The sequence below is a fragment of the Daucus carota genome, chromosome 3 (genome assembly GCF_001625215.2).
Source record: "Daucus carota subsp. sativus chromosome 3, DH1 v3.0, whole genome shotgun sequence".
Classification (NCBI taxonomy): domain Eukaryota; kingdom Viridiplantae; phylum Streptophyta; class Magnoliopsida; order Apiales; family Apiaceae; genus Daucus; species Daucus carota.
In genome coordinates this window covers 49296948-49406070 of record NC_030383.2, presented here as the reverse complement: position 1 = coordinate 49406070, position 109123 = coordinate 49296948, and the positions used below count along the sequence as shown (strand labels likewise).

At 33.5% G+C, this 109123-nt stretch overlaps 8 protein-coding genes and 2 long non-coding RNA genes across 11 annotated transcripts; 6 read left to right on the top strand and 4 right to left on the bottom strand.

Annotated features, from left to right (window-relative positions):
* Window positions 1-3562: 3562 nt before the first annotated feature.
* Window positions 3563-7733, bottom strand: LOC108212620 (uncharacterized). The gene is made up of 2 exons (XM_017384343.2): window positions 7206-7733; window positions 3563-7105 (listed from the first exon to the last, which is right to left on the bottom strand). Exons 1-2 carry the CDS (start codon window positions 7731-7733, stop codon window positions 3563-3565), a joined length of 4071 nt encoding a protein of 1356 aa, XP_017239832.2.
* A 6424-nt stretch (window positions 7734-14157) lies between these two features.
* Window positions 14158-17229, bottom strand: LOC108213907 (uncharacterized). Its single transcript, XR_001805405.2, has 2 exons — window positions 14630-17229; window positions 14158-14521 (listed from the first exon to the last, which is right to left on the bottom strand). It is a non-coding gene; the product is annotated as an uncharacterized LOC108213907 (long non-coding RNA).
* Window positions 17230-25971: 8742 nt separating this feature from the next.
* Window positions 25972-28179, top strand: LOC108212619 (B3 domain-containing protein LFL1). The gene is made up of 6 exons (XM_064090095.1): window positions 25972-26085; window positions 26406-26501; window positions 26781-26884; window positions 27471-27517; window positions 27733-27809; window positions 27901-28179. Exons 1-6 carry the CDS (start codon window positions 25972-25974, stop codon window positions 28177-28179), a joined length of 717 nt encoding a protein of 238 aa, XP_063946165.1.
* A 4985-nt stretch (window positions 28180-33164) lies between these two features.
* LOC108211481 (peptidyl-tRNA hydrolase, chloroplastic) lies at window positions 33165-35911 on the top strand. Its single transcript, XM_017383089.2, has 8 exons — window positions 33165-33453; window positions 33983-34067; window positions 34351-34418; window positions 34507-34557; window positions 34633-34706; window positions 34983-35041; window positions 35111-35187; window positions 35268-35911. The coding sequence occupies exons 1-8, from the start codon at window positions 33208-33210 to the stop codon at window positions 35379-35381; spliced, it is 774 nt and encodes a 257-aa protein (XP_017238578.1). The 5' UTR covers window positions 33165-33207; the 3' UTR covers window positions 35382-35911.
* Window positions 35912-37755: 1844 nt separating this feature from the next.
* LOC108214831 (protein ASPARTIC PROTEASE IN GUARD CELL 1) lies at window positions 37756-39679 on the bottom strand. The gene has a single exon (XM_017387043.2). It carries the CDS (start codon window positions 39494-39496, stop codon window positions 38024-38026), a length of 1473 nt encoding a protein of 490 aa, XP_017242532.1. The 5' UTR covers window positions 39497-39679; the 3' UTR covers window positions 37756-38023.
* Window positions 39680-45971: 6292 nt separating this feature from the next.
* On the top strand, window positions 45972-55654 carry LOC108210484 (actin-related protein 4). The gene is made up of 20 exons (XM_017381795.2): window positions 45972-46123; window positions 46231-46322; window positions 46862-47008; window positions 47113-47186; window positions 47969-48049; window positions 48465-48525; window positions 48651-48700; window positions 48912-48966; window positions 49540-49617; window positions 49715-49768; window positions 50411-50464; window positions 50557-50617; window positions 51116-51167; window positions 51490-51556; window positions 51662-51724; window positions 51810-51872; window positions 54169-54231; window positions 54542-54606; window positions 55086-55154; window positions 55289-55654. Exons 1-20 carry the CDS (start codon window positions 46111-46113, stop codon window positions 55332-55334), a joined length of 1308 nt encoding a protein of 435 aa, XP_017237284.1. The 5' UTR covers window positions 45972-46110; the 3' UTR covers window positions 55335-55654.
* Window positions 55655-56981: 1327 nt separating this feature from the next.
* Window positions 56982-61615, top strand: LOC108211924 (uncharacterized). 2 transcript variants are annotated; one of them, XM_017383643.2, is made up of 9 exons: window positions 56982-57150; window positions 57667-57840; window positions 58595-59006; window positions 59087-59364; window positions 59655-59723; window positions 59805-59861; window positions 60113-60165; window positions 60285-60360; window positions 60514-61615. In XM_017383643.2, exons 1-9 carry the CDS (start codon window positions 57110-57112, stop codon window positions 61442-61444), a joined length of 2091 nt encoding a protein of 696 aa, XP_017239132.1. In that variant the 5' UTR covers window positions 56982-57109; the 3' UTR covers window positions 61445-61615. The 2 variants fall into 2 exon arrangements, with proteins under 2 accessions (XP_017239132.1, XP_063945317.1); XM_064089247.1 differs by lacking the exon at window positions 56982-57150 and having other exon boundaries at window positions 57691-57840; window positions 58572-59006.
* A 12313-nt stretch (window positions 61616-73928) lies between these two features.
* On the top strand, window positions 73929-75638 carry LOC108212617 (transcription factor CYCLOIDEA). The gene is made up of 2 exons (XM_017384341.2): window positions 73929-74961; window positions 75464-75638. Exons 1-2 carry the CDS (start codon window positions 73945-73947, stop codon window positions 75506-75508), a joined length of 1062 nt encoding a protein of 353 aa, XP_017239830.2. The 5' UTR covers window positions 73929-73944; the 3' UTR covers window positions 75509-75638.
* Window positions 75639-79006: 3368 nt separating this feature from the next.
* LOC108211845 (uncharacterized) lies at window positions 79007-90915 on the bottom strand. The gene is made up of 3 exons (XR_001805124.2): window positions 90750-90915; window positions 87686-87803; window positions 79007-80469 (listed from the first exon to the last, which is right to left on the bottom strand). It is a non-coding gene; the product is annotated as an uncharacterized LOC108211845 (long non-coding RNA).
* Window positions 90916-93801: 2886 nt separating this feature from the next.
* Window positions 93802-101247, top strand: LOC108213559 (transcription initiation factor IIE subunit alpha). The gene is made up of 10 exons (XM_017385363.2): window positions 93802-93968; window positions 94098-94220; window positions 95024-95144; window positions 96865-96993; window positions 97968-98077; window positions 98154-98337; window positions 98903-99097; window positions 99420-99650; window positions 99745-99943; window positions 100819-101247. The coding sequence occupies exons 1-10, from the start codon at window positions 93910-93912 to the stop codon at window positions 100902-100904; spliced, it is 1437 nt and encodes a 478-aa protein (XP_017240852.1). The 5' UTR covers window positions 93802-93909; the 3' UTR covers window positions 100905-101247.
* Window positions 101248-109123: the final 7876 nt, after the last annotated feature.

Below are 109123 nucleotides of genomic sequence, written 5' to 3'. Positions count from 1 at the left end.
AGTTTGTAACGCTCCCGCCCGATGCGGGAGGGAAATGATGGCGAGTAAAGGAGGCGGGATTCTCTCACGCGACCGTTGCAATAGTGACGTTGGAGTTCAAATGATGGACTGGGCCTCTTTTGGGCCTTGGTGAGTTGGGCTGAGAGGCTTATAACCCAACATGTCCCCAGGCTTCGGTCGGGTTGCAAACGCGGCCGAAGTCTGAGTTTGTCTTACCGACCGATCGGGTGAGGCGTTAGGCCGGGAGATCGACAGGTGCTTCGGTATGATTTCAAAGCGTCCGGTCCGAAAGGCGTAGGGCGTCGTTTGAGTGCTGGATGACGTTACCTCGAGATTTGCGTCGAATCTGGGCCGTGCATTCCAAAGGGTGCCATTAATAGGGCGCGCCTTTTCACGAGAGGCTATAAATATGAATCATTACCACCAGTTTCTTTTTATATTCCCAAACTCTCTTCTCAAACTTCTCCTTATTTTCTTCCTACTTTCTCCGGCGCAACTCGGCAACCGGCGGTGCTCATTGTTCCTTTCCCTGCAACCGTTTTCTTCCTCTTTCCAACGAGTAAGTCTTCCTTTCTTTAGCGATTTATCTTGCTGTCTTTATGCTTTAAAAATGCTTGCCGGATTTTATCGATTCTTGTACTCTGTTCCCGACGGGAGTTTCTCGCCGGTTTGTTGTTTTTTGCTGGTTCCTGGTAGTTTTCGACTTTTGTTGTTTTGTCTATATTGTAATGCCATCTTGCTGAGTTGTCGTAGATTAGAATTGCGGTTGGGGTTGTCCGGCGGTTCTCGAGTTTTCAACTCGAGCCTTGCCGTCGTTTTTTCCTCCCCGTTTGCTGCTTTCTTCATGTGTTGTCTTGTCGCTTGGTTTAGTTTTCTAGGGTTAGGTTTTGTTTAAGCCCCGTCGGCCCGACCCGATTAGGCCCTCTGTACTCGGGCTCACCTCTTTTTCTTTTCTTCTTTCTTTCTGAGTACATGGCTTATGTTTGCCTTCTCTCGTTTGCAGGCAAATGGATCGGTCGGGTGACGTTGTGGGGACCTCTTACTCGGCTGCGGATCACTTCAGCGATGCGCTGAAGTTCCCTATGGCCAACTTTCCTTCTCTACTGACCGAAGCGGATCTGAAGACGTTTCGGATAAAATACCAGATTCATCGGTCGTGGGATATTTACCCGGCCATCGCGAATGACTGCATCTATCAGACTCCTGAGTCGGAGGACGGCCACAGGTGCGTGGGCATCTCCGAGAACGCCTTCAAGTGCGGCTTTCGGCTCCCGATGCTCCCCCTGCTGAAGAAACTCCTGAAGCAGACGGGGATCGCCCTGGGACAGTTGGACCCGAATGGATTTACGTATATAAACGTATTCCAGCATCGGTGTCTGATGGCTGGCGTGTCTCCCCGGCCGGCTCTTTTTTGGAATCACCATGATTTCAAAAAGAATGCCAAGAGCAATGGTTTTTACACTATTGGCCGCAAAACCGGCCGACCGAACTGGTGTGAGACCAACTCCAGCAATAAAGGGACCCATGAGCGGTGGTTCTATTTGGGGGGTCATTCGATCCACAAGTTTTCCACATGGAGGGAGGTCAACCCCTCGATCATCACCACTCCCCATCTGGTCGGCAAGGACCTAGAGGACTTTGAGAAATTAAGCAAAGTCCAGGAGCCGAACCGAATCTTGCTATCGACGAGCCGGGAGAAGGAGTGGCTCTTTACTCTTTGGGGTAGTGACGGTAGTTTCCCTGTTTCTCCTAGGCATTTCCTTCGTTTTTCGACTGTTTCGTTTACATCTGTGAACTGCTTTGACACTTGCTCTTTTGTGCAGTGTCTTCTCGGACCGAAGCCCTGAAGCGGAAGACGGCGAAGGCCATGGCGGCCAAGAAGGAGGCCGAAGCAAAGGCCCGCGGCGAAACAACAGTTGGTGCCATAGTCCGGGCGGATGTGGCTAAGGAGAAGACCCCGGAGGTCGGTCGCTCGGAAGGAGGGATCGAGAAGACCTCTGTGGTCGAAGAGGTTCCAGCCCCCGAGGTGGCTAGGAAGAGGACAAGGCCGGATGGTTCTTCTGAGGTCTGGCCTTACGTTCCCGAATGGTCGGTCTTGTCGACCGATTCAATAGCGATCCTGGCTCCCGACCGGATCAAGGACGTTTCTGGAGATCTTTGCAGGTCCCAGATTCTCCCGGCCGACAGGGGAACCTATGAGTCGGCCACGGCGCTGCAAGCTTGTGAGCAGCTCATGTGTTTCCTTTCCTTGGTAAGTATCATTGTTCTCTGCCCCTTCATTTTATAGCCTTCGGATGTGATTTTAACTTGTCTAGTTTTTGTGCAGGCTTCTCCCTGGGCGGCGGCGGTGACTGACAAAGTCCAGGACATGCAGAAGCAGATGGCTGGGGTCAATGCCCTCACTATCAGGGCCAATCTTGCTGAAGACACCCTGGCGGCTCTGAAGACCGAGCTGAATGCGGCCCACCAGGACATAAAGGACCTTCGGGAGTCGGAAGGTCGACTGAAGGGTCAGGTTGATACTCTGACAAGAAGGGTCCAGCGTCGGAACCTGGCCCTGAAAGCCGCTCGCCGAAGGGAGAAGAAGGCGAAGAAAATCCTGGAGAAGACCGAGGATAGGTTCCTCGAGATCGGGTACGACGAGGCGGTTCGTCGGGCTCATAAGGAAGGCTTGGATCACAAGCTACTTCTGGACGAAGGCGCTTCTGATCCGGTCGGCCGTGATGATCCGGACGAGCCTCTGGTTGTCTCCTCCGATCCCGAAACTGATTACTCGGAGTAATCTTTTCTTTTGTAATTTGTTAGCCTGCAGGCTGTTATTGTAAGAACGATCTGCCTTCGGGCTTTGTACAAATATTTCGCCTTCGGGCTTTTAATTAATTTCGCCTTCGGGCTTGCTTTCGATACTTGGTTTATCTTCATACATGTGTTTCTTTCTGATGTATGTCTTCGATAATGTTAATGCATGTCTTCGACTGAATTGTCTTAACGCGTGTTTTTATTTCCGATGCGTAATAATGTATGTCTTCGACTAAATTGTCTCGATACATGTTCTAAGTGTCGTATTTCTTAGGCCGAGCGATCGGTCCTTACACGAGTTTTTTATGTATGTCTTAGACCGTTCGGCCTCGATACAATTTTAGCATTTTCGTATGTCTGACTGATAAGTCTCGATACGGTGAACTCTGATGTATGTCTTCGACCGAAAAATCTCGATACATGTTATCATAACTTACAAGTGTACATCTTTAGCCTCAAAACTGGCTTTAGCACAATGCCTCTTGATTCCCCCAATATTTGGAGATTGTTATTATCTGTAAGTTAGGAATTCGATCGGCCCCGTTATAGATAAGAACAATCGTGCAAATATTTAGGTTAATCATGGCCAACTCCTTTGGTCCCGTAGCTTGATCAGGTTGCCCCGAGTTACGGGATCGATCGGAATGTTAAACAAGTTACAACTATCCAGAATTCGAAATAGGAACTTTTATTTATCGTAAGGCAAATAATTACATGACTGTAGAACTGTAAAATGGAAAGTGAAATGTTCAGGCGGGAAGCCTTACTGATAGTATTTCCGGAGTTGGGAAGCGTGCCAAGTATTCTTAATGGGGCTCCCATCCGAAGCTGCTAGTTTGTAGGTGCCCGGCCGAACGATCTCGACAACTGTGTAAGGTCCTTCCCAGTTCGGCACAAGCTTTCCTTGCTTCGTCGGCATAGGAGTAGCCAAGTCTCGGAGAACCATGTCCCCAACTCTGAAAGAACGTTTTCGGATACCCGAATCATAATATTGAGATGCTTGTTGTTGGTATCGGACATTCCTTTGATGGGCGGCTTCACTTTCTTCTTCTAGGAGATCCAGGTTGCCTCGGAGGCCAAATTCATTGGTATCGGGATTGAAGACCGGGGTTCGGGAAGATTCCAGGCCAACCTCGACTGGAACAAGTGAGTCGGTCCCATAAGCTAACCGAAATGGCGTTTCTCCTGTCGAAGAGCGAGGAGTGGTTCGGTATGCCCACAGGACCCAGGGGAGCTCTTCGGCCCACAGTCCCTTTGCTTCTCCAAGGCGCTTCTTAATTCCGTGAAAGAAGATCTTGTTAGCTGCCTCGATCGCCCCGTTTCCTTGGGGATGACCGACCGAGCTGAACCTTTGTTGAATGCCGAAGCTGGCCAAGAACTCTTTGAACTTCCTCCCAAAAAACTGAGTGCCATTATCGGATACACACACCATCGGTATGCCGAACCTCACAATTATCTGCTCCAGGAAGAATTTCTTGGCGGCCTGTTCGGTGATAGCTGAAAGTGGTCGGGCTTCGACCCACTTCGTCATGTAGTCAATGGCGACTATGCAGTATTTGGCTTGCCGAGTGCTGGTCGGTAGGATTCCCACTATGTCGATGGCCCACATGGAGAATGGTATTGGGCTGAGGACCGAAGTCATTTCTTCTGGGGGTTGCTTCGGAACATTGCTGTGGATTTGACATTGTCGGCATTTCTTTGAATAGTTGGCTGCATCTTCTCTAAGGGTCGGCCAGAAGAAACCCTGTCGGAGTATTTTTAGGGCTAGGGATCGGCCGGCCAGGTGTTCGCCACAGATCCCTTCGTGAACTGTCTCCAGGGCTAGAAGTTGTTCCTCTGAATCCAAGCATCGGAGCAGGGGCTGAGAGACTGATCGCCTAAAGAGTCGGCCCCCGATCAGTGTGTAGCTAGCTGCTCGGTACTTTATCTTTTGAGCTTCCTTCTTTTCTAAGGGCAAGAACCCCTTCTCTAAGTAGGCTCTGATGGGGGTCATCCAATTTATGCCTTGATGGATCTCCAGGCAAGCTTTCTTGTCGACCGAAGGCGTTTTTACTTCCGTCAAGTAGATGGACCCCGTCAAGTTTTGTGTTTCGGCCGAGGCTAAACGAGAGAGAGCATCGGCACGGCCATTGTCCTCCCGACCGATTGCGCTTAATTCAAATGTTTCGAAAAACTGAGTTTGTTCCCGTACCTTGGCGGCGTAAGCCTTCGTTCGGGGCTCTTTCTGTTCATATTCCCCGGAAAAGTGCTTGACGACCAGCATGGAGTCACTAAAAGCCCTCAAATGCCTTACTTCCAGATTTTTTGCTAGACTCATTCCTGCCAGGAGGGCTTCGTATTCGGCCTCATTGTTGGTCAAAGGGAAAGTGAATCGGATGGCTTGACAAATCTCAAATCCATCGGGACTAGAAAGGATCAATCCAGCCCCACACTTTGACCCGGCCACCGACCCATCTACAAACAGCTTCCACTTTCCTGGAGTGCGGATGAGCTGTTCTTTCGGCTCCAAATCATTCGGCCCTGAAAAAGTGCACTCCACCACGAAGTCAACCAAGGCTTGGGCTTTGATGGCTGTTCGGGGAACATACTCTAAGTCATATTCCCCCAATTCTACAGACCAGGCGACGACTCTGCCCGAAGCCTCTGGTCGGCTGAGGATCTTCTTCAAGGGTTGGTCGGTGACCACTTGTATCGTTCGCCCCTGGAAATAGTGTCGCAATTTTTGGGAGGCCATGACCAGCCCATATGCGAACTTCTCGGCATTCGGGTATCGGGTTTCTGCATCCCTCAACATATGAGACACATAGAAGACCGGATGTTGGTTCTTCTCGTGTTCCTTCACTAAGACCGCACCAAGGGTTCGGTCACTTACTGCCAAGTACAGTTGGAGGGTCTCCCTCGGATCGGGCCTCAGCAGTAGGGGGGCTTTAACTAGATATTCCTTTATTTCCTCGAAGGCCTTGATGCAGTTCGGCCCCCACTCAAAATTCTTTGCTCCCTTCAAAACTTCGAAGAAAGGGAGCGCCTTTTCCGCCGACCGAGAGATGAACCTTCGGAAGGCTGCCAGTCGCCCAGTTAACTTCTGAATGTCCCGAATGGTCTTCGGGGCTTCCATTTCTAATACTGCCTTTATCTTTTCAGGATTCGCTTTGATCCCCCTTGCACTGACCATGTACCCTAGGAACTTGCCACTACAAACCCCGAAGGTGCACTTGGCGGGGTTAAGCTTCATGTTGTTCCGTCTTAGGGTCTCAAAGCATTCTTTGAGGTCATCGGCATGATCCCGAAACAAGGATTTTACTATCATGTCGTCGACGTAGCACTCCATGTTTCGGCCTATCTGATCGGCGAAGACTTTGTTCACCATCCTTTGAAAAGTGGCCCCTGCGTTTTTCAGACCGAAGGGCATCTTGATGTAAGCATAGGTTCCCTTCGGGGTGATGAATGTTGTCTTGGGAATATCCTCGGCATCCATGGCGATCTGATGATAGCCTGAAAACGCGTCCAAGAAGCTGAGTATTTGATAGCCGGATGTGGCATCTATCAGCTGATCGATGTTCGGCAGAGGGTAGTGATCCTTCGGGCAGTTCTTGTTGAGGTCGGTATAATCGACACACATTCTCCATTTGTTGTTTGACTTTTTGACCACCACCACATTTGCCAACCACTCCGGATACTCAATTTCTTCAATAAACTTGGCCTCCAGTAACTTCTCCACTTCGGCCTCAATCACCTTCTGTCTTTCCACAGCGAAGTTCCTCTTTTTCTGCTTAACTGGCACAGCCTGTGGATGAACATTTAGCCTGTGCCGAGCGATCGACTCATCCAACCCCGGCATGTCTTCGGGCCCCCAGGCAAAAACATCATGGTACCGACGGACCACATCAATCACCTTCTCCTTCAGTTCTGATTCCATGTCTTTACCGATCCGAACCATTTTTCCCGAGCACCCTGCGTATAACTCCACCTCTTCGGTCTCAGTGCCTGGTTCGGCTATCGGGTTTGAAAGATCATTCCCAAACTTTTCCAACTCAATATGTAGGGCATGGCCGCTGCCCCCAGGACCATCTTCGGTTCGGCGCCGTTTATTTCCTTCGGCGCCGCCTAGATCCTTGTCTTTCTCCAAGTCCTCCAGCATAATGATCCGAGCGGCCTTTTGATCACCTCTCATCTCCCCTACTCCCTTCTCGGTCGGAAACTTCAACTTGAGGTGGGGGATAGAGGCAATAGCTTCAAAAGTAGTGAGAACAGGTCTCCCCAAGATGGCATTGAAGGGACTCTCGACTCGGACCACGTAGAACTTGACCTGCTTTTGCCACAGTATAAGGGGATTTACCGAGTAACAAGGGCAAGTGGATCGTACCTTCAATCGGGACGGGCTGATTGCCGAACCCATAGAGAGGTGCCTCATAGCAGGTATCGATCTGCTTGCCTTCCAGGTTCATCTTCTGGTAGGTGTTGTAGTAGAGGACGTTAACAGAACTTCCTCCATCAACCAGGACCTTCCAGATCTTGTTCTGACCGATCACGGGATTAATGACCAGCGGATCCTCGTGCGGCAGCATAACGTCCTCATAGTCTTCTTGTGAGAACATTATAGGATACGACTGTTTGGTGGAGTTAATGCTATAGAGGTTGTAGACCTGTCGGGCGTACTTCTTCTTGGCTGTCTTGCTACTTCGGTCCAGAATTGTTCCTCCAAATATCGTTCGGACCTCGCCTCTGTATCTCTCACCCTCTTCGGGCGCCTTCCCTTTATCTTCTTTGGGACCCAAACGATCCCTCAGATCTTTAACATACTGGTTCAAATCACCAGCCTTGACCATCCTTTCTATTAACTTCTTCAAGTGGTAGCATTCATCGGTATTATGACCGTTGTCCCGATGATAGTCACAATACTTATCAGAGTTTTTCTTGTAATCTGGGATCTTCATCTTCGGTGGTCGAACGAATCCTGGTTTCCCCTTAATCTCGTTCAGAATCTTGGAGACAGATGTGTTCAGAGGAGTGAACGCAGTGCTGTCTCTATCTCTCCTCCGTTCGGCCCCTCTGTCCAGCTTCTCATCCCTTTCATCTCTTCTGCCTCGGTAACCATCATTTCTTTTTCACTTGCCGTCCGAACGGGAACTGTATCGATCATCTTTCCGGTCGTTCTTATGTCCCCCAATGGACTCCATCTTCCTTCTGATGCTCTCCCCCCGTAAGTAAATGTCATTCAACGACTTGGGGGGTATATCGTACAAAGATGATCGGAGCTTCTTACCCTTCACCGGATCCAGACCAGCCGTCAGGAATCCTGCAGCCTTCACCTTATCCAGGTTGGTGACCATCCCAGCTTCTTCCTTGAACCTGGCCAAGTAATCGCCCAGCTCCTCATTGGGTCTCTGTTGACAATGAATAAGGGCCTCTGTATCCTTCTCTCTTCGGCACAAGTGGGAGTAGTGCCTCAAGAACTTGCGTTTCAACTGATCATAAGAACTGACCGATCTTGGACGCAGGGATCGGTACCACATCGTAGCGGACCCCTTTAGGTAGGTTTTGAACATCTTGCATAGCATGATGTCGCAATGCCCCATTCTGGTCATAAGGGACTCGTACTTGTCGCAGTGATCGATCGGGTCGCCCTTCCCGTTAAATTCATTCATTTTCGGGAACTGTCTCCCTGGGGGCGGCCGATATTGCTCGATCTCTTCGACTATCACTGGCTCATGGGTCAACGTCTTGTCCCCAAACATGGCCTTCTCCATTCGGCGGAGTCGGTCCCTAACGTGGGGGCCTTCCTCCCCTTCGGAATCCGAAGGTGTGACATGCCTGTGACGAGGCCCTCCGGAGTGCGACTCGGAGTCCGAAGACCCGTCTTGGTCTTCCCGATTCCTCTTCTTATTTCCTTCGCCTTCTGGTGCTCGATCTCCTTCGGCCTCCAAGGCCTCTCGGAGGGCTCTCTCCTGGAGCTCAATTTCTTCCCTTTGTAGCTGGAGGGCCTTCAGCCGCAGTTCATCGGCTTCCCTCTTCTTGGCTAGTCGGGCAGCTTCTTGTTCTTTGGTCTTGGAAGATTGGGCTTTAGCAGCCTGTTCTTCCCGCCATTTCAATAGCATCTGCTGTTGTTCTTCGGGGGTGGGCAGCAGCCCTTCGGGACTGTTGCCATAGTCCAGACCGGGGTTTGGGTTGGAGGTGTTTCCAGTGGTTTGTTCGGTTGTGTTTGTCATGGTGTTGATTTATGAGAAATTCTACTTGCAGTTCCCACAGACGGCGCCAATGTTGGAGCCAAAGTTCTGCCGGATGCCAAAGCCTGAATATGACCTGAAACAGAGAAGAATGCGAGGGATTGTCCCCCCGATTCACCTCCGGCGTGAGAATAAGTTAGTGGCTCAAGAGGGGTTTAGAGAACTGCAAACGTGTATGTATGTAAAAGTGTATATGTATGTGAATGTGTCCTTTACCCTTAATTTACCCACTTTATATAGGAGGGAGATGAGCCTGAGTTTGTAACGCTCCCGCCCGATGCGGGAGGGAAATGATGGCGAGTAAAGGAGGCGGGATTCTCTCACGCGACCGTTGCAATAGTGACGTTGGAGTTCAAATGATGGACTGGGCCTATTTTGGGCCTTGGTGAGTTGGGCTGAGAGGCTTATAACCCAACAGATCTTGATCACGGAAGTACACACTTCTGGCGAAGATACTTATGTCTATTATAATTTGTCTCGAAAGTTCATAAAAATGTAAAATTCAGATCAAATTTGTTTTAAGATCAGATTCAACTATTCCCCAGATATACGTGAAGCACATGATGTTAATATAAGTTGATATAAATTACTCTGAAAATGAGATTTCTTGAGAGTTAATCTACCTGCAACGTACTTGTTTGAATCGCCAACTGCAACAAACTCGTTTCAATTGTAGAGAATTTTTTCGCATACTTATTTTATAAAAATTATTTTCAGGGAAACAAATCAATTTTAAAAAATTAAGTTCTTTTTAAAAAGTACAACTTTAAGTACTTTTTCAATAAATAAATGACTTAGTTTTTAAAAAATTTAATGAAACTTTAATTATACTATTAAATATATTTAGTGTCGAAATAAATATATAAATTATCTCAGCTGCATGTATGTTGTTGGATTTGACGAAAAGTCAAGTCCTCAAACACAAGTTTAATATGCCGTGCATATACAAACAAGATAGCAAAAGCAGTTTTCGACCCATCGGAATTGATACAAGAGTCACAATCTCGTGTCTTCAAAAAATTTGAATTGAATAAATAGCCCAAAAAATAATTTGATTGAGTGATCGAAATTAGATGGTAATTTACCACCAGAGTAGTAGAGTAGTTGGTAGGGCCATGCAACGTGTGCTAGCAAGGATTACACGTTTTCTTTGGCTGATATTCTAACTTCAGAATCTACGAGCTTCAATTATTTATACAAATATCTACAGGGTGTTGGATCTTTATTTCAAGAGCTAAGATTAAAACTTCATTATTTTTAAATATTCATCATAATTTTTCGCGGATAAGAGCGGAAAATTATAATGGATACTTAAAAACACAAGTTTCAATCCATACTTTTGAAATATAAATCTGATAATAATGGATCTTGACAATCAGTTGTCAGAGATCACCATAACAATAATAATGCTTCAAGTTTATCTAGATATAATTGTAGTTTTACAAAATAAAATTACCAGATGTCAGCCCAGCAATCCGTCCAAAGTATATAGTATATACTGTATGTTGGTATTATTACGTATGACAAAATATTTTGTCGTTATAAAATTTGATATCATGCATCGACAATTCACATGATTAAATCTTTCGATAATTTATATTCGATAGAGCCGGCCGAGCTGACCATGCGTCAGTAATTTTGGTTTAGGACTTCATGGTCACCAACTAATCTTCTCCAAATAATGGGTTATACTGTTGTTTCATGTAATTCTCTTCTGTACGTAATTTACCATAGAGTTGCCTAGATGACAATGTTCTTCTAGAAGTGAGACTCTAAATGGCATTCTAATGGATAACATATCAAATTGAAGGACAGTTCTGTGTATAATGGATGGAAGAAATTTCGAATATATTAATATCGATTCATATTTGATCTGTATAGCTCAACAGATAAATATATAAAATCTCGATCACCTCTTGCTCGGTTTATATTTTGAAGATCAGATGGAAATACTATACACGTTTCAAAAAAAGTAAGCCAGAGAAAGGCGAATTGCAAATATATTGTACTAAAACTAGTATTTCCCCTGTACACTTTTTGGGACAAGTATATTAAGGATTTAAGGTGTATACTAACAATAATTATATTTGACGTAAAATTTTAATTCCTATATTATATTAAAATCTAGATTTTCTAATTTTATTTGATACTTCTCTGTCCCCCAAATTTCTTTATGTTACTTTTTGGCATGCTTTTCAACACTCATTTAAAATATGATTCTATATATAATATATTTTTTAAATTTTTTGCTCTGAATAAAAATTTGACATATAAACTTTTATTCAAAAAAAAAAAAATTTTGAAAATATATTATGGAACTATGCTTTACGGAAGCCTCAAAATGCGTGCAAACAGTGAACGTAGAGATGGCAACAGGTCGGGTCGACTCGGGTTTCATGAGATCCAGACCAGATCCATTATATTTTGGTTCGGTTCGGGTCCGGGTCCTGAAAATGAAAATCCGTATTCGATCCGTTGGATTTTTTCGGGTTTCGATTCGGGTTCGGGTTCAATTCGGATATTTTAAAAATATAACTAAAATTTATATATCTATAAAAAATGTGATTATTGATTATTTTTTAAATTTGGGAATATAAAGAAGGGAGTAACAAGTTTTGTTTAGTACAATAAACACGTGAAACATGTTAACTTAATTGGAGACAATCATTCAACTTATCATTTATATTTTATTATTATTATTATATTTAGATTTTTTAATGTACAATAATTGAGAAAAATAAAATATTGATGAAATGAATATAAATTCTGTATTGCGCATATAAAATTAAGTAAAATGTTAATATTCATACCTAATAGTTCATAATATTTCAATATATACACTTTACATTTAACATATCATAGAGCATATATATATATATATAATATATATATATAGAGTAAGGTTCGAGGGAGAACCTCACTATCAAGAGAACCGAGAGAACTCTCCTTAGAACCGTTGATTTTTGGATAACATTTATATATTGCCTTTTTATTATTTCAATCAGAATATCTTAAAAAATCTACTGACCAAGGGCATTTTGGAACACAAGAAAAGTGTTATTATTTCCAAATCTTTTAAATATGGCATCTTGCATCTTTTTATCAGCTAATCAAATAATACCATTTATAGATTATTACAGAATCTGGAATCCAAATCTTATATTTTTAACATATATTCTATTTTTGGCATTTCTCAGAACTCAATCTATCAATAAAAACATAAGTTGATACACATATTATTTTCGTGTATATAAGAATAGTTGTATTCTAGAGTAGATCTTTAATATTTTTAAATTACTTTAAATTAAATTTCACATTATTTAAAAATATATATAAGACAATCATATATTATATATAATCAACTAACGAAACACTTAATAAAAATTTTAGTAGAATCTTAAAGTTTATTAAAAACTTAATCATATAATTAAAAAAACTATAATAAATTTTATATTGTTAATAGATACCTTATTAGAATATTAACAAAATTATTAAAAAATCTCTAATACATTATATTAAAAATCATTCATTATATAGAAATTTTAATGCATCAATTTGTGGAATCTTCATTAACATATCACTAAATGATTTAAGAATTGTGGAATCTTCATTAACATTAACATTTCTAGAAATATATTTAAAAATTAAAATCTAAAAAATATATCTAATATTAAAATAGTAGAATTATCAGTGAAACACTTAATAGAATTTTAATACTATCAATATGACACTTAGTAGAGTTTCAATAAAATTTTACTAGAATCTTAACTAAATCCTTAACTAAAAACTTTAAAGAATTTTAATAATATATGCATTAATAAGATTCTATTAAATATTCACTTATAATTTCAAGCGTCGTTAACTTTATTTCTTAGAATTTGATTATATTGTGTTGAGATTCTATTGAATATTCAATTACGTATATTTAAAAAGCACATTGTAAGTGAATATTTTAAAAAATCTAGATTTTGAGTGTGCGCTATAATAGATTTCGCAAGTAATATTTCTACATATTGATCCAAATATCTCTGAATATTTTTTGCAAAGTCTTTTAATATTTTATATCTTTTACGGAATCTGGAAATAGTAAGTAGTGAAAATATTTTAATAAGATTCCGTATGGAGCATACTTTAATAAGATTCCGTATGGAGCATTATTTATAACTTTAATATTTTAACCGATAAAAAATACAGAAGATATAGAAGTATTAAATCAAAGATATGGAAGATATGAAAGCATTAAATGAGAATCTCAATAAATACTGATAAAATACTTAAAAGAATCTTTTTATCAGCCAATAAAATAATACCATTTATAGATTATTACAGAATCTAGAATCCAAATCTTATATTTTTAACATATATTCTATTTTTGGAATTTCTCAGAACTCAATCTATCAATAAAAACGTAAGTTGATACACATATTATTTTCGTGTATATAAAAATAGTTGTATTCTAGAGTAGATCTTTAATATTTTTAAATTATTTTAAATTAAACTTCACATTATCTAAAAATATATATAAGACAATCATATATTATATATGATCGACTAACGAAACACTTAATAAAAATTTAGTAGAATCTTAAAGTTTATTAAAAACTTAATCATATAATTAAAAAAAGCTATAATAAATTATATATTGTTAATAGAACCCTTATTAGAATATTAATAAAATTATTAAAAAATCTATAATACATTATATAAAAAATCATTCATTATATAGAAATTTTAATGCACCAATTTGTGGAATCTTCATTAATATATCACTAAATGATTTAAGAATTGTAGAATCTTCATTAACATTAACATTTCTAGAAATATATTTAAAAATTAAAATCTAAAAAATATATTTAATATTAAGATAGTAGAATTATCAGTGAAACACTTAATAGAATTTTAATACTATCAATATGACAATTAGTAGAGTTTCAATAAAATTTTACTAGAATCTTAACTAAATCCTTAACTAAAAACTTTAAAGAATTTTAATAATATATACATTAATAAGATTTTATTAAATATTCACTTATAATTTCAAACGTCATTAACTTTATTTTTTAGAATTTGATTATATTGTGTTGAGATTCTATTAAATGAAGATTCCACTAAATACTATGATACAAGCTGATCCTGGTACCCAAAGCTCCCAACTATAAACATTAAAACACCTGATCTCCCGATCTCCTTGCATACAAGTAAATGATCACAGTAAACCATCACGCATGTGATGAAATTTGATAGTAAACATACTATCACAAATTGATTTTAACACCACATATATCATAACATCTCCAAGTTTAATCAATGAACTATCTAGATGAATTCTGCAAAAACGTAAGCTTTCAACATGAGAGATTGAAGGTTCTGAATCCATGAGAGATTTAAGGTTGCCAACGGCTTCATCTTCACCTATAACGTCCATCTCCTGTCTTTTAAATTAAACTTTCAGTTCTGGGTATAGAGAGAGTACACAGCTTCACCATTGTTTTCCAGAACTATATCAAACACAACCGAAAAAAATAAGATATGATAGTAATTCTCAATACTGATGTTCTTGTTGTGAAAGATACACAGAAAACATAAAAAAAAAATATACAACTTACCTTCGACGGAATCATCACGAGCATTGTCCATATCTTCACTCTGCATTGTATATTATGTTTGATGTGAAAAAGAAGCTAAAAGAATTGTGATTTTGCGTTGATCCTATACAGAAATGAACAATATTTTAAGATAAATAAAGACAGCAATAAATCTCATTAAAAAAGGTAATCAATTGTAATTGATTTCTTGTATTTTTGATAGTACAAAAATACCCCCAACCTCACTAGATTTGATTGATATTGTAAAGATATTGTAAAGATATTGAGATTTTTAATCAACGGCAGATAGGGTGGTTCTCTAGTTCTCTTGATAATTTGGGTTCTCTTAGGATCTTACTCCTATATATATATATATATAATATTTTGTATCGAGTTTTATCGAGTTTCGTGTTCGGATTGTGTTTAAATCGGGTTTCGGGTTTTGGGTCGGATCTCGGTTCGGAATACCTGAGATCCAGATCCAAATTTCTTCGAGTCTAAAAATAAGATCCAGATCCAAAAAAATCGAGTTCAGGTAGACCCAATCGGGTCGGAACGGGTCAGATATCCATCGGGTCGGATAAAACTGTCATTCCTGTGAACGTAAACAAAGGGACGGAGGGAGTATAAGTTTAATAGAAAATAAGTATATTTAAATATGATTTTTATGACATCTTAAAGGAATCATGGTACACAGGTAGTATATAATTATTACTACCGATGGTGCTTGTTATAATTATTACGTCATTATCTTAAAGTTGTTACAGATCAAATGTATTATTTTATTTGAAAGATTGGGGATGTAAATTTTCTTTTGGATTACGACAAACATTATTAAAGTAAGTGAAATGCGTGGTGAAAGTGAAGAATTACTCGTTATAATAAATATAAATAATTGTATAATAAATAGTATATAGATATGTTTAAACTCATATCTAAATTGATTTATCAAACAGATCATATTTATCGACATAGTTTTGGTTACACTGGGACACAAAGTTTGACAATTAACGTTTTCCGTCAGTTATCATCATGACGTTATCGAATGAAATGTTATATACTACCTCCGTCCCAGTCAATTGTATACGTTTCTTTTTCACTGCTCGACACGCTTTTTAAGGCTCTTATAAAACATAGTTCTACAACTTATTTTTAAAATTTTCTTTTTTTGTATAAAAGTATAAATGTTATATTTTTATAAAAAAAAGAAAATCTTAAAAATAATTTACTGAACTATACTATATTGAAGCATTAAAGTCCGTGCCGCGCCCCCGTCCCCCAATGTATACTATTGACTGGGACGGAGGGAGTATTAGTAGGAATTATCACGGTCTGGTTTAAACCGCACAATCCGCATAAAAAATTCTGATATAAATTCGATCCAAACTGAAATCGAAAGGAGGTTTATGGTTTCGGTTTGACTAATTTATAATCTATTTCTATATTTTTAGTAAGAAATTACTTTTTTAAAATTTGCCCAAGAGGCCCCTTCATTCTCAACTTATTATAATTAACTCTTGATTTTTTATACAAACGGTACGAATAAATGTTTTTAGCTTATAAACTCAAAAGCCAAGCTGCCAAGCTTTTAAGCTAGACCAAACACCCCCCTAGTATGTCAAATATTGATCGGATTGATCTTAATTTTTTATTGACCGATTCATATCTAAATATGTTAGAATCAAGGATATTTATTCTGTTTAAATTGTTTTATTTTGAAACAAGGTTTAACTTGTTACTCCCCCCGTTTCATTTTATTTGAGTTTGTTTGACTAGCGCGGCTTTTAACCTTTTATACGTAATGTGAGATATAAAAATCACATACTTTTACGTGTTATTTTTCAAAAAAAAATTCTGAATAAAATTTTAACATCTATATCTTTATTTAGAAAAAGAAAACTTGAAAAATATTAATATATGAAAATATGTTTTTTTACCTCTCAACTTACGTGCAAAAAGTTAAAACAACACTTATTTTGGGAGAGATGGATTATTAAATGAGTGTAATTTATGATTGCGTGATTGTAATAGCAGTCTTAAAAAAATGTTACAAATAAAAAGTTCATTATTTTTGGATATCCAAAAAATAAAGTGCTTCAAATAATATGGAACAAATGAAGTATAAAATTATAGAACAAAATTTCATGTATTCCACATATTTACTGTAGTACCGTAGACCACGTATGTTCTGCAACTATAGAATAATATAAAAACATCGCAATGTCTTGAAATATGAGAACCTAATTAAATCCAAACCCTAAATCATATCTAATTATTATTATCAGATTTATATTAAATATTTCGAATTAAATTTATACAAATTAAAATGGTCACGAGCCGAGTCGTATTCGGATTTCTGCTGCCGTTAGGTCGGGCTCCATTATGTGTCATGTACTCATGTGGACTCAAAGCAGCAACTGCCGGCTCACGACACATGCTAAGGGCAGCACGTGACTCTGGTAAGAAGAACAGGATTTCTGGTCACGTGAATGGTGGGACAGTGCGGCCTACGCGAAAAACTTGAAGGGTACACAACCTCTGGATTCAGATCCACATATCCACGAATTAAACGTTTGTTTATTCAATTAGTCAAAAATCACTTAAAGTTATAAATAAGTTAAGATTATTTTGAGATATTTTTTTCCAATGACTTAATTTTTTGAATTTTTTTAATAAAAATTATCATTAAATCATAAGTTATCCATAAATCAATTTTATTTTTATTATAATATTTTTAATAACCTTTAAATTATTAATAAATCAAAATTGCTCAAACATACATTTAAACTCCTAGCATATCACGTAAATTACGTTAAGTCATAAGTTACTGCTTTCAAATTTGTTAACAACTAAAGCTTTTTAATTTTTAGTTTTTCAACAAATACGAAATGTATATAAGATAAATATAAATTATATTTAAAACATATAAAAGATCAAATTATAAATAATTAAAGGTTATAAATAATTAAAGGTTAGCATATCTTGGTACCATCACAATCGGATTTCTACTATTTTCTTTTTACAAAGGATGTAAGAAAAGTTATCTTCGCAATATTAGTATATTCTAAATATAATAATATTTTAAAGAAAAGAATGGAAAGTGTATATTATGCCTATATAAATATTCTTGAAATTCATATTTTTAATATTTTGGTTAAGTCTAATTTTATAGATGAAATAATTATATTAAAATCAAAAACATTGCATACGAGTTCATGTCGCGGTCATTCTAAAAACGGGGTGTTCATTTTTTGAACGAAAGTTAGATCGTGTAGATTTAGGGGCCGTTTGGCTGAATTTCAAAAAGTGACTTAGTGCTTAAAATAAAGAAGTGGATTAAAAGTGAGAAGTTGGTTTGGACTTATAAGCTATTATAAGTGTTTGGATACCATGACTTATAAGATTTTAAGTGTTTGGATAACTTAACTTATAAGTTGGTATAGTTTCATAATTTTATAATATAATAATAATTTGTTTTTTTTTAAAATAAATTATAATAATATAAGACCTTTTATTATTAATACATGACACATTTTACCAATACAAAATTTTAAATTCTGCATTAAAATAAAAAATTAATAACTAAATAATATTATAATAAATATAAGATTTATTATGCATCGAATTAATTAGCTTGTACATGAGATTTTCTGTGATATATGGTCACAGTGCACGTTCATTTACTAAATCCAGCTTCAACCGAGCATACTTCTGCCGCGGGAACAGGAAGCATGGAAAGAAGCAAGAAGCTGAGGCTCAGAAGAAGCTACCTTTTGTAGCTTTTTCTGTGAGCTCTTTTCACCATAATTAAGTACTTCAATCAATTGGCCAAACATGCATCAAAAAGCAGAAGTGCGCTTATGCTACTTTTAAGCCTAGAAGTAGTGCACCCAAACACCCGCTTAGTTTGGTTGAGTTAACTTAACATTACAATCGTCTATTCCAACCTGTAGGGGTGAGCAAAAAAAACCGAAAAACCGAAACCGAGCCGAAAAACCGAAAAACCACACCGAAAAAAACCGAAACCGACAAAAACCGACAAAAACCGTAGCTTAACCGAACCGACGGTTAACCGAACCGACGGTTACGGTTTTACCCCTATAACCGAACCGAAAAACCGAACCGCTAATATTATTTTAAAATATTTAATATATATATATATATATATATATATATATATATATATTTATTCTATACAGATTTATGTGCTACTGACTATATACATTTATATTTTATTTGATAGATGATCAGTGCATTAGTGATTACTGGTTATGAAGTTTTACAAGAAAAATTTTGTTCAATCTTGCCATCCTTTTAATGCTCTAATATCAATATGTCCACTGCCTTTAATTAATTTTTGCATTGTTAATATGATTTTAATAATTTTTATCGCAATGTTAATATGATTTTTATAATTTTTTATTAGCAAGATATTAAAGAGAATAAATTATTAAATTCGAAAACCGAAAAAAACCGAAACCGACAAACGGTTAACCGAACCGAGAAAAACCGTTCCGAACGGTTCGGTTACGGTTACTACCTAAAAACCGAACCGAACCGACATACACGGTTTGGTAACGGTTTTTGGTAAAAACCGAACCGAACCGACCCGTGCACACCCCTACCAACCTGTCGGTTAGATATCTCCGGCAAAAACAGCGATAAAGAAAATCTAAACAAGAAAAAGTCAAAAACTAACCAAATAAGTAGAATAAATAAAATAATAGTAAAAGAAAAGGTCAAAAAAGTATTAAAAATACACAATGCGCCACGAATTCCACAGAAAGTACGAGAAGAAAAAACCTTAAATAGACCGACATTGGAGGAAGCCACCACATCTTTCCTCCAAACATGGTGGGCCCATGTAACGGATTTGAAACCCCAAATTAAATCCAGCTTATAATTAGCTTTATTTATTCACCCAATAAATAAATACTCCCTCCGTCCCATTTTAACTGTTTTTGACTTTTTTACACGTATTTTAAGGTGTTAAAAAAATCACATCTAAACATAATTATTGTTTATAAAATTTATATCAAATAAAAGTTAATAATCTAAACTTTTATTTGATATAAGAATTAAATCTTTTTATTTAACGTAGATATTATTTTTTTACATCTCAATATACGTGTCAAAAAGTCAAACATCAGTTAAAATGGGACAGAGGGAGTAATAAATAAAATAAAGAAAGATAATAGCGAGATGCCCGTGAAGAGAGAAAAGCAAACGAGAGGGCAGGAGCGACTTTCTTTAAATTTGAATCCGAAAATGACGCGCCTGTCCCCATCCTCTCCTATATTTTCTTCTTTTCTTTTTCTTTCCTCCTTACACAAACTTAGCAAATATCTTCTCCAATCTCACCTATACATACACCATATATAGATACAATGTATACTTACATTCTATATATATGCACCATGGCTTTACCATATATAAACACATCATAATTTCTTCCATTCATCCAACCAACTCGCATCTTTTTATCTTCCCCTCTCTTTAGTACCAAGTCTTGGAAACCTCAACATCTCACCTTTTTTTATTATTTTTATTTTTATATAAATAATAAATAATATAAATAATATGATTTGCACAATAAATAAGTCATTTCAACTGCCATTAAGCAACAGCCCATCAACTTTGTTGTAGTCTCCTAATTGAGAAATTTACAAGTTTCCTTTGCTACCCCTGCTCTATATATAATTTCCTCTCTCCATGTCTTTTTTGTGCACACAATCATCTCTCACTCTTTCTCTCTCTAGACCCATTTTGTCATTTTAATTTATCTCTCTCTTCTCTTTAGCCCAAATCACCGATAATCATTAACCAAACGCTGCCTTATTTTCTTCAGGTTATAATAATAATATATACTAGCGCCTGTTCAAAGTGCCTATCATTACAAGATGGAGGATTGTGCTGTTCATAATGAAACCAAGAAACGATCCGGAGATGAGTTGGTTTCCGAGTCGTGTTCTCCCGAGTTGAAACGTTCACGGGTCGACTCGGGGGATTTGAACAAAGATGAAACTGTGGCGGAAGATTCCGAGTCGGGCCGAGTCGACTCGTCAACAGACCTTTCCGAGTCAGGCCCAGTCCACTCATCGATCGACCCTTCCGAGTCAGGCCGAGTCGACCCACTTTCTTACCCTCCTGACCGAGTTGACTCAGCAGATGATTTATATAACCGAGTTGAATCAGTTGTCCCAGAACCTGAATCCCCCGACACGATACAGCTAACAGACGAAATCCTAGACATCCTCGAAGACGCGGATATTGACTCGTCCATCCAAGGCCTTGACTCAGTTATCAAAAGCTTTGAAGAAGAGATCACAATCCCAACAGAGACCCCATTTCCGGCAACAGATTCCGGCGAATTCGACTATCTACTCGGTGCATCCGACGATGAACTCGGCCTCCCACCCGCAAAATCACCTTCAGACCATACCCCAGAAAATAAACCAACCGAGTCAGCCACGAGTCCGGACCATAACTTTGAATTGAAACAGGACTTTTCATTTGTGGACGAGTTGCCCGCGTATGACTCGGCCGAGTTTGGACTCGGTGAAGATAACTATGACAGAAATGAGTTTATAACATTAGGTAATGGGTTGTTTGATTACTCAGAGGCGCCTGATTATTTGTGGCACCCGGAATCTTTGACTGCTCTGTGAACAAGAAATTAAAATGTTTCGCCGGAGAATGTGTCCGGCGGGTTGTTCAGGCTGTAAAAATTTTAATCTGGAAGAGAATTTAAAAAAATATTAAATTGTTTTCTCGATTTGTTATCTTCGAAATTTTAAATTAATTATTTGATCAGATTTTTGGGAGTAGTATTGTAAAGGACCGCATATTCATATGCTTATGAATTTCATGAACTTAACTCATATATACTCTCTTTTTTGTTATTTAAAATCTTTAAAATTTATTTGTTATTTGATGTATAACACATATTCTCTCTGTCTCTTTTTAGTTGTCACATTTGGTCAAATTTAGTAATCACATTTGATCAAATTGACTAAAATTTGACTGTAATTTATTAATAATTTATCAATTGATAAAATATAAAAAATATATCATCGGAAATAACTTTTAATTTACTTTAATATGTAATTTTTAGTTTTTTAATATAATGAGTGAGTGACTTATAATATTTGGTCAAAACTTAGTCAATTTGACCAACAAAAATAGAAATGTGACAACTAAGAAGGGACGGAGAGATTATATCAGTTTCAGAAATAACTATTACATTAAAATTCATTTAAATGCATGATCATCAAGCTCAGAAAATAAAAAATTTATAATTAAAAGTATATATAATTAGTTGATATTGTAATAGTTGATCTTCTAATATTTTAAATTAACAATCAAAAATTTAATGACCCTATTTGGAAGTCAGAGGTTTGGGGTGTTTTAAAGGTTTGACCATTGGAATCCACTAAAATTAGTGTTTGGCAGTTAGCGGATTGAAATAGAGGTTTGAATCCAAACCGAAAATCGAAACGAATCAAAAAAATCAAAAACCGAATTGGACTTTTTTGTGAAACCAAATCGGACCGAATAATTATTCTGAACCGAACATTCGGTTCGGTTTCGATTTTTTTTGAAAAACCCGAAAATTTTAATCAGATTCATCGATTTCATCCAAAAAAACTCTTAAAACCCTGCAATAACACCAAACCCTCTGCTGCCGGCAAAGATCATATTATAAACCCTGCAATAACACCAAACACAACACAAGTACTTTTTTAAAAGCAGGCCACACTCGATCTCTCTCCAATCTCCTCACCCATCCTCTATAAAAATCGTCACTTCCTTATTTATTCTCGTCTCTTTCTTTCACGACCTTCTTGATTTATGCCCATATTTCAGAAGGTAGGTCATTTCTAGTTCCCAGAGGTGCGGTGTTTCTGTTTCTGATGTGGTCTCTTGTGACACATAGCTGGGTCTCGAACGGATTTGATTATGTGGAAGTGTGATTTTTTTGAGGTTTTTAAGAGTGCGGGGGATGAAGATGGGTTGGAGCGAGAGTGTAGATGGTGTTTGATGGGGTTCTGGAAATGAATGGACGGAAAGTGTGGGAGAGAAAGAGAGTGGGAGAAAAACCTAGAAATAATATCAATAATATCTATTTATTTTATATGTAATAAAAAGTTCGGTTATTGCGGTTTATACCGAAACATTATATCAAAACCTGGACCGAACATATATTATTTTTAGTTTAAACGGAAAAACCGAATTAACCGAAATTCTTATAAAAATCAAAACGAACCGAAATTTTAATGTTCGGTTTGATTTTATGGTTTCGGTTCAGTTTTGATCACCCCTAATATTCGATCTTAAACATCTAATTAATGTTATTAAAATATGCGTAATTTATATAATAATCTGTATCAATGTTTACAAAAGAATGTAAAGACGCAGGTTACACATCCTCATCTAATCACAAATAAAGATATTTTAATTCATATATTCTGAACAAAGTTTCACCAAAATCGTGATTTATTAGATGAAATAATTTAATAATATTAAATAAGAAATTATTAAACATTTCAATGAGGTACAAGATATTTAAAATTCAATAATTTCAATACTCATTCCAGATGAAATTTTGACTCATGGAGATTATATGATAATTATCTCTATATCTTAACAAATTCGAATATTAACAATATCCGTTCAAATGTGTTTTTTGATCCATAAAATATTTTAAGAGTACAATACATGATGTTGGTGTTGTTGGTGTTGTTGTTGTTGTTGTTAATGCTATTAGGTTGCAAAACTTATATTTTCACACTTACATGTTTTGTTAAAAAAAAAAAACATTTATGCTTTAAACAACATGATACACACAAATATTATTTAGGTTATTTATCAAAACCACCAATTTTTAATTATTCTTTGAGTAAAGTGCATTATGTGCGCTTGCACTTTAAGCGAGACACCACTTGCATACTGCACTTCTAAAACAATCACATGCTATATTACATTTCATAACCCGATACAGTTTATGCAGTCCATTCTAAAATCTAACATACAAAGTGGTATTTGTCTAATTTCACCTCTATACAGCTCTTTTATGCTTCGTTTTGCTATCTAAGAAGCTGAAAGCCCCCCCCCCCCCCCCCCCCCCCACCCACACACACACACACACACAATCATTCTACAACCTCACGCAACCCTAATTTTTCAGATAGCATATGAGAGAACCATTGAAAAATTAGGGTTGCGTGAGGCTGTAGAATCATTTTTTTTGGGGTGGTGTTGGGGGGGGAGGGGTTACAGCTTCGTTAAATAACAAAAAGAAGTATAAAAGAACCGTTATATAGGTGAAATCACACAAATACTTAAATTTCTCATTGTTTGCAATAGTGCCATCATTTTATATTTACCAATTTCTTTGGAAAAAATTAGTTAGTATTTAATTATTTTTTTGAATTATTATCTATTAGTAAAATAATAATAATTATCCATACCAATAACTTCAAATAAATAACGTACAACAAAAGTGGGGAGATGGTAGGTTCAATTTTCGGTAGTAGATGGGGAATCAACTTTGTTAACATAGGTGTGAAAAAAAAAAAAAGGAAACAAGATTTACTATAGGTCGAGCATTCAATTAAATTCATATATTCAATTAAATTCATATAATATATTGTCAAAACTCATGTATTGTAATTGAATATAAGTTTTTGAAGAAAGAATTCCTACAAAAATTGTTGTACACAAGGAGGTATTTTGAACTCTATACTTTATAGCTTTATTTAATACACACACATATATATTCAGTTTTTTGTATATGTATGTTGACATTTAATATAGTTTATATATAGTCACTGTTAAAGCCTGGTTGTCTAGGCTTAACATTTGGGCTTTAAGCCATTTTCAATTTTAATTTGAAAATTGTGTGTTTGTGTAATAAGTCAGAATTTGGATTCAAGTTAGAAATAAGCTAGCCAGAAGTTAGTTTGGGATACTTATTTCAGTTATTTAATTTTTTATTTAAAAAATTGATAGAACTCATAAGACAAAGTTATGTTACCCATAAATTACTTTTATTAACTTATAAGTCATTAATAAATCAAAACTACCCAAACGAACATTTTAAACTCCCACCTTATCACATAAGTCAAGTTAAATCATAATTCACATTAAGTTATAAGTCCTTTTCTTTGTCATAAAACGGTTTTATTAAACCAATATTGGAAGTTACAATATCCGGATGGACCGAGTTTCCTTCATTCAAGAACGTATATCATCTAACCGAAAGTAAGCAAGTACTTCGGATGTTTAGATAACATCGCCTTTCAAGTCAGAACAGATAACTCACCAAAAAGGATCTCGTTAAAACCCCTCAAAAGTAAAACCCTGTGTGAAAAAACTCAAGGGGAAAAAAGAGTGCCCTACGAAATTACATCGTTTACAAATCAGACTAAAAAACTGATGTCTTCTTTATTCCTTTCCATCGATATTTGTAGCTCAATTGTCTTGTACACTAAGATTTTCGTCTTCTCGAAAGCAGTCTTGATAAATAAATTCATAAAATCTCTTTCAAACATCCTGAAGATAAGACAAAACCGAATAAAAGAATATGAATGAATTTGAAAAAAACCAAAATGAAGACATAAATGAGCCAACATTATGGCACTTAAATGCCTTTATAGGCCAAAAAATGCCCCAATCATGGTCGCCATAAATGGTACAAAACCCTTAATTAAGAATAATTAATATCCTTAATTAAAGAACAATTATCGCCTAGTTATCACCCTTCTTTTCCGCCCTTTCTGAATCTCTCTACCACCACCATGAATGTTACGACCTTATTATGCAAGAAGCTCCTTACATTTGTGCTTAATTCAGCCAAACCGGCTCTTAGTATAACTTGTCCTCACCCTAACAACCCAGCTAGGTTGGTAATTTTAGTCAGATCTATAACAATTTTAGGTGAAAGTTAAATCTACATAACATTCATGCATTCTATAGCTATAACTTATGGTCATTAGAAAGTAGTTGGATGACTCATTTATAACATAAAGAAAATATCCCTTCTTCATGAGTTGTTTAATTTTGTTTATTATTGTAAGTTTGTGTAAGCATTGGAATTATCAACTTTGTCTTTTATATTTTGTCTTTTATATCCTACACTCATAATGTATTTTCGATTATCTTGTTATATACTCCTGTAACGTTTGTAACGTTTGTAACGTTTGTATTTTATGCGCATCTCTTTAATAACATATGTATTAGTTATCTTACTATATACTCCTTTCACTTTCACATTGTATACTCATCTTTTTGACAACATATATAATATATCTATGGTTGTTTATGAACAAAAATCCCCTTGAATGCAGTCAAAACCCACTAATATGGCTGAAAATCAAGAAAAAACACTAGCAATGCCATCAAACCCTTCTCGTGCAGACACAAATTCAAGCAGGTACAAGAAGAAGGAAGAAGCCCCAATCCGTGAAGCATCCCAAGTTGGTGTAAGAGCATATTTTTTCTTGTCTCAAGATGTGACACCCCCAATTTTATAACTTGTTACCTATTAGATCTATTAGATCTCTTTTTTCCAAATAAATCGATAAATCTAATAGATTGAACGGTCTTAATAAATTTTTTCAATATATTTTAGATGATTCCTAAATATATTATAAAATCTAATTTAATTGTTTTGTACTCTTAAGAATATTTAGGGAAGAATCTAACATGATACTAGATATCAAGTTAATTGTTTATTTTGTGGCTATTGAGCTTGTTATATGCTATATATCTGCATTTTATTTTATTTTTTTTGTAGGAGCAGGAAGTTAAAGACTCCATAAGCCAATTTTTGTTCGAGAAGAAATTAACTCATAGTGATGTAAAGGGTCAGAATCGAATAATAATCCCGAAGGTAAGTTGGATTGTCTGATAATAATTCAAAATTCTGATTTCGTAGATAAATTAAATTCCATTAGAATGCTTCGTTTAAATTTATTTAAAGTACTAACAAGAAAACTGTTGTTCAATCAAAAGTGTGCATCATTGCTCAATAGTAGTATATCACCATACAAAAAGTTTCTTGTTATGCCTTGAACATTAATTATCTTTGAATTAATTTCACATTGCTGATTTCTTCATTTTAGTAACAACTTGGGCAACAAATTAATGTTTAGCAACTTCTTTTTTATAGGCATATGCTGAGCAGTTCTTCGGAGAATTCGCAAAGCTAAAGACTTCTGCTCGAATATTCATGGATGATATGAGAACTGGGAAAGTTTGGAACTTTTGTTTCAGGTTTGATAGTATATTATATAGGATATTACAAGTCCTTACATGTATAAATTCTTAGTGTTTAATATTCTGAGTAATTTACACTTTGCGACCCGTATGTTTAGGCATTTTTTCGATTTGGTCTCAAACGATATTTCTCGATAATATGCACCCTAAAGTTTAAAAAGCACTTCAATATGCACCCCTTTGACCAAATTCCGTCAAGCTTATCGTTAAAGTCAACATCAACAAGGGTAACACGGTAACTTGATTAGAGCAAAAGGCGTACAATACTACTGTTTTACCCCTGCTGTTGTTAACTTTAACAGTCAACTTGACGGAATTTGGTCAAAGGACTGCATATCGAAGTGATTTTTAAACTTTAGGGTGCATATTGTCAAAAAAATTTGTTTGATATCAAATCGAAAAAGCGCCTAAACATACGGGGTGCAAAGTGTAAATTACTCTAATATTCTAAATCTGTGACATACACGAATTGTGGTACATTAGTAACTAGTGAAGAATCTAGGACAAATTTTAGCTAAAACAATTGATTTGTATCACAAAATTTATAAAGTGAACCTAATTTTTTGGTTTACTTGGTGCACAGGAGTTGGCAAAATGGTGCAAGCCGGATGTATGTACTGGAAGGAACTGGTATGTCAGCTAATGCTATTCAACATGATTTTCTTGTCTACGATAAAAAGTTGAAATAATTAACATTTTAATGCATTATAATCAAAGTTGAAATAATTAAAATTTTAATGCTATATTAGCTAGCTAGCTTGAAACTGATGGGTTCATAGATGATCCTCTTTCGTGTTAAGCTTTCTTTTATCCAAAGTTGAGGAGGTTGTTTCACTTTCTTTCAGGAAAGTATACACTAGAGAAAAACGTCCAAGTTGGAGATTTTATCATGCTCTACAAAGATAGTCAGACACAAAAATATGTAAGTAATTTAAGGACTATATGTTTATGCTACTGTTTCAGGTATACTAATATCTTCCTATGACATTTTGGCAAAACTATCCAAAAATTAGCGAATCAGCACGCGTAAAAAAGCAGAGGAAGGGGGTATTTACCAACCGGAACAGGATGGCCTGCCACAAACCAATTTCCCAGTGAATTATGAAGGTAAAAATCATGTGCAAACTATCAAATTTGAAGTTGTCGATGAATATCAACCAGAGTTTCTTGCTCCTGAGGACCAAACAAGTCAGTTGGGCCATGCACCTGCAAAAATTGATGAAGAATATGTGATGAAGAATTTCAACATGTCATGGGATGCATTTATCAATTTCAACCCATTTGAGCTTTAATCATTTTGAAAAATGAATAATTTATGTTTTATCTTGAACATGAAAAATATTACATTTTCATCATCTTTTATTTGAATGTGATCCATTTTAAACTCTCAATAAAGGTGTTCTTGAACTACTTTATAGGCTCACATAGTCACATTTCCATCATGTTTTATTCGTATGTGATGTATTTTAAGCTATCCACCGTCTTTCATTTGCATGTGATGCATTTTAAGCAATGAAATAAAATGTTCATGAACTATTTTATAACTAAATATCCCAAAAAATAAAGTGCAATCCTCACACACACACACACACACACACACACACACACACACATATATATATATATGGTTGCACTCCACACAGAACACTTTAAAAAAAAGAACAACACAGAACACTATCATACCACTTCATTTTCACGAAAAATGATTTGTTAAGACTATAATTACATAGTTAGGCACCATTTAAACTTAATATATAAAAACTAACATCCAAATTCATCCACATTATTAATATGAAATATTATAGAATCCTGAACAGAATCCAGAATAGAATCCAGGATAGAATCACATATATATTTTTTCAACAATCAATTTTACACAAAATCATGTTATTTTTAACCCCAAATTTATTTTTAAACATGAAGGATAGTATTATTATTCATAATAAAGCATTAATCAACTTAAATTTGAAAGTAATTCAAGTTTTAGATGAGATTCTATATATGATTCAGAAGTGTTCAGTGTTGTTCTTCTGTTAAGACTTAAGAGTGTTCTTTTTTTAGCAATGGCCTATATATATATATATATAGGCCTATATATATATATATATATATATATATATATATATATATATATATATATATAGTAATGTTCTATGGAGACCACTTTATTTGGAGACCGTGGAGACCACTTATGTTCTGCAAGTAAAATATTGCATAAAAACATTACAAAACTCATGATACGTACTAGGGGCATATTTTAGTACAAGATAACCAATCTTAAAAGTTAAGTAAATTTACATGTTAGAAGTGGATGTAGTACTGTTATTTACCGGGCTTACACGGATTACTTTAAGGTTGGAGATAGAATATAATGACAGAGAATGTAATGAAATTTCTATTCTAAATTGGGGTGATTAGAGAAAATGTCTATTATTTTTATTTCTTTGATCATTCAATTCAATTATTTGAACTAAAAATCTAATCCATGTGAGCGTCATTGGATACCTCAAAGTGTGAGATTATGCTCTTTTGGCCGGACACCTGGGTTTGATTCAGTGTCACTAGTAAGGTAAGAATTCATGACGGTTGTTATTGCTTCTTCACCTATAACAATAGTTCAAATTATATTTTGTCACCGGTTGAAATAATTTAATCCACTTAGCCACTCAGTTGAGAAAATGTTCTAGCATGGAATGAGAATTAGTTTGTCATGTTGATGTGTTGGAGTTTCTTATGAAATCAACATACACATGAACATATTATAGTGCTTAATTATAAAATCTATGAAAGAACTAATATAAATATTGGGGTTGGAATTATTTGTCATTGAAAAAAATCTGTTGCTTGTTAATCATGAGAATAAATTATTTTATGTAACAAGAATTTTTAGTTTGAGCGAGTTTAAAATAAGTGCTTCTTGGTTAAAATGATTAAGTGGAGTAGAAGTTAGAAGCAAGATAAGACATATAAGTGATTAAAGTGTTTGGAAAATAAGGAGAAACCCTGAAACAAATGCTAGCATTCCTAGTTTTTATAAGTGCTTCTTGACTTATTACACAAACGGTATGAATAAGTGCTTATAATCCCAGAAGCTAGACTTATAAGTATTAAACAAACACCCACTATAGGGGTTTTAAAATGCGTGTAAACAGTGAATGCAAACACTACGTGTGACGGAGGGAGTATGACTTAGAATGCAGATCCACCTTAACAAAAGTCTGATTGAAAAAAGGATGATGTGCCTGGTTGGGAATCCTCGCAAAAGACTTATTCCTAAGTTCTTTTGGGCTTGTGTTGCACCTAGTGCAATGTTTATGGATTCAGAACTTCGCTCGCTAATATATTAATGAAATTTTGCTGAGACTATTATTTACTTAAATTCTAAAGGATAGCTACTACTGTATAAAATTTTAGCATACTTTTGGGAAGAATATCAGCAAGCTAGAAAGAAGTTTATACCATTTGCGGGTATTCTTCACTTCTATACCTTCAATTTACCTTGTATATACTTCACTTAAAATTCAAAGATCCAATGTAATATCTGAACCAGAAGATCTTGGTGAGATGACACATGGACATGACTATACCAATATTGAGAAATGGGAGAACTTGAAGATTATAACGCTAAAGTTAAAAAGCTTCTGAGCAATATAAGAAGCTTAAATCCCCGTATGTTAATCAAAAGACCGAGACAAGTTTTTTTATCCACATATTTTATTATACAAGTTTTCTCTTTTTTTGAAAATGAAATGGACAAATAGTATCAAACTCATCACTTATTTCCACGGGGTCTCAAGTGGCTCACTAACTAAAGTCGCTTAATGGTATCAAACTCATCACTGCACTTTAAAAAACCTAACAGAATTTAGACGGAATGACACATATTGACTGTAGGGTTTGACATGTGGCATGCCACATAAGTTTACATGGAAATAAAGTATGCAATCTTTTTATTAAATTACTTTTAAGATATAATTATCTAAATAAATGCATGGAACTAAATTTTAATATATAATTAACTAAACAATTAAGATTAACTTTTATGTTTTTTATTAGATTATAATTATTTTAAAATAATATTGAAATGTTTTCTCTTTTAATAATTATAATAATTATTGTTGGCAAAAAATATTTTTAAATTTTCTTTTGGAGTTTCTTGTACCAAATAAAAATATGAAAATAAAAATATATGTAAATTTAACATATAAAGCAGCATACATTGTTCAAATTTCCAAAAACAACACATACTCCCTCCGTCCCATTTAATTCTATACGTTTCTTTTTCACTGCTCGACACGCACTTCAATGCTCTTATAAAATATAGATCTATAATTTATTTTTAAAATTTTCTTTTTTTGAATAAGAATATAACATTCAAATTTTTATTCAGAAAAGAAAAATCTTAAAAATAAGTTATAGAACTATACTTTACAGGAGCATTAAAGTCCGTGCCGCGTCCCCGTCACCCAATGTATATAACTCAGGAGGACGGAGGGAGTAATGTTTAAAGGTTAAATGAAAGATGGATCCAAAAACAACACATATGTTTTACTCTTGTTTACTTTCTTTCTTTCTATTTTCTACTTTTTCTTTTTTATTTTCTTTCATTTGTTTTTCTTCCGTCTTTTTTATTAACGTGCCACGTCAACCGCCAATGTGTCATTCCGTCTAAAGTTCTGTTAGGTTTTTTAACGGCAGTGATGAGTTTGATACCATTAAGCGACTTTAGTGAGTCACTTGAGACCTCGTGGAGATCAGTGATGAGTTTGATACCATTTGTCGACTTCAGTGATGAGTTTGATAATTAACCTTTTTTGAAAAACACTACTAATTTTTTTTTAATTTCGACTAGATATTTTTTATAAAAATTAAATTCGACGAAGAGTTGTCGAAATTAATGGTTATCGAAAATAACCTGTCGAAATTAATATATTTGACAACAAACTGTCGAAAAAAAGGAAAATTGTCCAAATTATTATGTTGAAATTAAAATTAATTTCGGCATCCAATATTTTTTTTCAAAAATATTTCCGAACACTTTTGCAAGGAAAATTTCACACACATACATAATATATCAATATCTAATAATGAATAAAAAAAATTTAGAGTGCAATGGAAATCTATAATATAAATAAGAATTAAGAAAAGACTCCTGTCTACTAACCGTTTCGACTATAAATTGAGTTTTACAAGTTAGAATTGAGTGATCTTAAAACTCACGTGAACAAAATTTTATAAGGAGCTGTATATTTGAACGAGCACACAAAAAGCCTAAACAAAATTTTATAAGGAACAAGCTCGTGAACACAATTCATGAGCGGTTGGTGATTCACGAGACAAGTTCGTGAGCGTAAGTTAATGAGCGGTCGTGAGCAAAAGCTCGTGAGACATGTTCGTGAGCCGTTCGTGAACAGAGTTATTCCTTAATGAGTCGATCCTCAAACAATATTTTTGACTCGATCCAAGCTCGAGCTTGAGTTCGAGTTCGCTAATTTTTTGACAAACGATACACGAGCACTCTAGAGTTCGGCTCGACTCAGTAACAAACGATACACGAGCACTCTAGAGTTCGGCTCGACTCGGCTCATTTACACCCCTAGCAGAGTTGATAAAACACAATTCATGAGCGGTTGGTGATTTATGAGACAAGTTCGTGAGCGTAAGTTAATGAGCGGTCGTGAGCAAAAGCTCGTGAGACATGTTCGTGAGCGGTTCGTGAGCCGTTCGTGAACAGAGTTATTCCTTAATGAGTCGATCCTCAAACAATATTTTTGACTCGATCCAAGCTCGAGCTCGAGTTCGAGTTCGCTAATTTTTTAACAAACGATACACGAGCACTCTAGAGTTCGGCTCGACTCGGTAACAAACGATACACGAGCACTCTAGAGTTCGGCTCGACTCGGCTCATTTACACCCCTAGCAGAGTTGATAGGATTTAAACGCAATGCTTCAAAATCCCATTGATTTTGGTGGGATCTCAAAAAACTTAAAATACACCGAAGAATCCCACAAAATCCATCATTTTATGAAATCCAAAAAAATCCATTAGCATTTGGATACCATCATATTTTAATGGATTTTAAACAATCCTAATTAAATACCATCGGATTTTAAAGCATAATTTAAAATTTCAATTGAATACCACCAGATTTTTTAGCATAATTTAAAATCCTAATTGAATATCTCAAGATTTTAATAGATTTCAAACAATATCAATCAAATACCCACGGATTTCATAAAATGCTTTAAAATCTCAATTCAATGCACTCCAATAATTTCCTCTGTTCACACGAAAGCTTTACAATTGAGTGTCAAAGGAAATGGTTTTAGTCATAATTCCAAGCATTAGAATTCAAATCTCTACGCGTTTCTCATATTCTTCGTCTTTTAAATCCCTTAAAATCGGTTTGAATTTGAAGAATTTAAAGTCGAATAAATTGAGATTTATGTCGGAGGAAGCTCAGCCCTCCACCTCTTCCACGGCGGAATCTACACCTCCACCGTCACCGTGGCTGATTGTTGGCCTTGGAAATCGCGGCTTTGTTTTTAAAGGCACTCGTCATAACGTCAGTACTCGTTTTCCGTGTTTTCACGCTAAAACTGTTCTCACGCGCCACTTTAATTGTATTATATATGTATATGTATGATATGAGAGAAGTTCGAGTTATGCGATTATTATAATATTGAATTTTGACATTGCTTGTGTTTTATATGAACTAAGAAACTCTAGTACAATTTGGTATGATCTATAATACTTTGGTATGATTTATATGGTACATTGAGATTGCATGTTGTAGACCTCTAGCTGAGAATTTAGTGTTTTCATTCTCGGATTGCGGATGCTTTAACATTAAGGTTTTTGAATATTATTTGCTCGTTGCAGGAGATTTTTATTGGGGGTTTTCTTTGTTCGTTGATGGTCTGTTAACTAGAGAGCTTGTATGAGATAACATTTAGGTGCTATGAAAGTTATGATGTTTATCGGATATTATGAGGATTTTGTTGAAATTACCGGAGAGTTTTGTTTGTGTATGTTGGCTGTGCATTACCTTGTTTGATATATTATGAAATTGAATGTATTATACTACTGTACAGGTAGGTTTTGAGATGGTAGATAGAATAGCAAATGCTGAAGGGATTTCCTTGACCAGTGGTTCCTTTAAGTCTTTACTTGGAGAAGGTGATTTTGGTTTGAGCTGCATTTAACTTTTTTTAAATTTGATGTCACAGAGGGCACGCTCTTGGCTATCGATCCCATAAACATCTAGCACAAATCAAATTGTTTGGCAAATGAAAAACACACCATACTCTTGCACAGAAATGCACTTAATCTATCCCTAAAATAAGTTTTTAATTACCGCGTACTTGCTCAGGAAGTGTCTTGTGTAGTTGTGTGTCATGTAGTGGTGTACTTGGTAGTGTCGTGTTCTTAATGTACTGCCTATTTTCCTTATTTCCTCCAGGGCATATTGGAAACGTTCCTGTCATACTATGTAAACCACAGACTTTCATGAATGCTAGCGGTCAGTCTGTAAGTGAGCTCCTTGTTCTAAAAATTTAACGCGGACACATATACAGTGTGACATAACTAACTGTTGAACTTGCATGCTAATTTCCAGGTTGGAGCAATTGTGTCATATTACAAGATCCCCTTAAAGCAAGTTCTTTTGGTATAGCATTTTATCACTCCCCCCTAGTAGAATCATCTTACACAGGCCTCTAAATTCATGATCCGTTATTTTCAGATATATGACGACTTAGATCTTCCTTTCGCAAAGCTGCGATTATTGTCCAAAGGTGGACATGGAGGGCATAATGGGTACCTTTATTTCCTTTGTACTAGTTGCTCTAATTCTAAAATTTGTTTAAAAATAAACAAAAATTCATAGACAAGGGGCACCTAAGTATATATACAGGGTTTTTAAATTTAACTGTTTTTTGAAATTACTTAAATGCAATCCTGCTTTGAGTATATTTGTCCCAAGTATAGCAAAACTTGTAGAGCCTAAATCGTTGCCTCGATGAAATTAAGTAGGTGGTCAGGAAGACATTGCTTCTGCACTCTAAAATGTTCTTTTTCCTTTTTCCGTTCCAGGATGAAGAGTGTGATACATCACCTTGGAGGCAGGCGTGAATTTAATCGTCTAAGAATAGGTAATTCTAGATTGTATCTGAATTCAATGTCTCTGTGTTTATTTAAACTTTATAAGTGTCTGTTTGTAGGCATTGGGCGGCCTTCTGGGAGTATTGAAGCATTTAACTTCGTTCTTCGTGCATTTAGCAATCTAGAATCTGAAGAGGTTAGTAATACAATTGCAAGTCTGTAGAAAATTATATGTCTATATGAATTTTAAAGTTCAAATTCTTGTGTTATTACTAGTTGGAATTTACATTTCAAAAGGGGGTAGAAGCAGTACACATTCTTTTGTCTGATGGTTTTGATAAGAGTGCGACGTTCGCGAATTCTGCAAAACCACTGGACCGGATTGGTTAAAGTGAAATGCCTATGTCGTATCTGGTTGGGATGAAAAAAAGTTGGGTATGATGAAATTAAATTTGAACTGTAGTGAGCTAAATATTCGAAATTTTCATCCTTCCTCAATTTGAAGGAATGCTCCATTCTCCACCAATCATTTTCTTTAAGTTCTAATCCTCGACAAATGGTACTGAGCTCCTTTTCTTTTCAAATTATTCACCCCTACCCCCCTTATTTCCCAACAATTTATTTCATTCCGTTGCATTCTCTACAACCGAAACACAAAATTTAACTTTTGTTAGCACATATCTTGGATAGCTAGGAGATACCTAAATGTGTTGAGAGCTCTACATAGTATATATTTAGCATCAACATTAGTGCACAGGATCATCTTTTAAGTACAATGTTCTGAAGGTTGTATATACTACATTATTTATCTCCTTTGCAATTGATACAAGAGAATGATGTACTGTACGATTTGTGGAATATTTGATGTAATAGGAGTTTTTTTTTTTTTTAATCATGAGATCTAGAATTTGTTATCTTAATCCTTGAACAGTTTTCACTTTACTTGTGCGGTGCACTTATGCTTTATGCAATAACAAGTTGCATCGAATAGTCATACCAAATTTGTATGGTGTTGGTGTTCAAGTATACAAATCCAAATCACTGATCTGAATTTCAGAGAACTTGTATTCAGTAATTGCAAATCGAGGGCCAAAGTTAATCGGTCTTTGCTGGATGGTTCTGTTGGCCCGGTCCATTGAGTAAACATTGCTAGAAAAGAAAACTTTACCTAGTGTTTGGCCGGGTTAAGCCCGACTTCTGGGTTTATAAATTAAAATCACTTGTTCGTACCGTTTGTATAAAAAGTCAAGAAGTAGTTATAACAAGTTGTGAATACTGTGTCTGTTTGCTTACAAGAAGCATGTGTTTAAAAGTAGCTTCCGCTCTTCTTGACCCATTTGTGTAAAAAGCTAAAGCACCTATAAAAAGTTGAGAATGTTAGATATTCTTTCACGACTTCTACCTCTTTTACAAAAAAATTTAATAACTTATAAGTCTTAACTTGCTTCTAACTTTTATTCCGCTTCTTTAGTTTAAGCAACAAGTCATTTCTTTTTAATTAATCCAAACGGCCCTACCCTACTATATTTTGTTTCATGTCTTCTACTTATTTCCTAAACAATTTGATCACTCACTTGTAAGCATTAACTTGCTTTTAACTTCTAATTCATTTCACTCGTAACTCTTTTGTACTGATCAGATGTCGAAAAAAGTTCTGATCGGGTTGAAAATTTTCAACTCAGTTTTGAGTTCAAATTGGATTCGGACATATCCAAAAACTGGGCTTGAGTGAGACGACCCAACCCATCATCTAAAATTGTTCGTAGAATCTCAAAAATTGGCCATAAAAGCTAAACTATCTCAATTTATTTCACAACACACAGAGTCCTCAGGCAAAGACTTTTCTCGCGGGGCTTATGACTAGTCGTAAGAAAAATTATAAGTCAAACTTCTGAATTATAAGTTAGAATTAAATAGTTTGGCAATTTTTTAATTTTTTAATATAGTACTCCCTCCGTCCCATCCATTTCTTTACACTTTCTTTTTTGGGGTGTCCCACCCAATTCTTTACCTTTCAAAACTTACCAAAAATAGTCAATGGGTCCCACCACTTCTCCACTTTTTTTCCCTTTTCACACTACTTTTACTCCACTATCTTTTTTTTATACATTAAAAATCAATGGGTCCCACCACTTTACCCACTTTTCTTCCTCTTTTCCACTACTTTATACATATTCCTTAACCTCCGTGCCCAACCCATTTGATAAGAAATGGGTGGGACGGAGGGAGTATATTTTATTGAAAAAATGGACTTAACAATAATATGGGGCCGTTTGAGTGAAGTTAAAATAAGTGTTTATTGCTTAAAGTAAAAAAGTGAAGTAGAAATTAGAAGTAAGTTAAGACTTATAAGTGATAAAAGTGTTTGGTAAATAAGTAGAAGTCGTGAGACAAAAGTTAGTAATCGTAGCTTTTTTTAAGTACTTCTTGACTTCTCACACAAACGGTACCAATAAGTGCTTCTAACTTATAATTCAGAAGCCGGGCTTATAAGCCCGTGCCAAACACCCACTGTATAGTATCTTGTCTAAAAAAAGAATTTAATAATTTACAAAAAAATGTATATTTCGAAATAAGTTGTTCATCGTCATATAATAAAAGTAATATTTATATATAGACTTTATGAAATCCAAAATTAAAAATGTACAAAAGTTGATTACTATCAATACAGAGAAATTTAGCTGCATCTAGGTGATTGTTTGTCTTTCAAATCACAGACATCTTGAGAAAATATATCAAATCATGAACCCTCCGAAACAGTGCCTTTTGCAACAAATAATTTAGACTTTCATAAAATTGAATTTGACATCGAACTCCATACATTTCATTTAATTTTGACAGGGGCTCTGCACCAGATAAGTGTCACATTTATGATCCCACAACTGCCCATAAACTTATTACTGGTTCCTACTTCCCCACCCACCTGTAAATAAGAACTCTCATTAATAATTTATACATTTATCAGGGGTAGAAACGTAATTGACAACCACAACAACTCTTTCCACTTTTACACTTGCATCACTTTCACTGCTTCAACATTTACCAGCCGAGAACCCCACTTTTGAATTGGCGATATCGTAACTGACACGTGTCCCTTGCTGCTGAACGTTACCGATGATAGTGAGTGATCCTGCTGTTGGCGCGAATGCTAAACAGTATTTGCCACCGGCTTCTACCGGTATCAGGTAATTCTTTGCTGGCAGTTGCAGTGTCTTGCCGCCGGCGAAATGAAACGCCACGGTCGGCACCGAGATTCTCGTCATCGACGACAAGTCGTAGCATGTATCGAACAACGCGAAGCCAGTCGACAACGGTAAGTGTTGAGTCCCTTGCTTGAACGAGTCACGGAGCGAGGTGTACGCTTGACTCGGCAAACGAGTCACAGCTGTTCCTGAGTCCGCTATCACACCGCCGCGTCCTGACTCGTTAATCTCGAAAATCGACGGCGGAAGAGAGAGTAACTCGCCGCCGACGCTCAGTCCGGTCATTCCGACATAGAAGAACGTGTCAACCTTGGGATTACGAAGCAACGGTGACGTCACTGAATCCGCCGGCATCGCCGAGTTAAAATCAATAGTCGATGAACTCGCTGAGTCACGATCAGGTAAACAATACGAAAACGACGTCGCTTTCACTTGAGAAGGCAACGAAAGCTCACCAGCTCCAAGACCTAACAATCCAGCAGCTCCGACAAACAATCCTTCGTTGTCATGACCGCATCCGATCGCAACATGAGGAACCGAGCCGGATCTCCCAAACGACACCGTTTCAGTCGCGAAATTGCCGACAGTATAAGATCCATCTCCGTACGACACTTGATACAAGCACGAATCTCCAGCACGCGAACAAGTAGAAACTTGTAAAGCACTGCACTGAGTAGACGTACACGACAGTTTAGAATATGAATTAGAGTCGGTCGGGTTGAAAATCGGGTCGGACTGCTGGTAACAATCTTCGCAAGGCTGGCATTGGATCCAATTAATATCGCTGCCTGTGTCGAGCACCATGTAGTACTGTTTCGCTGGCGTTCCCACGCCGAGACGCGCGAAATACTCGCCGCTGCCTTGGCTAATACCCGATGTAACCGGTGATTGGAGATCTTCGGGTCGGATATCGGTCTGAACCGGTTTGAGATCGGATCGGGTCAAGTTACTGAGTTGGAAGTCGAGTTTGGAGTTGATGAAGCTGACTCGTGCTGAGTCACGAGCGAGTCGGGAGAGTGTGAGCGAGTCATAAGTTTTATGCGTGTGTTTACGCAGAGAAGTCCTTGAATGCAAAGACACAGAATATACCTCCCCAGAAGCAACAGCAGCAGTGGTCTGCGTTTGTTGTTCAAGAGACTGAGGGTTTTGTGTAAGGGCGTGTTTGGCAAGGCGTGAGGAAGCGGAGACATCAAAAACAGTGGTTTTTCCGAGAGAGCGAGAGGAGGAGATGGGAGAGAATAGCAGAGAGAGAGTGAAGAGAGAGAGCCAAACAGTACTAGCATTCTCCATCTTTTTCATCATCTTCAACAATCTCTATTGTATTTTAGAGGCTTTAGAGTGAGATTTTAAGGAGTGGGAAATGAGAGGAGCATTAAAAGCGAGAAAGGAGGAGAGTAATGGAGATGGCATGTTACAGGTGCAGCTAGAAGATGTGGACTGGGATTAGTGTTAACATGTTGATTAGCAGGGAGATAGATTTTGAAATGATTGATGTTTAAAACATGATTAGTGATTTGAGTCAGAGTCTGGTAAATGTAGCGGGTCCCAGGAGGTTTACGAATTTCCGGGTGTCGGGCTGTAAAAGGCGGACGCAGATTACGAGATTTGGGGTTTTGGAAATGTTAGGCTCGAAATTCGTTGGCGATCACTTATTTGCTTAAAATTTGATTTTCTTGTTTGAGTGATCGACTCTTGAATGAACACAAAAAAGGAAACAGAAGTTAGGAATCGTAAAGGGTTGTTTGGTTCGAGGAGTGGTATCGGGTTGGAATGAGAAATCGGATTAAGCTGGTATGGGGGTGTGAGGTATCATATCTGATATCATGTGTTTGGTTGGGTGCTGGAATCAATATATACAATTTTTATAAAAAATAAGTTATTAATATTTAATAATTAAAAATATTAATAAAATTATTATTGTCATATATTTTTGCATCTTTGATTTAATTTTGTATCAAACATTAATATTTCATTACTTAAAGAGAGGGAAAAAAATAAAAAATAATATAGCTCATACCTCCATCTCATACCCACCTCCCCTCTTGGTATCAAAAACCCATACCTTAGGTTAAGGTATGGGTTTCAGATTTTGTTTTTCCCAACCAAACACCAAGTATAGTTTGAAATGGATAAACTCCATACCTCATTTCAAAAACCCACGAACCAAACAACCCCTGACATCGTTCCATCGTACAGTGGTAATGCGACTATTGCAGCAAAATTGAACGTTCAATTCAATTCTCAAAGAATGAAATATGTTTTCAATTGTTTTGTACGGATTACGCAAAAAGAATTTCAAGATAATTTCTAATTTTCTGCTTTTTTTTATGATATCAATCTCATTTTAATGCTTTTCTAAAGTATAGTTATATAATTATTTTTAAAATTTTTCCCATGAATAACAATTTAAATATTAAATTTTATTCAGAAAATTAAAATCTTTAAAATAAAATATTTTACTATATTTTAAAAGAACATTAAAATTTTCGTCAACTAATGAATGTACAAAATTAAATGGGACGGAAGAATTATATACTTGAGTGGAACTAGATTGAAGGTGGTAAGAAAGATAATAATGTTAAATTTACTATAAATATATTATAATTACATTTTAAAGTACTAAACTTGAATTATTTTGCATAAACTTACATCAAAATTGAAGTAATTTTTTTAATATACTCTTGCCCTCTCGATACAGCACCAGAGTCGTGCGCGGTGGTCAAAAACATGCAAAGGAGCCTTTTGGTGTTAATTTAGCCTCATCTGACATTATGTAACGATTGTAACCCAACACTGTGATTTGTACTATAGTTGTGGTGTTTGATGATAGTGGGGCCGTTTGGCTGAGCTTAAAAGAAGTGACTTATTGCTTAAAATAAAGAACTGGATTAGAAGTGAGAAGTTGGTTTGGACTTATAAGCTATTAGAAGTGTTTGGATACCGTGACTTATAATTTTTTAAGTGTTTGGATAGCTTAACTTATAAGTTGGTATAGTTTCGTAGTTTTGTAATATATTATTTGATATTTACGAAATATATTGAGTAAAGTTAGATGAAAATATTAGATTAGATTAATATTTATATCATATAAAAAAATTGATTTTTGGTTTGCTTTGTCTCACATTTTGTTATAAGTCTCTTTTATTTATTTCTTAAGATTATATTAAAAATATAATATAGGAATGAATGAAAAGATTTAACCAAATTTAAATAAGTGAAATTATGATTTGAAATTATATATTGTAACAGACTAAAATGTCTCAAATTTAAATATTTAAGTGATCTATAAGTGTGTTTAACAATTTATATAAATATTAATATATAATATTAATATATTTGAGTATTTATTAAAATGAGGACAAAAGCTTAATCCTTTATATTCAATGGATGGAGTCACGGAGATAACATGATGTGATAACAGCAATAAAAAATATAAAGCAGGAGGAATCGAAAGAAGAAGAAGCTGATGGCAAAAAAAAGCGAGGTTTCAGAGCTTTTTTTCTTTGACTTCTTATACCATTTATAAGCGCTTCAAACCAACACCCAAACGCACAGAAAAAACAAGAAGTGGGCTTCTAGGCTTTTAAGCCCAGAAGCCCTCTTCCCAAACACCCACAGTATAATATTGTGTTAGTATTCGGTTAGGAGAATAAAATGAAATATCTAGAAATTAAAAAAATAGAAAAAAAATTAGTGGTGAGAGGCAAGTTTTGAATAAAAATTGAGCAAATGTAATTTTTATACTATTGAATTTGATATAAAAAATAAATATACATGGAGGAATATACCATTCACTCCCAAATTGGGGCTGTGATCCCAGGTAGGAGTGAAACTTATTCATAACATATGTCCAGTCAGAGAATTGAAGGGTTAGGAATTAAATTAAATGTTTTGACTAGCTGATTGAAACAGATTTTTTGATTTGCGAATTAAATCTGCAATTTCTTATATAATTGTTTTGTAAAGAACGGTTTAAAACATACCAAAATTCCTAATCTAAAAAACTACTCAAAATAGCTTTTTGAGTTCAAAATTCTATTTCAATTCGCTAATATAATTCTCCAACTTAAATTTCTTTATCCAACTTATAGTTTTAAATTTTCAGAATAACATATATAATGATTTGTTGTAAAAACATTTTTCACTCTAAGAGGAGGATCAACTAACGATCACCTCATATGGTATCAGCCGGGTGTGCAGTGTGCTGAATCTAAATGCTTATATCATACTATAGTCTATCAGAGCAAGTGTTCAGTGTGCTATGTATAAAATTTTATTCAAAATAAACTTTTTTTATACATTATTTAAATAACTATATTTTATAAAAATAGTAAAATACATGCCATGTTCTGTCACCACTCACCAAGCATAATATTTGACGCGAACTCAGGTTTACTTGATCCGAATGGTAGATCAAAAATTCAGGAAATCAAAATATGGGAATAAATAGCATGTCTTGAGAGTTGAGACGTGAGTTATGTTTATTAGTTCAGATTGTTTATTCTGGATTTAATTACCAAAAAAATCATATAACTATCGTGTTTTTTTCAATTTAACCATAATAGTATATTTGTTGCAGGATAATGCAAGTAACTTTAAAAAAATTTATTTAAAAAACCCAATCTCACTAGTTCATAACCATAGTTAAGTTAAAATTAAGATGGTGCCACGTATATTATCAAGTTATTAATTACATGGGTTTTATTAATACTTTTACCATCTCATTAAGGGTCAAAATCCTAATTCACAATCTACACAAACACAGAGCGTACTAAAACTTAAGTTCGAAGGCGATGATGTTAGTGTGATTTTTTGAAATCACCGTCTATCAGGTACTATATATCGATTTCTTTTCATGCGATTTATATTAATTTATATCGAATTGATAATTTTATTTAAGAAAAAATATTTTTTTTCGCCACCAAACTTATTGTGTATTTAGAAACTCAGCACTAAATTATGATTTTTTTTTTGTCACTGATGTTAGGTTCGGATTTTTTTGTCACTGATGTTAGATTCAGATTTGATTATTAACACTATATTATTCTTTTTAGCATTATTAAAATATTGTGGTAGTTTGCAATATTTTGGTGATCTGATAACGAGAGTTTGACACACATTTTAATACTTCTAAAAAATTTAGTTTCATAAATTATTTTATTATCTTTTCTAAATAAAAATTTATCATTTGAATTTTTATACACAAAAAGAAAATGTAAATATAATGTATGTATAATAAATTATGTAAAATTTAAAAATTAAATTAAAAAATTGATGTCTTGTGGTGCATGTGACATTCATGTCAGTTATGAATTAACCATGGTTAGAGATTTATTAAAATCGGGTTATGTCAAATTAATTTTGTATTACTTAGTTGCATTATTTTGCAATAAAAGTAGTTTTATGGTTAAAATGAAAAAATCACATAGGTTTAATAGTTTTTTTGGTAATTAAATCTTTATTCTGTGTCCTGAGGGCACAGATTAACCTACATTAAATACTTTTCTTTTTCTGCTACTAGCATTCTCTCTCTATTTCTTTTCACGTGACAATTAATATTTTCTTTATTACTGTGTTTTATTCTTTAATCACCTATTTTACTCTTTTTACATATTATATTCAAAATAATATTATTTATAAATTATGTACAAGTTAAAATTTTATTAAATACTAACTATATATTTACTTTTGATTTATCTTTCAAAATTTTATATTTATAATAAAATGTTATTTTATTTTGAAAAATGTTAACATAAAACAAATTTTTTTTATCAAATTTTACATGACAACTTTTAATTAATTTCATCCCACAAATAATAACGAGGCCCTCTGCATATATATTAATTTTCTAATTAAAATCATCCAATTTGGTATTTAATAAAAAAAGTTAGTTCAAAGGTGATTTTAATTAGAAAATTATTGTATATGCAGGGGGAGGGGGCTCGTTATTATTTGTGGGACGAAATTAATTAAAAGTTGTCATATAAAATTTGATAAAAAATTTGTTTTATGTTGACATTTTTTAAAATAAACTACCATTTTATTATAAATATAAACTTTTGAAAGATAAATAAAAATAAATATATAGTTAGTATTTATTAATATTTTAACTTGTATATGATTTATAAATAATATTATTTTAAATATAATATGTAAAAAAAGTAAAATAGGTAGTTAAAGAATAAAATACAGTAATCAAAAAGACATTAATTATTCATGTAAAAAGATGGCCAGAGAGAATATTAGTTGCAGAAAAAAAGAGTATTTAATGTAGGTTAACGTCTGCCGGGGCAAATCCAACAGTGGCCTAAACGTCCAAATTTGGACCGGTTTCGGCCTAAATTTACCAACACGTCCAAATTTGGACCGGTTTCGGCCTAAATCTTATCAACAGTCCAAATTTAGGCCGGTCAACAGGCCTAAATTTAGGCCGGCGCTATTCACCAGCCTAAATTCCTTTAATTATATAATAATAACTTTTTATTCTTTTCTATATTTAGTTAATTAAATGATTATATGTTAATATAATTATTAAATAATTGTAAATTATATTTAATATATTTTACTTAAATAATTATATAATTCAAATTAACAATACATTAAACATAAGATAAAGATTACATTCGGTAAGATAAAGATTACATTCGACAAAGTTGAAAATGCTGGATTTCAAAAATTTCTTGGTTGACATCGAAAAAAAAAAAATAATGAAGTTCATATTGCACACCGAGATGTATTAATTGAGCATTTGTGGGGATAATATATTAATTCAAAGTGGTATTGAATCTTTGTAATTTTTGTTTTAGTTAATTAAGTAAAATGTTAAGTTTTATTTTTATTTTCTTTGATATTTCTATAATTTTGTTTTCTTTGTTTGAATGTAGTGTTTTTTTAATTTAATGAATTTATTAAGTTTACTATTAATATGAAATCTTATATTATTGTTAAAAGATTAAAATAATAATATAAAGATAGTTAGAAGAATAAAATTTTGATATATGAATTTGGAACAAAATTTAAGCGAATGGAAAGATAGTTCGGTCTAAATTTGGACCAAGATTTAGGCCAAAAACTGGTTCCATGATGGCCTGAGGGCACAAGATAAACAACCCGTTATTAGTTTTAGGAAAACAAAGTTGTAAAAAGTACACAAAATATAACACAAACTTAAAACTAAAGAATTGTGATAAATAAATATAAAACATTATTAATTTAGATATTTCCATCCAACAGATTTTAAATATAATTTTTAACTTTAATACTTAATACGATAATTTTTATTTTCTTTATTCTGATAAAGGACTTTTGTATCATAAATTATGTTAAAATACAATATCTCAAGATGAATCTTATTTCTTTGCAAAAATTTATAATCATCTAATTTAGGGATAAAGAGATATCGAGAGATATCCCTAACTTAAATATAAAATCTTAACGACTCAGAATATCATAAAAGAGATAAACATGATAATTAAATATACTTGATGCCATCTATTTTAATCCACTATAAAAATATTAGTTTAGCTTTAATTATATAAATAAATATAAATTAGATGTGTAAACCGCGATAGAGATTACATACATGTATATAAATTAGATGCACAGCGAAATGCAAAATAAAAGTGTAAATTATTTTCTACTTTCGAAAAATAATTTTTTATGACAGAACACTTTCGAAAATAAGTATAATATTTTCTAATAATAAGCATGGACTGTGGCACCAATATTTCTCGAAACATATGAAATTCCGTCAAGTTTATGAAAAATCAGGAAAAACAATAAAAGTTGTCCAAGAACGCCCTTTAAAAGAACCCGACCCGGTTCATTTACCGTCTGTTAACAAAACCCCCGACTAAAGCCCCAAAACTAGTCGAAGCAGAAGGAAACAAGCTGCTCTGAATCTGTGAAATCAAATCATGTACGGAGGCGGTAAGTTTCAATTCTCCACGTTCAATTCTTACACGTACAATTACATTGTATCTATCATTTCAAATTTTGTATCTCTCGTTTAAATTAGGGCGTTGTGTTTTGTACAGATGAAGTGTCAGCTATAGTGATAGATTTGGGGTCACATACTTGTAAAGCTGGTTATGCTGGTGAAGATGCTCCTAAAGCCGTGTTTCCCTCCGTAAGCTCTCGCATAAACTCGTATTTGTTTTCGTATATTTTCTAATTTGCTATGTTTCTTTCTTCGAGTTTTATCATTTTGGAATGTGTGAATTGTATTGATTTTAGTTTGCGGAAATGTTGCACTTCTATAGTTTGGGAATGTAATCTGTGAATTGGTGAATAGTTTTGTCTCGAGTGCAGAGAGAGGGAGTGTGGCTTATGAAAAGGAGTTCTGTTTTTTTTTTTCATAATTGGGAAGTTGCTATTTGGGTGGGAGGAACTTAATTAGGGAGAATTATAGAATAAACTATTGATACTTTCCGTTTTATTCTTACAAATTTGAAGTGTTGCAAAATCCTGCCTGTCTAAGCATGAATGACAGAGTGTATTGGACGAGTTTGGTTTTTTGCTTTGAATTGTAGTAACTTTTTTCTATGATTGACTTCTCTCTTATAAAAAGTGAATATATTCAAACCTTAGGAACTTTTATTCACATATATTTATATTTTTATATTATTTAACGGGAACTTTTATTCACATTGTTGCAAATGTATACAGGTTGTCGGATCAATCGACCAAATGGAAGTTGATGACCCAGGGACGCCTGATAAGAACTCTGGATCTGTTCAAGAAACTAAGTCTAAGGAAAAACGCAAACTATATGTAGGATCTCAAGCTTTGGGATACCGTCGAGATAATATGGAGGTCAGATTTGCATAGGATTACAATAATTAAGTACGATAGTAATTTTGATGTTATCTTATATGTTATTCCTTTGTTAATGTGAAAATCACCCTGTAATATATCAGGTGCTTCCAACTATAAAAGATGGAGTTGTCACTGACTGGGATATGGTTGAAAGCATATGGGACCATGCCTTAAGGTAATAATTAATTTCCAAGTGTCAACGATGCAATTTTTAAAACTATTCCACTGCTGAGAAAGGAAAGCCACACCAACATTTTCCTAAATGTTATTGTCTAATAGAATAGGTTTAGCGTCCTCAATCTGATTTTATCCCCAAGCTTACTGCATGATAATGTTTTTTAGTTTCCCTACAATCAAATGGTTTCGTACGTTTTCTGGGTGATCACGGGGTTATTTTGTTAGATCTATTTTGACTTTTGCAATGACTCTCTTAGATACAAAAAAAACAAGTTACTCAACTAGTTCATTAATTAAATATTCACATGCATAGCTTGTAACATGTAATCTCGCTTATGCCCATTTAGTTAATTATTAAATGATATATCTGGTTTATTACAGCTTTTTTAGTATTTTTTTTATGATAAATAGATTATTAATATGTAGTGAACTCGTACTCTCTCTCCCTTGCGATGTATCTACATGTCATTTGTATTTCTGCTGTCTAGTGTTTCATAATTGCCTTTTCTGTCTCTATATAATTTTGCAATTATTGTTTATATAATTAATTAGTACATTCTAGACTTTTGGGTGTAAAAGTAATATTCCTTTGCAATGCCTCGTAGTAGGTGAAGGACGTCTTTAATATGAATTAGGCTTGAACGATTGTGACCAGTAGGTGCTTGGAGTATATATCTTTGTTATGTTTTTTACAGCTCTAAATTTAATTCCAAGGCATTACTTGTATCTTGATTGCTATTATAACTCATGATACTTTTGAATTTTGAACTTAACTTTTAGGGACTGCTTATTGGTTGATCCTAAAGAACATCCGATGCTCCTTGCAGAACCATCATTCAACTCCCAGCAACAGAGAGAAAAGTGAGTTGGTAGATGGTGCCCTTATGACTTTGCTAATATTCTGACCTAGTACCTCTAATTTTCTCTTGCAACATTACTGTGCTCGAATTGTAGTTCTCCTTCAAAATTTTTGGTAAAGTAGCTCCTTTGTTTAACAAGAGAAATGTACTCCAACACAGAAAAAATTAGCATATAAGAAGTTGCATTTATTCCAAACACATGTATAATTAGCATATAATGTTGGATTGGTATACATTTCCTTTTCAAACAAATCAGCTACTTGCTTCTGAGTTATAATGCTTAAAGTAACTTCACTTCTTCACAGCGTGTGTGTGAAAATTTCCCATTTATGTCATTTTGTGAAACTGATCTAATATTTTGTACCACATTGCTATCTCTTTTTGTGATGGAAGTTTACTCTACTTTTAATTTGCAGAGCGGCGGAACTTATGTTTGAGAAGTACAATGTTCCTGCATTATTTTTGGCCAAAAATGCTGTATGATCAATCTCCACTGTTAACTTTAGCTTTTAGCAGAGTAAATTAAAAATAAAGTTGAATATCAGTACTCATTTATTTTCTAATGTTAAATGTTTATTTAAAATTTTTACTTGAACTGACAGGTTCTCACATCATTTGCATCTGGAAGGGCTACCTCTTTAGTTGTTGACAGGTAGAACTTTAATGTTCTACCAATAAGTTACAAATTATACGGGAGTTCTTGCTTTAATGGCCTTGTGGTTATGTCTGTGTGTGAATGTCTTTAATTTTTAGTGTGTTGAGGATCGGCCTCTATTTCAGTGACAAATTTGTGTTTATCACTTTGTCGAATGTCAAAGATACCTTAATTTGATATGTGATTGCACTTTTTATCCCATTTGCAGTGGTGGAGGTTCAACTACTATTGCTCCTGTCCATGATGGTTATGTGCTTCAAAAGGTATCTTCTATAGCAAGTAGTAAATTACCCACCACTTATTTTGAGCACTCAAATTGTAGTTTCTGTATGAGCTATAATAGTCCCTCAGAGCTTGTTCTTATAATAAGTTTATTATGTTCTTATGCACGTATACATCGTTTATATATGTTGCATAGTTTCTTATATATTGTAAGGCGGATTTTAGCTGCAGTAACCATATAGATATACAAGGCATACACAAGGCAGATCTTACATTGTCATCAGTGCTTTGTGAATCTCCTAATGTTTTTTTACTTGTGTACACAAGGAGTGTTAATGATTTGGTTGACCTTATGTAAATCTATCGTCTGTATAACCTTACATATACATAAAATGATTGGAAAGGAAGACTGCTGTTGCCAGATGATGCTCTTGTTATTGCCTACTAGTAATTTGTATTGGTCAAATATGATAGTCCAGACAAAAGATGTGAATGGTGGTTCTGGGTCAAGCTTGCTTCAAACTCAAATTGTGAAAATTATGTTCTTGGCTGGTTTACATAGTTAATATATCTTTAATTTTTGCATCCTTTTATTATTTGGATGTTGTTAACAGGCTGTGGCATCGTCTCCCATTGGGGGAGAATTTCTTACTGATTGTTTGATTAAAAGCTTGGAAAGCAAAGGTCTTAATGTGAGTTAGCTCCACAAATTATTAAGTTTTTTTGTTCTGGGTTGTGAAGACTTAAATTGGGTACCTAGTTATTAAGTCACGATATCATGTGATGCAGATAAAACCTCGATACGCCTTCAAAAGAAAGGAAATCCGTCCCGGAGAGTTTCAGGTTCTTGTAGTCTTACGTATCATGTATATGTGCATGCAAGTCTACTGTGCTATTTTGCATAATTCTGTTCACTTATGGCAGTTAATTTTACAATTGTGTATTTCATATAGTTCATCTGCGTAATCAATCTCATGTCTTTATACTTTGCATAATATAATTGTTGTTTTTCACCTGTTGCCTTCTTCGGCACACAATAGTGTTGGGTTTAGAGGTCATCCATTTTGTTGTTCAAATATAGAATGCTTTTTTCCACTCTCGTGCTTCACTCATACAAAAGTACAGTTTAATGGTTGACACTTTACATATTTTTGTGTAATGGTCAAATTTAGAAAATTTGAATACTCACTCGCTACCTCCACCGAGGTTCAAAGTTTGAAACCTCGACCTCTTCTCTCCAAGGGAAGATGGGTGTCCATTACACTACAATGCTAATGATCTCTCATCCGCAATTTGCTGTTTTCCTGATTTGTTACACATGCAGCATTGCATCTCAAATTTGATTTAATGTACTGTGTATAAGACTGGTGCATAATTGATGACATGGCTGCTGCTTTTACTTTGGTTCCATCACCAAGAAATTAATATTACTTTTTAATGTAATTTTTCTCATGTAGTTATTTATTTTTACTTCTGATTTTGCAGACGGTGGATATTGATTTCCCACAAACCACAGAAAGCTACAGACTCTACTCACAGGTTAATCTTAAATCTAACGTTCAATGTGCATTTGTACTTGTAGCTCGCTTCTAAATGTTTCCTTCTCTGTACTTCCTACACCCCAACTATAGAGGATCATTGCTAGCGACATCAAGGAATGTGTCTGCCGTGCACCGGATACTCCATATGACGGTTTGTATTCTCTTTCCCTGCGTAGTATAAAATTTATGCCTTTGGGTATAGCTGGGGTATACAGTGAATGCACTTGGAAGGACTATGTTGTTTAATTATTAAGTAGTAGCGGTCTTCTGTAGGTTATAGTGTCCTGCACTTTAAATTAGAAGGATAATCATATCACTCTTGCATGGTTTAAATACTTATAGGAATATGAGGCGCACATTGCTAGTTTAAGAATCCATGAAAAAGTTTTAAAAAAGGTGTGAAGATATAGGTCCTCTAATAGAAATACTATTGGTTATTATTAATCATTTCATGACACCCAAAAAATTGGCAATAGTTCCCGACTTCATTAAACACTAAGATTTAGAAAACCAAAAAATAGGAAATTTTTTCTTTGGTTCTGTCAATGTTTGTTTTATTTTGGTTTTTGTATCTGTCATCCCTTCATTACATATGCTGGAAATATTTTAAGTAACATTACCAATTTCTTTTCATTTTTTCTTTGTTCAGAGACTTCATACTCAAACATCCCTATGACGCCTTATGAACTTCCTGATGGACAGTAAGTCATGCACAGTCTTTATATTATATGGCCTGTGATAGTGATTGTAATTTAAAAAAATTTCTCTAGTTGATTTACTAGTTGCTGCATGAAATCACCCGTTTTAGTAACATATCTTTTGCCTAATCTGAAAGCATTGTTGAACTCTTTGCGTGCTATTATCTGGACATACAAGTCTTAGGATTGCTCTTACAGGCAGACATTCTTAAGCCTTCAATCGAAACCATATAACCTGTCTACATTTCTCTATCCTACCTTTTTTGTTTTGGATCACCGTAAAATCTATCAAGTCTTTATATGCCTTTCCTAAATGATGATACAGGACAATTGAAATTGGAGCCGACAGATTTAAAACTCCCGATGTACTATTTAATCCATCCTTGGTTCAGGTCAGTGATCTTGATAACAGTATATATTGATTCTTGTTATCTTGTCTTACTACTACTGCCCCACAGCTATATGTTATAATATTGATGTTTTTTTCCTTCGTCCAGACTATTCCAGGCATGGAAAGCTATGCAGATATTGCCGCTTCTGCACGTGGTCTGCCCCAAATGGTAAATTATTTCTCTCTTAATTTTATGCCCGTTCGTTGTAAGAATTGAATATAAAGTTCTAGTTTTCTCTATCAATTTTTTTTAGGTTATAGAGAGCATAAACAAGTGTGACGTTGACATTCGAAGAGAACTTTATAGTAGCATATTGGTAAGCTGCTAACTCATTAAATATTTCTTATGCAATATTATCAGGACAGCACCTGGTGATCTAATATAAAACTAAAGTTGCTTATTATGACTGCATCTAATATAATTTTTTTTTACTTTTTGACAAATATATCTGGATGATATTGTATTGTGCTTTAGTGTGAGTTACTTCACTTTCAGCTCCTACTGGTGATGACAAAATTTTCTTATATTTAGGGAGTCTTCTGACATTTTTAGTAAAGTTTCGTCGTGATAAGTTCTATTCTTTTATATTTATGACTCACAAGTTAGCGTATACATGCATCGAAGAGAATAATTGTACCTTGTTTTACAATAGTTGTACACTGGTCATGATTAAGGCTTTGCATTCACAGTTTCAAAAATATTAGGATTTTTTGATATGGTATTTAAAATTGGACACATATTATATGTGCATGTGTGACACATAGTATATCACATGTTCTCCTTTATTAAAAACAATGTCGATTATCGATAGAAATGTAGTTCATCAGTTCATCATACATTGGCAAAAAAGGATAATGTAAAAAGCAAGTCTTCTAAAGCTCTTGCTCCAAACAGGAAAAGTTCTAAATAGAAATTAGATTTTATCATTGTTGTTGAGTCGGTGGACTAGTCGACTAAGAGGTGATTGGGCATCAACTGATTACATTGACTTGCTGAACATAAGGGGCTACCAGAGCGGTCTACGACTAGTCGAGCCGCTTAGTTGACTAGTTGACTACTGTATTCTCTGCAATACTGCACTGTTTTTTCTGCATTATTGCACTCTTTTCCCCCTTTATCAAGTTTTTTTTTCTGCATAAGTTTCATATATTGATTATATGTTTTCTAGAATCTGTTTTCTATGTAATTTTGTGCTCTGTTTTCCCAGTTTTGTGCCTTTACTGCATCTTTCTAGAGTGTTCAGTTTTGTGCCTTTACATTTACCAGATTTTCTGTATGATAATATTGCTGAACGCCAATCAGTGATGACAGTATGATATTACTGACTTCATTTGCATTTGTGCTCATCTCCAGTTATGTTTGAACATAAAATAATCATATTATCGATTGTTCATCTCTAGTTGACCAGTTCTCTGTTCACTATATTTAGTTAAATATCTGTTTTATCTTCCTAGTTTGTTCATTCTTTAAATCCCTGAAAATGTAAACTACAAGCTTTGAACAAGTCATAAACCCTAAAAATTTGAATTATATAATATACATATTATATAGTCAAAATTATACTCTCTCTGTCCCAAAATAAGTGCCGCTTTGACTTTTTACACGTAATTGGAGGTGCAAAAAAAAAAAATGCTTGTGCACATTATTTACAAATTTTCTTTTTTTGAATAAAAATATAGATGTTAAATTTTTATTTAGAAAAAGAAAATTTGAAAAATAATGTGTAGAAGTATGTTTGTTTTGCATCTCAAATCACGTGCAAAAAGTCAAAGTGACACTTATTTTGGGACAGGGGGAGTATTATTTTATATATAATATAATATTTATTTAGCGTTTGACTTGTTGCGTTGCTGGAGGACCATCAACTCGACCCAGCTTATTCAACTTATCGCGGGGCAATCATGGATGTTATATCGACTTATACTGCTATAGTGTAGTGTGCCCTGTTTGGACACAAAACTGACACCCTCGGCTGTATTGTTCTGTAGCAGACACATGTATGACGGTAAAATTGAAGATTCTCGGTTACACGGCTTATACTAGTTTAGATTTTTTTTTCTAGATATGAAAACATAATGATAATTGTGCTATGTGACCCATACTTGGGCGAAACTGTATTTAAGGGTGTGTTTGGTTTTCTTTGAAAGAGTAAAACTATTTTGTCAATTTAAAGTACGAATTTTAAAGAAAGTAAGAGAAAGAAGTACCAAATCTCTACTTATGTCAACTTATCAACTTGGAAAGCACGAATCCTTTTTAGTTATAGGCATAACAAACTCACTTCTCTGATTTGCTCATTAGTAGACTTTTCTACTTATTTGTTTAGCGGAACACCCTCTACCCTCCAAGTGCTGTAAACAGCAATAAATTGATTTTAATTTTCATAATTTTGGGCCAACATCAAGAGTACAGTGTTTTTACCAAGTACAAGTGTCCAACATGTGAATAAGAAGCGAGATAAAGAGTTCAAATGATGCAAGTTATTATGAAATTTTTCATTGAAATCAGGAATTAATTTTCTGTTCCAAAATTTTGCTGTTCTCATACATCTTATACATTTTGTGTTGTTTCTGCATTATTCTTTGCTAATTCAAGCAACTTGTTTCTTACAGCTATCTGGTGGGACAGCATCAATGCAACAACTAAAAGAGCGTCTTGAGAAAGACCTGTTAGAGGTATGTTGGCCACCATGTGGCTATAACCTTTGCATGCCTTAGGTAAAAGGATGTATGTTATGATGAATATGAGAGAAAAAGTTATAATATAAAGCAAGCATGTGTTGTGGATTTTTTGAATTTCTAGTAAATATGTTAACCATTTATTATAAATAGATGGGTGCATCATTTAGCCATAAAAACAATCGTTCTCTAAACTCGACATATGAAAGTCTTAGCATTACAGCTTTTTTTGTGCTAAATGAATTTCAGAGATATCTTTTGTTATTAAAATAGCTTATGATCTGGAATTGTTATTTGCTGATTTCAGGAGTCTCCCCAAGCAGCTCGAGTTAAAGTTTTAGCCAGTGGAAATGCAACAGAAAGGAGATTCAGGTCAGCAACAACTATTTGAAGGATTTATCTGTTTTTGCTTAATTAAAGTACTAACAACAAGCATGCAAAGTTAGCCTAATTTCTCACTCAAAGTTAAGATATGGTCAAGAAATGACTGACAGACCATGTTTCTGTGTTATCCATATTTTTTTAATTTTATTTTAATTTGTCTTGATTTTTTCTCAAAAAAACAAAACAAAATAATAGATGAATGATTATTTTCCATCAATGTGGTTGTCTTATCTACTTTGTATGAATTTTATTTAGTTTACTTGCTAACCTACTACCTAGACTCATAAGCAACCCTTAGGGTCCCATATTCCAACTGAGGCTCCAATCTGCAATGGGTCACCGTCTATTTCAAATGAGCAAGTCTACCTCTATTTTTTGTACTTGTTAGTTCTATCTTCTTTTTGGAGTGTCTTTGCTACATGATAGTTCTACAAAGTATACTAACTTGATGCTGTTGTTTTGTGTAGTGTTTGGATAGGAGGAAGTATTTTGGCCTCTCTCGGCTCTTTTCAGCAGATGTGGTTTTCAAAGACCGAGTAAGTGCATGCTCTCAACATGTAACATCTGTTATATACTTTGTTTAGAACAAAATTTTGTAAGTGATGCATTCCAGTGTTCCTGGGGTCTGAACTTTTGAGTTCTCTTGTAATTCATCTTGTGCTATTGACAGATATGAAGAGCATGGTGCTGGTTATGTTCAGAGAAAGTGCCCTTAAACAGGCCAGTTTTTATAAATGCGGCAGTCACGCCTCTTTAGATTGAAGCATTGTAAAATGCATGGTCTTCTTTTAGCAAGCTGCTAAGCAGTATCATATGCTATGACTGTGTAAAGCTCGTCATTTATCTGTGTTAGGCATGGATATCGAAGATGTTAGTATTTAACCTAATATATGTTGTAAAATTATTTTGGCGATTCCTACCCTAAAAATTATCATTAGGTGATTCTTTAGTTTATTTATGTTTAACATTTGAGTACTTGAATGAGCTGTCACTGATCTGAACACTATGAAGGTTGATTATCCAAATTTTAGCACTATACCATTGGGATAAAATGCATCATTGACTTCAATCATTGTAAAGCTATTGCCTTGGCTTTTTTTTTTTATTGATCAGGTAGATGGACTTGTAAGAGCGCAACAATGGGTTCGACATCTGACTATTCCACCAGACATGGAAGAATGATCATTTGATTAATTGTATTTTGGTAGTTTTCCAGCTATGATTGCTAGTGACTCCTTACTGAAGGAGTTTTGCGTTGGCTGCTTCTAAACAATAATATTTTGTTAACTAGATGTCGACTGCACTTTCTTCCATGGTGGTCTTTATGAAGATGTTTATATGAATGTCCCTTTGGGTAATAAACTTCATTCAGCCAAACTCATTTGGTTTATTTAGTTTGCAAGCCTCTTAAAAGTTGTATGGTCGACAGCAGTATTTACGACTGGTATGAGAAGCTTTGTTAATTTTTGGTTTTAAGATAAAAATTTCTCGAGAAAACATTTTTCAGGGAAAAAATTTCTTGAATAATTTCTCGGGAAAAATATCCTGTAAAAGACTACTCGAGAAACAATATTTCAAGAAAAAAAATTCTTAAATCAATCCACACTACAGTAGAAACTCTTTAAATTAATACTCGGTAAATTAATAAACTCTTTAAAATAATAAATTTGTCCGGTCTCGACTTGGGTTAATGTAAAAAATTGAAAAACTCGATAAAATAATACGATAATAACTTTTCGAGAGATTCCTTTATAATTTTTGGTACCAAGAAAATCATAAATTAATAATTCATAAAAATTTGCTTAAGAATGCTGTACATTGAGCATATTTATTCCTCTTGTTTACATTTACTGTACAATACTTTAAAAGTCATTATTAATTTCCAACACATATGAACACAATAGTTATTAATTTAGGTTAAGTCCCAAGATTCGCTGCAATATAATTCCAAGAGGCATGGACTAATTTGTCTTTTCGTTTGGTATGTACACTATAATCGGTTAAAAACTCTTTGAATTAATAATTATTAATTTATCGATAAATTAATAACTCTATAAATTAATAAATTTCTTCGGTCCCGATATTATTAATTTATAGAGCTTTTACTTTATTTATACATAATAATCTTGACAGAACAGTACAAATTTTAATGAAAATCGTATTCTCTACGTGCGCACAAGTTTAGAAGAGGAAATGACTGTAAAAAGAAATCTCCAACACCTCATTATAGAGCTGCTGGGAGCTGGCATTTCAAACACAGCTCAACCATCCACAATATAAACGTTTGGGTACTCATGTATAATATTAGACTTAAAAAGCAAAAAGTAAAATAAAAAAATATATTTTTATTTAAGCATAATTAAGATACCCAAAGACCAAATCTGTGTCAAGAATCTGTCATTGTTCTCTTCTGTCCCTATATTCATTCTTCTTGCTCCATTAAATATATAAATATATTCAATCTCGGCTCTCTTTCACCTGAGAATCTAAAATGCAAAGAGCCGTTGACCATGTTCTTGCTGTCACAAAAGAGTAAGTTTTTTTTGGCCCCCCCATTGCATTGTTTACTCCTGTTCTTTGTTTTCATTCTGGGCATGCAAATTATTTGTTTGATTATATGGGTTTTCTTGAATGTCAAATTTTATTCGTGGGTTTTCTTGTTGAGATGAATTTGATTATGTTTGTGCTTCTCAAGAAATCGTAACTCTTTGTTTTGGTGGTTTTTAGAATTTTGATTGGATGTGAAATATTTATAATGTTGTGGAAATAGAAATGATTATGCAACTTTGATTTTTGTGTTGATTGCAGTCATGTTTTAAAGATATTATAGCTAAATTCTGAGATACTCCATGTGGGTTTTTTTGGCACAGTTTGTAAAATCTGCAACTTTTAGTTGTGTATACTCTTATTTCATCTTGTAGTATTTGGGTATTAATTTTTGCTCCATATATGTCGATGAGAAGAACATTTAGAGTTTTTTCTGTGAAAGCTATAAAAATTTATTGAACTGCATTCTGACTTTTCTTTTAACTTAAAAAATGTGCCCAGGGCGGTGAAGATGATCACATTTGAATCATTACACAATATTGTAAGGCTTATAAATGGTTTGTCAGCACTTTTACTGGCTATAATGCCGGGAAAGGCTTCTATTCTTGAAGGGATGCAAGGGTGGGAGCTAAGGCCGACTGTACGAGGACCTCGGCTTCCACGATGGATGGAGAAGTAAGTTCCATTCTTTCAGTTATGTATTTCTTATGCAGTGTTCATTACTATCTATTTCTCTTAGTAATAAAGATGTACACATTTTCATATCTAAAATGTCTTGCCAGGCACCACATGTAGAGTAAGATGCAGCCACTTGTAAGTCTTATTGGGCAACTTTTAGAAAATTGAGAAGCATCAGCTTTAAATCTTGGCCTTTTATTTTAGTTGTAGTATACAAAAAGATCTCAGCCACCATAGGTTGTAATAAGGAATCAAATTATGAAAGATCTCTTCCTTGCCTTGCCCAGTTGTTGCACCTGATATCTTGATTTAGGTGAACTGACTATTCTGAGCCTCCTCAACTGTGTATTTTGGTAGGTGATTGCTTTCTTATTATGACCCTGTACTCCACATTAGGTCCCCAAGTACAAATGTGATATGCAAGTTATTTGGTTCCAGTATGAATGCAGTTGTAAAGATGGAAAAGACTATAAAAACTATAATATGTATTATTGTTTAATAATTTTGTGGAACAAAATGTATGTACAACAAACTTTGGTGCCCTGCCCCTATTAAATATCTGAAGTAAATCAAAATACCCTGAGTGCTTATTGAGGAACCAAATCTGTCTTTTGAAGATGCACGTCAGTACATAGTTTCAAATATATATGGTAACTGTCACATATGATTCGTGAAAATTGACAAATGTTATCTTCTTTGAAGGTGACTGAGTTGCTAACTCGTTGCAGTGCACTTATTGTGTTGATTGCAGCGGCGCATCATCTTTCAATCACTTCATTCATGAACTTGCTGTAGATTCTGATGAATGCTCAAGTGTAGATTATTCGTCTGAAGAAGATAATAGTGATGATAACTTCTCTCCTAAAACTCCATTGTCACAACGATCTCGAGTACTTAGATCAACCAGCTTTGGCAGGCATGATAGGCGTCGGGGGCGTCGTAGCCGTTGCTTCAGATTCATATTGGCATGGCTTCTATTTCCTGCAAGGTTAATGATTGGGATACTGTTTTACATCTTCCGTGTATCTCCTTCCAGGAGCTTGAATGTAGCCAATGGCTCGGGAAATCAGCAACCTAAAGATTCCAGTACTTGTAAGGAAGCAAGCACCCTCAAGGACCATATCGTGCAACATGCCACTGATAAGAGACGTGGAGTTATAGAGGTCTGCTTTATGTGGTTCAACTGCTATACACAAATGCTTATTTGTCCATCTTCTGATGTCATTGGATGTTATTGAATCAGGACCTCTATCTAGGAATCGAGATTTTTATTGAAGCTGTATTTGATCTTTTCCACAAAGCAGCACACTGTCTTCTCTCGCCTCTAGACACAGCCAAAAGGCTTATAAGATGGTTTTGTTTTCGTCGCAGTAAAGGTAAAGCTAGTTGCGCTTCAAAAGCTTCCGTTCCTACTACTATTCTTGCCGAGGGTGATCCAGCTCCTACCACAAGAACTGTTACTTTTCGCGATTCCTTGAATACAGATACCCGGACATGCCGGGATGTCATAACAGAGCTAGGGTAAGAATTCAATTTGGGGCACTATCATTAAAAACTTAAATTGTAGCAGACATACAGGATTAAGATTAACATGTAGTCAGTTTAATTAACTGGCTACTGCCATCTCCTACACGTTTATCTATTTTGAATCTACTTTAATACACATGTCTTAGCCACTCTTTGGCATGTGTATATTCATGCATATGTAATGTATTTATAAATATAGTGGTTGCTAGTTGGCAATGATGTATCTTTTACAAACCTTAGAAATTAGTTTCAATCTTCCCAATCCTCTATTCAATGTCTTTCAGGTATCCTTATGAAGCTATACGTGTAGTTACTGCTGATGGATATGTCCTCTTACTGGAAAGAATACCTAGGTATCTGATTTCCAAGCTTTGCTTTCTAGTACCAGTTTTGCCTCGGGATTAACTATCTAAGTTGCTCTGTAATTTTTGCAGACGTGATGCACAGAAGGTTGTTTATCTCCAACACGGAGTTTTTGATTCTTCTATGGGGTAAGTTTAAATTTTGTTTTCTGCGAGGACTAAAATATTATATGACCAAGTCTATTTATGGTCCACTTTGATTGAAACAAAATAGTATTGAAGTTGATGAAGAAGAAATGGTAATGGTTTTCGAAGAGACGCTCAATGTGCAAAAACAAAATAAAATGAAATGATGTAACTAAACAGAAAAGCAGTATACTCTACTCACCTCTGCAGAGAACCAACGATAACTGTTAAAATTTTATTTCATTCTTTATTAGGTGGATTGCCAATGGAGTTGTTGGTTCACCAGCATTTGCGGCCTTTGATCAAGGTTTGACAAATTTTTGTTGACAGTAATTAATTTTTTCATGATACATGACAAGGATGATGACCTTGTGGGTGCCCACCATGTATAAAGTGTGTCTACCTTTGTTTTGTTTCACTTAACAGGATATGATGTTTACCTTGGGAATTTTCGTGGTTTGGTTTCTAGAGAGCATGTTGACAAGAAGATTTCCTCGCAACAGTAAGTTCAATATTAAAATATGAGTGTTTGTAGCCAAAAACAATAGTCTCTTCTTTACTACCGATCATTGCAGTATTTTCCGCCTCGCTAATCGTTATCTACTTCATCCTGATTTGGTAAATATCCAAAATTAATAAATGAAAAAAAATACAGGTACTGGCATTACTCCATCAATGAGCATGGCACTGAGGACATACCAGCAATGATTGAGAAAATACACGAAGTGAAAATGTCCGAGTTAAAGTCTCTCAAGCCCAACCTGGAGAAAGATGGTGAACAACCTTACAAAGTTTGTGCAATTTGCCACAGCTTAGGAGGAGCTGGTATCTTGATGTATGCTGTAACATGCAGGATAAAGGAAAAGCCTCATAGGCTCTCAAGAATCATCTTATTATCACCCGCAGGCTTCCACCATGATTCCAACTTCGCATTTAAATTACTTGAGTATGCATTCCGATGGTTGGCTCCTATTTTAAAGCCCCTCTTTCCCGCATTTTATATTCCAACTAGGTTCTTTCGTTTGCTGCTTAACAAATTGGCACGTGATCTTCATAACTACCCTGCAGTGGGAGGACTTGTTCAAACCTTAATGAGTTATGTTGTTGGCGGGGATAGCTCAAATTGGGTCGGAGTTCTAGGATTACCACACTATAATATGAACGACATGCCTGGAGTTTCATTCCTAGTAGTTCTTCATCTGGCCCAAATTCTACATAATAGAAAGTTTATAATGTTTGATTATGGCTGCAGATCCGCCAATATAAAGAAATATGGTTCTCCTAAACCATTGGACTTAGGACAGCACTACGGGTTGATTGATCTTCCTGTAGACCTTGTTGCTGGACGGAAGGACCAAGTGATCCGCCCATCAATGGTGAGAGAACACTACAAGGTGATGAAAGATGCAGGGGTGAAGGTATCATTCTATGAGTTTGAATATGCCCATTTAGATTTTACATTCTCTCACCGTGAAGAACTATTGGCATATGTAATGTCTCGTTTACTATTAGTGGCACCTGCTCCTAGTCCAAAATCTTTGAAAATGAAGTATACAACATCAGAAATTGTAGAGGAAACTAGGTAAAAGCGCAAACTACTTGAAGTAGATTTCGATGCTTTAAGGTTGAAAAATGTTTCTTGTTGTATAGCCAGTATATCTGTAGATAGTATGCACCAAGGATAGCTAATCTTGTACATTGTGTGAAGACAATCATAATATAGGTAGTAGATGCCTCCGCCACTTCGGCACTTCGACTATGCTGAGAATATATGGATTATGTACATTTCTTGATGACCAATTAGTTGCATCCTGTTTGTTTGACTAACAAACTAATGTAGATTATAAAATATCTATTACTCTATTAGTGCATCACCAATATTGATAAGGTGTTCTCAATCTTGTTTGGGGTATAAAAAAGTTTCATGATGTCTATTACTCTCTTCAAACTTAATTCTCTTGTCATATTAACACGGTCTTGATATAGATGAAGTGATCACTAATAAACGACCTTCTTTGTATCTGAAATATCCTTTTTTTTTTTTTTTATTCATATGAAAAATGATTTATTAATAATTTATATGTGCTATATATGATGTTGTTTCTTAACTAATTTTTAGGACAGTTAGTCCAAAACAGTCGAATATTAGTAGCATACTATCAACGTTAAAAAAATGTTATGATGATAAAAATCAGAAGGATGAGTCAGTTTTTCACTGGATGAGTCTCTCTATACCTGCATCAAAAATTTATGATTAAGACCATCTAGTGGGAGAAAATCGTGAGTATTTGTTAGTCTACTTATCGATTAATTCTTAGTCTCTGCCAAAAATTTACTATGATTATTCCATTTTCAAGTTGTTCACTTCTTCATATTTAACAGTATGACAATTTTGTTTATATTTCTCTATGATCCACGATTCAAGTTCCAACAAAGCATTTCTTTTTATTAATAAGTCATTAGTGTCTTAACCCTAGCATTTTCTTTTGTCAGTGACTTAGCAGTGGCATATAGTTCATCAAACATTTCATCAATAGCATACTTACAGTTATCTTTAGTAAGTTTGAAAGTGCTTTTGTAGTCATTACTCGAGATGTTAGTGAACTAGCTCTTACTCAAGATAATGTGGTAGCAAGAATGTTAATATGTCATAAGTGCAAGGTTAACATACTCTTCATCATTATAATTATCACCATCTCTAGTCTAGTTTTTTACTTCTAATAACTATAATGGACTTCTCCCTCTTCTCGCTCTTTACTCTTTCACTCGTTAGAGAAATGACTAACCAGTAAGATTTGTCAATAAAGTGTTTAATTTAATGACACTTCTTCCTATATGAATTTGAGAAAATTAGATTCCGTTTGAACTTGAGCACAATAAAATTCTTGATTTAAAAACTAGATGCTAACACAATTACCTATCATTTCTCAAACATATTTTTATACAGGCCATTAAACATACTCCTTCCGTCCCCTTTTACATGTCCCTTTTGAAAAAAAAATTTGTCCCAAATTACTTGTCCACTTCTCTTTTCAAAGCAACTTTTTGTATGTTTTTTCAAAATATAACAACTTCCAATGTTTGACTAGCATTTATATATACACAACTCTATCTAATTCATTACATTTATTAAGGATATGTATGAAAACAAGATCTCTACCTAACATTTTCTTAAGATGCGTTATTTTTTCAAAAGAGACAAGTAAAAAGGGACGGAGGGAGTAATGTTAATCGTCTTCTTGTCTTGGTGAACCTCTTGCTCATCCTCCTCTTTATACTAAGAAAGACTTTGATATGAATTTTTCTACAACTACGCTTCCATATTGGTTTACTCTAACAATCTTAAATGACACATGTGAACCTTTCTCAATGCTCCGTCTCATTTAATTATATATATTTTTTTCAACTGTTCGACATTTATTTCAATACTTTTATAAAATATATTTTCATAACTTATTTTTGAGTTTTTTTTTGAATAAAAATTAACATCCAAACTTTAATTCAGAAAAAAAAACAATTTAAAAAATAAACTGCACAACTGCACTTTACAGGAGTATTAAAATCCGTGCCGTGTCCTCTCCCCTAATGTATACTATACTGTTGTGTTTGGTTGGGGAGAATGGATGGAATGGAATGGAATGAGTAAAATTACTTGGAACTAATAGAGATAGGAGGGAAATTTTAGAATAATTTTAAGTGAATGCAAAATTGCTATAATGAGATTTGAGAAGAAATTGGGGGTAGGAGAGAATGGAGCATTCCATCCCAAATTGAAGGTATGATCTCTAGCACATAATGTAAGGAATGGAATGGAGTATCGGATCAAATTTGTTAACAATTGCCCATAATATAGTTCATTTTTCATTCCATTCCTTCCGGAATCATTCACCCCAACCAAACACAACATACAAGGAGGGGGACTGAGGGAGTAAAAACAAGTGCAAAATGTATGTTGACTTTTCCGGTGAAAAAGATATATTTGGTATAAATGTTATTATTAAATATATCAAAAAATGTGTTCGGTGCGGTGTGGCGAATTCTAAATTATTTTGCCAAGAAAAATGAAAGTCAAATTCGATATTCGTTTTGTTAAGAAGATGGAGTAACTCATCTCATGGCATACCTACGCAAAGGTAGATAAAATTATAAACGGTTTTTCTATGGTGTGCCCATGGGCACACAATAAGCACAAACTTTGATAGTTTTTCTTTGTTTTGATTGGCTAACACCTCTTTAATAATGATGGCCCCCCTGTATTCACACCAACCACACCAATCAAAACACATCAAATTTACGAGTTTCCGTGCTTAGCATGTGCCCATGGGCACACACTAGACAAACCCAATTATAAATTATTCTCGCCTTTTTTCTTTCTAGCTGGGCCATATAATACCCAGCTGTGAGATTCTCCGTTTTGATAGACATATTCTTAAATTAGATACATCTTGTTGTACACATTATGAAATTTGTTGTATGTCTCTCTCTCACATATTGGTCGCAGCAAACTAAATAAAAAGAATTTCGCTAAAGTTGTGCGCGCACTCAAATTTTGAAAACGTACAAAAAAACTAAGACCCACAAGAATATTTTTATTATATTTTTGCTATCATCCAAAATATGAGTGACAGTTCGGGATTACTCCCTCGGTCCCAGTCATTTGTATACAAATGGCTGGGACACGGAGACCAAGAAAAGGGGTAAAAAATGAGTAAAAGTGGGTGAAAAGTGAGTATAGTGGTGAGACCCATTTATATTTAATAATAAATTTGAGATAGTGGAGAAAAGTAGTGGGTGTAATAGTGTTTACATATTATTATAGAATGGAGATAGTGGGAGAATATAGTGGGTGTAGTAGTGTTTTATATTATAAAAAATTACTATTTTGGGAATATATAGAAATGATGGGACATCCCAAAAAGGAAACTGTATAGAATTGATTGGGACGGAGGGAGTATCAAATAACTATATGCATGCCGACAAGTGTCTGTTAACAAAATTCGTAAGCATTTTTTTTTACAGTGGAAAGAATTTAATTCTAAACTAAAAATCGTTGCAGAAAACGATATATTGCAGGAACCTCTCGACCCATACCTGAATTATTAAAACTTTATTTCATCTGCTAAACTCTTGGTATAGCCACACAATTCTGAATTTTAACTATTTGAATCAAATTGTTGACGAATATGGATTCCTTTTTACTGTGTCTAGGAATTGGACAAATGTGATAATCGACCAACAACAAACTATTCAAAAAGGGTCCCCAGCTCTATATCACATACGACACTAAATAAGGTTTTAAAAATCTTATAATAATTTAAAGAAGATTTGATATATGATCGTTTTCATGTTTTCCACAATGTAAAGAAATCTGCCAAGAAGAAGAAGATGTTAAACTTTGTTAAATTTCTTGGCTTTTATTTAGCTTATGGAAGACAAACTCATACTGTGCCAATTTGGATTTATTTCCAAAAGTAAATAATCTAAAAGAGTGTGTACGTTGGTCGGGGCCCTTATATATTAATCATAGATTATAACTTTTCTTTTGTCCGTTTCTATTTGTGTTTGTTTTTTAAATCTAATTTATTCACTTGCTGTCCTAGAAATATCTTGCATGTGTACCGTTTTACGATCCATGAACTTCAAAGCTAATTAGAAATATAATTTATATAAAAAAGTTATATATATATATATATATATATATATATATATGATATATATTTCACATAAATTTTAACTTTTAAAATTTAAGATTTTTTTTAATAATCTATCAACCATAACAAAAGTCAAACATGATAAATGAATAATATTCTGGTTTGCAGCTTGAAATTGTTATATACACTATTAGCAATAATCTATTTCTATACTATATACACATTATTAGGGGTGAACATGGGTTGGGTTGGACAGGTTTTTGGAAAAAAACGACCCAACCCAATTAGTTCGGGTTAATAAAAACTTAACCCGTTAACTGAAATTTTTTTTATCTAACCCAACCCTACCCAACCCAATTAATTCGGGTTGGGTCGGATTGGTTTGGGTTAAACTTGCGAAAATTATAATAAATAAAAATTTAGTCATTCATCGCGATAGGAAAAAAAAAAACTCACTCGCACACCGGTAGCTAGTAACAGTCGGCATACATATTTATAGTTACTCAGTTTCTATGAATCATTCACCAATATCAGTCGATGCGTAAGTTTTTGATCGAAGAGGGAAGCCTATTACATTGGTGAAACATTTAAACAATGGTGAAATAATAGAAAATTGTTGTATACACACTCAGTTATGAACTCTTATTTATAATGTGTATATCAGTTCATTAACAAATCATTAATCATGTTCAAATTCCAAAAGTCATCATTTACATTTTATAGTTATCGAGATACTTAAAATTATTCATATTGTTGTTGTAAATGTATAGACACACCCTAGATAAATCAAATTAGGTTAAAGATTGATTGAGATAAACTAAAAAAATGTAAAATAGGTATGTAAATATTATATATATATATATATATATATATATATATATATATATATATATATATATATATATAATCGGGTTGGGTTGGGTTAGTTCAGGGTTAAAATCTGTAAAACCCTGACCCAACCCAACTTAATCGGGTTTTTTAAAAATTAACCCATATATTTTTCGGTTTTGAACGGGTCGGGTTAATCGGCCTAAAAAAGGGTCGGTTTGGGTTGGGTTAGCGGGTTGAACGGGTTTATGTTCACCCCTACACATTATTATACTATTTCTACTACTGATATATTAAGGAAGTTGACTAATTAGTCAATTTCATTGTTTTATCATTAATATTGTCTTAATTATGAGTTATTTGTGTAAATATTTTGATCAGCACATACATATACACGTGATTTTATTTTTATTTTATTTTTGTCAGGATTTTTGGAAGAAGACCGATTTTTTTTCGGACATTAAAGTTTTATTGTCTAAATTTCCCTAGTCATCTTGCATGTCCGACGGTTAGATAATAAATTTTCTTGAACGAAAGAATTATCACGGTGAATTACCGATTCTTATTTGTGAGATTTATTCTCATTTTCAAAAAAAAAAAATAAAAAAAATTACGTTTTCTAAGTATAGCACTAAAGCTGAACAAACTGAAAGTCTACCTTAATTTGTATCGTAGGTATAACATAATTAATACTCTCTCCGTCCCAATTCCTTACGTTTGGTTTGGGTACGGAAATTAAGAAATATGTATAAAGTAGTGAAAAAAGAAAGAAAAATGGGTGAAGTGGTAAGACTCACTATTTTTAATGTATAAAAGGAGATAGTGGAGTAAAAGTAGTGTGAAAAAGGAGTAAAAGTAGTGTGAAAAGGGAGTAAAAGTTCGGTAGTGATGGGACCTATCGACTTTTATTGGTAAATTTTGAAATGTAATAAATTGGGTGGACATCCAAAAAGAAAACCGTAAAAAATATGATGGGACGGATGGAGTAGAAGCCCTGAATATTGGTGCTTTCAGACCACAAATTCACTGTAGTCCTGGTCCTAGCTACCTAGCATCCTCCTAGCAACATACACAAAACCTAAAATTTAAATTATGTACTATTTTAACAGGTCAAAGGATTACTAATACACAAGTCCTGATGCGTACTTAAGGTTTCCAGCGATATAAGAAAACTTGAAACTTAGGTGAAACTATTATTTGGATGCGCTTAGAGCATCTCCAACCATCTAAAACTTTTGGCTAAAAGGTGAGTCGGCATACTTAAAATAAAAAAATTTAGCCAACAGCTTCAAAAACTCAACTCCAACCATGCTCAGCTGTTGTCTATCAATTTAGCCAACCTCCTATGGATGGCTAAATTTGTCGAACCTCTACATGTCTGTAAGAAAATCTGTAGGAAGATTGTACATCATTTATTACCATATTGAACTGATATATTCTATTTTAACAATTGAAAATATTAATAACATACTATTTTTAAATTATAGCCAACCAATATAGCTAGTACCGTTGAAGCAAAATGTCTTATAGATTCAGCAAATTTTACATAATGTCTTACAGGTCCAATTTAACCAACAATTATAGCCAACGCCGTTGGAGATGCTCTTAATTACTATCTCCAATAGAGCTCTTAAATAAGGCTTTATTTTTTAATTTAAAGAATAAATCAAAAAATAGTGTGTTAATGTGCTCTTAGAAACTTTTTAAAAATTTAATAGCCCGTTATCTCTCCTCTTATTCATGAATATTATATTAATTTTTCTCCCATTTCAAATCCAACATTTCTCTCTCGCTATTCACCTTTCTCTCTAATTTATATGAATAAAATATGAATAAAAAGTAGATATAAAGATCGTATTGGAGTTGATAATCTTTTTCAATATTTTAAGTCAATGTTTCAATGTTAAAATAGTGGTTTAAGAGTATGATTGAAGATACTCTTAATTATAATCACGCCGGGAATTTTTAAAAGCAAACCATTCTCTAAATTACAGATAGAGCTTATTGCACTTTGTAACCCCACACTTTGGCTGATTAGCAAATCAGACCCCACACTTTGAAACGTGACAGTTTGTAACCCTAAATTTCATTTTGCTTTCAGTTTGTAACCCTGGCCCACACATCCGTTAAAAACAACCGTTAACTTTAACTGTTTGAGAGGTAACAGTGTGTATATTAGTTTCTAACAGGTACTTTACCCTCCGTGACCTCTCAAAATTTATGTATTATATTTTAAAATTATTTCTGAACACACACAACAATATATATTTAATTACAAATAATTTTTAAAATATGTATTTATTTTAAAATTTTAAAATAAGTTATATCGTTTATGTAAAGATAAATAAATTTTCATATTCTAAATCTAAATACTTATTTTAAAAATTATTTTAAATTGTTTTACATCGTCTTGTGTGTTCAGAATTAATTTCAAAATATAATACATAAATTTTGAGGGGTCACATGCGGTAAAGTAGCTGTTAGGAACTAATATACACACTGTTACCTCTCAAATAGTTAAAGTTAACGGCTGTTTTTAACGGAGGGTTACAAACCGAAAGCAAAATGAAACTTAGGGTTACAAACTGTCACGTTTCAAAGTGTGGGGTCTGATTTGCTAATCAGCCAAAGTGTGGGGTTACAAAGTACAATAAGCTCTTACAGATATGTTTGAGTTTTCTTATACTCTCGCAAATATCCCGTTGCCTTTCCTAGGTTTTGGGCAGAAAATAATATGGCAACGGTGGATCCATAAATTATACTCCCTCCGTCCCATCCATTTCTTTACATTTTTCTTTTTGGGATGTCCCATCCAATTCTTTACATTTCAAAACTTATCAAAAATAGTCAATGGGTCCCACCACTTCTCCACTTTTCTTTTCCTTTCACACTACTTTTACTCCACTATCTTCTTTTTAGTATACATTAAAAATCAATGGGTCCCACCACTTTACCTACTTTTCTTCCTTTTTTCCACTACTTTATATATATTTCTTAACCTCCGTGCCCAACCCATTCGATAAGAAATGGGTGGGACGGAGGGAGTATATTGAGGACTAACTTATATTTAGAAAAATCATCGATCATATGAAAAACATTGCAATGTATTAAACATTAACATCATTCGAATTCATTATATATAATATAAAAATAAATTTTATAATTATACTTTTTTTTTCAAGTTTCATATTTTGAAATCTCATTATAATATTTTCGGCATCAACTAAATAAATGACATTTTCTTCGCTTGTCAGGGGCTAAGTTAATTTATATAATTTTTTGTATGTATAAAATAACTTTAAAAACCATGACAATGTATCTATTTGTTTTACAGAAGCAGAAGCTGCTTCCGACTTCTGCTTTTCTTAACCCGTTTGTGTAAATAGTAGTACTTTTAAGAAGCTGAGAATGCTAACTTCTCCTTCAGAATTTCTACTACTTTTCCAAATACTTTATTAACTCCTTTACTTCTCATTTTTACTCCACTTCTTTACTTTAAAGTTTAAACAAGAATTCACTTTTTTTTAAAATTTGTCCAAACCGCCCTAATGTCTGTTGGGTTACTTGTAAAGCCAAAGCCAAGGAGAAATTAAACAATCACTTCTACGATCTGTTTCTCCGCATATTGATTGTTAGATAAATCGAATCCCTATCCTCTGTGTGTTGAAGATATATCTTGCCAACCATGGCTGCAACAAACTATCTCTGGGCCCACATCCCCTTCACAATGGTGTTTTCACGTGAGCAAATACAAACCACCTCTTAAATAGTCCCTCCGTCCCGAAAAGATTGAACTGCTTTGACTTTCACGGAGATTAAGAAAAAAGTAGTAAAAAGGTTGAAAAGTTGGTAAAATGGTGGTACCCATCAAAATTTTAATAATAGATTTGAGATAGTGGAGGAAAGTAGTGAGTGTAATAGTATTTATATTATTATAGAATAGGAATAGTGGAAGAAAGTAGTGGGTGTAATAGTGAAAAGTAGTGTTCAAAAATAATAAGTTTAATAGGTTCATTCTTTTTGGGACGTCCCAAAAAGGAATAAGTGTCAATTAAAATGGGACGGAGGGAGTAGAAGCTAAAACATAATTTACTTATTATTTTTTATAATTACGCCTGTCATTAATATATACTGCACTAATCACTGTTTAATATAATATATAAACAACGATTTTTATTTTTCAAAATTGAGGAAATCTACTTACATAAACTATTGATGATCAATTATAGATGTTCAATTTCAATCTATAATCGATCATCAATAGTTAAATATAGTGATTAAATATTGGATTTTTAGTTTGTAAACTAATTTGGTTTATATTCGAGTATGACATTCTCTCTATATATATTGATTAATATATTAAAAAAAGGACAAAATATTATTTATAAATAAATTAGTCTCTTGAAAATGTTAAAAAGAAAATAGACTTAACAGAAATAATACTTTGTAGCGCTTGGAAACTGCCATTCAAAAAGAGCTAATGTTTAACCATGCAAAATCCTGATGAAAAAGTGCAAAAAATATTATAATGTCTAAAAAATTATCAAATCCAGTTGCATAGAGACCGTATTAGCTTGATTTTCTGTTTTTAACAAATTAAAAAAAAATAATAATATATTATTTGAGTAATTAGGATTTTACATCCTTTGGTCGTTTTTTCGAGTTGGTAGCGAACTTCAAATTACAGCAAAGCACATCTCATAACTTATGAATTTTAATCACATTTTTTCGATTCGATCTCATATTTTTATATGTCGGCAAAATGCATCCTCCAAAATAATTTTTTTAATCAATTTACAACCTTTTAACGAATTCTCGGCAAATATTAACATTTAACGTTAAATGTTAATATACCTAATTAATTAAAAATGTGTACCTAATTACAAAACTTAATTAATTAAAATTAGCAACACAAATAATATACATTTCGAATTGGTAACTAATTAATACTAAAATAGATATGAAGAGCAACTAACCTTATTTTTATGAATGGAGTAAATCTTCTCTATAAATGGGAAGAAGTAAGGTGATATTTTAACAATTTTCGGGTGTTTTTAGAGAGAAATTAAAAATGAAGAAAGCTTAGGAACTGACTGCTAAAACATTTAATATGTTACACGTATGACAGATTGCCAACGGAATTTAAATGACCGATCTACTTTACCAACGGTTTCCCAACAGATAACATGATCTGACCAATCTATTTTAGCAACGGTTTCCCAACGGATTACCAACGATACAACTAATATGCAATTTCAACCTTATCTTATCATTTCTTGACAGATTTGCAATGAATTACTAACGGAAATAATGACGAACTAAGCATTAAGTTACCAATGGAAAATCCGTCGCTAAAGTCGTAACAAGTCTGTTGGTATTTGGTTACTAAAATCTCCGTTGGTAATCCGTTGACAATTCTGTCACTATAGCTAAGCGGGAAATTTTGGCGCCACCTTTTCCTAATAGAATATTCCGTTGGTAAATATTGGTAGGTGAACTGTTGGTAATCTGTTGCTAACTGTTTGACCTTGTTCCATACAAAAAGTGGTCGGCATTCCGTTGGTAAATTGTAACGGAATCCTTTCCGTTGGGAAATTTTGTTGGTAATTCCGGGATTTCTTGTAGTGAACGTTAAATGGCATGGGTAAAACCGGATTATCATTTAATTTTAACATAATAAAACAATAATATGTTTTTCTTTTATTATTCTAAAATTAAACATTCATATCTAATGTAACACTATTTAGTAATAACACTACGGTTTTTCTATGATGTGCCCATGGGCACATGCTAAGCGCGGAAAATTTTGTGCTTGGATCATTTTGATTGGCTCCTATCTCATGATAATGGTGGACCCCCCTGCAAATACACCAACCACACCAATCAAAATCTCCCAAATACAAAAATTTCCGCGCTTAGCATGTGCCCATGGGCACACACTAGCCAAACCGATAACACTATATTATATATGCATCAGCATTACACTTCTTAGTTAAGTTGTCCTTGACCCTCCACAAACAACCAATATATTGCCTCTTTATTAGTAAACCGCCGGCAGAATCATCGGACATGCTCCGAGACTCTCTGCCTTAATTAGTCAATAAAACTTGTACTAGCATGCCAATCCATCTCTTCCCAAATAATTACATGTCCATCTACTGAGATTCCCTCATCACATAATCCTCAATAAGTGAACACTATCCCTCAGGCCGACTACAACTCAGTTTAAAAGCCCTTATAAATTCATCTCTAAATCATTCCAACGTGGATGACAGGTGTGACCCAGAATGAAAGAGATAAAAAGTGAGGTGTTTGGTTTGGTAATACCTCAACACCGCTATAGATTCTGGTGTTGTGGTGGACAGAATCGAGACCATGACAGAAATGATTTTGTTTTATTGATGAGAGAGGTGTGAACTAGAGGGTGGAAGGGGATGGATTTGGAGTTGCAACCTAATCTGTCATTGATTCCATCAGCTCACGAGGGATGACATCGAGCGACATGAAGAAGTTGAGAGAGATTATGTTTAATAATTTTATAAATTAATGTATGAGTTAAAGAGACAAATAATTATAATTACACCCAATCACAATTTCTGTTTTATCCATGCCATCCGTTAAATGTTAATATTTGACGAAAATTCATTAAAAAGTTGTAAAATGATTAACGTTTTTATGTTGGGGATGTATTCTGCCGACATATAAAACTATAAGACCAAATAAAAAAACGACAAAAGTTAATGGGTGCAAAGGGCTAATTACAAAATTAAAACTTTCTGTCTTTACCATTGACCATTAGTTTTTTTAGTCAAACGGGTGCAATACAATTGAAATTCTTAAGCTATGAGATGTAGTTTGCTGTAATTCAAAATTCGAGACCAAATCGTAAAAACGATCGATGTTAACGGATGCTAATTACTCTATATAATTTTTATAGGCACAAAGCGTTCAACAAATTCTACATCCGTCGACCATTTACCTAACAATCCTCTGGTATAACCTTTCTGTTACTCATGTCTCTTTCCCTGTCACTCCTATCTAATAAACATTACTGGATGCTGGGTACTGAATTTGAGGCCATTTTTGTTTTGGTTTGGTTGTTAATGATAATATCTTAGTAATTAAGCAGCGGAGATGTTGCTTTCTAAGAAAAGTGTAAAGAGAAGAAATTAGAGTCCATTATGAAAATTCCCATCTGCCATCACGTGAAGTTGCACAACCCAACCGCTTCCTGTCCACTCACTTCCCATAATACTGCTGATTCTTTCTTTACATGGTGCATATATAAACGTACACTGGAATTTGAAGATTACAACATAATCTGTTTATCGCCTCTTCTTCACCTGAATAAGGTCTCTGATCTTGCTCAATTTCTTCCTACAATAGATATAAATTAAATATGTATATCTTTCAAAGTTCACTAATTTACTACTTCTTTAAGCATGCAAATATATAAGTAGAGCTAAAAAAAGGAGCAGTCCTTTTCGAATCTCTAGTGTTTTTCCATCATAGACCTAGAGAATCAACATACAATATTCAACAGCTAGCTCAACAGTACTCTAATGTACCTCTCTCAGTGTAATCTCAAGAAGATTACAGCTAATAACATGTACCCCTCAAACGGCTATGTAAATGCTACTTTTCCAGAATATGACTTTAACCCAAATTCAGAAATCCAAGATCTCTCCTCTTCTAATTCATCTTGCTTGTTCAATTTTCCTTCTCCCTTGAATCAATACGGAGACGAGGCGATTTACCTTCAGCAGTTCCATGCTATTTTATCTCAAAATAACCTAGATAGTCCGGGGGCCTTGAACGAAATGACTGTTCCTGATATCACAGCATATTCTTGCGAGAATAATAATAGTGGCACGGTGATGGAACATGTGGGTGCAGGAGAAAGCACTGATCAGCCACCGGAGAAAAAGAAATTGTCTAAGAAAGATAGGCACAGCAAGATTAATACTATTCATGGCCCTAGAGACCGAAGAATGAGGCTTTCTCTCGACGTTGCTAGAAGGTTTTTTGGACTGCAAGACATACTGGGGTTTGATAAGGCTAGTAAAACTGTTGAGTGGCTGCTTAGACAGTCGAAAATGGCCATCAAAGAACTTACTGGTCAGACAAACAAAGGCTCTGACACATTTTCACTTTGGGCTTCAGCTTCAGATTGCGAAGTTGTGTCTGGAATCGATGAGTTCTCGGTACCAGAGACTGCATCGACGACTAAAACTGATGGGTCGCCTTCAACTCAGAGGAAAAATAAGAGAATTAGAAGAGTTAGAAAACCTACATTTTATCCCTTTGACAAGGAATCAAGGGAAAAGGCTAGGGAGAGAGCAAGGGAGCGGACAAAGGATAAGAAAAGGCAGCAGCAGCAGCTTGATGATCAGCATTCGACGAACTTAATGACTTGGAGCCCAATTGGAAGCAGCAAAGATCTGGCGGGGAGTAGTCACAACACCATAACCTATAACAGTCTACCTTCATTAGATGAGGTTGAAGAAATGCAAAATGGTTGCGAGGAAAGCATCAATATTATTGATCCTAATTTGTTTATGATAGCTGGAAACTGGAGTCCGTCTGCTCTCTTAAATTATCAGCACAGCGAAATTTCCCACGAGGTACTTGCGAAATTCTAAACATGCTTTAACTAAGGTATATATCTAATCTGTTAGATCGGAAAGAATTGAATTGAAATGGTAAATTCTAAACAAAATCACACAAGAAAAATAGGGGTAGGAGAGGGAAGAGTGAAAAGAAGCTAAAGGTACTACTTGATAATTTGTAAGATATGATTTCTGAAAGAACTGATATAGAGCCACTACAAGAAAAACAGCCTCAGACAACACACTTTACACAACGTTTCGAAAAAATTCCGTTGTGCCATTCCGACATACAACGGCGAAATATTTTTCCTTAAAATACAGTTGTCGGAGAGCTAACAACTGGTATGACTAGCCATTGTCTAAAGCACCTTTAGATTTGCTGGGAACACATAAAATGGTACAAATTTCAGTCCATTCACCCCGAGTTTAATTCATTAATCTGAAACAAACTTAATGTGAGCATATTATATACCATTTTAAAGCCTTTTTCACTGATGAGACCATATATATGTTTCAGTTTGCAGACTTTCAGTTCCATGGATATCACAACCAAATCTTCTAATGGGACTCAAATCATCAGCACACCCGCCCCTTAATTTCTGGTCTGGATTGTATACGGGGAAGATATATAGCTACTCAAATAGATTAATTTCTTATATATGTTATGTATGCTTTTGGATGAAATTGTCAGTAGTTACATTCTACTATAGACTAGTTATATAATACGTCCATAAATGTTTATGTTTCAATAACTGTAAATTCTAAGTATGGTTTAAATACGTATGAAATTCCTTGTGCATGTCCTTATAAAACCCCTGTGTAATTAATTAGTTTGTGATGGTTAATGTAAGAATACACACACATATTATTGAAGATTAATTAAAGAGAATAAATTTGTTTTAAATAATCTATACAACTTAATCATACAAGAGAGAAATAAAATTCATAATATTATTTAACCCTAAAAAATTATTTGATCATTTTTTGACAATAGCAAAACTTAGAAGTAGGTTTAATTTACTATAGAACTCGTTTCTGCAAAAGAGTTATCTCAAGACATGATATATATATTCATTTTGATTTAATATGGACTTATTTGGAAGTTAGAGAAGTTTTGGGTAAAATTAGACGTTTGAAGTGTTTTAAGGTTTTCACCACGAGAATCAGCTAATATATATTAGTCTTTGGTAGTTACCCGATTGAAACAGAGTTTTGGATCCAAAACGTTAATTTTGAAAAAGTTATTTTGAGGAGATTTTGGGATTAGAACTTTTGGTTTGTGTCAGTAAAACCTAATTAATCAACTATTTACCGAAAAATAGTTTTATGAGAAACTGCCAATTCAATCCGCTGGTCAAAACATTTACATCAATCAGCTGGTCAGAACATCTAATTCAATCTGCTAACAACTACTACCTCCATCCCAAATTAGATGGCCCCGTTGACTTTGGGCACGTAATTTTAGGTGCATTGACCGTCTACTTCCGAAATTTATTTTTTTATTTTTTCTTTTGTAAATGAAAATTTTATATTTATATTTTTATTTACAAAAATAAAATTTTAAAAATAAGTCATATAGCTATATGGTCAATGAACCTTAAATTGTGTGCCCAAAGTCAACGGGGTCATCTAATTTGGGATGGAGGGAGTACTGTTAATTCCAAAAAAAAAAAAAATCTTATCTTATATATGGAAAGCGGATAGGTTTAACTTATGATGGAGGTAGGTTTTTAGCTATATTCTGTGCGACGACTTTGACATGCCAGAGAATATTATTGTTATTTAATTAACTAGCACCAAATTCTTTTTATAATAGGACGGGGATTGGTGTTGTTTTCGTATGTCTGTGATATTTCATAATAGTGGGTCAGATTAATATTTATATAATAAAAATTTACACTTTTGAAAAAATTTATAATGTAAAGAATTGAGAGACATCTAAAAATGAAAAGATAAAAGGTTACTAGCTAGCTTCTCTCTTAACCCTAATTCTCTCTAGCCCTCTCTCTTGTCGTAAACACCTGGGGCTTCCATCGGTTTTCACCAGTGAAAAACCCTGAATCAGTTAATTACTTTGTTTTTATAAAATCCTGAATCAGTTAATTACTTTGTTTTTATCCTAGTTTTTGAATAATGCTTCTTCTAGGGAAGCTTAGATCTAATTAAATTATCGGAGAATTCGTTGTCTCTCTTCTAAGCGGGTGGGTTTCAGTCTGATTTCTCTTGTTTTTGTGATTGTGCTCCGGATCTATTCTCAGAGAATTTTTAGATTTAAAACCATCGGCTTGGGATTCGAATATAATAAATTACCAGCTCAATATATTCCAAATGCAGATGAAACCAGTCTATATTAGTTGACAATTAGCACTATGAGAAATAAATCCCCAAAGATGATCTGTATATACAGTCAGTTTATTCATGACATGTGTATAGTCAGATTCTTCATGTTTAGTATTATATGGGTGGCCTATATATATAACAACTAGTCTCGTCATTTTTGAAAAAACAACTAGGCTTTATAAAATATTTTTGATCCTTGTAGAAAAAGTTTGATTTACGTATTTCTTGATCATTGTATGCTTATTCATATTGAAAAAGAAATAAGAAAAGAAGAATTTAGTACCGACTCTATCATTGATGGACATGATTTGAAGTAAAGTAAAATTTTATTATAAAATTTATACTAATATTTGTGTGTATTATGATATTGAATATTTAAAAATGTTGACAGAAAATATTTTGACCCCCTCTGTATACATTATTGGCTTCGTTACTAATTATAATTATTTGAGGTCGACTTTAGAATTGGCAAATAAATTTTATTAGATTGAAGTTAATAATTGTTATCAAGTAGATTTATAAATGCTTTACATTCTTCTCTGTCGGTATAATTCTATTTCAATTTTTTTCCCAAAGATTAAGATTCCCCTACTATTTTTTATACTAATTTATATATATAGATAACTCAAATTGATTTAATACAATTATCAAGGATAAATAAGAAAAAATATTATTTAGTTAACTTTCCATAAAATGCTTAATATTTTTGTATAAAAGACCTGTAAAACTTGAATAAAAGAGTTTAGTTAACTTTTCATAAAATGCTTAATATTTTCTTCATTTATGTATATATATAGGGTCACGCTCAGAGATAACCACTAAGGTTCTGCTGCAATAGTATCTAAATCTAAATTATTAATTTTTTTCATATTGGATTATTGGTCATAATTCTTTTGTTTAATCACACATAATATCTCTCATTATTCAAATTTATATATAATTTATCATTTATAAGTAGTATTAAACATAATTATCAATTAATTGTTAATATTTTTCAACTTTAACCAATGTTTAAGATTAATATTATTATATTGTAGTGTCTTGTCATCTATAAAGGTAACTTTTGATTACAATATTGTTTATGTTGTAGATTATATCTTTCTTGAAGCAAATCTTTAAATTTTTATGTTATATTCATGGGGATTAGTGAGAATTTGGTATCTAACGGTTGATTTGCTATCTAATTTAAAGGGTTATTAGGCAAAAATATCACCGAACTCATGATCAAGTTGCAATTGGGTCACTGAACTCAAAAAATTTGCAAACGGATCACAGAACTGGATTTAACTTGCAGTCAACTCGCTGAACTAATAAAAATTTGCATTTAGATCACTGCGCCGTTAAGTATCAGTTGACTTTAACGGAATCCGTTAAAAAAATTGAAAAAAAATATATAAATTCAATCTTTTAAAAACTCAATTTTGAAAATTTAAAACTTCGAAAAAATCTGGAAATTTGGAAAAAAGTCTGAAATTTTTTTAACTTCAAAAATTTAGGTATATTTTTTGAATTTCCAGATTTTTTCGATTTTTTTCGAAGTTTTTACATTTTTCATATTTCTTAAAAACATTCCATATTTTTTAAAGTTTTCTCAAAATTTTCAGATTTTTTTAAGTTTTCAGAATTTTTTGAGAAAATCGAATTTTCATATTTTTTTCAATTTTTTTATATTTTATTATTATTATTTTTAACGGATTCCGTTAAAGTCAACTCATGCTTAACGGCACAGTGACTTAAATACAAGTTCTTATTAGTTCAGTGAGTTGACTGCAACTTAAATTTAGTTCTGTGATCCGTTTGCAAACTTTTTGAGTTCAATGATCCAACTGCAAGTTGACCATGAGTTCAGTGATCTTTTTGCCTATTAACTCCTAATTTAAAGGTTTCCAAGTATTTTTTGGTGCATTCTTAACCATTTACACAGGTTTTTGTTTTGTTGAAAGGGTAAAACATTAGTTCTGGATGCGTAAATACGTCTTTTAAACTCCTCCACTTAGGAGGAGTGAACAATTTATCCATTAATGTGGCATGATGTTGAACCAAAAAATTATCAGATGTTAACTATAATAAAATTTCAATTTAACAATCCTCGGCAATAGTGTATTTGCCATGATGCATATGTCTGCATCATCACCTGAAGATGATACCAGTACTTAAAAGAATACAGGGATGTTAAAATAAATTATATCACAAGTTATAGGTAATGAGATGATGAATAAGAATAGCTGGTTGTTAATTTGAATAGTATAGCATATATATGGTGTTTTTTTCTGTCAGTATATCGAATAATTTGCAAAAATGAGTCGGTCTAATATTTGTGTGCTGCTAGCTATAAAGTTAACAATCAGTTTGCAAAAAATAATTGTGTTTATTTGTTTACTGCATGCACTCTATCAAAATTTAACTAGACATAAATTCTGAAGTGATGCTATAATTAAACATAACCTAAACATCCTAAAACATAAAGATATTTTCCCATGTTCATCAGTTACTTGATCAGTTTCTGAGACTTGTAAAGCAGTGGGGAGCATCTATTAATCTTTATCATATTGTTGGATAAACCTTTCTGTCAAATGGTCATTCCTGTCGTATAAGAATTGGCGCTTGATTTGTACCTCTATATTCCTGTCAGGCATTTCTGGTGAAACTACTACCAAAGTTATTGGACTGTTTTGGGATTATTGTTTGAACATAAAGTTTTAAGTATATATACTGTAATTAAGGTGGATAATTAATGAGTTTGAGGATTAATAGTTCGTGCATCTGAATTTGCATAACATACCTGGCAGAGCTTTGTATATGACTAAATATCCATTCTGAATCTAGCTAGCTAGCTAGTCCAACGACATGTTTTTCAAAATATTAATCTCAATTCTTTATTCGTCTATAATTTCCGATTAAAAAAATAATCAACTAATATTGGATAAAAATTCCGGAAATTTCTGCTTAAAGAGAAATATATTAACTGAATGAATGCACATGAACTTTAGGTATAGGATGAGAGACTAGCAAAGGAAATTCGAGTTAAAGTACGAAAATGACTGGCATGGAAAAATGAGGGATATATTATGAACATCATGAAGGAGAGGAAATAACTAGCTAATTAACCTTTAGTATCAGAATACTTTTAATGGAGAGTAGGTACGTACGTCTAAAGCACCTGCCGCTATAATTGATGCGGTTCTGCTGAAGCATGAGTGATAAAAATCAGTAAACTCTCATGAATCCGCAACAGGAAATAAGGAACAATAAAAACTGTGGTAGCTAGGAACGGAATTCACTTGAAACTTATATTGATACCATAAACTACTATTCTCAGTTTTGGTGTGCTCAAACTTAATCATTTAAATTTCCTTACAAAAAAAAAACAAAAACTTAATCATTTAAATTTCATATTTTTTAGAAATTAGGTGACATCTGAGTTTTAGTACAGATTTTAGGTGCTGCATTGGCACAAAACAAAGAACTTGTGGAGACAAATAATATAAGTTCTATTCATTTGTATTCCTATATATGCTGAGAAGATAAACTGTATAGTTTCTGTCTGACAATGCTCTTTTTTCCTTTGGACATATGTTATGTCAGGGTCCTTGCTTAAAAGATAGGAGTCTGTGTATTTGTGTTGTCCATATTATGCGGGAACTTTTTATTATTTGTAATATTAACTCTTCATCTAAAGCCTTCTCGAAAATGAGAAGTTTTACTGCAGCAGGTGGTAAAAGTTTTCGACTTCTAGCCAGACATTTGCAACAATCAAAAGAAAAGGAGACTGTTCTATTTGCTGGACTCTAGATTGGTAAAGATTAATTAAGAGCTATTATTGATCTACAAAACTTTTTTCTTAACATTTAACTTGTGATTTTCTTGTAGCTAGGGACATAAATATTGGAACAAAAACTGTGGCCATAGGAGATAAATCTAAACCATAACCATATGACCAACAAAGTTTGAGTAAGATAAAAATATAAATTAAGCCATGAAATGCTAGGAAATCAAAAATATATTGAAGCACAAGGTGTGGAAGGTTTGGGATCGATTCACGATAAATTGTTATTTAGCATGAATTCTGATTATAGTATTCCTTGCTTTTTCCTGGCTTTGGATTCAGTGTTCAAGTTTAAAACTTCAGGAGCTATTTTCATATATGAACTGCTCTAGAAAAATTCTGGTATAAAGGTGGATTATTTTTAACCTATCAATCTCTATGTTTTGTCTAATTAATTTGATAGACAGATGCTGTGCTTGTTATAAGTTCTCTTGTTAACAAAATTAAGACCTTTTCATATACATATATACCAGTATTACAGGTGGCAGAGTTCATACCAGCTTAAATCATATATGCACAAACAACTCCAATGCCCCCCTCAATTATATGGACAAACAACTCCAGTGCCAGTTGACTCACATTGTTGGCTACTGCATTTATCGCTTTCCTAACTTGGATGATGGACTTATAACTTAGTGATAATTTGGACAGACACGTTTGTCATTGTCCCTTCTACCTTTAGAATAAAAAGAGTACATCAATTCATGTTCTTTAATGTAGTGCAAAATGGTCAGGCATCTATCCTGAAACTTTAGTGAAGTAGCCGTGCCAGCAAGGTCTCATAAGGCAGATGTCCGATCAAAAAAGGGGATGTTTATTCTTTTTTGACTGAGACAGGCCAGACCTTAAGGGACGTATATTAAGTTGCTAGAGGAATGCTTTGCTGGTATATCTGTGTTAATGTCATTCGCTAACAGACGTTTATTTGTTTGTATTATCTATAGCTAGGAAATGTGTATAATTAATGTACATTGTGGATTAGACGAGGATCGAAGTATTCCTCCTATGTACATCATTGAGCTAGGTATTATCAGTTCTGCAACCACAATTGAGAAGCAGGGAGGGAGCTTCATTTGTCATTTATTCTTTCAGTTGTAGTTGTTTTGTGCTTTCACAAGGAAGATTCTACCAGATAATTTCAAATGACATAAAATTTCTTATTAGTTGTGAAATAATTATGAAATGAGTGGCAGATATATATTGATTGACATTCTAATTAAACCTGTGAATTTCTTTTTCTTAACCGCCAAAATAGATCATCTGAGTGTAGATAGTTTATAATAAGAAATGTTCTGACTGGATTGAAAACAAGGGACTTCACACGAAGCAGTCAAAATAATACATTTGAAGAGATGGCACATAGGTTAAACAGAAGTACCTAACCCAACACATGAATATATGGATATATGTATGGTGTCATAAGGGAAATTATATGTGGATCATTTTTCTTATACTTAAGAATTTTCTGCCTTTGTGAAACATGATAGCTAAACAAAGGACATCAAAGTTAACGGACTTGTTATAAGCTTTACTAGCTGGAAGTACTGCTAAATAAGATTGTTTTTGTGTCAAAAAAAGAAATGGGAATCAACAAATTACAAACTACAAATTAGTATAATTAAGGTGACCCAATCCGGATATGTATGAAGAAGTATTATAATGTGACACTAGATTGTAAACATGTAATTAATTAGATACAGATCTCTGTTTGAGCTTTCCTCATCTGAGAACTGGAGAATTGGCAGACTAGGGCACACATTTCTAGGGCAATTATTTCTCCATCTCGCTTACGACAAAAAGGTAAAACCAACAGATTGGGGGGAGAGATTTGAAAGTTTCAACCAGATCTACTATAATTTTTATGTCGGCGATCTACATATACATGCATTCATAGAGGTGAACGCAAGTTTTACAAGATCCACTTATACGCAACAACAACCCAGATCCATTTCTTACTTCCCTATGTGAGTCCTGAAAAGGAACTTAGTTACATATAGTATAGATTGCAAGCTTAGAGCATGAGCTATAATAACACTATATTTGACAGATCAGAGAGGTGGTAGATAGAAATCCGAAGCCCATGAGAGAGAGACTGAAAGTGAGAGAGAGGGGGAGGAGAGACTGAAAGAGAGAGAGAGAGAGAGAGAGAGAGATTGAGAGCTTTTTTAAATGTATGACCTCAATGTGTTTAATTTGGTGTAAGAAAACCCTAGAGGAACTTGCTGACTCTGATGAAACTAACATCGCATATTTATTTGTATTCGTGACGAGATTTCCTTTCATTAATATCGGTATACAAGAGTGAAGCTATATTGGTATTCTAAGCTCCGGTCAGGGATATAATTAACCACTTTATTTTATCCAACACACCAGATAAAGGAAAAGGCAAATAATTTTGGACCTCCTTTTCATAATACATGTTCACGTTAATTTCAATTTTAAATGTAAATTTATATATTCAACATTAACTCTATTTCATATATTTTTAATTTATATTTTCAAGATCAACTGTATTCAACATATTTTGCTCAATTAATGATTTAATACAATTTTTATTATATTTTTTATTTTTTAATATGCATAATATTTTGAAAGTAAACATTATTTTAAAACAGGGGAAGTATAAGTTTTGACTGATGTAGCCACCGGGATTTTGTAGATAAGAATAAGATTAGCAACAAACAAAATATGAGGAGACAGTAATAGTTAAGCCACCAGTTTCGACATTCACTGCCCCATAAGCTGTGGATATCACATGGGTCTGTTTATATAACGACAATGAATAAGTGAAATTTGGGGCATACGCTGTGTCAAATTTTATCATTTGTATTATAGTAGAGAATTAGAGATAACGGTCTGCAGATAATACAAGGGAGAGAATTTTCTACGCCCACAATAGTGATACTCTGTATACTCTTCTGGACTCTTCTAGTATTGTTATAAATTTTGATCGTATATTTAAAAAATTATCATTAAAAAGTTTCATGCGAAGAAAGTATTAGTACCATGCTTTTATTTACAAGAACAACAAAATTATAAAAATAAGATTATTTATACATATAAGTGAAGAAAATCAAGAGACTAATGTCTAAAAATAATAACTTTTTCATAAATAAACAAGTTTAAAATAATTTTCGCAAAAATACTGTCACTTCTTAAAATAAATTGTAAAAATACTATGTTCCCAAACATATATTGCAAAAATACGATGATTGCATATGCAACCATATCTGCAACCGCTAGCTACCATATATGCAACCACAAATGTAAATTTGAAAAAATCCGTTGAAAATTATATTTATTTTCATAATAAGTTGCAACTCGTTGCGAATCGTGAAAATGAGTGCCCCTGCGGGGCCGATGCTATTATCAACATTACAATCTTAAAAGCAACTAAAACAACAAACTAGAAATCAATTTATTCGGTGGTGATTGTGAAGTTGATTGCTTGTTTGTGGTGTACGTTGTGGTGGGGAAACGGAGTTGAGGCTGGTGGTTGGCTTGTGTGGCGCTGTCTGGTTGGGTAGCGGCGGTGTTAACTTCCGGAGGAAGACGGTGATGGAGGTTACAGGTGGCGAGAAGTGAGGTTGGATAGAGGGAGAGATAAGGTGGGGTCTGTGTTGTTGACAAGAAGTTCGATTAAAGCACCGCTCCCGGGCGATGTTGTTAGTCTTGTCGCGGCGGTGTGTTGAAAGTCACAGGTCGAAAGAGCTCGGTGGAAGGCGGCTTAACCGCGACGAAACCGTGTTGCCTTCCACAACAATCATGGCCTCACTCCAGAGGAGAGAGAAGAATGGAATGGGAAGGGAAGGGAAGGTAGTATTTTGACAATTTAATTGATTGTATGTTATAAACGATAATGTATTTGCAAGATTTTAGAGAAGGTAATATATTTGCAAATAATATCTAAAAAGTAGTATACTTGATAAATTCTCAAATAATAATTAATTTCGATATTGAAGACTCAATCATTTATAAGGTTTTAGAACTTGAATATATATACTTAGTCAAATATTGTTTTAATAAATACTTCCCGCACATACATTTCAAGTATCTTTATATATCTTAAAAATATTATGGACCTGGCTAACATGTGCTTTTGGGCACATATTAAAAATATTTATTCTACGTAATTTTGTATTGACAATACATTAAAATCGTAGATAATGCATTAATTACTAACAAAATTCAAAATTTTACATTTATCAAGTAAATTTGTTATTTTATTTACTCATGTATTGTATTATAATTCTAATCAATTAATTTTTTCTTAATATTAAAATAATAAAAAATCATAAATTTATTATTAGATATCAAATTGGCTGATTTTAGTTCGAAAGCCGATTTTAGTTTAAAAAAATTAGTGTGCATGCAGGGGCCTCGTTATTATTTATGGAATAAAATCAATTAAAAGTTGTAAACAAAAAATTGATTCTACGCTTTGTGACATTTTTTTTGAAATAAAATAATATATATTATATATATGATTTTGAAAGATAAATTAAAATAAATATATAATTTGTATTTAATAAAACTTTAAATAGTTTTATAGTAATGGATAATCATGTAAAAAAGAGTACTTAATGCTGTTAATTATGTCTTATCATGTGTGCATGGGGCACAAATTAGTCATTATATTATTTGGGTTAAATGACGTTTTGATCACTCAACTGAACGGAAACTTATAATTGGGTTATCCAACTTAAAAAAAAAACTTAAAAAAATTTCAGTTACAACATCGTACTATTAAAAAAAAATCCATTTGGGTCACTTGCGGTTACACTCTTTAAAATTTTGATGGAAAGATGACCAATCTTGGTGAAATGACTTGAATACACTCATTACTGACCTGAATGAAATTTTTTAAGAATATAATGATGTGACTGAAAGTTTTTTGAGTTGGATGACCCAATTATAAATTTCTGATCAGTTGAGGGACCAAAACGCCATTTAACCCTATATTATTTATGTCACGTATTCATATTGTATTTGCATCTAAACCTTCGTCAACATCTTACGGTGTCTTTTTTTTGCCAAATTTGGAGCGGATTTTATTAATACTATGAAAGTGACTTAATCAAGACAAACCCTCAACTGATTATACAATCAGGTTGAAAAACAAATAAACGAGCTAAATAATTAGCCGCTTTGTTTCCGGATTGCTAAACTTCTTATATACAAATATTCAGAAAATTAAAAATGAAGATAAGAGTTTTCTGAGTAATTAACCTGCATCTCCACTGAAAATAGTGGCTTCACAATTAACCTTCACAGTAATTCCATAAATTGTGCAAAGTTCAGAGGACTCAGCTCCAAAAACTGAATTTAAAGACCTCATGTCATATATAAACAAATATTTTTTGTGAGAGGTGAGCACAAGTGATATTCACCACCGTTCCAAACGCACCCCAACTATCTACCTGCCGTACACCAGTTATAGACTTGTTGAAAGTGTTGTTGATGCAAGATTTCCAAATCTCCCAGTACACAATGAAATTCATTTTCAACACATCGCAAAAAGCGAGACAAATCGCACAAAACGAGACACTAAAACACACAAACAATAACTCAAATAGAAGGAAACGAAAAACCCAAATGGGCTTTTCGAGTTTTGTTCCAAAAAACCTGATTTTATTGATGAACAAACAAACAAAAGATGATGTTTATTGATTGAAAATTAAAATCAAGAAAAGCAGTGTCTTGTGGATGGGAAAACAGTGGCTAGGAATTGAGATTAGCATGAGAGAGAGAATTGAGATGGGAAAAAAGGATACAGATGGAGGTGGAGATGGAGACGGGTACAAGAGGTGGATAAGGACATGAAGGCGATTAGAGTTAGAGAGAGATGGGCTGCCGACTCTTATCAGAAAAAAGTAATGTTCCAAAAATTTTGTGCTCCAATCATTACGGTGTCTTAATTAAATATTTTAAGAAAAATTATCTATATCTTTTTACTTTTATTTGAAGTAGATAACTTTACGAAAATTAGAAATGCTCCGTTCAAACATTTTAAAGTAAAAAAGGTCTAAGGAAACTATTCTCCGGCATGATATCTTTCATTTTAGTTAACAATTATCTTAATTAATATAAATTGAACATGTGTGTGTATTAATTTCATTTATTTATATAAACTTTTTCGTAAAATTCATATCTTGGGCAACTTCCTCTTGACTAAACGATGTTGTAAAGTGATGGCCTGATTTCTCTCCCCATAACCACCATCGCAATTCATAAGTGTAAGTTATATAGAGAGTGAGACAGAGTCTTAGATATATGTTAGATAAATGGTTGGTGTATGTTCTTACTTGGGTACTATACTGTCTATACATGCACACACATAACATAACAGTTGAAGCAGTACATCAAGGAGAATACTTCTTAGGCCAAAAAAACCAGAATAATTCTTTGGCACTTCTAGAAAGGTCTAAAACATTAATACGAGTAGTCGAGTAAACTGCAAAAAATAGAGAAGAAAGTGCAGAACACTTGTGCTTCCTAATTATACCGTAAATACAGGGTAAAAATATATGATTTATCTTCGGATAGAATAAAGATGAGTCGAGACACTTGTACCTTTATGTATCCTTTGGCGCCCCCATTTCACCTTCCAGAAAGTTTTTTGTAAGGTCAGACATTACTTTAATCAACCCGACAAAGGAGTCTCTTTATTACAGTAGATTAGATATACCGGCTGCAAAAACAATTGTAAAACTTGTAATATTTTTACAGAATCTGCAGTATGAGAAAAGTTATCTAAACATAAATGGAACGAATGAATGGGAGATATATGAAGCATGTTTGGGTGAGTTTAAGGTGATAAACTGGGAGTTTATAACATAGTTGTTAGAATGTAACAATAAACATAAAATTGATTTGCCGATTTATGGTTTATGATAATTTTTATAGAAAAGGTTTAAAAAATTAAATCACGATCTCAATCTAAACTTTAACTTTAAACCATTTTTTACCTTATTTTTGATTTAAGTCAATTTTTAACTTATTTTTGTTGTGATTCAATTTCTAACTTATTACACAAACAGAGCACGGTTGGATAGCCCAGTGGTTAAGGGCTTATCCTCTGTCGTCCCAGGTCTTGGGTTCGACCCTGGCTCATCTCGAGAATATCTTAGAACAGATACTCACTTGTAAGGCTATAAGCCATATTTGTGAAAAAACTTATTACACAAACAAATAATTTTCAACTTCAAATTTAAAATGAAAATAAACAGTCTCACAGTAGCATATTCAACATTAATCGATCTGCGGTAGATTGCACCATTGCAGTACAGTACATGAAAATCTGGTGGGAGATATCCTCATATACAAAGTCAAACAAGCAGCAATGGATAAACTGATACGTACAGAGAAAGAAAACGACAAAGAGTACGTTACAGTAAAATGGACTATTTTTCCACTTGGTACTGTATAATCTTCAAATTCGTGTCTTCCATGAAAGTTTTGTTACTTCTGTCTACGCTGGATTACTTAGTAACAGGGATGTTCGCGGTGCGGGCGGTGCGATTTTTTCTTAAAACCGCGAACCAACCCGCGCATGCGGTTTGAGAAAATTCGTAAACCGCAACCGCACCGCGTAATATAAAAACCGCGTAAACCACACCATAAAATTACGGTGCGGTACGGTTCGTGCGGTTTGTGTGGTTTATACATTCAAAAAAATTATACTTTTGAATGATGATAATATAAAAATAATTTTAAACTATATGCATTTTTAAAAAATTATAATATATATACACACAAATTTAGAGTTACGATACTTATCAAAAGAAATATAAACTAAAATATGAGTATGATAATAATGAAGATAAAAGATTTCGACACTAACAAGTATTTTATAGAAAACATATATAATTATAATATTTAATTTGTCATCTTAAAACTAACCTTAATTTGTATTATAAAATTATTAAAATTAAGTTGAGTAACTTGAACATATATACACACACATGAGAGATAACATCGTAATAAATTATCTATCAATATAATTTAAATATTTGTAATTATATGTGATATATTTTTATATATTAAAAAATAGCGGTGCGGTGCGGTTTGAACCGCACTTGTATAATGTCAAACCTAAACCCGTACCGCACCGCGCGGTTTGTTAATATTTCAACCCGCAACCGCACCACGAAAAAGAAAAACCGCATTTTGCGGTGTGGAGCGGAGCGGTGCGGGTGGTTTATGCGGTGTGGGCGGTTTGATGAACACCCATACTTTGTAAACCTATAGCATTACTACGGAGTAGGGATGGGCACGGGGGCACTTTGGGGGCGGGGAGTGCTATCCCCGACCCCGAACCCCGAACCCCGAATTCATGACCTCTCCCCGACCCCGCCCCGAACCCCGAACGGGGATTATTTTTCTCCCCGATCCCCGCCCCGAATGGGGAACGGGGATCCCCACGGGGAGTCGGGGAATTTTATAAAAACATAATAATTTATAATATATAATATACTTTTTAATAAAAAAAATAAACTACGTACTAACTCCTAATATACTAATAAAATAATATTATCTTATATTTCAACATCAAATCATATTACAATTGATTTATAATATAATTAAACGACAATTTAATATTATTAAATATATTATATTATAATATATTTATAATCAATAAAAATAAAGATTATATTTTAATTTTAATTATATTATAAAGCTTATCTATTTTAAATAATATATTTAGTATAATATATATACATAAATATATTATTATTTATATATATATATAATCGGGGTCGGGTATCGGGGCGGAGAGATACCAATCCCCGACCCCGCCCCGATCCCCGAATTTTTTATAGAACTTTCCCCGATCCCCGCCCCGCCCCCGAAAAATTCCCCGAATCCCCGATCCGAACGAGGCGGGGATCGGATCGGGGTCGAGCGGGGCGGGGTGAATGCCTATCCCTACTACGGAGCGTTGTCACAATCTAAACAAATTAGCCAGTAGTAAAACCCTAGGCTCTATCAAATGGAGCTGCTAGAAAAAGGCAAATTAGCTGATATATATATATGTGGCCAAAAGAAGTTACAATTTTCAAATCATCAAATACTAACTTATAAGAAAGAAAGTTTCTTATATACACAAAATGAATAAGCTGATTATGGTTTATAAGAAAAAAAATTGAGGAACATCACCTATGAATAAGCCATCAATTAGAGTATATACACAAGCAGCAGATAGACATAAATAGATTGTGCGATTTGTAGCTATTCAATTCCGCAATTTGGCTGTCTGTTGTTTTGTTTGTTTCTATCTTTGTGAACAACCAACACCCAGTAGATCATCCAAATTAAACACCTGATAAAAAAGTCTTCAACTAAAGTAGCCATTGTCACTTGGTAGATTCTAGTATTGTGCCTTAACGTTCACAAATTTTTATGTTACGAAAAGTCGAATATAGTTTTTATTTGTGAAATATCGTTTGTTGCATGCGGGACCGACCCAAAACAAAATCCTAGGTAAAATCAAAATCCGTCTCTGGTTGCCTGAACCATCAATCTGGTAATATAAACTCGAAATCTATACAGATAAAGCTTAACATACGCATGAGCATCACATATAAAAGTTGTAGCATTTAAAATCTAGAAAGAATGAGATATAAAGCAAGCTAACCTCTTTCTTACTGCGCGTACGTTTTTCATATCCTGGAGTTGCAGAAGCCATTTTAGCAAAAAGAGAAATAACAAGGAGAGAAGCAGAAGCTCAAGTTGTAAGAAGACCAAGGCGCACAAGTATATACACTAAGCACAAAAAAATATTTGGTATAGCCCAACACTAGCTAATACTCCCTCCGTCCCCCTCATTTGTTTACATTGGGGGACGAGGACTTGGCACGCATTCTGATGCTCACATAAAACGTAGTTTGATAAATTATTTTAAACCTTTTTTACTTCGAAATAAAAGTTTGATGTTTATATTTTTATACAAGAAAGAAAAATTTTAAAAATAAGTTATAGAACTATGGGGCCGTTTGGGTGAGATTAAAATAAGTGCTTATTGCTTAAAATAAATAAGTGGAGTAGAAGTTAGAAGCAAGATAAGACTTATAAGTGATTAAAGTGTTTGGGAAATAAGTAGAAGTCCTGAAACAAAAGCTAGCATTCCTAACTTTTTTTAAGTGCTTCTTGACTTCTTACACAAACGGTACGAAATAAGTGCTTCTAACTTATAAGTCGAGAAGTTCAGCTTAAAAAGGGAGCCAAACACCCACTAAATTTTATATGCGCGTTGAAATGCGTGCCGAGCAGTGAAAAAAAACTGTAAAGAAATGAGAGGGACAGAGGGAGTAATAATACAACAGCTCTGGACATATCCCGAAAATAAGGGAATTCTCTGTATACGTGTACCGTCGAGCTTGTTCACCTAAAATCAGATGATAAGTATTTCCTCAAATTATAAACACGATGAAGAATGCAATAAGAAAGACGTGAAACGTGTATGCTCATTCATAAAAATACTGTTTACTGCGAACGGGTGCCGAGTAAATAACTCAAATATTGGGTTTTTTCTTAGCAAAACCAATGGATATCGTCCCCAAATTACGCATTCATGTCTGGTACGTACAATGTAACAAGTCCACTCGAAAAGACAGAACGGTAATCTGCAGGACGTCTACATATATATCCCTTCCATCCCCATCAATAGTATACATTGGGAGACGGGGACACGTACGACACGAATTTTAATGCTTCAATATGGTATAGTTCTTTAAATTATTTTTAAGATTTTTTTTTTATAAAAGTATAACTTTTATACTTTTATTAAAAAAAAACTTAAATATAAGTTATAGAACTATGTTTTATAAGAGTCTTAAAAAGCGTGTCGAACAGTGAAAAAGAAACTTATATAATTGATTGGGACAAAGATTATATAATTGATTGGGACAAAGAGTATACGGTAGGAAATGTATGAAATGATAAGTTCTTTTACGAGTAAATTGCGCATGTCCGTCAGTTTAACTTCACCACCACTGTACCTATAAACATGACGCTCAGATGATTAAAGTTTGAATTAAACAGCATATAAGATAATAGCAAATCTATATAAACTGAACAAAATATATAATTTTCAATTTTTTATGTCTAAACTTACAAGTGGAGAGCTACTTATTTTGACAAAATAAACTAAAGGCTTATTAACGACTTAGAGCAAGTCCAATAGAAAACCTTAAATGATGTCCTCTCACTTTTAGGTAATGTATTAAAAAATTGCACTCCAACACTATTCTAGTGGTTACCTAAATCATGAGCATATCTTCAAATTTTCTAGCCATTACCTATTTTTGGATAACCACTAGCCATTACATATTTAATATTTATGAATAAAAAATTCATCTTCCTCTTTTTTTCTTTGTTTTTCCTCTCATTTTCTCCCTTATTTCTCAAATTTATTATTAAAATAATTATAGGGAACCAAATATAAGAATTGCTATTTGAGTAGATACTAAAAATAGATTACCTAAATCACTAGCTAAGACCAGTGTTCTAAAAATCTCCGATTTAACCGATTAATCCCCGATTAATCCCCTGCAAGGTCGGCCACCGATCCGATTTTTGAAATTCGATTAATCCTTATATATATATCTCTTGATCGAAGTATATATGATAAATTATTAAAATTAAAATACTATGTTAATTTAAATATGAATAATTGTAAAGTTTATGAATATTGTAAATATATTAGTTACTAAATACCTAATATAATAATAACTAAATATTAAATAATATTTTAATATTGAAATAAATCCGATTTTCACTCCGATTTATCGTTTCGATTAATCCCTGATTTCCGATTAATCCCTGAATCGGTAGCTCAACCGATTAGGTCCGATTCCCGATTTCTACAACATTGGCTAAGACTCACTAAAATTTATTATTATATATTATTAACAGGTAATGAGATAAGTAATCTATTGGACTTGCTCTCAGAGTTTCTTCGACTTCTCCAACAGGGTTGGTTGTAATGGTTGGCTAAATTGGACTTGTAGGATATTATGTAAAATTTGCTGAACCCGTAGGACATTTTGCTTCGATGGTATTGGCTATATTGGTTGGCTATAATTTAAAAATAGTATGTTATTAATATTTTAGATTGCTATAGTTAGAATCTATCACTTTAATACGGTAGTCTTACAGATTTCTTACATACCTATAGTGCATCAACAAATATAGCTATCCATAGGAGGTTGGTTATAATTATAGATGAGGGGTGAGTACGGTTGAAGTGTCGTTTTTTGAAGACGTTGATTATAATTTTCATTTTTGGGATGCCACCTAAATTTTTAGTTAAAGGTTGCTCATGATTTAAGATGCTCTTATTTTTTTTAAAGAAATGTATATTTTTATAATTTTTTATTAAGAAGGTGTTTCAGAAAAGGCAAGTCCTTATTTAAAAAGAGGTGGAATTTTATTTATTTTTCTCCAGAAATAAATTTATCACGACTCACGGGCATATAATTTTTATCGACCAACAACCCGAACAAGTGCTTTTCCAAGCAAACAAGACCACTGTGTTCCCGTGGGCCAGAAAAGAAAATACTACTAAAGTAATAGAAATGGGTACCACTCCAATTAGATAAACGTGGAGGATCCTATTCGTGGCCCAGATGAAGCGAAGCCCATCTAAATCTCTATAAATACACTCCCTCGGCACCGAAAATTGTTTCAATGGCTTCCTGGTCTGTTCGCGTGGAAGCCTAAATCCATTAAATCGAACACCGAATGATCAATCAATTCGATTCTGTTGGCGAATCTCTTAGCTGATTCTTCTCGACATGGATCCTAATGCGATATCTATTAATTTTAACAAAACCAGTATTGATTCCTTTAATCGGTACTATTAAATTTCGTTACTTTCTTTATTTCAGTTCATCACATAAACACACACACAAGCATGTTAGTGTGTGTGTGTTTATGTGCTTATGTACTTAGATGAACTTATGATTTGAGTGTGTTGGGATAGGTTGGTGAAATTGACAGCTAGGGCTTTTTATGATGATATTACAACTAAAGGTGATAATCAGCCCAAGCCTGGGAGGACTGATAATAAAGGTCTTGCTGTTGTTGTACTTGATGCCCTCACCAGGTATTCGATTTTTACGACATTTTGAGCACTTGAGGATGTATGGATGTCGAAATGTGAATTATCTGGAATCATGCACTTGGATTAAGGTTTTTGATAGGAAGTTGGGACTTGGGAGTGTGGCTTCTAGCATGATAAATTTTCGAGAATTTTGAATTTGTAGTTAATATGTTCATGTGTTGTGAGATTTTACGCGCTCATGGATGTAATGATATTGAAATGTAAATTATTTGAGATTGTTAACATGGATCTATATGATAAATGTTCCAAAATTTAGGCTGTAATTAATGAGTATGTGTTATGTTTATTTCTAAGTGGTACCGATATTTAATAGATTGAACTTGTGCTTAGATTCATTGAAGAGATGGAGCGAACGGATTAAATAATAAATAAGATATTCCCTTTGTCCGGAAATGTTAGCATTTTGTATTTAACAAAGCAGGTTGTCCTAACTTTGGACCAACGAGATGTACCTGGAGAGAGATTTAAAACAAATGGTTGGTCGTTGGAAGGAATATTGAACGAGATCTAAAAAACTAACAATGAGGAATAGAGTGAAGAAATAGTGTACAAGTAGAGAAACACAAATTCATACACTACAAATATAACTGAGGGGTGGGGGATTAGGGATTTTCTTCTTGAAAGATATTATATTCTTTTATTTATGTCGTGACTAATTTGTGCCTGAACTTCATTCAATCTAGTTTTCATGAAAATTTTCGACAGAATGCTAACTATTCTCCATGGTAGCTCGTTGCCTTTTATCAATTAACGACATTTTTCTGCTAATTGCTCTGTTGTATAAGGCGTCAATGGGTAAGAGAAGAAGATTTAGCAAAGGACTTAAAGCTGCACGCAAAGCAACTTCGTCGAATATTAAGGTTTTTTGAAGAAGAGAAACTAGTGACCCGAGATCACAGGAAAGAGGTTAGTTTTTGCATATTTTGTCCAGCTCTTTTATTAGTATATAAGCTGTAAATTATTTATTGGTCTGTCCAAAATTTCGTTGCTATATTTATTCTGTGGGTTCTACATGAAATGTGTCTTAAACTTTAATTAGAATGCCTATAGGTACGTTAGATGTATTCTGTATATTGACACTTCTTATTCGGTAATGTTTGATCAAGAATGCCCAAAGCATTCTTTAACAATAAGACCGGTCTGTCAATGGGAAATAAAGGAAATATGTTTGTCAAATTGATCTTCAAGATAAGAAAATCCATTTGATTCATACTAATGGTGCATTTCTTCCGAAATGGCAAGTCCCTTCTGCCGGTCCCTTCAATTATGTGGCCATAGGCCTACCCATGGAATGAATTAATGTCGATGAACTTGACTTTGGTGCTCATGGAACCAACAATTTGTATGGATCATTCTGCCTATAAACTGTAGTGCATCACATCTTAGCTACATATGCAAGTTGCAAACATTTGTAAGTTATCGCTACTTGATAACTCCAGAAATTGAAGAAAAGAAGAGGGAAAGGAGGGAAACAAAATTATTTTATTACCTTAGTGTACACCTAATATACATAATTTATATGGGTACTACAATGGTAAGTCTAAAGTTTCATGGTGTTTTGTTTCATGCATTTAATCAAGAACATTGAGTATTCTTAAGTTATTTTGTGAAATTATGTTTGCTGTTATACCAGTGTTTATGGGGTTCCCAGCCTGAACTGTGTTATAATCATGAACTTCACCAAATTATCCATTCCAACATGAGAATTAAGGCCATTTGGCGATTTGTATGTAGAAAAAAAGGCCTTCGGACTACCTGTTGGTTGGGTGTAAGGCCTCTGAACAGCTTGTTTCCATGCTGCCCATTTAATTTTTATGATATGAATCTGTTGAATTTAGCTCCTAATTAGTGCACCAAATATATTGGTAATAAGCATTTGTTAAAATGTGCCAAAACAAAAGGGATGTATATGATTTTATATGTTCAAATTGCATGATGGATCTCCATGTCCAATATTAGATCTAATACAAATTCCAATATTTTTATAAACTAGTATCTGACACTGAAGATTTGAACCTGGTCTGACTATTGAACCCTCACACCCAACTATGGTAAAAGATATATCATAATGACATCATATAGTCTGTTCTTTTTTCCATAACATCTAGATATTGCATTAGTTACAAACTGTTACTATTATATGTACTTTAATAACTACAATTTGACGTTTAAGAATATCTTAATTAACTATATAAGGAATTTTTGTAGGATGAATTGGTACTTGTATCTTATCACCTGATTTGGTACATTACATGTTTTTCAAGATGTTAGAATCATTTAGGATACGGGGATGGGGGAGTGGTTATTCGGAGTTCGGACCATGACCTTGTCATGGGGGAAAGAGCCTTACCTCTAGGCTATCCAGAATCCTCTCTGCCACATCCTATTCAATATTTTTACTTCGCAGGAATTTTTTTTTCTTAAAGTATGTGAACAACTCTCCGATGAGAAAATTCTATTTAAAAGGTTTACAATATGCTCTGGTTACATCTTCTAAACTAGCACGTGAGTAAGTGAAACACGTGTTACATGTGCTGGCACTAGGTATACATCAAGTTTTGATTGTAGCAAGTTTTTTTTCCTAGTAATTTGCACCGTATATTAATTAGAATTGAACTTGTTACAGACTGCAAAAGGTGCAAAAATATACAGCGCTGCTGTTGCTGCCACTGCAGATGGGCATCATACTGGAAAAGTGGGAGGGGATAAGATCAAGTTGCACACTCACTCTTATTGTTGTCTGGATTATGCACAGGTTCTTTTAATTGCTTTTATACATTGTTTTTCATTTAAATCTTACATGTACATATTATTTACATTATGAAAGAGATAAAACAGCTAAACAGCCTGAACATTTGAATACATATTGGACCAAATCCTCGAGCACCACCCTTTTCCATGCAAATTCGTAACGAAGTGTTCTTATTACATTGATCAGTTTTAAGATATATCTTTTAAGCAATTATAGAGCATGTATAACTATCTAGTGGAACAGGAGTCGGTTTTTGTTTTCTTTTTGTTAAATAGAAGAAAAGTCTTTTTTTTTTGCTGAGTCGAAGAGGAGTCATATTTACTTACAAGTTCCCATGAAATGCTAGAGCTTAAATCTGAATGATAATATATTAATGATTAATAATTGGTATGCTGAATTGAAGGCTATGTATCCCCATAAGCATAGTAGAGTTAAACAGAGTTTAGACTTTAGAGTATGAGATGTATAGCAAAATTACAAACTTGTGAAGGACCTGTAAAAAAGTCACAAAATATCAACTTTAGCATCAAAGAGCTGAAACTTTATTCAAACTAACGGTTTATCTAAAAAAATTTATTGACTTAACTGAAGTAGCATAAACATTAAAGGAACCTTCACTTAGCAAGACAGGGGCTTGCTGAGGCTGCTTGATATCCCAAGGCATATACAGTACATCTAACTAGACACCTAGTTTGATTGTTAAGATTTGAGCAGATCAAGGTCGTGAAAGATGAAATAGGTAATTAAATCTTTTGCAAGTAGGCTGTTAAATATTTTTGTGGGATTATTGTACGTTAAGATATATTTGTATTAACTGTTATATCTCGGTATTATCCAGTAAGCATGTCATGTCTGTGACTCTATCATTTAATGTTCAAATCAGTGTTCTTTTGCTTATTCTAACTTTATTAGTTGGGATGCTGCTGGCTTAAAATTATTATGTATATTTAATATTATTAAATAGTCTGTTATTGCAGATATATGATGTGGTGAGGTACCGGATGCACCGCATGAAGAAGAAGATAAAAGATGAACTGGATGATAGGAATACAATTCAGGAGTACGTATGCCCAAACTGCAAGAGAAGGTTTGAAATTCCCTGCTGTACTTATAATTGTACATTTAAACAGGCTTGTGGTTGTAAAGTATTTCTGTTTTATCAGATATAATGCTCTAGACGCCCTACGACTTGTTTCTCTCGAGGATGAGTTTTTTCACTGTGAGCATTGCAACGGAGAATTAGTGGAGGAGAGTGACAAGTTAGCAGCTGAAGAAATGGGAGATGGAGATGACAATGCAAGAAGAAGACGACGTGAAAAATTCAGAGACATGCTTCAAAAGTTTGAGGTTTGGTTTAGCATTTAATATGTGAGTTACAACTGATATTGTTATGTAATATATGCTGAGGCAAATATTTATAGAGAGATTACGCAACGCTATTATTGTATAGTAAGCTTCAATTATTTCTTGTGGACTCTTTTGCATGTGTATCAACAATTCAAGGATGCAATATATTTTGATCTTTTCTTATAGAAATTCAAAGAAGGCGTGCACACTTTTTTATATAGTAATCTAGCTCCAGTATGATACCAGAATACACATATTATGACTTCAGGATGCAACTCGCTAAGATATAGGCAATTAGACATCTGCTATGCATATAAGCCTCGAAAGATTTGTAGGTAGAAAAACACTGATAGGCCTGAAGCTCATGGAGAAGTCAAAAGGGAAAGCTTAGACAAGGGTCAAACACTACCTTAAGCCATCGAAGAAGCATTTGAATTCGTTTTTAGCAGACCTGACTGCAATAAGAAATTGTAATAGTGCATTTTAAGAACTGTTTGGATATATACTTATGCTTGTTGCAGTCTTCAGTAAGTGCAGCTCAAATGATTTCTTGATATTGTTGCAGGAGAAGCTTAAGCCTTTAATGGATCAACTCAACAGAGTCAAAGACTTGCCTGTTCCTGAATTTAGATCCCTCCAAGACTGGGAAGTTCAAGCATATGCTGCTGCACGTTCAAATGCTGATGCTAACGACAATGATCCCTCTAAATCTACACAATCTTATAATGGAATTCCTATGCCATCTCTTGGAGAGACAAAGGTTCAGAACATGTTGATCATGCCCTTTATAATCTTATTAATGTTGGAATTGTTTTTACCAAAATTTTGCAGGGTTAAAAGCCAAGCCTATTTAATTTCTATAACAATGGAGGAGTATGTGTTTTGATTTATGAACAGAATGAAAATCGTATTTATGGATAACTAGCTTATTAATGGTTTAATATATTTCTTATTTCCAGCAAGAAAAGAAGTACATCAATTCGTATCTTCGGACATTGGTTATTACAGCTATTGTTTTACCTTTGGTTAAGGCCAATGGCACAATCATCTTGGTAATTTTAATCTAGGCTTGTTTGTTTCAGGTTGAAGTTGCCTTTTCTGGTGTTGGAAACGATGGAGCACTTACTAATTCTGAAAGTACAAGTACACCTGCGAAAGTTTTGCCTCCATGGATGGTCAGGAAAGGGATGGTTCTTACGGATGAGCAGCGTGGTGAGGTTAAGCAAGAGTCGAAAATGGAGGATGCTTCAGCTGCTGCAGACCTATCTGATGACAAGAAATCTATAGATCAAAACAATGAAAACAATTTACAGGCTAGTTTAATGCGACTTCTTTTTCTTCTTTTCTTGCCTTAATATCTTCATTTACAAAATTTTAACTTGGTTAATCTAACTGATGATCTTTCAGGATGCATATGCGAAAGCATATTATGCTGCTCTACTTCAAAGGCAACGAGAACAAGAAGAATGTATTAACACAGAACAAGAGCCTTTGAACACAACCGGTGATACAAGTTCGCGCCAAGTTGGCATGAAATCTAAACGCGGATACAATGGTGATGGGGAGGAAGATGAATATGTTGAATGGGAAGAAGCTCCGAAAACCGGTACATATTAAACCTAAACCTTTATTTGCTGATTGGTGCTGCTTTATATATATAATTATCATAAAAAAGCATACTTGCAATTAACCAACTTCAAAATGTTACCTAAAACAAAAATAGGAAAGAAGAGAGGATACAATAGGAAACAAATATATAGCAATCAAATAGTTGTAGTGCAATTTCCTGACAGCGTATGTCTGCAGCATATAGAGTAATATTATTAGAGCAAATCCAATCAATAGGTTACGTATCTCATTACCTATTAATAATATAAAATAATGAATCATAGTGAGTCCTAGTAATTTAGAGAATCTACTTTTAGTGTCAACTCCAATAGCAATCCCTATTTTTGTTCCCTATTATTATTTTAATAATAAATTTGAAGGAAAGAAGGTGGAAAAGGAGGGAAAAGTTGAAGAAAGAAGGAGAGAGATGAAATTTTTATTCATAAATATTGAATAGGTAATGGCTAGAGGTTACCTAAAAATAGGTAATGGCTAGGAAATTTGGGGATGTGCTAGTGAAGTAACCACTAGGATAGTGTTGGAGTGACATTTTTTAGATACATTACCTAAATGTGAGTCTAGGAGCACATTTAGGTAACCTATCGGACTTGCTCTTAGTCCCTTTGGGAGCCTCCGATAGAGACATTAAATGAATGCATATGAACATATAAACAATGTAAAATAGTATCACACTTGGAGTTACGAGTTCATAAATAAATTTTTGATTGCGGTTTAAGCTTATGATGTTGTCATCCTAGTCAGATTCACCGTCTTTTCTGGGCAATGCTATCACTAATATTGCCTGTACAAGAAATAGTTTATTGACAACATTCGCAATGTCAGTTGACTGTTGCTTCCATTTTCCATATACAGGAAACACAGGTGGAACATTGGACTTAAATGTTGAAGCTGATGCTTCAGGAGATGAAGAAGATGACATTGACTGGGAGGAGGGCTAAATCCAATCAGAATATGGGCACAATCGCCATAGTCATTGTCAGTGTCTTTAGTCGTGGGTAAAATCCTCGACTCAGAGCCGTGCAATTAAATCCTTTGGCATTTTAAGCAACTTTCGGACATTTAACTCCAAAAAAACATTCCCGTCTTTGTTTAGATAAGATTGTCATGGGTCGGTATTGATATATCGATTACAAATTATACATGCATAATTGCACAGCTAGAGTTGTGGGTTTTAGAAGCCGAGAGGGGAGTTGACATCATAAAGTGTGTGATGGGTGTTCTGAATGTATTACTCCCTAGATAATGACATTATCCATATATGGATGATCTAGACCTACCATGACCCCTGTGATTCAGTGCTTTGAGATTGCAACACAAGTATGGACTCCCTCCGTTTTTTATTACACGATGTTTGACTTTTTGGCACACATTTTTAAGGATTTTGACCGGGTAGTTAAAATCATTATTTTTGAAATTTTCATTTTCTGAATAAAAATATGTAATCAAAATTTTAATTAACAAAAAAAATTATTTAAAAATAATAATTTTTACTATCCGGTCAATCTACCTAAAAGTATATGCTCAAGTCAAAAGTGTCATATAAAAAAAAAATAGAGAGGGAGTACATGTTTGGCGATTAACTCTTTCTCGGGTTTTCATCTTATTCTTATTTGGACAGTTCGTGTAAAAAGTTATAAAAAGAAGTTATGAGCCAACTTCAAGTTTTAATTTTTTTTAAATTTGATTTTACAAAAATATATATGACCACTTTAATAATAATTCATAAAATTTATTGTTATATTAATAATTATATATTTAATAAGTCGTAATTTGTAAATATAAAAAAAATATCAAACACATTAATTAAAAATTATTTTTCATTTATATACACCTCATTTATAAGTAACAAGTTCTTTTAAATGAAGTGAAATGGCCTCGTATAAACTCTGTGCCATATTATTGTATACTTTGGGAGTTTGGTCAGCTTAAATTGTTGTCAAAATTCCGAGCAAACAGGGGCTTCTAAATTAGATATCGTTACCTTTAGCTGGTTGTAAACTTCCATCTTACAAAGTTTTCATACATTACTTATTCTTCGCGCACAAACTGCTGCGTTTGAAGTTAAAATTTAAAGCGAAGATGAGTAAATTATTGACGATATGTATGTTTAAGAGTCCATGAACCAAATTAATATTTGTATTACTCGTGCATCATGCCATTTTCCACTGTGTTCAAGTGGCATAAACGTGTGTACATATTCTTATTCTTCACCTTGCATGCGCGCAGATGAGGCATACAATACAAGTGGCATGAATAGACATCATTTAAAATGCTAACGCAACATGCACAATCTTGTAGCAGTAGCGTAGCCAACCCTAGTTATTTACCAAGGGGTAATGGAACAAGTTGACAATTTTAATAAATATGGTATAAAATTCGAAACTAAAATAAACAGAATTTGTATCGATATTAGATATATGCAACATAATTCATATGTGCCAATTATTGAATTAGTCTGAATTTCAAGTATTTACAAATTAATCAAGTATTGATTGTATTGAAAATAAATGCTCGAAATTTACTCAATTTGAGAGATTACATTCAGTGCAACCAATATCTTGGTTACTTACATATGTTCAACGAGGTAAAATCCTTGAGCTGCTGGAGCAAATAAAAGATATTATAAACAGAAATTATGATGATTTTCTAATAATAACAGAATATTTTTCTTGGTAAAAGATTTGATTAATTTCATAATAACAATTATATTTGTCGAATATTCAAATTTTCAAATTAAACTATACTTTATTTATAATATATTATAAACACATTGTCTAAAAAATTCGACAACTAATCATGATCAATCGATGTTCGACTAATAAAATCTCTGATATTCAATTAATCTTCAAATATACCAAATGATTATTATTTCGATTAAATCCGATTCATGATTATTTATAAAATAATCGATTATGATGAAAAATTAACATAATATTTGTTTATTTACCAGGTTCTATATGATCAGTATTTTGTACACGAACCTCAAACTTAACCGCAAACTGAGGAGCCAATAGATTAACTATCCTATTACTTATAAACTAGTGAATAAAGCCGCGCTTCGCGGCGACGTTATGAATTTTTTATAAATTTTGATACGAATTAATATTATAATTGCATAAAAGTTATTTTGAGTCATGTTCCCATAAACATATCATTAATAAAAAAAATATTACAATTAATATAAAAATCTGTTTAAGTGGCGTTAAATAAAATACTAATAAAAAAATCATTTGAACCGCCCTCCCATCAAAAATAATATTAATCAATAATTATTATAATTATGATAAAATTAAATATAATAATGTAAATAAAAATTAGTTTGAGCCTCTCTCTTGTCAAACACAATATTTATAACAAAAAATTATAATATAGATATTAGTTTGAGTCGTACTACCATCAAACACAATACTAATAAAAAATTATTATAATTGTGATAAAGTTAAAGATTATAATTAGATAAAAATTACTTTAAGCCGTGGTCCCGTATTAATAAAAAAATACATTATAACTTGGATAAAAAAAATTGTTTTAGCAGCTTTCTCGTCAGATATAATACTAATAGATATTTATTATTATCTAGATAAAAATTAGTTTGAGCCGCCCTCCCCTCAAACACAATACTAATTAAGAATCTTTTTTTATAAATTTTGATACGAATTAATATTATAATCGTATAAAAGTTATTTTGAGTCATGTTCTCGTTAAACATGTCATTAATAAAAACTATTATAATTAATATAAAAATTTGTTTAAACGACCCTCCTATTAAACACAATACTAATAAAAACAATTGTTTGACCTGTCCTCCCATCAAAGACAATATTAATGAATAACTATTATAATTATGATAAAATTAAATATAATAATATAGATAAAAAAATAGTTCGAGACGCAATACTAATAACAACATATTGTAATATAGATATCAGTTTGAGTCGGCCTACCGTCAAACACAATACTAATAAAGATTATTATAATTATGATGAAGTTAAAGATTACAATTGGATAAAAATTATTTTAAGCCGTGGTCCCGTTTTAATAAAAAATATATTATAACTTAGATAAAAAAATTATTTTAGTCGCTTTCCCGTCAAACATAATACTAATCGAAAGTTTATTATTATTTGGATAAAAAATAATTTAGGCCGCCCTCCCCTCAAACACAATACTAATCAATAATCATTTACATTATGACAAAATTATAATTATAAGCGAATAAATATATCAAATTTCATAGATTTTAGCTATTATATTTTTCTTTAGATTCCTATTTTTTAATTGTTTAGAATTATCACTCTTTTCTTTTAAGATTCCTATTTGTTCAATACTTAAAATTTCACAAAATTTAGCTATTATATTTTTGTTAGGATTCCTATTTCTTAACTACTCGAAATTATATCTCTTTTAATATTACTATTTTTAGCTACTTTACCTATTTTTATTCAAAAAATTAGAAAAATTATAATAATTAAACGAAAAGTTTCTAGACACGCCACATCATTGTCCATAAATTTTATAACTTTTGAAAATAAGAATTGTATTTTTTTATAATTCATATATTTAATATATAATTAAAAAATGAGAATTGTATCACCGTACAAATCTTAAGTATATGAATTGTATTTGTTTTGTTATTGTTATTTTGAATAAAATTCTATTTCTTTTACGATTCCTAAATAAGAAAATATTTTATTACCTTTACAAATTACAATCCTTGAATTTGATTTTTAGATTGTAATTATATCACCGTACAAATCTTTTTTTTTTTTTTGAAAAAACACCGTACAAATCTTAAAAATTGATTGTTTTTATTATGTGATTGTTATTTTAAATAAATAAAATCCAACTAATGACAGCATGGATCAGGAAAACATCAAGCGGAACCCATGCCATTCCCCAACTTTAATCTGGCTCGACAAGAACATCTGTGTAGGCAAAAGAAATCCAAAGCTAAAATACATGCGAATAAACCACAAAGCCACTATTCGAGTTTGCTCGGCGACATCATCTGGGCGGCCTAGGAGCTTAAGCAATAGGGTAGTAAATATATCGATTCAAAAATATCGGGACGAAAGAATTGTATTATCTTTAAATTCCAATAAGAAAAATGAATTCTATTATCTTTAAAATTTTTTAAACTGATTTTTTGAATTCTAGAGTATATTACCTTTCGAATTCAATAAGAAAAAGAATTATATTACCTTTAAAATCCTTAATCCTTTTTTTTTTGAAGTATAATTATATTTTTTTCATCCGAAATTTAATAAAAATTAGAAGACTGAATCGAACAATTCTAGAGCCACCCGCATCCTCCTTTATATATATATATATTGATTGATAATATAAAATAATGAGTGCTAATATGTCTTAATAATTTAGGTTATCTATTTTTAGTGTTAACTCTATTAATAATCCCTATATTTGTTTTCCTAAAATTATTTTAATAATGAATTTGAGAGAGAGAAGGGGAAAATGAGAGAATAGACAAAAAAAAGAAGGAGAGAGATGATTATTTTATTCATAATTCATAAATATTAAATAGATAATGGCTAGGAGTTACTTATAAATAAGTAATGGCTAAAAGAATTAAAGTTGTACTAGTGATTTAGAATAACACTAGAATAATGTTGGAGTGCATTGACACGTTACCTAGATGTGAGTTTAGGACATAACATAGTTAAGAGTTGCTCTAAACATGGATAATTTTAATCCTTTGACTAAGAAAGCACGAGTTGACACAGTCTGAACTAAATATATATTCCGACCGGAAGTGCAAAACACGTGGATCACTTGTGATCCCTACTTTAGATTTTACTTTTAGTTTTCTCTAGTGGTTTTGGTGCCATTCTCTTTCTGCAACTTCTATATTTATGTATCAATGCCGCAAAATAATGGGTCGAATCGGTAAGAATGCATGATAACCAACCATTTGAACATGTGCGTCAAGTTTCTGACTGCCAGAGGATTTCCCATCAATGCGTTTCATATTTGTTCTATTTTAAAATATTTAAACACACTCATAGTATCAAAAAGGAAAAAAAGAAGCCTACACTCATATGAAATTAAATTTTATATTACCAAAATTTAATTTATATGTATTAAAATTTATTATAAATAATTTGAAATATAAATAATTGAGACGAATGTTTTAAAAAAAAGAAAGTGACAAAATGGAAAAACATAATATATCATATTTTATCTTAAAATTATAAAATAGATAAATATATAATAATTACTATAATTTATTAAAAGATGAAACATTTAAAATTACCTATACTTTTTTAGGTGGCCAGCTAGCTGATATAAATAAAATATGTGTATATTTTTACAAAACATAATAATATTTAATACATGGGATGATGCGAGGATGATGCTAGAGGATCAGACAAGTTTCATGAAAATATATTGTGTAACGTTAAGTTTTAGTTATGAATGGAATATCGTAAAATGTGATATTAATAACAAATTATATAATTAAATATTTAGATAGTTGCCGATTTCAGATTTTATACCGGAAACAGAATAAAATATATATCATATCTCTACGTATTTACATAATTTGGCCAGCGACCAATCCCGTAATCATTAAAGGCGCGCATCTGATAATAATTAAAATATTTATGGTATTTATTTGCTGATAGAATCAACATTTATCAGATACTATATCATCTGTTGGTAGAATCAACATTTATTTTAATTTAAAACCTTATACTATGGAAGTCAATATAGATATTATTATTGGTATTTTCTTTCCTAATAATATTGGTCTTTCAATAATTTTCTTTGTTTTTATTGTTTTTTTTTGACAAATATGACTTATAGCCTTATAAATGAGTATCTGTTCAATGAAACCCTCAGGTAAATCAGAGTCGAACCTGAGACGACAGAGGATAAGCTCTTTACCACTGACCTATCCGTTGTTTTTGTTGTTGAATGACAGGCACATTGGTTTTTCGATTGATTTCAACTTAAATGCAATCAACGAAAAAGGAATTAAATACAAGTATTTTATTTGTGATTAAATTCTTGTTTTTATATTTATATAATTAGTGGTATCGTGACTAACATATTTTCGAGAATATAATCATCGTAGTTGATTTGAATTACTAATTCAATTTCTGTGATAAAAAAAATTTGCAGATCGCAAAAATAATATCCAACATGACATAAATATGTATAGATATTAATAATAATAAAAAAAAAGATATTAATAAATTGAATTTTATAAGTCAATCTTCAAACAGAGGAAGAATAATAGAGGAAAATTATTATTTTTAACAAAAAAAACCTGTTACCGTTTTTACCGGTCACATCCAATTCTACCTCACCTATAAATACACCTCTCCCCTTTACAATTCTAACAACTGAAAGAAACAGCAAGTCCAAAATAACTGAAAAGAATGTTTCGTACAGCGCCGCAGCATCGCCGCGGAGGCGCCGCCGCCACCCCGGACAATCGACTCGCCATCGTCGTCCGTGGCTCGGTGACTTCTCTCTGGTCCTTACTAACCAAACACGCGGCACGCACTTCTCGAAAGTTCGTCTCCGGCAACTCATCGCCGCGGAAGCTGATGTCGACGATCAGCAACAAGGCGATCAATCTCCGGCGGAAAAAGCGCGTGTCCGGCGAGGAGGAAGTCGACGGCGGAGTGTGGCGGAGGACGATCCTGATGGGCGACAAGTGTCAGCCGTTGGATTTCTCGGGGGTGATATATTATGATAATGAAGGGAACAGAGTGAGCGAGTTGCCGAGTCGATCGCCGCGAGCGAGTCCGTTGCCGAGTTTCGCTTATAAGTCGGAGAGTGATGATAAGGGTAGACTCGGATGGTGATTTTATGAAAAAGTTACTGTAGGTGAAAAGTGAAACACTTGTGTTTGGTATTTTTACTGTTTTAATGGATCGATAGGTGTGAGTTAAAGAGTGGAGTTTTGGTATTAATGATGATTTAATACCAAATATTATATATTTCTCCCCTGTTATTTTTCAAGTGTTGCTGTGGAACTATTTGGAATTTTTGTTGTTTTTAGCTGTAAATCTGAATTTATTGTTCAAAATGGATTAAATATCTATTGAAAATATTCAGATTAATTTTAATTGGTGCTAGAAAAATGAATTCAAACTTTATAAGCTTTTTGTTGTTATTCCCAATTTATATTTAATTTAGATACGAGACATGCATAATTTATCTACAAATTTAATATCTTGAGATTTTCAAAAGTATACTTTTATGCTGTTCAACCAAATTTTTTTCTGTCCCTACTTTTCTGTAAAATATAATTTTATAATTTATTTTGAATAATTATAATTTATAAAAATAATAGCATTCATTTGAAATTATGAAAATAAAATGTATACATTGAATTAGACAAAGAAAATATAATAATATCTAGTATATTTTATGCAATCTCCATTCTCCACGATGTCCTAGTATTTGTTTTTTCTGAAGAATTTCTGAAATAATATATTCTCTCCGTGTACGATTTGGTGGGAATTTCCCTTTAAGTCACACCATTAAATATTTAATACTATATATCAATTCTCAGTATTTGTTGGGAAAAAAATCTCAATATTAATTATATTTATTAGATTTTCAACATCATGTTTAACATAAACTGATCTCATCACGATCATCTCTAATTTTATCTTTTAAGCACTATGTCGTCCTATCTTAACAATTATTCTCGGCCTCCCTCTGTCTCACATCTCTGTTTTCAATAAATTGATGAAATTTTGACAAAATATTATGCATAGAATAAAAATTAAGGTATATTATAGGAAAAAAATCAATAAATAAGAAAGGGAAATGAGAAACTGAGGTATGTGAATCCTTTCGGGTGACCTTGTATATCTTAAACAGAGTTGCATTTTGAAACTAAACTATGTAGTTACTGAAAATATGAGCTAAAAATTGTCAACGAAGGTGTACTTAAAAATGTAATTGCGGCTTGGAACTTGTCAAGATGTTGTTATCATGTTAAAGAGGTGATGGAAGTAAGACAGGGGTTGAAGTTACATGAAACAAGACTTTTTTCACTTGTACCATCTCACCTCTGTCAAGAGTCACTCCAACCTTTTTCGGGGTCTAACGTTGCCCCAACAGCTTCTATCTTCCATCCCTTCTTATCTACACAATTCTGCATATGATCAAAAAATAT

Bases quoted from the DNA above. Each gene is read 5' to 3' on its own strand.
- LOC108212619 (XM_064090095.1), top strand. From the start codon at position 25,972: ATGGCTGAAAATCAAGAAAAAACACTAGCAATGCCATCAAACCCTTCT. The intron at 26,502-26,780 runs GTAAGTTGGATT...TCTTTTTTATAG, and splicing joins ATCGAATAATAATCCCGAAG to GCATATGCTGAGCAGTTCTT. The intron at 27,810-27,900 runs GTAAGTAATTTA...TCCAAAAATTAG, and splicing joins ATAGTCAGACACAAAAATAT to CGAATCAGCACGCGTAAAAA.
- LOC108213559 (XM_017385363.2), top strand. From the start codon at position 93,910: ATGGATCCTAATGCGATATCTATTAATTTTAACAAAACCAGTATTGAT. The intron at 93,969-94,097 runs GTACTATTAAAT...GTGTTGGGATAG, and splicing joins AGTATTGATTCCTTTAATCG to GTTGGTGAAATTGACAGCTA. The intron at 95,145-96,864 runs GTTAGTTTTTGC...AACTTGTTACAG, and splicing joins CCCGAGATCACAGGAAAGAG to ACTGCAAAAGGTGCAAAAAT.
- LOC108211924 (XM_017383643.2), top strand. From the start codon at position 57,110: ATGCAAAGAGCCGTTGACCATGTTCTTGCTGTCACAAAAGA. The intron at 59,365-59,654 runs GTAAGAATTCAA...AATGTCTTTCAG, and splicing joins GATGTCATAACAGAGCTAGG to GTATCCTTATGAAGCTATAC. The intron at 60,166-60,284 runs GTTTGACAAATT...TTCACTTAACAG, and splicing joins ATTTGCGGCCTTTGATCAAG to GATATGATGTTTACCTTGGG.
- LOC108214831 (XM_017387043.2), bottom strand. From the start codon at position 39,496: ATGATGAAAAAGATGGAGAATGCTAGTACTGTTTGGCTCTCTCTCTTC.
- LOC108210484 (XM_017381795.2), top strand. The intron at 54,607-55,085 runs GTCAGCAACAAC...TGTTTTGTGTAG, and splicing joins GCAACAGAAAGGAGATTCAG to TGTTTGGATAGGAGGAAGTA. The intron at 55,155-55,288 runs GTAAGTGCATGC...TGCTATTGACAG, and splicing joins ATGTGGTTTTCAAAGACCGA to ATATGAAGAGCATGGTGCTG.
- LOC108211481 (XM_017383089.2), top strand. From the start codon at position 33,208: ATGGTTTTAGTCATAATTCCAAGCATTAGAATTCAAATCTCTACGCGT. The intron at 34,068-34,350 runs GTGATTTTGGTT...TATTTCCTCCAG, and splicing joins TAAGTCTTTACTTGGAGAAG to GGCATATTGGAAACGTTCCT. The intron at 35,042-35,110 runs GTAATTCTAGAT...GTCTGTTTGTAG, and splicing joins ATTTAATCGTCTAAGAATAG to GCATTGGGCGGCCTTCTGGG.
- LOC108212617 (XM_017384341.2), top strand. From the start codon at position 73,945: ATGTACCCCTCAAACGGCTATGTAAATGCTACTTTTCCAGAATATGAC. The intron at 74,962-75,463 runs GTACTTGCGAAA...TATATGTTTCAG, and splicing joins ACAGCGAAATTTCCCACGAG to TTTGCAGACTTTCAGTTCCA.
- LOC108212620 (XM_017384343.2), bottom strand. From the start codon at position 7,733: ATGAAGATCCCAGATTACAAGAAAAACTCTGATAAGTATTGTGACTAT. The intron at 7,106-7,205 runs GCACCTCTCTAT...TGGCAAAAGCAG, and splicing joins AGATCGATACCTGCTATGAG to GTCAAGTTCTACGTGGTCCG.